This window comes from Argentina silus (genome assembly GCF_951799395.1).
Source record: "Argentina silus genome assembly, chromosome: 10".
NCBI classification, from domain to species: domain Eukaryota; kingdom Metazoa; phylum Chordata; class Actinopteri; order Argentiniformes; family Argentinidae; genus Argentina; species Argentina silus.
In genome coordinates, this window is record NC_139664.1 from 13312761 (window position 1) to 13456939 (window position 144179).

At 41.5% G+C, this 144179-nt stretch overlaps 2 protein-coding genes and 1 long non-coding RNA gene across 3 annotated transcripts in view; all 3 read right to left on the reverse strand.

Moving 5' to 3' along the window:
- Positions 1 to 2360: 2360 nt before the first annotated feature.
- Positions 2361 to 74496, reverse strand: LOC310810451. The gene is made up of 6 exons (XR_014554436.1): positions 74394 to 74496; positions 72760 to 73011; positions 30244 to 30294; positions 12906 to 12965; positions 10837 to 10904; positions 2361 to 2569 (listed from the first exon to the last, which is right to left on the reverse strand). It is a non-coding gene; the product is annotated as an uncharacterized lncRNA (long non-coding RNA).
- Positions 74497 to 77094: 2598 nt separating this feature from the next.
- sox4b (SRY-box transcription factor 4b) lies at positions 77095 to 80593 on the reverse strand. The gene has a single exon (XM_083678980.1). It carries the CDS (start codon positions 80120 to 80122, stop codon positions 78992 to 78994), a length of 1131 nt encoding a protein of 376 aa, XP_083535106.1. The 5' UTR covers positions 80123 to 80593; the 3' UTR covers positions 77095 to 78991.
- A 52828-nt stretch (positions 80594 to 133421) lies between these two features.
- The window catches only part of cdkal1 (CDK5 regulatory subunit associated protein 1-like 1), a 282148-nt gene continuing 271390 nt past the window's right edge, over positions 133422 to 144179 (reverse strand). The window contains exon 15 of the mRNA XM_083678910.1: positions 133422 to 134251. Coding sequence (XP_083535036.1) covers positions 134093 to 134251 — 159 coding nt within the window. The 3' untranslated portion in view covers positions 133422 to 134092. The remainder of the gene's footprint in view (positions 134252 to 144179) is intronic.

Consider the following 144179-nt stretch of genomic DNA (forward strand, 5'->3'; position numbering starts at 1 on the left):
CTTTCAATGCAAGCAAACTAACTAACTAGCAACAGTCCTCAAAATAATGTGAGGCAGTTGTATGTGGGGACAGAAGTTATTGGTAGTTCTGTGTAATTCAGAATGTGTACCGGTGTAGCTAATGTTGGACATATCTTGAGGTGTCTTTATTAAACCGATATTCACCAAGAGGGAAGACTTGTGTTTATTAAAGTACATGTGTCTAAGTTCACCCACAGCCTTACAATGAGAATGTTATGTTCCTGATATCTCGGTACAATTAAACAAAATCCTCCAAACATTTGCGTGAAGGTTTCCTTGGCAGCTGTGCTAGCTAACTAGTCAACACGGCCATAAAGCATTGGACGATCGGCATTGGCTTCGTTATGACTACCATTGAAAATGCCAAATCGCCTTCGCTAATTTCTCACCTGTTTGACAACCGATTTGTATGCCATTTTGTATGTCTGCTCACCTTGCCAATGTCTACACATCCCCTGAATATTGTAACAATTAGTTGAGCCGTTTTCTTAAAAAAAAATGCATACAAATTAAGAGATTTCTCTAGTCAGACCTACAGCAATCTCTACACAACCGATTAAGATGCAACTTTCGGCCCAGAGCATTGCATTGCGACCAAGTTAAATTTGTAGGTCATATAGTTTTTATTCAATTTATAAAATACGGCATTCACGTGTCCATAGACGATGTATGGTGAAGACCAAAATGCTAATTGTTTTGAAGACCAGTGGTGAGTACATTATTAGTTATTTGAAGTACAGTAGACTAACATACAACACTTATAAGCAGGCATCAAACTGTGTGCTGGAAAACCTTGTTAGTGCATAGGTGAAGTTATGGGTGGTGGTGCTCATTTTGAATTTCCTGTCTTTTGCGACTTTTGACAAGCCATAACTCCTCACTTAAAACGTACTTTCTGGCCATTAATATAAGCCTAGAGTCCCAACACTCAGTTACTTCCAACTAAACCCCTGAAGCAGACCAGAATGGCTACTCTCCCTTTTTGCCTTCATTGAGATAACATGGGAAACTGCCTAGTCACAAAAGTGTCCCTATATGGTCGGTTTTTAGAAAATGTGAGAGCACAACCTAGTTTTCAACCTATTTTATAAGTGGCAGAACTTAGAATATCTATATATGGAATATAAATCCACAAAGATCATCTGACAAATTGTTATTTTTGTCAAAAACAGCTTGATATTGGAGAAGTGCACACCACACATGCACATTTGAGTAAATCAGGTTTTACCAGGCTAGCTGAACTATACTGATGTACTTTTCGTTCTCATGGCCAAACAAAAGAAATACTGCACCTTCAAACTTGCTGGAAAAAAACTTGAAAATTATTTATGGATTTATTGTTTTGTTGAATAGTCATGACTGGTTTGAGGCTCAAAAGTTTGTCTGTCGCACTATAACCATAGTCATGTTGTAACACTGGTGGCCATTTGGGTATCTCAGTAAAAATCTAAAATCTCTCACATGCTTCATGAAAAGGGGTCATGAAAGGGGAAGAGGAACTTACTTCCGGTTTGGTGAAACCTAAAAGCCTCAAAATATACAATTTTGAATAAAAAGTTCAAAATGATATAGATTGGACAGCTGCTGCTACATTCTGTTGGCTTTACAGAGCTCATATGTTAAACAAAGTTGCTGATGGTATACCGCTACGAACAAGAGTGACATAAATGAAAGTAGTCTGTTGACCTTTTGACTTTTATTTTGACAAGAATTGCGTCTGCAAGCTACTGCTATGTTCTACTGGCTTTACAGAGCTCTGCACGCACGCTGTCAAAGGCTTTTCATGTCAAGACAGACGTGTTGGCCACCTAGCTAGTACAGCTTCCAAGGAACATTCATGCAACATTTTTTAAAGATGGTTTAATTGTAGCGAGACCGTCAAGAAGCACACAACATTGTGATTGAGGACTGCGTATAGTTTGCCTTGCATTGGAAGCCTAATGTTCCTAGCTAATTGGCTAGCTACGCTCCTAGCTGTGGGTTGATAATCAATTTGCAACAACGGTCTACAAATGGCTTATAAACCTTTATTAATGTTTACAAATGCTGAATAGTTTCAACTTTAGATGAGGTACTGCAAACAAATCTACTAATTATTAATAAATGATTAATTAAGGCATTTACAAACTATTTGTAACATATCAGAAACACTATTTGTAAATGTTTTTTAGCAAATCGTTCATTCAACAAAAAGTGTATCTAAACATCAATGAACATTTGTTAATGTTGTACAAATTATTTATAAGCAGTTACAAAATCATTATAACATTTTTAACAAATCATCTATAAATCATTTGCAAATATTTATGAATGTAGTTACTAATAGTTTACGAAGCATTTAAAAACTTGTAGAACGGTTGGAATAATTATTTATTAATAGTGAGTTCATTATTTATTAATGGTTTGTAAATGGCTTAAAAATGTTATTATAAAGTGTTACCGACAAAGAAAGGGAGAATAAAAAAATTAAAATGGTGAACTTACATCCATGATGAAGGGTAAGAAAAGGTCCAGGTTGGACATGTCTATTTGGTGCTGACACATATTGCTGGAAAACAGAAAGGACATTCATTGGTAAATCATGAATCTAAAGCTGGTACTTGCACTCTTATACAGTAACCATGTCATGCATTTGATAAAGGATGGGTAAACTATTGTACCATAATGTATTTTGCACTTTTTTTATACCAGGTCTCTTATTTGCACGGCTAGCAGGTACTGTATACAATGAAGAAAAGGAGCATCACGTATATTTTTTGTAAGGATATCTTTATTGTGTGGCTATGAGACATCTCTTTTGTAGTGTCATTAAAAAAAATACATTATTCCATTCCTTCATGCTCTCTCTCACCCTCCCCCACACGTTCTCAGTTGTAAGATTCCCCTGGTGGCTGAGGCTCAAAGTGATATGCTTCAATGGAGAGTCAGTGATAAACAAAAAGATGATCCTGGCACAGAATACATTGCTTTCCCTCTTTGCCACGTTTCCCCATTTTCTTTTTCTTATCCCATACTCCGTCTGCCTTCTTTTTAGTCTTTTAAGCTAGAGGGAGATCAAAATTCAACCCAGTGATGTGTGACTAACGTTGGGACACACAATACATTGGCACAACTCTTTGATCATAATTCCATTTAACAGAGAGAATGTACAAAGCAAAAAAGGGGGGAAGAGGGAAATGATTGTGCTTGTTACTGTTTCTTCATGCTCCATCAAGCTTGAGTCGGTTGGGTAATGGCAAGAAAACGCAAGGCACGTATTGTACACAATTAAGGTTGAGTTATTCAAAATAAGCCCAGAGCAAAGCTAAGATTTTTCCTAATTTTTCATGAGATACATGCTTGCAATATATGTTCTGATGATAGCTCTCCTTGACAGTGTACACCAATGTTAAATGTAAGTGATCACTTTCTGAATATTCTATATGCCTTCAATATGTATTGAAAGAGCAATCAGTGTTCCTGTAACTGTACAAAAAAATCAACTTGGACAAATAATATTAGTTTTTACTTTTGAATAGTTAGGGTTAGGGTTACATTGTCATTTTGACTGTCATTGTTACATTTGGTCCAAGTTACATTTAATAAAAATGTCACTGGCCTAAAAAACTACTCTTGAAAGTAGGCTATTGAGGATAAAGACATGTTGAAGCGTCAGAAGTAGCAAGATAGAAATGTCAGTAGTTAGATTTTTCATGATGCTATATATTTCTACCGTTGATGAAAGGACACTGAAGACAAAAGATTTGATGTAACTTTCATTGTCCCAGTTAAATATATCTTGAAGTTCTTATCTGTCACAAGTTGGAGAAAAGGTTACATCGGAGGAGTTCTTTGGGAGCTGTCAGAAGTTCTCTCACTAGGTGGTCCCTAACACATTTCAAAAGCAAACTGATGCTTTTGTTGCTGCTATCCAGCAAGGTGAGAAGTCCCCCCAGGAATACTTGATACTTCATGCGTTTGAGAGTTTGACAGAGATGCAGGGAGTGTAAAATAACAAATAATAGACTGACGGGACAGTTAAGTAAAGCTAATATTATAGGTATAGTCAAGATGAGGTAGGCCTATAGTTCACTAGTACAGTATAGCCTATTTTAAAATCTCAAAACGCTGCTGTTACCTATGGATCAGAAACCATGTCTGGTAACAGTATTATGTATGTTCCCTTATGTAAAGATCATGACATCTCATCACATGTGCAGTGGAAGCATGATGTGTGAAATAACAGTCCAAAAAGAAAATCAAGGGATCCCTCAAACAGCAATAGATGTTCAGCTCAAATGGCATTAGAGACTATAAGGCCTTTGACAAATGTGTAAGAGTAACTAGTAAGATATTACCATTGGAACAATATGTTGAGCCCCAGCATGCTGTTAAAGCACAAAATGTACAATAGACAAATTACAGTTAAATCTCAAAGTTTACAAACTATAGGCTCCTTTCTACTGTGTAGATAAGGGAAATGTATGGCTATTGATCTTCTGCAGTGACCTGTTACTGTGTCACACTCCTGAGTCACATGGATGGCCACACAGCTGAATAGTCTACATGTTCAGTAGTGACAAGCTAATAAGACATGGTGGATTACATTCATTGGACAGACCTTAGAATTCCCTCACCTGGTGGCTGTGGATGAAGACACTTCATCATGTCACTCTGTCATGTCCCTGTCAGTGAGAGGGCCACTATTGGATACACTTGACTAAGTATGGCAAGCGGTGAAGTAAGCTGTCTTAATACACTTCCTTTGACACATGTACTGTAGGGAGTCATGTTCATACAGTACTGTACATAGCCAAATGAACTCCACCGCAACCTCTTGCATTGAAGATCTCTCTCTCTCTCTCTCGCTCTCTCTCTCAATTTAATTCAAATCAAAGTCGCTTTATTGGCATAACATTCATGTAGTATGTGTTGCGAAAGCATACAAGACATATAAATGGAAAGAAAACTCTTTCTCTCTCTCTCTCTCACTCACTGGAAAACAGCAGAAATGTTCCTAAATATCTTACCCATCTGCGTCTGCCAATATGTTCTCATTTGTACTGCATGATCCTACACAACATGTTAATGGCATGAATATTAATTTTACAGTAGCTGGAATGGTTAAAACTACCTTTTAAGCTTTTTTAGAACTTATACTGATGATTATTACGCACATTTTCTAGCAATGAGGAAACCATGAACCTATTTTCCAACCTGAAGGTTTGTTAGGCTAAGGCCTCAGGCTTCTGTTACTTATTGGAGCACAAATTAGGGATACAAAGAGGCAAATTAAATATGAAATGTCCATGCATATTCAAATTAGGGCCACAAACACACTCAAAAGAGAATAGTTGGATAAGTACAGCTGGAGGTCATTCATTATGTATTCTTAATTTAGTATTTTTCCTACAAGGCATGAGGTAGCCTACTGTAAGCATTTACAAGAAAGAAGCACTGGAAAAAATATGCACGACCATACAGAGTATGTGATCATTTAACCATGCATATGTACTGCATATAATAAGAATACATTTGATTAAATCTTGAAAAGTATGCTTTTAAATAACTGACTGTGGTTAAAAGAGCATATAATAATTGCATGGATAAGTGCTGCATACAAATCCTCCCATTATAAATGAGTTGACTTGTAATAATCAACTAAACGTGGCATAAAGAAGTGAATAAACTCTATTTGAACTCAGGAGTGGTAAACTCACGTGCCATTCTTGAAACAACCCATTTAAGTGATCTATGCTGTTTTTAAAATGATGCCTTTTACAACAATCTGACACACAATAGAATTGTTTTCGTTCATGTGCATACAGTAGACGTACTCAACCCCGACCTCTCAATAGGAAAGGGCCGAAATGCTTGGAGAGGGTTGAGACTGTTAATGACAATACCAGTCCCCCTCTGTTGAGCTAACATTGAGTTCCTAGGGACCTCCAGGGGATGCTCCTGTTCATCAGTTTGAGAGGCAGGGCCAACAGAGAGAGTGAGGAGGAGTGCAACCACCACGCACTCTGGCCACCTGCAGCAGGCAGCACACAGGAAAACCGTTTAGCGCTCTAGCTAGTAAACAGGGCCTGTGTTCCACCCCACAGCCCACATCCCACTCACTGCTGCTGCTGTCTCCTGTGAGAACAACACTAACAACACTGCAGAGGGAAGTTCCACAAGCCAGCTGCACAACAAAAACAGTGCATTGCTGCTCAGTCAGTAGCACATCCTCTCTCGCCACAAGCTGGGTTATGACGTTGATGTCTTGAATTGCAATGTATGTCAGAAATTCAGCTTTGAATACAAAAACTAAACAAGAATGTTTGCTTGGACACCCAAAGCATTTAACACCCTTGTATGTACAGAGAGGACACTGTTTGCACTTGTTACGTCCTATAAATGAGGATGCCAATAAACTCATCTAATAATTAAACTAGAAGTTCCTCTGTAAATTACACAATAATATGACCAACATCATCTTCAAGATTCATGGCAGTTCCGTCGTAGTGGTCATAGACTGACAGAGGATTAGTTACTCTCGGTAGGAGTCATTCTGTAGGCATCTGGACTGCTGGACCATATTTGCTTTGACAGCTCTGACTGTAACCTATGGTGACAGCAGATGTTCTGTACAGGCTCAGTGGCACACATGCTCAGTCTATCCAGTAGAGGCAGTGCAAGGCAAAGAATGAGAATCCCACATGCAGCGGAGTCAAACTGTTTCATAGCACTCATTAACTATGTTAGTATCAGGTTAGATCTTAATTCCGTAGGCTGGCAGTCAACGTCAGCAATACAGCATTCTACAGGGTAAAATAGCTCATGTACAGTCATGAGGCAAAGGCAACTGTCACAGTTTCCTTCCTTCATAGCACATGAGGTATTGAATGTTGACAACAGTGCTAAATGCTGCCTTTCTTGGAATTAGAAATATACATCCCTGCAGGTTCAACTGTACTGAAGCGTGGTTGACCTGTCTGTGTTCCTTACTCCCTGCTTTACTGTGCTTTCTACTAAATTACCTCTCACTGACAGAAATCAGCTTGAAGACAATATATTTGATGGATATCCGTTTGTCAGTCAAGTAGTGTGAATCAGTGGGCATTCTACTGGTGAGTTATTGAGCACCTGGTGCTGAATAGCAAAACAGCACAGAGAATGGATGGAGCGCTTGGTTGTGAGAATGTTATGTGACTGCAATCCAAACTAGAATGTAAAGTTGGTCCATTCCATTTATGCAAAGAGAGATACATGTACTAGGATTGATACACAAGTGTCCAGGGGAAGGATATAAACTATTCATTTGAAGGAAATAAATTAAAATGTTCTAAAAGTGTATGCTGTCTTGTCATGTGGTGTCATTTGTTTTTTTATGTGTTAGCTGGCTTTGATCTTATATGTCATCTGAGCATGTGAAATGTGTGTGCTTTCAAATGTTACACTTTTTACATCTCTTACATCAGGCATCAGAATAGGATATGGTCATTGACGAATTTAACTCAGTTGCCATAGAGACAGATTTCACTCTTTATTTTCAATGAACTGCGATATTTCAAGATTCTGGTCCACCCCTTCTGCCCCCCCCATCCTTTCTCATATTCTATTCCAACTTTGCTTGAATCATCTGAGCACCTGCACAGTAATTGTCCTGCTTGTATAGAGAGCAGAAAGGCAATGGCTGTCTCCATCTGGAGAGGGCGTAAGGCTGGGCCTGCTGCTGGGTGCTGTCGAGGAGGCTCTGAAACACAAGCGGGGCAATCCCTGACTTCAAAGTGAATGTTTAATGAAAGTGACTGAGCGGTATCACATTGAGATAACGGTCTAGACGGTCACATTTGAAACTGATCATTTGAATTACAAATGTTTGTGTGGTGTCAAAGGCAGGGCGTTCCCTTTCAGTTCACACCAGGACGAGGAAGAACAGATACTGTATATCTGAAGATATAATCGGGGGGACATTTCGGAAACTGCACACTATGTCATCATCGTTGTTGAATGAATGATTTTGTTGCATGAATATCTGTGTAAAATGCAGACAGGCCTGATGCAAAATGGAAGCAGTTTGCTGTACACTGACAGAAGAGGAGAGGTAGTAGCTTCCAGGTATATTTAAAAGGGAAACTTCACCGATTTTTTTACCTTATATTCATTGTCTCCAGCACCATGCCAGTGTCTACATATGTGAAAACTGTTATTTTCTAAGTTTTATAGCCAAAAAGATAAGAGGTCTTAAGGAAATTACTGCCTATGATGTCATTGGGGGTAAAAAAAACTAAAAACAGTTCAGTGCAGCCACAGATTAATTCCCCCTGGCTAGAAACTTGTAGGTTCTGAAAATCACTGAATTGAAAAAATAATTACAATGACATCAGAGGGGGTAATTTCCATAGGACTTCTTGATCCTTTTGGCTTCAGAACGTAGAAAATCACAGTTTTCAATATGTAGACACTGGTATCGTGCTGGAGCTAATGAATATGAGGTCAAATATTGGTGAAGTGTCCCTTTAAGATTTTCCTAGACATCTCTCTCTTGTCTCAGTGACACAAAGTGAAGTAACCCAGTGTCTCTTTACAGTTTTGTATCCTGAGCTGTTGTCCTGGGATTGTCAGTGCTGTCTTATAAGAGCCTGGAATGCTGAGCTGTGGATCCTTACAGCCTAACTCCTCACAACGCCCCCTCATCCCCACACCCTCCTCCAGCCCTCCTCCAGCCTTCACTCCATCCCAGACACCATTAAGCTGGGCTGCTACACAGCCAGAGATAAAAGGCTCAAAACTGGATGGAAATCCAATGAGCTACGAATCCCTAACAAGGCGCGGACTGCAGTCTTTTGTTGGAACCTGATTAAAAGTAATCTAGAGGGGTAATAACCTGAACTTGAAAAGCCATTTTCTTAGCTCTTATTAGCATAACACATACTCACAATGGCCCTATTGTTTTTTTTGTTTTTTAAGTTTTTTTCACTTGCCTCACTTGCTCTCTACACAGTACAAGAAAGCTATGTCATGTTAGACCAAATCATGGTCTAGTGTTAAGATAATGGTTCAGATGCTGGAATATGTATTACCTCTAGATCCCAGAAGCACAATAGCTCAAATAAGTATGTTCTTTATCTAATTAGTATTGAATTTTAAGAAAATCGGAAGCGACATCTACTGTATGCATACAGCTGTTGCCAGGTCATTGCCCTTGAGGAGATAGAATCAACATAGGTCAAGGAACAAGTCAGCTCCTGTCAGGGAACAGCCTGGTGCTCCTGCTGTATGACTTATCCCTCTTACAAACAAGATGTGACTCTTTTTCTGAACATAAACCGTGGGTCGTCCTGACCCTTCATTTAATGGTTCAGATAAACAACTACTCCCTGGGACGTTTCCAAACAAAAACTATTAATAGATAAAAATAGGTCATGTTGACATCTTCTCTGACTTATGACAGTCCATGGTTGAAGTTCAGCTTCTTTCTCTTTCTCTCTCTCTCTCTCTCTCTCTCTCTCTCTCTCTCTCTCTCTGTATGAATGTTCAGTTGCAGACAGACGTGATTCATGCTCTGTGTATAGGTAGACTTCAGGAGTTGACATTAGCTGCAAGCACCTTCAAGTGCATGATCGTTTTCCCCACCTCTCACGGCATCACAGTCTTTCTTCTTAAGCCTAGGGGGGCAGTGTTACATTGCAACCATTTTTCAGTCCTTGGCAGCAGAGAGAACTTCGCATATGTCCACAAGGCCTCGCTCTCCCATGAGAGGCTTTTGTCAGAGACTTTGGCTCACAATAAAAAAGTTCTCGATGTTAGATATCTATAACTACTTCTACAAAGTTAACGTAAAACAGAAATAACAGGAACGAGTATGTTACTGAAACAGTAGATATACAAACATGAATATGGCTGACAAATGTTTTCTTTGTGTCTCTCTTGGGCTCAACGTGGAGATTTATGGTATTACTCAATAGGGGATTCTCTGGCTGAGCAGCAGAGTACAGTGACATACACAGTGAACTTTACACGGCTCCGATAAAGAATCCTTGTTTTAGAATTCATGGAGAGTGTCTTGCATAGAGGACAGATTGTTGTGGTGTGCTGTGTGCAAAACAGACCTTTGATTTACATCACTCCTTTTGATGATGACATACGGTAAGAATACTCTCACCACTCAGAACAACTTTAAATCTTTCACAATAATACAGCCAACAATGTAAATCTCTATGATGAAAATACAGTTATGTTATTTTGGCTTACATACAAACAAATGGAAGTTAGATTGTTTCAGATATCAGCATACGTTCTCTGTGATAAAGGTCTTGCATATGTTTTCCATTAATGAGGAGGAGAATAAGCAAGCCACTGAGAGAGCAGAAGGACCATACTGTATTCATGAGAGCTGTAGTGTGGAGGACTTAGGGTCAGAAAATGTCAGTGTAGTCCTTCAATACAACCACACATGCTATTTTACTGCTGAGTTGTAGCCCTCCCAGCCATGTGGTAGATGGGGAGTGGGTGTGGACCAGGACTCTGGGCCCTGGCGTGCCCCACAACCAGGGCTTTGACTCTGGCTCTGGCTCTGCATGCCAGGCTCAGGCCTGTGCTGGGACCTCTCCAGATGGCACTCTCTGATCATTTATTGATGACGAAGAACAGAGAGTTGCACCCAGCTGCTGTGTTCACACTCCCCAGGCCACCCACAACACCAGAGACTGTATTTCTCTTTCCCCTCTCTCTCTCTCTCTCTCTCTCTCTCTCTCTCTCTCAGAGAGCTAGCATGTTGTGTCACTGAGTTTGTCACACAGCAGGGGTCCAGGGAGAAACTGTACAACTTGCTCTAACAATACTTACTGTAGGTTATTAACTGTTCCTTTGGCCAGCAAATCAAGTCACTCCTTCAGCCCTCTTCCCCAGCATGTCTGAAACACAGAGGTGTAGTCTGTCATTGTGAATACAGAAACATTCAAACCTAAACTCAGAGGTACTTTAACTCACATGGCAGCCATAAGAACACAAACTGAGATAAAGGAAGGAGAAATATGTTTTATATCCAGGTTTTGTTGCAAAAGGAGATCATAAAAACATTCCCTTCCTGAAAGTATTATAAATAGTCTGTGCATATGCCTTTGAAGTCACACATGGGAAGCTGATGTGATATATGATGTACTTTCCTCTACCCCAAAGGTGCAATTAATGCCTACATGCATTGTTACACACACCAGCGGTCCACCGGTCACCTCTGCTTTCCCCATGTGAGAGAGGGTCTGAAGGACCAAAAAAATCAAATGAAAAGGACCATGTGAAAAACTAACTGTTAACTTCAGACAAGTATGTGATTCCATATGTTGCCAGATGTGGTGCTATGAAATAGTCTCCTGTGGGACTGCTGGAATGTACAGTTGCCGTGGACATACAGTGGGCTTCTGTGTCTTATTTTTTCCCCTGACTTTGTGGATGGAAATGCCTGAGCCGCCCCCTGTTCCCCCTGTGACCCTTCATGACCTCTGGGAGGATTAAACCTCAGCAGGGGCCTCCATTGCCAACCTGTCCTCCACCCCAATAACCTATCTGACAGGACTGCAGATGTTTCCAGACCCTAAAAACCCTGACGGAGGGGCTGACTTGTACATCTATATTTTCTCAGTACTTTATGGCAGAAATGCCTTCATATTAGAGTACCAAAGCAGGTCATAAATTGTGTTAACATAGGATAAGGATCAGAGAACTCTACATCTGTACAGAAACCCTGTGTGTTTGTTGATAAACAAATCCAAAATCTAGTATACATAAATGATAAGCCAATAACTGCAATTAATTAGATAAGTGTTGGATAACACAATAATAATAAAAGCTCTGTGAGTTAATCAATAATAATAATACTAGAAGAGAGTCGATACAAAAGATCTTATAGATTCCATTCAGAGATGTTCAGATGTTTATGTCTCCGTACCTCAGAGCACATAAACAGATGTGGATACCAGCATGCGTAAAAGTATGCCACCAGTTATAATGACCGAGAGGCTTTATGTGAATCAGTTAACACCTGGCAACAACCCATTAGTATGAGGAGAGTTTTATAGGAACAACTAAATAAGGCACTTCAAACAGTCTTTTTCGGTCAGTAAGCCCTGCTTCCTCCCTCAGCTCTGTAACTAATAAGGCAGCACAGCCACCCCCAGGTCCTCTCTGCTTCTCCCACATCCTCCCTCCAGACAGTTCAGGTAGAGGCCTCACTGAGTGGGAAGAGACAGCTACAGTACAACAGAACTGAACAACAGCTACAGAAGGATGGGGTGCAATGTTCAAACAGTGTTTGGTGTCTTGGTGTGTTCGTATGTAACAATATAACTACTTTTATTAAAGGTCCAGCATGGAGTTTTGTGTGTTGCTGCCCCCACTGGCCACACTGAACACGAATGTGCATATGGTATGCTTTTAATGCTATGCTTTTAATAGTGCCAGACAAGTGCATATCCTTGTAAAACCAAATAAGAGATAGGCACGTAAAGGCCAGTGTCCTACCTGACACCAGATTTTAGAAAACATTTTTTGGACTAATACAGCACTCTTAACTGAACGTTATTCATCAAATGATCTAATTCCTTGATGGCTACCGATTTATCATGGCCATTTAGCACTATTTTAAAGCTAAAATCTACATACTGGACCTTTAAGTTACTTTTTAACATTTGCAATGTAGTAATCATCCTTCCCAATTGCAACGTGCACCTCATTTTGAGGTTTGAAAAAAGGCAAAATAACACAAGGGGCCTATAAATGGTTATTCCAACAAATACATTTCTCATGTGTCATTCATCTACAGTGCACTCATGATATAAAGCAATCATGTTACAAGTACATTACAGTGTCACCAGAAACCAGCAGGTGGTGAGAATAGCATTTCATGATCAATACATTACCTTTAATAGAGTGATGAGGTGTAGATGATTGGAAGACCACTGTATTCCAAGGACAGCCATCTGGAAGAGAGAGACACATGCTTAAGTTCAAAAGCTGTGAAAAAGCTCCCGGTTAGGCCCAAGTAGGGAACAAAAACAAAGACAGACAGACAGATAGGGGGCCCGTGGTGTCTGCAGGCTTTGGAATCGGGGCAGATGGCCCTATGTGCAGACGCATGGGGAGGACCGGTGCAGGCTACCTCACACACACACACTTTGGAGTGTTTGTGCTGCAGCTCTGACACACGCAAAGGAGCTCAGCCCTTAGATCTACACAGCAGGTGTAGGGTCATGCAGACAGACAGACTAACAGACAGAGGTATCGCAGCCAGGATTAGGTCTTTTTGCCACTTTGAGACCAGCAAAAATGCATTGGCTTTGATGTAATGCTGATGCTAATCTTTTTGTTTTCCTAATCTGGCTCTATTGAGGATATTGTCAGGGAGAAACAGGGCGGTCTGTCCACTGAGCTCTTTTTCCATGCAGGTATAAAATCAAGTTCTCAGCAATTTGAGAGCCAGATATAAGATTGCTTTTTTTAAGAGTCCATATCAGACAGCTGGAACTCCTGTAATTCTCCATTTGTTTCCTTGTGACGGAAAACTTTATAGAAAACACAGTTTACAGTGTGCATAGAAAACTTCCTTTTGTTAATATGTTGAGACTTTTATGCGCAAATAATAGATATGCTCATGCAAGTATTATAAGGTTCAATGATATTCATGATGAAGTAGCAACATATTTTACAAGAGAAGTTATGGTTCAGTTTAAGCCCTAAATTCAGCTGTGAATATTTAAGTTCAATAAATCTCCCTTAATGAGACAATAAAACAGGTAAGGAAATCATAGAAACACATGGAGGTAAAAGTAAATGCTATGAAATCACCATTTCTCAGGACTTTCCTCCATGAGGATTTTTCTCAAAGCATCTCTATTTACCTTTCAATGGAGAACTAAGTTTGCAAATACATATATTATATAATGGTATTTACAGGTATTTATTTCACTTTTGTGTTAATGTGTCAAGAAGAAAGAGTGAGAATGTAAAAAAGCATGAAATAAACAATCAACAGGAGGTGCTGTTTTACATTAATTGAGCTACTAAGTAGCAAGGAAGAGGACCAGAAACCAGGGTATTAATACAGAATCTGTTTTTATTGTATCAGTATCTCCACTTAACATCACTTTACATCTGTACCGGCTTTCTATTCTCTATACACTGAGTGAATCTGTAAACTAAGAGATGGGCTGAAAGTTATTTGATGTGTTTACACACAGATTTTGGCCCAATAGCAACTAAATGCAGTCAAACAATCTGTTCGACTGATGTTCTGATTGTACTCCTGGTGTGCATTGATTTAGTGATTACCTATTCTGAAACTGTCATAGTTGTCTCCAAAAGTAAAGGTCACCTTCTACACTGAAAACTAGAACAAACAAGAACGCAACTCTCGTGTTTATGCATCGTTTTTTCATAAACACCTTTTCATCAATCTCTTTGAAGGACATTGCCTTCAAGGTACAGCTGCCTTCAAGGCACTTTTTCTCTTTAATTCTATTCCCACAATATACCTCCAAAATTCTCAACTTCACATCCCATTGTTCAAAGCCCCATGGAGCACAGGAGATAAAGTCAATGTTGGAGTTGGTAAGCTACAACTGGGAGAGTGAACACAAATCCTACAAAGAACTTAAGTCTGGCTGGGTTCCTCTGTTCAGCTGTGTTGGGAACACAATCAAAGGAAAAGTTGCCTGCGGGGCAGATCTGCCTGGAGCCTAAATTGATTTACAAAAAAAGAAAACAATTGATTTAGGGCATAAAATGGTGATGTACCCCATTAAACAGATAGCTTGTTGAAATGTGGCTATTTTTCATAATCATATTTTTTAAGGGTTTTAAGGATTTAAGGATTAAGAATTCCCCCAGACCACTCTCCATATTGAAGTAAGCATGCATTTATATTTTACATCCTAATTTGGTAACTTAATTCTTATTACTTGCCATTATTTTTATGGTGTGATTGTATGGCTGCATTTCTTGTAATTTACTCACGATTTCGAACAACTCAAATGATTCCAGGATTACACTTCAATCATAAGAGCACAAACTATTTCTTTGTGATGCATCTCCTGGCTCCTCACAAAGGTAAGAGGTCAGTCCCTCACTCAATACTTAATTCAGCTGCAGCATCTAGCCTGAGTTTGTTTGTCTGCAGCCTAATGCTCTTGAGATTCCGCTATACAAAGCTACAAAGACAAGGGCCAATAGCCAAGATGGATTCACCTGCTCTCCTTGACTTGCCTCCAAACATAATGGTGGATGAGCCCCAGCACAGGGGCAGAGGTCAATTTTGAAAACAAGGATGGGGTCAAAGTTCATCATGGCCCAACAGCCTCTGGCAACTAAAATGTTAATAGAGCTTCTAGAATTCTGCGCTGGCTAGCATCCTGGCTTGAGTTGGCCATTGTTTAGAGGGCCTCTGGGGCTGCATGGCAGGACTAGAGAGATGACCCTCTCAGAGAGTATGTTTGGTTTGCTGATGCTGGGCTTCTCTGATGGAGCTCCTAAGTGCTACCTCTGAGGACTTTGGCCACCTGCTGCGGGGTACAGCCCATGAGGCAATCTCCCCATGTCCCTTGTTAACCACAGTCAGGTGGCCCTTCCAGTTTCCCAGCACCAAGCAATGTTGTCTTTGTTCTCTGTTTTTAAATTGGGTGTTCAATAACTAAAAAATACAGTTGCACAAACTTTTTGAAATGTTTTAACATTGTCAGTCACTCACATTGTGCTTATGACAATTGATAGGTCACTGATGATACGCCTTACTTTCAGAATTCACAGTGGCACTCAGAACGCAATTTGATTTACAAAGCTCTAAAGCTTGACTAATGGCATAAAAATGTAGATTGGAGGGTTTATTCTAACACAAAAAAACACATCCCTCATTCCAATAATAGCCATACACTATACAACATGTTTTTTTTTTTTGTTACTGTTAAATCAAACTGATGTTGTGAGGGGTAATTATCATAACAAGGAGATCAAATGAGGTAGTTACAGCTTGAATCATAAATTGCAGTGAACGTGCCGCAGCAAATACACAGTAATTCACATCAGTATTCATGAGAAGAAAAAGTCAGGTATAAATTTGATCCAACTTCTCTATACTTGTTCTCTCAAGATATGTTCAGTTGTTCTATAAATGAAGGACTCATGTTTAATTTACCTTGCTTTCGAGCACTATTGAACATTTTCAATGCCACAGGAATTACATTGTGGGTACAACTATGGCTTAATTATTTGTTTTCACTGCTGCACTATGTGAGGGTTTCATAAACCCAAAGTTTACATCATCACAATTAACAAAAACATAATGTACACCAGACATGAAGGGTCCTGGCGCATGACTGTATGTTCCACCCATGATGTTCTCAGGGTCTCCATTGCCAGGACTTAATCTAAAACACTTTTTGCAGGGGAACATATGTGAACATTACAGTACGCTCTGGTAATTGGGCAAGGCGAGTGAGCAGGAATGCTTACACTGGATGTGGAGGACCCTGCAGGGGAAATGAATGGCAGGCAGTGTTGGGACCGCCCAGCACAACAGCCCTGTAATGGACAGATTGGGTGAGTCATAAGACTCATGCTTAAACCCCTGATTTTAACAGCAGGCCCTGACTGCTGGGGGAGACATGGGGGAGACTGTGGTTACACTTCAGTCGACCGTTAGTGGCTCTCTATGGGATTTGGTGGGACTTGGTCATTATGTCTCATCATCAATCAGGCATCTCTGTCTTGTCTCTAAGACCACGGAGCTCCGTGGGGAGGTGCAGTACGGGTCATCAATTGTCACTTCCTTGACAAGAGAGCCATTCTAAACATGGATACTCTGAGGAGTGTAGCCTACAGTATATACCAGGTGGGGGAAATTCCTCATGTTAACAAGCTATAAGCCATTGCATTGCACCATTGATAAGAAGTAATGGGATGGGTTTGAAAACAAAGGTGAAACACCAGGGGAACGCTGGTGTTGATAAGTACGTATAATGAGCATCTCAATGTCAAAAGGTTAATATCATATTCCACGCTGACATTTGCTTGCTAAACATAAGCTGGGTGAAGCTTAAGCTGCGAATTAGAATAAGGGTTGGTAAAAATGTTCTCCCATTGCCATTTGTGGCTAATATTGTAAAATTAAGTATAAATAAAAGATGGAACCCAAAACAGAACTTTCATCTTAATCAAAACCTCTCATTAGTCATTCCAGCCAAGCCATTCCTTGATCGCATTTTCCCCGGCAAATGTAATTAAGTGTGAGCCTTTAAGGATAAAGTAAGCTTGTTAATAAGTTCTGGGAGTAATGAAAAACACCCTTTTCTTTATTGCTTTCGAAATTATATTGAATCTAATAACCAAGAGCTGTGAGATCACATGGCATTCTATCAGTATACCGTACCTGCCAACTTGGAGATAAAATGTAGCGCATGGATTTTTTATGATCTTCTCCAGACCAATCCTGTCTTTTTGAGCCCAGTGACAAATAAAGTGGACGATTAAGGCATCGGACCATGGCAGAATTGGCTGATTGCGGACTAAGAGAAAGTGCTCAGAGAACAAGATCTAATAACTGTTACACATTGGTTCATTAACTGAAGATTGATTGGTGTGGATTAATTGATGTCTTTTAAACTGAACTGGTGTGTAAAATCTTTGGAATCAAGTGGCATTCCCTGATTAGTTTACAAAAAGCACTGGTCTCCTTCATGGAAATCAATATCATTGGCACTTACACTAAAGACAGACAAATTTGTATAATACAAGCAGCGGTCTCCAGAACCTCTCAATGGCTCAAACCATGTTCTCAATAGTGAATGTAATTTGTGGGGAACAAAAGTCCTGCTAAAAATACTTATCTTGATGTAAAGCCTTGTATTTAGCATAGAAATACTAACAATTATTCAACTTTAAGTTCATGTCTCTTTTTCCAAACGCTAACCTACTATACTTACTAAATATGACACGTCCGCTCAACCTGAAAGCTTTCATCACCATCTTCATCACCATACCTATGGCTAGAAGAATAGGCATATCTCAGCAAATAGAGACACTCCTTTGAAATGTTACCTCTGTTCAAAAGAGAACAATTGCAGCTCCAGCTGAAAGTCTTTACTCGGTGTCCCAGTGAACCTGAGAGAGCATAAAATATCCCACAGAGCTGGAGCATGGATCATGGTAATTGCCAGCAGTACCTTGGGGCTAGAGTGATGAGCTCATTATTTTTCCCCAAACCCGTAAGTCTCTGAAAACACCAGTGGAGTTCACAGTGTGAGCAGTGTCTCAGGCATCCCCCCTCCCCCTCCCCCTCCCCCTCCCACTCTCTCTTTCTCTCTCTCTCTCTCTCTCTCTCTCTCTCTCTCCAATGTTTATCACAACAGCAACACAACACCTTATTAATCATCATAGTTTTGTAGCTTTGAGAATTCACAGGGTATTTTTGTTCCTTGTGAGGAAATATGAGTGTGCCTACGAGTTTGCCTTTGCAAATGAGTCACCTCTTTTATTCATTGAGAACAGGTAAAGTGGAGGTGATGTAGAGATCAAGCTCAATTGTAGATGTGAGATTGATATATTTCAATGAGAACACATTGCTGAGTCATCATGTCAGCAAGAATAAAAATTGTACACCAGACACCTGCTGATCCAATTACTGATACAAAGGAAACTAAATAAAAGAAGGGACTTTGAATACATATGACACATTTTAGGCTGAACTAAGCCCACTGTACAATGCATTATTCATACTTTCTCAAGTCATTAGGACCAATTGACGCATGGTACCATAGGTGATACTTATCCTGTGATTCATTTGCCCACACTACAGTAGCTCGACGGAATTAATTAATATGAGCTAATATGATTGTATTCAGGTATGTTAGTCCTGTACTGTACTTGGCTGGAACAGAAGCCTGTACACACTTTGGGTCCCTAGGACCAGGATAGAAGAATACTGCACCTTTTCATGTTTTTCATTTTATGGGGACTACTTGCTTGTGAAGAAGAGAGGCAGCAGGTAGTAGAAGAACAGTACCTGATGGGAAATCTGTACTGGCTGTATCTAATAAGCACTGTAGACCAGTGCTGTCACAGGAGGCCTGTGGTGGAGTAATTATATCAGCTGACAGAACTGTGGGTACACCAGAGGACGCTTGTCCAACTCAGAGTGGGCAGCGGGCATGGAGAGGGCACAGCTGGCCCTGCTTGGTGTCCACACTCTCCCATTACCATCCCCCAGGGCTTTGGGCGCATTCAGGCTAGAGTTATGACTCGAGCTGGCATGCTGGAGAAGAACGACCCATCCAAAACACCAGAGGGCATGGAGGCTCTATCCAAATAAGATGACTATGGCTGACATACGCTCTGTATGCTGAAGCACATCTTCACTCTCCATCTCTCCCCAGATAGTGTGATACATGAGAACTGACTGCTATGAAGGTTTTATTATATCAGTCCTGGCAAGGTGATGCCTTACCTCTCTGTGAGTTTTGGGAGACGTTCCCACACCCCTGGCTAGCAGATAGTACTACTCTCTGTGTGCACTCCAGATCAAACCCCTATTCCCAGGGACCAGCTGTCCCACACGCCTACGAATGGGGCTTGGGCCATGTGCCTGGCTTTCATGTGCGAGGCAGGATGTTGACTGTGGGAAAGGGGGCTCCGCTTCTCCTGCCTCCAACCCATGACAGCCTCACTTTGATCTCCTCCTCGGCAGAGGTTGTTGTGTCATGCAGCTAAACTTTGCCATATGACGTCCTTTCGAGGCCCTTAAATATAGATTTCCTGCCTTTATTCTATTGCTATTAATTAAAAAAAAATCAGAGAGATCTTTTTCCACAAGCCGGGCTGAAAAAAAAGGTAATTACAGTGACTGTGCGGTCATTTGAGGTTCATGTTATCCTGCAGACATCTCACATTGTGGCTACATCCTGGGATTCATCCGCAGCGTTGAATCCTTTAATCTGTTAACACCTTATTTCATTTCCTTAGTCACACACACTGTTTGTTCAGATCCTCCTACACTATACTGCATTTTCTCATGAGAACAGATACTACTGTACATGTATGCAGTAGACTATATATGGACGATGATAATTGTACAAGGATTTCATTTTGGGCAGGCTTTTCTGGTAAGTATGGTGAGGACTGACATACCATTCTCTAACATATTTGTAAAATGTTTCTGGTATGTTATTCAATGAAACTCTGAAACATAGAGAACAATATTGTTATTCTATATCGTGACAACATTAATTATATTTTATCTACAACACCTGATACACTACTGACTGCTTTAAAGACCCAGTTACAGACATAGTATGTTTTGGCAACTTAGTTGTGTTTGTAAAGTGGGCCATTACCACATGTAGCAGTGTATGCTCTAGAGTTAACCTGTAAACATCAGACTGACCTCTGTAGTGATGAATGTTATCAGAGGCCTGCTGGCCACCAGCTGGAAGTGCAAGCCTCATTGGTCAGATTATATCAGTTTGGTTTGATTTAAGTTACCCTCTGAAAACACAGGAAATAAAGAGATTGGATCAGAACTGAGAACAGCTCAACACACCAATTCTCCAAACCGCCCCTATTAAGTGTTATATAAGTTTGAAAATGAGCCAAACATGTTGAGAGCTGTTGCACACTGCACAGTACCTCATAGCCTGCTCGATTCAGAACGTTGTACCCGCCACTTTGCCTGCCACATTAGAGTAGAACTATTTCATATTGTATACTCTCTCTTCTCTTGATATGAGCTTGAGCCCTAATCACACTTCATGGCTCCACTTTGATGCTCTTATTTGCATCCTTCAACCAGAGACACTTGTGACTTATAAGCCAGAGTGGTGAGACAGATAGAGTGGTACAGAGAGAGTCAGAGAGTGGGAGAAAGTAAGTGGGCTAGATGGGAGAGGGAGAGAGGCAGAGGAAGTGAGGAGGCTGCATGGAGAGCCGGTCAGACAGACAATGTGTCTCTTTGGTTATTTTTATCCCACCATTTGTCCTCCAATGCTCTCTCCTTCGTGCTGCTGAACAATATGGCGTGGAAACACAATCCATGCCTGGAGAGGAAAGAGTTTCCCAGGTCTGCAGCTGTGAGATGAGACCATGGGAAAAAGGAGGGAGGAGAGGACAAATCAAACATGCTGTGGGAAATCAGAGCGCTGCTGTCTGGGTGCCATGGAGGCTGTAAATAAAATCAAACTTCCCATGACAAGTCAGGTTGGCCATATCAGAGGAATCAGCCAGCCCAAGCCACAGATACCCAGTTTCCTGGTATGGCATAACGAGGTAATGCCAATCTGATAATCTAAGAAGCCCTTTTGAATGCTGCAGCCCGTCTCTATTGAAGGGAGGGGAGGGAAGGCTGCAGATGAAACGGTGCCAGTCTAATTCTGATGCTCAGCTGCAGCGAAGGACTACAGCGAGCTGGAATTTCCTGTGAGTTCATGTTCTACCACAAGTCATACTAATGATTGTGCTGCTGTTTATTTGTAAATGTGCAGAGTTCCTTCCTGTCTTGTTTTTCCCTGGATCCTCCTCCTGCTGGAACGAGCAGCAAAAAAGGGCTTTCAATGGAGGAAGTGAGATCGCTCGGAGTAGAGATATCCCCCCAAGCTCGCTGAGGAGGGATTTTTTGGATAACTGCATCTTCAACAGGGAGGAGACCGTTGGGGTGTGTGAGTGGAGGAGGGGGTCACATGACACGCAGGGAGCAAATCAGGAGAGCAGAATTTAGGTTCATTGGAAAGTTTACTGGGTCAGCACAGCTGTAGAAAGAGCCAGCCTATAGGCTTCTGCTACTGTGTCTGTGTCACAGACAGACTGCATGTGCCTGCCTGTCTGCGAGATAGGAGAGGGAGGGAGAGAGAGAGAGAATAGACTGAAGCATAGGGGATATAAGAGAACATCGTGGAGGTTGAATATGGAGGAAATTAAGAGAAATTGACAGTAGAGAGAGAGTTATGACTAAAATTGATGTGCTGTCGTTGATATTATAGGTGATCTCCACATAATCCTTTTTTTTTTTTTTACCACATAATACCCGAAACATATTCCTCAGTGTGCCTGTACTGTATTTACATATGATTTAGAGTGCTGGTGGTGTCATTTTCTAATAATTTGGTCCTGCTGTTTCAATTGCTGCTCTCTCTTTGTTATCATATGGCCAAACAGCATGACACTGTTTACATATTCTCTATTTTCTCTCCATCAGATACCATTCAATACAATCACATACTGTAGAATATTGGCCGTCTTCCAGCACAATGATGGTCTGATTTCCATCTTGGCAATATGGAAACTCAATTCACTTGCAAATGTGTCTGTATAAAACTGCATTATACTTTTATTGTATAGTGAAAACATCTCTAATATCCAACGAAAAATACAGCACTCACTGGCACACCCTGCAATAATGTGATTGTGCTGCGCAGCAACAGAGGACTCCCTACCATGCCTCTGCTGTGTTACAACCTCTTATTGTGAGACGCAGTGCATCAGGCCAAGTGTCACAACTGCATATGAAAAGTTACAGTCATTGTTATTTCATTTTTGTGATTATTTCCAGGCTGCTCCAGACACTGTAAATCAAGAGTGTTTTTTTTATGCAGTACTGTAGGTGTCAGGCTTCTCCAACAGATCTTTAGACACAATGCTTCACTATTCAGTCTCTCAGCTGACAGTAGAGACAAGCTGCTCCAATAATACATGACTTCTAAGCATTGTACTGTATTTCAGTAAGGTCATTTAAATAATCATGATTCCTCACCTCCTCATAATGTTTCTCTTGGGCACATAGTCTCCTTATCTGTGATCTATGTGGCTTAAATGCTTACCTTACCAAACAAAAGTCACATATACCTTAACTGCTATATATGTACCCTCACCGAACACTTTATTAGGAACACTATACTAATACTGGGTAGGGCCTCCCTTTGCTCTCAAAGCCTCAATTCTTTGTGGCATTGATTCCACAAGATGTTGGAAACATTCCTTTGAGATTCTGGTCCATGATGACATGATTGCATCACGCAACTCAGATTTTTCAGGTGCACTTTCAAGCTGTGAATCTCCCGTTTTACCACATCCCAAAGGTGTTCTTATTGGATTCAGATCCAGTGACTGGGAAGTTCAGTGTTCTTCAGTGGTCTTCCCAGTCACCGGATCACCGGACCATTGTCATGTTCATTAAACCAGTTTGAGACGACTTTTGCTTTGTGACATGGTGCATTATCATGCACCATTAGAAGAAGGGTAAATTGTGACCATGAAGGGATGCACATGGTCAGCAACAATACCTAAATAGGCTGTAGCATTCAAGCGATGATTGATTGGTATTAACAGACCCAAAGTGTGCCAAGAAAACATTCCCCACACCATTACACCACCTCCACAATGAGAAGGTGTACAGGTGTTCCTAATAAAGTGTTACGTGAGTGTAATTACCAACAAGAATAAAAAGATAACCATTGCATGAACTTGATAATAGGCTTTAACAGAACTTTTCTTCTTGAAGGATTCCAGAAAAGCTAGACATGTACAATACTTATTTAGTTAAAGATTATGGTGGTTTTATTTATTTTTTATGGTTCAAGAGAAACCTGCACTCACAATCAATGCTGACTATTGACCTTGCCATCATGCTATAGCATTTACATTGCTGCTTGAAAGTATGTGAACCCCTTGTGCAATTATAGATTTTTTTAGTTTTTACCATGAAATCTTTATTTAATCAGAACCAGTCTTTTTTTATCTGACATAACAGGTTTATATTTACCAATTCCATATGTTGGTTTAGAGGAAATCATGCGTGTAGTAGAAAAACTAATTATAAAGAAAATAGTGCAGGTGCAAAAATAAGTGAACCCCAAGTTGCATTGGTTAAATCAAGTAGGTAAGTAGAATCAGGTGGGTAAATAATTGGGTACCAAATGAACCAATCGAAGAAGAGATATTTAGGAAAGAGTGTGGGCGGGATCTCTGATAAATAGAGATAAGAAACCTGGTCAATTTTGTGTTACCCATAGGAAGAGGGTAGTGAAAGCACATCAGTCGGGGGAAGGCTATAAAATCATCTCAACAAGACTTGAGCTCCATCAGTCCACTGTGATGCAAATCATTTACAAATGGAGAGCATTTAACATGACAGCAACTCGGCCTAGAAGTGGACGCCCTTCCAAAATATCCCCAAGAGCCACAAGAAAAATAATAAATCAGGTAAAAGCCAACCCAAACATAACATCTAGAGATTTGCAGACCTCCTTTCTGCATCTCAGGTAACTGTGCATGCTTCAACAATAAGAAGAACACTGAATCGAAATGGCATTCACGGGAGGGTTGCTAGGAAGAAGCCTCTGCTGTCAAAAAATAACCTAACTGCCCGTCTTGACTTTGCTAGAGACCACCTGGACAAGCCTGAAGGTTTCTGGAAGTCCATTCTCTGGACAGATGAGTCCAGAATTGACCTTTTTGGTTACAATCAAAACCACTATGTTTGGCGAAAACCCAACACTGCCTACCACCAAAAGAACCTTATCCCAACAGTCAAGCATGGTGGTGGGAATGTCAAGATCTGGGGCTGCTTTTCCTCCTCTGGACCTGGATGACCACATCATTAAGCGAACCATGAATTCTGAGGTTAGGGAGATTACCAGGAGATTCTTGAACAGAACGTCAAGCCATTAGTCAAGGAGCTAAAGCTGGGCTGAAAATGGGTCTTCCAACAAGACAACGACCCAAAGCATTCAAGCAAATCTACCAAAGAATGGCTCAGGAGAAAGAAGATTTGTGTATTTCTAAATTAGAACAAGGACAATAAGTGAATTACATGTACAAAAAAAGTGGATGTCAAGAAAAAGGTTCAACCTCGTGGACTGTACAAACCCCAGAAAACACACAACACTTAACACAGGGACCTCTCTATGACCTCTAAAGTTGTATTGGATATCATATTGACCTGGGGTAAATTCTGTAAAGCACAGTGGATTCTTTAGAATTAGACCAAATCTGAAAAATGTGTTCTACCCTTGACTTCATTACATCAACACTTATGCAGAGGAGACCTCAAATTATCTTTTTTATATCCTGAAGAAGTTGCTATGCTGGTGTTGGTGGGATATTGAGTTTGGATCTGTAGCTAACAGCGGCATTGATCCCTCTGAGAGGGAGGGAGAGATGCTTGACTGCACTGCCTGGATGACTGCTTTATTCTGCATGGATGCTCCTGAGCTTTCCTTGAATTGCATCATCCACACAGTGGTGTCTTGTTGTTTTTACTGTTTATTTTCAATCCACCTCATATCCTACCCTGAAATCATTTAAATATGGAAGTGTTCTTCAGATCTATGTACATGTCTTATATTGATCCGTTGGGGGAGGGTTAAACTAAAGGTCACTAAGTTAAAAAATTACATAGTTTGGTTGTTCCTATTAAAGCCAAATATGTATCCATTCTGAGAAACCAAGCAGCAACATTATATGCACAGCACCTCACCTGTTGTGGATAAAGGCCAACATGATAATGACTGATAATGGTCTCTAATGCAACTTCACTGGATACATTGCGGCTAAACGTAATTATGACGGCTAATTACCTGTTAAAGGGCACCTCTCAAGAGGTAAACAAACTCATTTAGAAAGAAGCTCCGTCGTGCAAGACATAACATCCCCCATGCAATGACCTTGGACAGATTCAAACAATTAGGCAATTAGACACTAAACAAGTACAAGCAGGCAAGCCGCTCATTGTTACGGCATGACTAGCCAGCTTAGCTGGGTTTAAGCTAGCGATGCAGACAAACAGTATTCTCTCCCAGTACAGAGTGTACTCTGTTGTTTCTTGTAGGAACCTGCATACCAGTGATCTGCTGAAGCACCTCCTCGCCATGGGCCTCTTCTCCACGCTCCACCTGTTGATGGCCTATTCCCCTTAATGATGGAGGGCTTTGATGTGGTGTGGAGGATTTACTTTCCTTTGTGATTGGTCCTAATGAAAGAGGCAGGCACATCAAAAGGTAAGTGGCACCTCGTGGAGGGGAAATGAGCCCACTGCTGGGAGACAGACTATACCCCACATGTCGCAGTGTCACATTGTTAGCCTTCCCCCATGCCAGAGTCACAGCACTTTGGGAATGAAGGCTACTGTACAGTAAGTTTGCATCACAACACTGCCATGTCAAAAACGCAAGTTCCCACTCAATTGGGGTATATCAAAAGACTTGTTCTGTGCAAGGTTGGAGGTGATACCACCAACTGTAAATGTTTCATCATTCGCCTCCTGTAAATTAAATACGAGAGAGCACACATTTCTCTGAGTCCTATACTGTAGGTGTTCCCATTCTCTCCTCTCTGCTCCAGTCCTTCTGACAGGCTTTATTCTATAAAGTTAACAACCACCTTTCATCATCTTGGAGGATATAGGAGATGTGTGCAAGACCTCAATAGTGCTGACCAGAAGTCTGCTCGTAGCTATACTTAGCTCCCTTTGCCTCCACTCCAACCATTCTCACATACTCAACCAAGGGGCCCAGGAGGAAACATTGCTTCAAATATAGAGAATGTCAAGATTTGTGACTGATTATACAACTGACCACTGTAATTCAATACGAATATGACTAAGAACTGTAATAGGAGATGAAATACAATTGAAAGAAATGTGCTGAACTCAAGAGTTGCAGTTGTTATTCCACAATGTTACCATTTATCTATGTCACCATTCTCAGGTGCAGGAGGACGGTTAGCAGGCTGATTTCAGAGGCCAGGGAGGCGTGTCCGGTAGCATGGATCTGACTCTGCACACTTCCTGTGAGGTGATAACTGCTGGCTACAATGCGAGGGGCCACTGTAGTGCAACAGGAAGTGCTTTCCGTTACAGATCTTGGGCCTCACTGTGACCACTTTGGTGTTCGCTAACCAAAGCCAAGTCTGTGTGCAGAAGATATAGAGCTATCTACACAAACCTGACCCTGAAGCAGGTCGCTCCAGTCACTCCCAAATGATCACACTTCTCAAATAACAATTTAACCATGCTCGTTCTTTATGCTAAACACCATTCTTTCATAGATTTCCATACAGTACATATATAAATCAGGTCATTAAGAATTTGTCTGATTCGTTGCTGTAGTGTGAGTGCCTAAATTATCTTGCCAATGGAGTTACTGTACAAATACGCTGCAGACATACAGTAATTCTCAGAGTAGCATGATAGCACATGTCCTCCATGTTGAAGTGTATCCCAAATGACCAGCCAGCGCTGAGCATTATTCATAATCACCCTGCAGACACTTAATGTGGAATACATTAAATCAACCTCCTCCATGTATGTTTTAATGAGAAATTTAACATTGCTTTGGGACTACAAGCTCAAGTCTGTGTACTGTAAGGAAACACACGACATGCTGAATAATTAGTTTGGAGCCACATACATGTTGAATGCCATCTCAACACTATCAAAGCGCTGATGAGAAACTCACCAGTGTTACAGACATTAAAAATGTCCCTCTCAGATAATCTGATCTGATCAACTGAACCTTGATCCCCAGGGTGGCACTGGTGCTCCATGAATAATTGCCCACCTATATTTTAATCACACAGCATGTATGCTCTTTCAAATCTACAGAGTACACAAACAACGTTTGCCCGACTGGACACCACACTAGTGGTCACATGGCACTGCACACTGTATTAATATCTGATTAATGTATGTTCATTACAGCGAAGACATGTAGTTGCATGCTGTGGAGAGAGTTAGACAAGATCACTGAGCCAACTAAGATACTGTGTAGTGTGTACTGTATGACTCCCCTGACACATTGACATGTGTGTCTTGCATGTCTAAATCTGCCAACATGGTATCAATGGCTCAGAACTGATTTACAAAGCAAATGACACTGCTTAACCACACAGGAGTTAAATTTCTGTTACACAATGCCTCTTATTCAACTCATGAAAAATATGACCTGGAAATTCAAATGGGCTTTAAATATGCCATCAAGCTCACGTTACTGAATGCTGGTCGTCAATGCAGCCTGTGTTCTGCAGCTAAGCAAGATCAACAATGGTCTATCTTTCATAGCAAACATAAACACATGCTCACATTTACATCATCCTAAACAAACAACCCCCCCCCCCCCCAATGAGGAAACAATCAGCAAACACTGATCACGCTTTGTTTAGAAGGAGTGAAAGAGAGAAACAGGAACCTAAACTGTTAAAGAACTCATCCCTTCCTGACTTGGCACAGACAGGCCCTGTTGTGCGTGCAGTCTGACACTATCTCCTCATAAATCCCTGTCAACAGCGAGCATGTCTCTCCCCCCGACGCGCTGAAGAACCCAGTGACCTGACAGACAAGGCCTGCGTGCCTGCCTGCCTGCCTGCCTGCTACTCTCCCCTCCCCCTCTTCCCCTCACCTCACCCCACAGACTCAACCCTCATCCACCCCCCTCCCCGCCGCCAAGCCTCGCTCCTCTCCCTCAGGCCAGCACTGCTGGCAGACGCCGCTGACAAGCACTTCCTCTCACTGAGGTAAACACCTGGGTAATGAGCTCACTGCAAAACAAAAACACCCGGGTAACATTCATAGCCCTCCCTCCCCACGTGAAGGCTGGGCTTATCTACACTGTAGAACAAGCTTGAATAGTTTGACTCCTGTGTGAAGGTATGCTGTGGTGTGGTGGTGTTGTGTGTATGTATACATAACCCAGGAGGGAAATTGCTATACAGGAGGAGGTGGAGGATTCACAACCAAGACAGAGGGGCATGGTCACTTTCATATGTCACATAAACATTAGTGATTGACTGCTTTCTGAATCATCTCAATTGGCTTATAAATTCCTGAACAGTTTTTCAGTATTCCTGAGCTAAGACATACAATAGAACTTACAGTAAGTCAGGCACCATATCAGAGTTAATTGGGCCTGAGCACACATGGTATGTCTGTACGTGATAGGAAAGGCTGACATTGAAGAATGTGACCAATTCTAATTTTAATTGCCAATGTATAACTCAATATTTATGGGGTTTGGCTGGATGAATGAGGGAGTGGATTTAGCTATAAAAGCATATTTCTTATCACAATTGAGAAGTGCTTTAACATGACTAAAGCCCTTTGAAGTCAGATTAATAATATTGGATAGATCTGTTTTTGTTCAAATAATAGAATTGAACAGGAAAATGAAATTATTCGACAGTGCCAAAGGTAATATTTCTCTTAGTACTTCCTCTTTCTTCTGCAAAATTAGTCACATGCTGAGTTTTTAAAATGACAGATTTTCATTCTCTTCATTAAGATGACTTCCTCATTGTATGTAAAAAGCAATACTGCCCAGGAAGACCTGATTTAAAAAAAATAATCATAATTTTCTCAGTTTGTAACCTTTTTAAAATATACTACTTTATTCTCTTAATCATTTGTGACTTAAAGGAGCAGGGTGTAAGTTTGTTGGAAACCTGCCATCTCTGGCCACCATGACGAAATTCAGTTTATATTTTCAAACAACAACATCCTCCCTAATAATAATTTTATCCCCCTGAAATGGACTTGCAGTGTTAGACATTAGCTGCTGTGTTTCTGCATGGACACATGATTGGAAGAGGCAGCCACCAGAAACAGAAAGGCAAAAATTGGCGAGTCTACTCCCCTAGAACACCCCTTGCAGTAACAACATGTTTATATGCAAACCGAGTGTCATGTAGAACACATTATTTTTAGAAAGAGCTTTTTCCGGACCAAAACAGCGTAAATGAAATATTTCTTTCAAGGGATCTCATTCCCTTATCGCTACCGATTAAACAGCCATTACAACCATTAGCAAGCTTTCAGAAAGCTTGAATGTTACATACTGGACCTTTAAAGGTTCTTGAAATTAAATTGGACATCTCAAGTTTATGGTTACAGTAATTTTTCGTCTGCATATTATTGTAGAGAACCATATTCATTCTGAGTAGTGTGATTCCTCAAATGTGTTTTGATTGCTCTTGTTAATTACAGTGAAGTACCCTGGATCCACACAACTATGCTTTGGGTTTGTTAGCAGCAAAATTGCTGTCATTATAGACACTATCATTGCCCTAAAACCTTATGTAATGGATAAGCTTGGCTCTATCTGGACACACAGAGCCGAAGCTGGGGCTATGTAATTACTGTCCTCACTGGAGAAGTCAGAGAGTAGAAATAAGCAGCTGTTTTGGCATTAGGGCCTTTATTCATGTAATCAGCAGGGAAAGAACAAGGGCACTTACCCAGGCAAATCTCATCTTGAGCCTCCAACTCTGCATCACAGCCTCCGAAATCTGAAACAAAATATTGTGACAAATTTAGAAAATGTCTGGAAGCACTGTGTTTCTTTTATTCCGAATATCATCGTGACTGCTAAATTGTATTCAAGACGTGACTGTGAATGCACTGAAGACATGCACTGAATCAGGCCTAGCTCTGTCACGCCTCAGGGTCAGGAGCTGAGCTGAGCAGCCCAGGCCCCTTACAAACCACAATTGAAGCACAGAGGAATGGAATCAGCCACAAGCATTCAGTTTTATGCACCTAATCATGAGATATAACTGTTTCTATCACAGAAACTTTGGCATCCTGCAGAGGACAGAATGATCTCCAACAAACATAGTGTGTGTGTATACATTGGATGAATAATTCACCCTACGGCTATAATGTAGATGCTGCAGCTGAGGACATGGATACAGAAGGTTCCATTGTGAATATGAGAACTGGTGTCACAGTTCACACAACATGTTGTCACAATAAGAGGCTGTGTTAATGTGTTGCATAATCCAAACCCTGGTCACTGCCATCGATCATGAACACGCTTCACAGAGAACCAAAGCACTCACTGAACTTGGTTGCTGATCGCCTTGCTCACAAAGCTGCGTTTTGAGAAGATGCTGATCTTCAAATTCCCATGGGCTCTTGTGGACCACTGCCAATGGAAATTACAAACACTATACTGTGTCTTAAGAGAGCAAAACAACCTCAAAGTAGTTCACATCTGTATTTGCATCTTGTTTCATCCCAGGCTTTGCAGTGTTTCAAAGGCATTAAGAGAGAATTTATGAGGGCATTCACAGTAACAGTGATGATAAAACAAAGATTTGTTTTCTCAGAAGTTCACATAGGGCCTTATTGTGGGTTACTGTTATGTGCCTCTTTTCCCACTCTGAGTGGTTTCAGTGGCTTGATGCGACCGCGTTATTGGTTCATGGGCTTTAAATTGGAGGGTGTGTTTCTCTGCAGCAGTCAACAGCAGTTAAACCATTTCAAATTAGTGGTGTGAACCATAATGTCATAGAAAAAGCAGAACTGGAGCAGCCAGAGGGCAATTAAACAAAAGTACAGAATCCTAAATTGTTTTCAAACAATATTTCAAACCTGAAGAAGAAAAACTCCTCTGGTATGACACCCATCACACCCAGAAGAGCTCAAACAAAGTGCAAAGTATCAAATACTAGGTCAAGCTTATTTTTAGCATCTTTGTGTAATGTAGATCTTATATGATATGAGATGCCACAAAAGGAGATTAAAAGAAGATAATGTTTCCACCTTGATGGGTTGACGTAAACACACCTAACCTCATAGCCTCATCTCCTCAGAGCTGACGTCTCCCTTCATCCTAATTCAACTATAGCTAATGGTTAGGCATAGGTTGTCTCCATACTTGGAATTATAAAGACAAAATCATATTTGAATGTTTAACTTTTTCCCTTGATATTGCTCTTGTGAGGTGCCCTTGTCAAATACAGTACAGTATAAGGCATTGCCGAGAGGTCAAGAAAGCTGCTGAGACATATTTACATACTGTAACGTATGTCCTTGCATACTCTGCAATGGAGCTAGATGCTTTGGAACCTTGACATAATCATAGAGGATGACAACTGTCTGCTCTAATTTCTATGGAGTTAAACCATGTCCTCTAATTCTCACCAAATCCTTTTTAATTGTAGGCTATAATGTCCATTTGTATAAAAGAAGAGTTTCACCCCTAGTTTTTCTCTCTTTCTCTTTAGGACATGACTAAAGTGATTTTCCAGCATGCCTCTTTCTAACTGTAATGTGAGAGTTGAAGGCATGTCACCATTCTGGAATGCACCTCCATGTTAACCCTCCGCAGAGCTTGTCTAGGTCTGATTGACAGACGGTGAGCCACAGTATGGAATGTGCGTTGTGACTGTTGGCACTGAAGGAACGCAGGAAGATTATTTGTCTCATTGTCACTGATCGGTTTTGAAAGGAGGTGTTCCACTTAGTAAATTTGTTTAATGAGATAATTATAGTAATGATGACTACACACAGTATGGAATTCAATGTATTACTCCCTCTGTGGATTGACAATGAATTTATTAGAATTAGTGCGATGCGACTGTCTCCCTTCAATGAAAACATATAGAAACACAAAAAGAATGGGGTCAAATTAAATGGGAATAAAATTAAATGGATTCGTCATAAGACCTTTACAGAATATAAAATGTTGTTTATCAAAGTAGTCATATTACATCTGTTTCACCTATGCCCCTTCCAAATGTTTCTGCAAAACCCTTGCATATAGAACAGGCCCCTGATCTGCAGTTAGAATCTTATGAGGCCCTTGTTTGCATGCAGTTGAGGTCATGGAAACTGGCAGGGAGTGTAGCTCTGGATTAGCCACGACATGCCTCCAGTGCAGCAGGAATGCTAGTTCATCCCACACACGTTTAGATCTGGAAACTGGGTGACTACGTTCAATGACCTACTCAGACACTTTTGAAAGACTTAGTTGCTTCACATGAAGCAAATTGTTTAACCAGTTAACTAGCCTCTCTATTGTGATTTGAAACCTAAAAGTAAGAATAAGAACACTCCTTGATTCAATGTGCAAAAGAGTCAAGTTTCTTGCATGAACCTAAAAATACAAATTTAAATCACACTATGTGAATGCATTTTGATATATTTCCACTTCCTGGTGAAAGCCACCTTTCCCCATCTGGAAAGAATTAGAAAATATTCCTAAAGTGGCACACCCCATCCAGAAATGGAAGTGCAAACCAAATGCATCTCATGTGTTATGTTTACCTAGACCAATTTGCACAGGTGAAAGGACGGGCGTCTGGAAGAAGTATTGACGTTTCTGGGGACCGTAAGCCTGAAAGCACAGACTGTAAAACCTTGTACTAAACGACTGAGGGAGAAATCGGACTAGTCAGCATAACAGAGGGAGGAATCTGGACATGTTAAAGACTAATCCCTCAAGATAACCACAGGCTGTTGGGACCTGTGTATCTCACAGCAGCTTCAGTATATCATTGCATACATTTATGCTCACATGCACACACAAGGCTCCAGTGAAATTACAGTGCTAAGCGTTACCGTGCCTGGTTTTGGTTTAGCCCGCTTCGTTAATTAGCGCGTTTGTCTTAGCCTTGTGGTGGTGATGGCTGCAGCACACCACAGTTTCACATAGGCCTACCCACTCACTAGGGCCTCGCTAAATCCTAAATGCAGATCATTCATCCTGAGGTGTATTTTGAGAAAGCGACATTCACTCCCTTGGTGAAACACTAGCACTGTGAAGTCCACCAACCGCAATGGATCACTCATACCCCCTTTATCTTTCCCTCCCCCTACCCTCTCTCTCTCTCCCTCATCTTTTTCAGCAGGCCTAGTTGCTGTGGTCTGTTTACCAACTCTCCCTCCTCACACCACAGATGGACCTTGAGGATTCTGTTTATTTATCCCTGACATGAAAGGGACTAGCCGGCAGACAAGACGATCAGTCCAAGTCCAGTCTCCTACCCCCGCTGGCCTGCTGCTGAAAAGAGATGTATAAGCAACCCTGTGAAATGGGAGGTGCATTTTCTGAAAGGTTCGGGTCAGAAAAGCTCATACCTTTTCTCCAACTTCGCTATGGAGAAGATTTACACTTTTGTTTTTATTTATACAGCAAATTCCAGACACCATACTATTTCATTAGAAAACATGACTTCCAAAGTGCTTGAGGTAAAGATCTCTTCATGGAAGCAATAATAATAACCTCATTTTCCCTTACTTTTGATTTATGAGGGAAAGTGGCAACGTACTCCCTATTTTGATTTGCAGCCAGGTTTTAGAAGAAAAAAACTCCCACGTCTCACCTCAGGTTTCTGAATGTAAGTAGTGTAAGCATGGGGCTTATTTCATGCTATTTCCTCAAGTACACATTTGAGCCACATCTCTAGGATTTTCCCCTCTGCCAAGTAATCACAAAAGAGGAATGAATAACATTACCCAGATGAGACAGTGTTGCACGGCTGACCATGAAAAGGGTCACCCAGTGTTGTACATATGCTAATGGAGTCTGCTACAGAATACTTCATGTGAAGGATTAAGCTATTTAATTAATGCAAATTTTAATTTGGGGTTGGACACAATTGGTAAGCGTGGTTGTGAAGTGAAATTCGGTTTCAGATTTAAAAAATGAATTTCACAATGGCAATCAAAAATACACAAAATAGCATTGGGTAAATGTTGATTGTGGGTTCAATGAATAGAAGTATTTGAAAATAATTGTCATTGTTGTAGCATGTACAATCCTATATTCTGTCTAGTAGCACAGAGCAGACCTGGCCAGATGAGGTTTTGTGAAAGGAATGTGCCCTCTCACACAGTTCTGGCCAGCTGGATAATAGGAAGCCAAGCGGTCCAAAAAAGAAATCCCAATGTTTGGGACCCCTGCCGTTTTCCCTGGGACTCTCGCAGTGTGCAGCCTTCTCTTTGTGCACTCTGCTTATGCTCGTTTCTGGGGCTGGCCTGCCCCTGCTACCTGCCTCCCTGCTCTCCATCTGCACATGAATCTCCCTTCAGCTGCAGCAGAAAGGCCAGCTTCCTTTTCATAACCACCACCCCCAAGGACACACAGAGGCCACATGAGCCCTCCATTGTCCAGCAGCTGAGAGGGACTGTTCCAAACAGCATGTGACCTTGGCCTAGGGGCTTTCTGGAGCCAGAGGAGGAGGAGGAGGAGGAGGAGGAGGAGGAGGAGGAGGAGGGGGGGGGGTAGGATAGGTAGGAGATAGAAAACATGGAGTAGGAGTTGGAGCAGAATACTGAGTAGGGGCGAACAGGTGCAAGTCCTATCTGGGCCCACCGGGTCATCAGATATGTGGCTGTGCATTTACCAAAAATCTGTATGACAAATGATACGAAGAGAGAGGTAGAGAGAGAGAGAGATGGGGGAGCGAGAAAGACAATTTTCAATAGTTAGCTCCTGTTTCCAACATGAATGAATGCTATGAATTCTCATGAATATCTCATACACAAGTACACTGGACTAAAGGCACTGGCCAAATACTGTAGCCGGCCTCCACTGCCTCTAGACTGTAGGGGGGGAAGTGGATTAATCCCTAGGCCCAGTATCACCCTGTATGGGGGCTTTCCCAGTGAATAAGGACTCTTTGTCTGACCCAGAGCTGCCCAGCCGAAATCTGACACTCTGACAAACAGGAAGTGATTAGACCTGGGCAGAATCAGCATGACCCCCTCTCTCCATGCTGTTCCATTTGACATGTCAAAGTTCGGCCAGGAGAGGAGAGAGAACTGTAATATCTAGTCCAGTGTGAAAGACAAAACAAATCCCCCTTAGCCTTGCTACAACATGAAGTTTGAACAGGTTGCATGATGGAAGGATGTGTGACTGAGCCTTTTTTCAGGCTCATTCTATTGAAATACAAGCCTCAAAGATAGTGTTGCAGTGAAAAAAGAACACATATCTTTGAAATCATATGAGTAATGTTAATTACATCTCTACTACTTACAAAATGTGTATGTCTATCAAAGTTTAAAGGAGCAGGGTTTAAGTCTGTTTGGAAATCTGCCACCGTGGCAAATTTCAGTTTGAAGTTCCAAACAACAGTATCCTTCCTAATATAATATAACCCCACAGAAACGTGAAAATCAGCGATTATTTCCCCTAGAATACCTCTGGCCAATAACAACATTTGTGTACAAACCAAGTGTCGGGTAGGACACACTTTTCGGGACCAAAACAGTGTTCATAAAGCTGTTTTAGAAAGCTTGAATGTTCCATATTGCACCTTTAATTGTAGTGTTTGCAGAATCTTAGATACAGCCTTACCAAAAGCAATTACCAGAAGACCTTTGAAAGCAATGTTTACAGATTTACTGCAGTCTTTGAATAAGTGGGAAGCATAATATTACTTCCTTATTGAGATTTGAGAGCAGATTTATGCAGAGTTTTATGAGAGAATATAGCATGTTGAGTAATGGGAGGTAAACTGAAAAATACCATCATAATACCAAACAAACATTAACATTCAAAATGACAAAATGAGGCTGAAAGATATTCCGCAATAATATTTTACACCCTTACTTTACAAAAAAAAACTCACAGATACCCAGAAAGAAAAATATATAAAACAATAAAAACCTGCAATAAACGTATTTAACACTATTTCCTCTTTGTCTCGTTCCCAGAATAAAACTGAACCCTTTAAGCTCAACAACCATAAGGTGCATTACATCACCTACTAAGAGTTTAAAGAGGGAAAAAACATGGTTTCATCTAAAAAATTAGAAAACCTCCTCAAAACCCCCAAAAGCCAAAGTGTCCAGAGCAGCTCTTTAATCAGTCTGTGAGTGCAGCAAAGAGATGCAATAAGATGACATTTTCAAGCAGTAAATTGGGATGTCTTCCATGTGGGTCTAATTGCATGCCTGGTGTTGTCAAAGCGTTGGTGGGTGACAGCAGGTGAAAGCTGAGCCGTGTTTTTTGGGGGAAAGAATTTAAATTCGCCTCATCTCTGAATATGAGGCCCCATGACAATCAAGCCGCCCGATGTTTGGCTGCGCCTGCATGCGGTGCTGTATTTACCCATTCCCTCTGTCCCTGTCAATCGCCTGTCAGTGTGTCAGGTAGTTATTGTGCCGTACGGGTGCACAAGCTGCCAGCCTGATTATTTATGTGAAAACTCCTTGGATAAGTCTTCCATCACTCTCCTTCCAGGGTCATTGCGTTAAGAGGACTAAAGAACTGAACTACCTTGTGTACAGGGGAGGCTGGTGGAGGTAGGGTTTGATACCATTCCTCATTCCATTCTATGCATTACATTGAGCCTGTCCTCCGATTTATACCTCCTCCAGCCTCCACTGCTGTTTTACTACTACTGAGGCCCCTACTGTACTGTACAGTATGTGATGAGGACTTTTGGGATAAACAAGACCACGTTCATCTGTTTGACAGCTGCAGTAAATGATAAACAACAACATAAGCACTGTATGTTAGATATCTGATATACTGTACATACATATGGATAACATCATTCTGCTAGATATCTTTCTGTGAGACTTCCTGGTATGACTTCTCTTTGTGATACAAAGTATTTGAAATCCAGACTCTCTTTTCATATCCCTCTCTCTCTCTCTCTCTCTCTCTCTCTCATGACTCACCCTTTCCCCCTGTATCTTTTACTTGTCTAAGGTTTGTGTCTATAAAGTGGTAATTCCAATCCTGGAGTGAAAGAAAATACATCTCTTGACTTGATGGCTCATTCCCTGTTATTCTTTACTGTAATTGAAAGTGGAAGAGTGTAGCAGGCAGATGGAAAATTGTAACAATAATAAACATTTATATTGCTCATTTATATGGAAAAATCTAATCTAACCATGGCTCTATACAATCAGAGGGCAATGAAAATATATAACTCAGATATGTATGGCTGCACAATGCTCATTGAGAACAGAATAGTGTATTCATCACAATGCAGTTACATTTTAGAAGAACAATAGTATAGATTGTCTTGAATGTAAAACAGTTTATCTTCATTTGGAGAGATGATGTAAATACAATTTCTTCTTGGGTTTTATGTCAACAAGCAGGGGGCACTTGTCTGCAGTGTCAAGTGAACTTACATTATTCTAGGTTAACAGATACGAAAGCCATGCAATAAAATTGAAAGGACCGCTCTTTTAGATACTTTCATTTGCTGTTTGATTGCCAGATATGTCTATTATATCTCAGCTATACCCACATGGTATACCTCATTTATGTTCACTCATATACTGAACCACACTGAATACTTGTATGAAGTGCACTTCCAACGGTATGTCCGGCACATCTTAGCTGAACATTACCCTTGCCGCACAACAAGCTATTCAAGCTCACACACACAAATACATGTAGATGAATACACAGGAGCATGTATATACATGTTCTCCCCCTACAGTAAACCAAAACAATCAGCATCAAACTCTCTTCATCCGTTATATATAGATTGAAATCAATCAGGGAATTCAACTAATCAATGTCTGCCTTGTGATTTTTACAGTCTGCTTGAGAGACAGAGTGGGCCTCAAAGAAGCAAACCTGTGTTGAAAGGGAGAGAGAAAAACTCTTCTTTCATCAAAGTGGGAAAACGCATGAAGAGGAGCAAGACTACGATGACAGTGTTGTATAAGTGTGTGTGATAATGACTGACTCATTTCTGTCTGAACAGACCAACTGTCTAACTGTGACTCCACAATGAAAACGGGTAATGAAACAGGATACCCACCCTGAAGCTTAAAGGGAAACGGGTGCCCTGGTCTGAACGGACTCTATTCCCAAACACACTTCCCTCATCTGTATTCCACACAACAACGCTCCAAACAGGAGGGCATGCCTGGCACTGCCAAGTTCAAACTCTTTTTTGATGTTATTCCAACATTTTATAAATATTTCATTTTTTGTACTTGTTCATCAATTATTCACCTTTAGTGGTCCAATTTAACAAAAACATTTTTTTTCTGAAGGAGCTTGTCTGGTCTATATGGGAGTGAATGAGAAAATCCTGAGAGAGATGGATAGAATGTGCCGCACAGCTAAAACCTCATTTTTGACATGGGGAGTTTAGAAAGGAGATCGTCCTCAGGAATAAATTATCGGTGCATTAGCATAACATGGCAAAAGAGCCATTCAATCTAGGATAAATTGCCTCACGTCTTCAGCCACGGCAAATTGTCCTCGTGACAAGTGTATTTTTATCTTTGAATATGAATACATAATATTCTTTGTCTTTGATAACCCTGTTATCATTTTCATGTTTCTTGTTGAAACGTGACCACATGGCAGAATTCATCTGAACATGCCATTGAGCTAACCCCCTTTATGTGAGCCGGTACTATGCTGTATACTGTGTTTGTGTATGGAACTTGCTATGTGTCAAGGGTAATGTTCAGCTAACCCAACATGGATATATTGTGTATCTACTGTATATGATTACAATGCAATTCCTACAAGTTCTAGTGTGATGCATGAGTGAACACAGTGAAGTATATTATCAGGGTACATTGTATAGCTGAGATATAGTAAACACACCTGGAAATCCAACAGTGAGTGAAACAGGCAAGAACTCCCTGGCTACTGCATATTAATGTCAAATGGTGCAAATTCAGTGCTCTCATGCTCAAGCACCCAAAGCATTACAACTTGAGGCCCTTCGCAAGTACGTCTCCTCTGCTATACAACTACAAACCAGTAGTGCCCAACATACTGTATCACTCCACCCACCATAACACAAATACTGTATAAGTGTAATGATGTTCAGTTTCTAAAGTAGAATCAGATGTCTGGGGCATCCCTGTTTGGGCTCACTCAGATACTGTTACTTCAACAGGGAGGCCTGGTGATCATGGTCAATGATGGCAGAATTCCAGTGTGCTGCTGGAACAACCTCAAAGGCTTTCCTCCCTTAAAAATCCCTATTGGATTTTAATTTAAAGCTGTCAGGTAGATGAAACGGAAAAGTCTAATGAACCAGCAATACACCAGTGTAATTTAACTTCCCATGTGGTGATGGCCTTTGGATTATTTGCATATTTGTTCCATTTTTCTATTGATTAATTATTTACAAAGAACATTCGAGGAACAAAGTGGGACGTCAGTCACAAACAATGATCACTAGTGTATATGTACTCTGTGTATATATAATATATATATATATATATATATATATATATATATGTGTGTGTGTGTGTGTGTGTGTGTGTGTGTGTGTATATATATATATATATATATATATATATATATATATATATATATATATATATGTGTGTGTGTATATATATATATATATATATATATATATATATATATATATATATATATATATATATGTGTGTGTGTGTGTGTATATATATATATATATATATATATATTGTTTCAATCAAGTCAGTGTCCCCAGATGCAAAAGTGCTAGCTATGCAAGTGGAACCTTTCTCCACTCTTGCGGAATGTGCTTCTTTTGTTGAGTTAATGATTACCACACAAAAAGAGAGTTGAGGGGAAGCAAGATCAAACAGCAAAAAAATTGTAAACAAAAATGTGCTGGAAGGGCCACCTCGCCACCACTGCCACCCTGTCTCAATGCCTAGCCAGGAATAACAATGCATTATTCATGACCTGACGTCTAGTCCACAGACACAAGTCAACGTTGCATTTATTATTCATTGAAAACATCTCACATGATGAATTCTTAAACAAATGGGTTTCCACTATTCTTTTCTCTTGTTTTTGTTTTTACACAGATTTTTGGAAGCAGGGAGGATGGAGGGCCCTGTGTTTTACCCAAAAAGTTTGGGAAAGGTGTAAATTAATGAGAGGCAAATACATTGAAAGCAAATTAACTCTACAGGAAAATACTGTAGGGACATATCTAACTAATATGTAACTGATTTCATAATATTGATACAGTAAAAGTTTCAATGGCTGCCCAAAGGTGGGTTTTTTCGATATTATAACAGGTTTATAGTTTAGCAAAGGGATTGAGGGACATTGTTATCAGAAACATATTTCAGATTTCTTCACATCCAAACACGCAATACTTTAATTGAAGGACATGTTGTGAAGTGAAGTTCACACAGTTTCTTACAATGCAGTTTTAAGGTGCCCTCTATTACCCACTAGCTGCTCTGAGCAGCACAATATTAAGGGGCCACTAATGAATATAACCTTGTTTGGTCAAGAGCATTAACTGAAAAGTGTCTGTATCAACCAAGATAAATACAACTGATTTGACATAGAATTAGAACCACATCTTTACATGTTTTAAAGACTTAAAGGACTCTGTGCTTCTGCTAAGGTCAATCCCCTTTAGCCCATCTTCTTCTCTGTGGTTTGAATAAGTACATCATAAATACTACATCATAGGCTAGCTCAGACTAAGCACTGTTTAACTGTACATAATAAGCAGTAACTGTTGACTGGATACCTCAGACGGTTTTCAAGGAGTCAGGGAAATATTTTTGCCAAATGGTTTTTAATCACATTTCGACAAGAACATGGAAGAAAAACTTGTATCTATTCTTAATTGTATCTAATTTAGGCATTCTTATCTAGCCATCCACAAGAGGATCTGCATATATTGGTGACCTACTTACTGAAAGCTGTATGAGGGTGGGGCAAGCTAGTTGGAAGAATTTGTGCCCCCCCATGTCTTCCCATGAACGCCATGAAAGGCCGAAAACATCAAGGAATCTTCACTGCCAATGCATTGAACACAGTGATTTACGTCTGTTCTTCAACTATTAGATTGCATTGCGTCAGACCATTGCATCCATGTTAAAGAGGGTATGTGTCTGTTAGTGTCTCTATCTGTCTGCCTGCCTGCATGCCTGCCTGTCTGCCTGTGAGAGAGAAAGAAAGAGAGAGAAAGAGATAAAGAGAGAGGGAGTGGGAAGTACCAAAGTCATAAAACTGTACCGATGGCTTAAACATAAGATTGTGTCCAAATCTTTCATATCACTAAACCTAATCTGGAACTGTGAATATCAGTACACAGATCCAACATGCTAAAGCCATGAAGTAAAGGTATGCCCCCGGTGAGCATCAGCCATATATGTTTTCAGGCTGTTTGAGCCACAGAGTTGATTTACAGTAGATAACTGACTTCTAAAAAATGAATAGGGATCACCAGAAGGTTTCACACAACTGTATTATAAATTCAGTTGCTGCAATAGTGAGTGGAGTTATGATCAAACATTAATAGGGAAAGTCTAGAGCCTATTTGACTTCATATGATAAGGTGATTGAGCCACAGTTGAGTTGCACTGTGGGCATTAAACACAAAACACAAAAAAGAGTTCTGTGGTCCACAGATGTATGGTAGTGTAGGCTTTAGACACATTTCTACTGTTGAACTAGTAAGACTGGCCTACACTATTCAACTCCCATTTCATGCAAAAAGTCTCCAATGCATCTTCAACGATCCCTGTGAGGAGCACTTCTTATTGCACTCGTGGTGAAATGTATCGTCATGGAGCCCTTGGGAGCATTTTTCAACCACTGAAGAAGCCGACGAGTCTCAAAGGTAGAGAGAAGAGAGAAAGAAAGGACTGCTGAGTAAAAAAGCCACATTAGATGACAGAATACAATAAATGCCACAGACCCATGATGGGGTGTGGTGTCTGGCATTACTTCTTAGACCTACAAGACAATAAAGTGTAAAAAGAAATTTCCACATCTGCAAATGCACAGTATCTCTACCCCACATTTATATTCCATGTGTGGTTTCTGTAATTTGTGGTTGCATGAGTGCTCCCGGCAGCTTATTGCTGAAGCGTGTCAAGAGGTTGTCTTTATTTCATTTGGCTCTTTATTGCTAATCCATCTCAGTGGTATGTATTCATATGCACTGGGCGCTGAGGACACGCCTCATACTCCATATCCCTGAGAGACTGAGTCACGAGACAGGAGACAATCCAAAACATCATACATGAACCACCACCGTTTCTAAAAGACCCATTTCTGATTCTCAAAGCCTGCCACCCTCTCTGTGGACCACATCAACACATAGCAAGTTTCCAGATGAAATCATTGAGTCTTTGAGACGTAAGCAAGGTGCTCTCATAGAAGTTCCTACATGCAGTAGGAAGTTGTGTCACTGCTGACTGAAGGCTGGGACTTCCTGTCCACATCAGCAGGCACTGATGACTCAAGATCTCAAGGGTCAAATAATCCAAGCTCTCTCTTGATTCAATTAAAGCACAGTCAAGTCTGGAGACATATAGCCAATGGAAGGGCAAAGCAGGAAATGTGTAAACACCCTCTGTTGTGTCCTTTCCTGCTTTGTGGAGTAATGGATTAGGGCCCTCTGACCCCGGTGGGATGGGGACCCTACTCCCAGTAGAGTGAGGTCAGAGGCCCTAGCCGAGCTGGAGGACTCCTTACTCTCAGTGCTATTATGCTAAATATTGACTTGTGCTGATCGTTTAACTCTTTATGCATGCCACCCTGGGTGAAAATCCCCCAGATGATTCCACATTAATGATGGCGCAGGCAATATTTTGAAAATAAGTATGCAAAAGTCACCTTTTTGGGTAAATGTGTCTCAGTGGGTTAGTTTTCACCTTGCCTGTATACATTTGTGCACTACAGAGGTGAAAAAAGGTGACCTTAGGGAGATTGCATGCTAAGCAAATACATATTGTAATCTGTAATATATGCTCCCTAACACATTTATTGATAATGCCATGTGCTACCAATCTGCATGCCTTTACCAAAGTAATGCAAAGGTCCTCTGGTCTCTCCCGTGAAGATGATTTAGCGAGTATGGGGACAACATGCCTCATTAACTGAGCTAAAAAGCCCTTGGAGGTGAAAACAAATAACTCATTGTCCGAATGGGTTTCTGTTATATATCTATATCCATACAGTCCCCAAAACAAGTCCTGCATTCAAGTTACTGTGAATACAATGATACTGCATTAAGATGTATATAAAGTATCTGACACGGAGGAGAAGGAGAGAGACACCAATTATCAGTTTTATCTTTGTAGAGAGATACCGAATTCACTGTTTTATTACTATCCACTCCACTTGGCATTACAGTTGTAAGTGATAAGTTGCACTACTCTGTGGTACTGTCACTTTTGCATTTCACTGTACACTTGTATGCACGTGACAAATAAAGAATCTTGAATCTTGAATCTCTTGACACTATTCAGTTGTATGCATGTTCTCTGCTGAAACATGTGTATGTATTGTATCTGTTGTAGTTAAGTTAATACAGGTCTCTCTTGCAAAAAGGAAAAACTGAAAATAATCTCATGGTTCATGGCTCAAACAGCATCTTGAACTGCACTCAGTTCTCTGTGTGTTTTATAAACAATATGGCCATATGGCAGACATGACCTGTCTGAGCTGCTTCCTGTTCAGTAGATTTGTCTCACATCACACCCGAGGTCTGCTGCCCTGTTGAAATGCTCTCTCCTCCCCATTAGAAAATGTTGGGGTCAAAGGTCACTCTCCTAAGGTCAAGGGTTGGGTGACGTGTGAGGTGACATTGAACACCCCACAGCTGTAAGCTTTACACACACCTTTAAATACTTCATGTAGTATATGAAGAAAACAACACAACAGTTTCATTGTCATGATAGCCTAAGTAATTATCTGAATTGAGAGTTTGGTCTCCACTACTTTAATATGGCATGTATGCACATCTCCAAATCAAAATACACATCACTTATCACTTACACCTGTAATGCTAAGTGGAGTGGATAGTAATAAAACAGTGAATTCGGTTTCTCTCTACAAAGATACAACTGATAATTGGTGTCTCTCTCCTTCATATAGTGATTTAATCGTATAGTACATCTGCTCTGTCGGAATCTATAATCACACCAAGGGCAAACACATGCACGCACGCACGCACACATGCACACAGGCCCACACACACACACACACACACACACACACACTACATGCAGGCTATGCAATACCCCTCTTTTCCTGAGAGAGCAGTATGGCTTTATTTCTCCTCACTTCCTTAAGTCCTCTTCCCAGGGCTGCCGTGTGCAAACCTGCCCTCCCCTTCCCCCCTCCCTTCCAAATGTGCTGTGCCTGTGTGTACCGTCGCACCCTTCCCCACGTCTGTCTGCCCACCCCACCAGAGGCCGGGCTACACCCAGCAATCTCCTGCCCCAAAAGGGACCTTTAAAACGCCACCCAGCCCAGCTGTTAAAAATACAAGCCTGTTCCTCAAGGCAGCAGAGCCCAAACATAAACCTGAAACAGAGGGACAAACCCTTGCCTGGCGGTGGAGTTACACATGCTCCTGAGGTCCCAGGAAAGCTGCTAGACAAAGAGACGAGGCTCAAATGCAGACGAGAGTTATTACCAAAGAATGACACTCTCTCACTGTGAGGGGAGGGTATGGGGGTTTTAATGATGGCTAATATGAATGTCTGAGCTGATGTTATCACAAAGAAGAGGTAATGGGGCAGTGGGGAAACCCCCTTCATAGTTTTGTCTTTGTCTTTTGTTAAACATGCTCTCACCAGTGTGTCTGTGACGGAACTCCTCTTTGAACCCCTCATAAACCCAACTGCCAGAACAATGCAAGGAAGGCCATTAGCTATCCACAAGGCTGTGTGTCACAGTCTGTCGAGTGAGAGACCTTCCTGTGCAAACAGAGAGAGAGAGAGAGAGAGAGAACTAAGCTAATGTCAAGAGGACTCAGACCCCAGACGTACATTTCTCAGCTCACAGAAACAGCAACCAGGCCAGGATATATAAAGGCTAAGGGACAAGGTCAAAGTTGGAGCTGCTAAATAATTACCAGAGCCCACCAATCCTGGTCCTGAGCTGTTATTTTAAGCTGTCTGGACAATGTTCCCTCTCAGCCCCCACACTTGCAGGAGAGCAGACCTCCAGAGCAGCTATCACTCACTGACAGGATACAGAGAGTAGGTTGAGTGCTGCTAGATTTGGGTTGTCAGTCAAAAAGGTCAAGTCCAGAGCCCACAGCCAAAGAATGTCAAAGGTGGAGGGCAAGCAGCTGGTCTAGGTTTACGTCTATCCATAAACAGAACACAGTGGGGATATGGGCATTTTACTGACTGTTTAAAAGTATTTAATATTGAGCTCTACTCTTACCTCTGTGTCAGTTAAAACATATAGAACAGTTTTAAGTAGGACAGGTAACATGTAGCCTTACCAGCTAAGACTGTTAATCCTTTTAACTCCAACCAAGATGATTAAGGCGGTAATGAGAGGACACACACAAGACACAGACCTGTCCACAGCCCCTCCCCTGTACTATGCCAGCAGCCCAAATGGCCTATCCTAAGGGCTTGTTGGAGACAAATTAGCCTTTTATTGTGTCTGTCGACAGAGGAATGTGCCATGACAGGGTAGAGAGGCGGACGGGAGAAGATGTCCACAGATAGAGCAGGCAAAGCCCTGCAGCTGTATTACGCACCCCGGCCCAGGTCTAGGGGATGGGTGAGGCACGTAAACATAAACATAGGACACACGCAGACAGTTACATTGGAGTGAGAACAGGGAAAAACAATGACAAGGAGACAAGGTGAACAGTGTAATGATGATTTATTGTACCAAGACTAAGGAGAGAAGGGGGGGGGGGGGGGGGGGGATTGTGCCCAAAGAAAGAAACTAAAATAAGGTAGTCCCTAAACTAAGACTAACCTATATCTAAGAATGACACAGTCCAGCGCCAACACTCTTAAGCTAACCGAAAACACAACAAATGGCACCTGCCCCCAACTAACTAGTGTATATAGACAAGAGTAATCTATGTGCATAAATGTATACCCATGGGCTGCTCTCACCTATACCACTTCTCTCCTGTAACCGGAATGAAAATACAATGGATGAATTATGAAGGAATAAGGGTCTGAACAGAGAATTGTCACAATGAATTTACACACACACGCTCTGAACAGACAGACAGAAACAAAAGGATCTTGTGAGGGGAGGAAGTGCAGGGTTTAAATACATCAGGGCCGTCCTCGGTTTGGCTATGGAGGTGATGAGGAATGAGGTGCATCTGAACCAAATTGATTGCCAGAATGTGAGAAGTGAGTGAGAAACCACACTAACCAGATCTTGATCTTGATCTTGATCTTGATCATCATCTTCTTCTTCTTCTTCTTCTTCTTCTTCTTCTTCTTCTTCTTCTTCTTCTTCTTCTTCTTCCTCTTCCTCTTCCTCCTCCTCCTCCTCCTCCTCCTAACCCTCGTCTGCATGTGTCATCCTCTCCAATCAGGACGAGTTATTTTTAACCCTATTCTGCAAATGAAACTCAGGTCTGGAAAAAACACGAAAACACTTTCCATGCTGAAAATAAATTAAAATTATTTCAATAGCTTTACTCTGTTAATTCAACATTATTTCAAGGTTAATAGCTATGACATCCAGAAGTGCTTAATAAGCCAATAAAACAGCAGTTCCTTAGTCCTCTTCCATCTTAGTTCGACAGTTCCTAATGCTATTGAACAGAGGACAGGGACCATAGCACTCGATTTGGTACTTAGGTCTTAATAATCTTTGAGACTCTAATTCACAGCAAGAGGTAGCTGATAATTCACAAACCCATATGGTAGCATTGTCGATAGACTAAGAGAGCTTTGCACAATTTAATCAACGTCAGCCCTCACTGGGGCAACGCTTTACATTAATATTCAATGACAGATGAATAACAGATGAAAAATATGAGGGGGGAAAAATCACACCAAGGATCCACAGACAGTTTGGAATACATAGACAACATTTAAAAAAAAATCTCAGGTTTCTATTTTTAGTTCCTAAAACTATACTGAGGCACAGGCAGAGCAAATATTATCACATCTTGCAGTTAAGTTTTTTTTTTATCTCATTGTTGTTACACTATAGCCGTCATCCTCTAATATGAACAGATCATGCAAATTCCCAAGACCGAATATGGCAACTGGGTAACTGTGTCAGTAGAGGCTATCATGTAGAGCATACAGTACGTCACAGACTCTCTCTGGTTTTGAGGCTCTGGGTAGGCAGGCAGGTCTGATAATACTGTAGGATGCAGCAGTGAGGCTTTGGCTAAGCAGTCCCAGTCACTGGGTGGTAAGTAGGCCCTGATTAATGTGAGATGTCGGGTGCTGGGTTCTACTGTAAAGCACTTTAACTATGGAACAACACAGGCCCACAATCATGGCTGGAAATTCCCTAATGATTCTTTTCCCAACAGAGTTACAATTGCTGTTATAAGAGTGCCAAGGCTATAATTTTGCTTGGCTTGATATCAAGGTGAAATTAGGCTTAGACTTCATGGGTGTCAAAAAAAATATGGAATCTAGAAGTCTGGGGTAGCATGTACTGTCCTTGTCATCATAATGAGCAGCAGTCTATATTCCCATGCAGAGCAGAAACCCCCCCTCTAGTCCTATTACCTTTTCACTGTGTCACAAGAGCTCCCTTTTTCTCTTTCTCATTGCATCTCATGTTGTATTGGGATTGTGTTTATTGACCTATAGGAGCAGGGCTTTGTAAAGATAGAGGACACAGGATAAGGAAAGGGAGGTCAGCGGTAACTGGCGGGAAGGGAACCAAAGCCACATGGTCTGCACAGCAGGATACTCACCAGCAATTTCATCCATGGACAGCCTCACGGATGAGACAGTCCGGGGCTTTGCCCCTGGGTGGTGTATTGAGCCACTCACTGAGCAGCATGCTCCCTCTGCCATACTAAACAGCAGAGCTACTGATGTGTTCAGGCCCTGGGATACAGTAGATGCAATACACATAACTCACAGTGTGTGTGCATGTAAAAAAAAATCATAATAGAACATTATGTGGTGTGACAATTTAATCTGATCTTAAAATGCTGGCTCTTTCCTCTCTGAGAATTGTGATTGCGTGAAAATTGTGCACTTACTGAATTGGGAGGAGAGGAAATTGCATATTGAAAAATCTACATCCCATACGACTGAGTTCTGTATGATACTGTCTCGTTCCAGAATTTGATTTGGCCAATATATTGTTTACACAGGTCAAACATGTCAGCAAAGCATGTGCTCGCAAAATAAGTTGCCATAAAAGAAACACTCAGCACCACTTTAACAACTGCCGACTATGATTCTCATAAAGTGTGCCAGCAGGGATTATTACTGTTATATGAGATCCATCTTTCATAAAAAAATTTTTAAAAAGATGTGTATGAATATGGACTCAGTTACGGGTTTTTGCAACCTGAAATATAATATTTTGTTGAAGTTGCTTTAATAGCAAATATGGTTTCCAAGAGATCTTTTGAGACACATGCTCAGCAACACTTAGAATATCAGCAAATCTCAGTGGCCTAGTCTGGAGCCAAGAAGTTCTCATTTCCCTGGGCACAGCATGCTGTTTGACCTCAGCTGAACTGCTACTTGGGAGTGCTGCCTCTGGTATAAGAGCAGTTCACTAGACCTGGAAACCAATCTAACAACTCAGATTATTCTGTTATTCATTACAGAAGTAGTCAACCACTCCAGTTCAACACAAACCTTGGTCTGTGACTACAAGGGAAAAACAATTAGATGTGACCCAGATGCACTGCACAAAATACTGAAATTAAGTCGCCTGAAAGTGTAAAGGACTATTTAGAAAGTTGTTTCCCATGACATTAGACAGAGTGCAAGAAAAACATCAAGATTTGAAAAAAAATAATAGCACAGTATCAGCAAATAATCTGGGCTATGAATGTATGATGACTGTGATCTAGGGACTAGCAGGGCTGTGATCTAGGGACTAGCAGGGCTGTGATTTAGGGAATAGCAGGGCTGTGATCTAGGGAATAGCAGGGCTGTGATCTAGGGACTAGCAGTTTTAAAAATCGGTTTCAGTTTGATATGGACAGTATTCTCTTGCCAGTTATGACAAATATAGGAGGAGCACCGCATTTGCGTGAGAGATAATGACACAGAAAGAGAGAGTGAAGAAGAGGGACAAAGAGAGGGCGTGATGGAGAAAAAAGCTAATCATCTCATGGCATGCAGCATGAAGCAGAAGTGCAGGCCTTGCTCTTAATTCCAGTCCCAGAGAGACTGCTTCCAGGAGGTTCTTTAATGCTGCTTATGAGAGGAGCCCCCCAGGGAACTGCTCCAGTCAAGTCACGCCATCGAGCCGCACCGAACCGCACCAAGCCGTACCAAGCCAATTGTATCTCGCACCACCCAGAGGCAGAGTAGGATAATTAGTCAGGTCAGTGGATGGGTGAGTAGGGGTGGGGGGGTAGGATAATGACAGTGGTAGGTGGGACTAGGGGCTAAGGCTTTGGATCGCTGATGGGCTATAGTCTGGTGATGAGGGGGATATCTTCATCATTCCTCTCATAAATGATCCCTTAGAGTTATATGAGGAAGCAGTGAGATATAGATACATATTTACATTTATGTAACTTGCTGCTTTCTTTTTTCAACTGGTTATGTCAATTCCTAGAGGTGGCTCCCAGAGTTGAGAGTTTAGACTGAAAATTAGGCACAAACTTCTCAGAAGCATTCATAACACAGACCGTCTGCTGTCCAAATGTAGCTTGCCACACAGGAACAGCAATTAGAGCACTTGTTTCCTCCCAAGTAGAAAAAAATAATAATCAGGCGGGCCTACATGAACCTCAGCAGCACAGGAAATGGGGGCGGCGCCCAGCTCCTCTAGAGTTCTACCTCCAGGGCTGATGACCCTTGCCTTTTAATTGGCTGACTTTGATTGCTTTCATTACCTCCAGTTTCCTCCAGCAACTTATGTCTCTCATTCACATCCTCTCAGAAGGGGTCAGAGCTCTTTACTCCAACACATTGTTCCATTGTGTAACTGATACACTGAACACAGGGGTGTGTGCCGGGCCCCTTCAAAGCAACAAAAACATGTTCAAAGTCAAAATCTGCCCACAGACATTGCATGCATCCCGTGTGTGCCTCGCCATGTTGCTCCAATGTCAAAAGAGTGATTCAGAGCGCTCCTTCAGTGGGAGGCAAAGGGGGAGAGAGAGTGAATGAGTGGCTTGCCCAAGGCCCCCGGGGCTGGGCATCTGCTGAACATTCCGGAAACTCAATCACTTAATGACTGCATCTCACAGAAGGCAGGAGCGGTGAAAAGGCCCTACCTCGCCATATCATTTCCATTTGCGACAGTGAGGCCAGCTCCAGAAGAGAGGGCTGAGTGTCTGCCATGGAACAAGGAGCCCATTTGCCCACATTGTGGTGGCCCGCCCGGGGCTGCTTTACATCGGCAGATTAAATTGGACACCCATCTCTGCGGCTCCCATGAACATCTGTCAACCAAAAGGATCCAAATCAGCAGTACTCCAGTTACTGCGGTTACTAAGATATGGTACTGTTCATGCAGGTTGCGTATCTCTTATCAGACCTTGTGTATCTCAACTTTCAACTTTGACTTCCCTTGAGCTTTGTGAGCCAAGCCCAGGTCATCTTCATTCTCTACTCTGCAATGAAAAAACCCTCATTAACATCCTTTGTCAAACTGTCGGAGGGCCCATTGAATTAAATGGCACACCTTTTCATGTGACTCATTTGGATGTGACTCATAGTGGAGCTGTATGTATCAAATATGGTTACATGTCAACCTGCACTGAATTTAGATTTGCTTTATAAAGCCACACTACATTTGTCTCTTCCCATCAGCTACACCCACATCCTCAGATGCCAGAGTGACCGACCTCCCGTCCCCAGCTGTCCATTCCCATGTCCGCTCCCCCTATGTTCCTACTGTACTGGCAGGAGCCAGGGCATGCTGCATTCACTCAGACAAGTTTTAATTAAGCTCTGTGAAGGAATTAAGGTCATCTCCCAAGACCTGGAGGTGACTGGATTTCACTGCACTTATTGAAAAAGTGACTTAATGATCTGCCAAATGAGTCATACAGGCATTTGAGGGCTTAATTAGCCTTAATCTTGCTTATTTGTAGACACAGAGGAGACACAGAGGAGCTCCTGTGATATGATGTGTCTTCATGATCACAACACACAGGGAGCATTGTCGTTCCAGGAGAAGGAGGAAATGACCATGTGTACTCAGGAAATATATGCTCAGGAAATATAGCAAGCCCCTTGACTCCTTTACACAGACACTAGTTCCAGTGGCAGAGAGAGGCAATGAAATATACCAACGAATGATAGGCAACATCGGTTCTTTCAGTTGACTCAGTTCAACCCCTCACTATGGGACACGCACTGTGTACTCACTGAAGACCCTTATACAATCATGCGTGGTACAGGCTGGTGACGCTTGCAAGCAGTAAGCCCCGCCTACCGCCCATCCTATATGTATGACCTAGCAAGCACACCCATTTGAAGACACTGACAGCGAGGTTAGCGAGCTATCTGGCTACGCAAGCGTCACCGGCACGTGCCAGGCATGATTGTATCGGGGTTTTCAGAGAATTTGTACACAGAGTGCATGTCCCATAGTAAGGGGTCTCCCTCATCTCCTTCAGAGAAACTGGGTTACATTTGTAACCTCTAGTTTATTTACTCCAAATTAGCTTTTTCATCGTTAATCTGTGTTATTACTGTGGTTCACTGGTGCATTTATTTATGGTGCATACTTCATTTGACTCCTGTTTCAAGGTCCATTTGTGACCTGGACTCCACATCTGATTGATTATGTATCTTGAAATTGCATTAAATCATGCCTCATCCATTCCCTTACCAACTACCAAAGGAAATGAGTTATGCAGCCCATATTATGCCATGCAAATGTTGTTTCATAAGTCTTAATACACACTTCATTGTGTTCAAATATACAAAAGGAATGAAAAAACTTGAGCTAAACATGCTTCCTCAGCTCCCAACATTACAATCATAATAACCCAGCCTAACTCCACGTTCCCAACACATGTTTTGACATCATGAGGTAAATACAGAGCTTAGTCCATGATTCAGATGGCAAATCATCTCCCCAAAAGGGATGAGTCAGATAGAGACTAGCTGTAAATAAAGCCAGAGGACATCCACAGGCCTGTTTGAGGTTGCTTACTCATCCCCCTCATCCACCAATGGTGCCAGAGACAGTAGGGAACTGTTCAGATTGCTCACACACATGGATTGACACAGATACACTATTCCCATTATATTATTCCTCCAAGTGGGGAGCTAACTTTTAAGAAGGCCCACAAATCTTCCACTGATACACAGGCAACGCCTGATACAAAAAAAGACTGACACAGAGAACTGAGAAAGGGAGAGCACACACAAAGTATCTTGATATATGTCTTCACTGGCAGGCACTTTGTGGTTTTCTGATTAAAATGACTTGATATCAATAAAAGTGACAGAGATAAATAGTCCCTGAGGGCAGAATATATATCCGCGCCGCCTTAAATTTACAGAATGTAGATTGCTGAGCCTAGATTGCATCAGGGTGACATCACAGGGTTGACGAACCCCTGTGAAAACCCTCGCTCCCTGGAAGGGGGGAAATGCAGCACCGCATGTCCAAATCAAACAAGAGTAATGGCCCTAGCGCCCTTCCCTCCCACCCACCTCCCTTGTTGAGAGCTTGACTTACAGCCTGCTGAACTGACTTTGCGTTAGTTTACAGTTACTGTCATACTCCATTTACAGATCTCTCTCTAGAAAACTGCTCACCAAACACTTGTGATCGGAGGATTGTGCCTTGACCATCTTTTTCCAGCATTGTGTCAGTTTATACAAGAGTTCAAGCCACTGGGAATTATGTCATGTGCCGGTGGACTATCCTCATGAAGCTGAGGTGATATCACATGGTTTTGTTTGAGTTACAAAATGTTGGGCGTAGCGGCCATGAACTTCTAACACAAGCTCTCTACCACATCCCAGTGAAAAATATTTTTTTCCTTAAACAGCGGCTGCAGAGTTCATTTTGATACTCCTGGCTTATTAAAACATCCCAGCCCATATTTTGGCAGGCAGCGTCCATCCCTCTGCACCACTGGGCCTCATCCAGGATGATCTCAGCTGATATGACCCTCAAAGGAAGTGCATGTTGTTTATGGAGGAAATTACAGCATTTGAGAAGACAGTACGATGACCTCATTCTGAAATGGTAATACCCAATCTGACTGAGCCAAACAGTAGAAATGTAGCGTATGCAGTAACTGCCAAAACAACGAGAGGATATGCAAACCATTTGTACATCCTGGTAACACTACATTAAGCTGCCCTTAAATGTATGTAACTACATAGTAATAACTGTGGTATCAACATTGTACTTACATAGTAACTACTATGTAATTACAACCTAGCAGTATCAGTTATTACACAAGTGGTTACAATTGGCCAGAGTCTACTCAATTAATGTCAAAACTCTGTCCCAGGCAACTTAATGTAAAGTGTTCACTAAATCCTCACTGTAACTAGCACCATGGAGTGACAGGCAAAGTAAATAACTGACTACAATCATGTAGAATGTAGTAGGTAGGTTTTGTATGATTAAAACATAAAAACATCAACTCCTCAAAAGATAACCTCTAGCGAGATCAGTATTTGAAATGTGCATGTGTTGTAAAGGCATATACAGCAGAACAAACACAAATTCCATCATGCTGCATGAATCGTGGCCTTGCTTGGCCTACATTTGGGAGAGCGGACATGATTGAAAATCCAGCATTTGGGATCACTGGGGTCTGGTGGAGATGGACCTCCCAGGAGCAAGCTGGAGTCTGGCCCAAAACTGAGCTAACTGCTGGAATAGCTCTGTCAGGACAAACAGGGTTGTGTATCTTAGGAACTGGACTATTTCTGAGGACATCACTGAAAAGGAATAATTATTTTGGCTCAAAATGCAGCTCTAAAAGACACTATGAAAAATATAGGGATTTTAAACAGCTTCTTCTATGATACCAAATGTTTATACAAGAATATGATGAAACGTGTAATAAAACAAAACTGAAAATCATTACCAATTGACATACTTTAAACAAAAGATGTGTCCGAATTGACTGCTGGTAGCTAGTGAGAGGCCACTCTAGCAAACAAAAGGAGGGTACATTGCCAGAACCATAATTTATAGCCAGAGGCTACTCTTACTCACAAAGTCCCCGGCAGGAATTGAATAGCTACCTGTGGCTCAAATTCCAGTATCCACAGGGTGCCGTGATAGAGTGGGTACCCAGCAAACACAGTATGTAACTTCAACCTTGAAGTTAGGCTGTGGTGAGGTTGTCGTGAAGTTGGTGCCAACGTAATGACTACCTTCTGTTAATGTTGCGTTGTGGTGGCATAAAGGTTGGTGCCATCCTGGTGCCAACACAACAGCATGACAACTTGTAATGCCAAATCACACACCTGAATCAAGCTGATCCTAATTGGGCTCACAGTGCATTCACTGATGCGGTGCAAGTGTCAGATCTCGCATAGAAGAGGGTGTGGCAAAACGCAAGCTAACAGAACAGCAACACCGCATCCTAATTACCCGCGGCATTCGCGAGTGTCAAAGTGAAAAACAGATCTCTCCCACGATAATCAGTTTGTGTGTCCTAATCAGCCGCGTCCGTCAAAAGGCTCTACGTGCGTCTAGGCTGTCAAGCGCGTGAACGGACGCTCTGTCTCCATTTCAGAGGCGCGCCATGTAGTTCCATTCACTGTGGTTGGTTTTGTCTTGTTAGTCGTCTCCAGGTGCGCTAAAGGCTGGCTGCACGTTGTCATGACCCTTAATTATTTACTTGGTATGTAATGGCTACATTCTGACAAATTTGCTGTGACCAAAAGGAGTAGTTTGACACTACCTTGCAACAACGTGGTTGTCTTAGCTGGATATAACCTCACCTACTTACTGGTGCCAAAGCCAGGAACAATTCTGGGCCTCGCCTCCCAAACACTACGTTTATTGTAAGATTACGTTAGTGCATCGTTATTTGTGTTGCTGTTTCCCAAAAGCTTTACTAATGTTGCTCTTGAAAACGCTCGTAAATTAACAAGCGCCTCAGACTACTAACAGGCCGACATCGGCAATGTCGATCGTAAACTCACATTTCACGCACAACATGCCCGTGAAACATAAAATTCATGTTTATGCACCTCCGACGCTCCGGCACCTTTGAAGTTTGCAGAAGTCTTTACACCAAATCTGTTATTATACTGTAGTAGGCTAAACATTTAGGTTACACCAGTTTCACAAGAATTGAGAAAGCCAACGTTTGCCACTGCCATGTTGAGACGGCTGCCATCGGTGGAAATGAATAATATCTCCAAGAGCTGCCCTAGTGTCGGTATTGCGTATAACTCCTTGTGTGAAAATAAGAATTCTAACAGCGAAAGCTGATCTGATCTTGATAATCCAGAGAGATGGCGTGCCTCGTTTGTCAGGATCACCATTAGTTACAGATCAGCTTGATTGGCAGGGGAGCCATCGCATGCAAATTTTGCAATTTATGTCAGGGTGAGGCAAAAGGTAATTGATGGAGCAACACCTAATGTCAAAATGATGGAAATAAATCAGGAGATGCACAGGCCCTCCCACTGCTAGACCTGTCCAGGCACACAGTCTCTGAGCACTGTCGTCATCACTGTGTGTGTGTGTGTGTGTGTGTGTGTGTGTGTGTGTGTGTGTGTGTGTGTGTGTGTGTGCGTGTGTGCGCGCGCGCGCGCGCGCCCTACTGGGTTGTCCAGAGGAATCTGGCCAAAGGGCCAAGGAAATTCTGTTTACAAGGAGAAGGTGGTGGATTTTTCTTAGCATTTATGGTACATATCATTTTCTAATAATGTAATGATCAAGGAACCAGTAAAGGCACTTACAGGTGAATCAGCAGCATAAGTGAGTTGGTTCTTAAAATGTCTTATATATGCACAAATGGTATTCCAGATGGGCTGATGATTATGTAACAGGATAAATACTAACTTTAATGGCGTGATCATCTCAGACACCAGTTTTCATTGAATCGTTAATGAAAAATTTACATATCTGCATAACATTGTCTCCACTGCCTAAATTAGTAAATTGCCCTAAAGCAACCACTGAACATATGATGTTGCTGGCCTATAGCTATAAATCAAACATCATTATTCTTAAAAACCATATGTATGATATGCATTCACATATGTACAAATTGAATGTACATGACGTACGTGACATCTGTGACATTGATTGACACATAACAATCATGTTTAAAAATCAGGAAAGAATTGGATAATGATTAACATGTGGCAGATATTGTCGCATTCTATTTACAATCAGCTGAATGAAAAGAGATGAGAAAGTGGGAAGTGAAATGTCTTGCAGGACTCGTACATAGGTCTCAATTCACAGTTGATCTAATTCCAACAGGACATAAATTGGGTTTGTGCCATTTTATTGGGTAAGACTGGCACGTTGCAGTCTCAGAACCACTGGAAACACTGACTGTGACTGAATCTGTGAATAATCAGTGGTAACATCACGCCATGCACTGAGGACAAACATAAAACGGAAATGCAAATGCATGCACCACCCCTTTAATGTGTTAATAAATCAAGAGATATTATCAAAGCCTCTGTAATGCCGCAGTATGGTTTATGTACAGTGATACGAAGTCAATTATTTTCATCAGAAGTGCTTTGCTCTTTAAATTCACGGATTTGGAACATAAAGTACATTTTCAGGGGGGTCCTTGCAGTGGGCACCTATCCTCTGTTGTTTCAGGAAATGGAGAGAGAGAAAAACCCAGGAAGAGCCATAAAAAAAATCACTTAAAGAGTTGTTCCTCCATAATGTGAAAACCAATCAATAGCAATACAGGCAAACTAGGTGACTGACCACCTTGAAAAAGGTTAGATCTATTAAAACATGAATCACCTTATTAGCACACATCACTCTCTAAAATATAGAATCCATAATGTTTGCTGCCACAGGGAGGCCAAATGAATTCCTATTGTGCAAATCCATTTAGAGGCCGGTGAAATAGCACTGCAGCAAATACATTGACTAGGAGCAGGGAAACTGTAGGTGGAGGGAGGATATCCTTCCTGTCTGTGGTAATATGTTTTGAGGTGCCTCAGACCAGATTAAAATGAAGAAGGAGCTGACCTGGGTTCAAGAGAAAGCCTGATTCACGCTTGGAGGGCCAGGGGTGGGAAACAAGCTCTTTGATCAGGTGGATGTAGTCAGTCATAGAGAAACACACATCTGATGGGCAGGGCCAGCTCGCCATTGGGCTGGTGATGACTCTGATATCATAAGCTGTCGGCACACAGCTCTTTCCTCCCTTCAGTGGAGACACATGGTTCACACACACCACACCTGCTGACACAGTTTCTCAAAGAGGCCCTTTCATAAGACCTTTTAAACCCGATTTCCCACTGCTTTCTATTTTCCTGTCAAAAGACGTTAATTTACTTTTTAGACATGCAGGCCTACCAGTCGGTGCTGTGGTCCTCCTTTTAACAGTCCTTGGGTGTACCTGTGGCACTGCAATATAACCTCTGTGTCATGGTGGCATTACAGGGTACTTTGTGAGTACAAGAACGAAATAGGGTTATAGATAAAACATTAATATTGATACAGGTCTTTGAAGGTAAACGCAAATGCAAAACTGTTTCCAAAAAAACAGAGCATTTACGCTCCCCTCTTTCAGTGAGTGTTTGAGCCCACCCACATAACATATAGAACTTGCTACATTTCATACCTAAAGGGTTGTGTCAGCAAGTTTTTCCCTCTCTTCCTCTGGTTAGCCTGACCCTCAGAGCTGTAAGGTCTGGGCACAGTGGGTTCTTGCCCACATTCCCACAGTGGGTGAGGGCTCTTTAGATCTACCCACTCGTCCCTCTCTAACCCCCAGTCTCCAGAGAGGCAGGGTATAAATGCTGCTTTTATTCAAAATGACCAGAGCTGACAGCAAAAAAGGCCAAAAGTCCCAGAAGCTTTTACAGAGTTGTGCTTAAACAAACATCAAACACATGTCTGTGCCAACAGAATAGCATGTGCCCACATTTGATTTGTGGCAGTCTGAGAGAAAAACAGCTGAGCATTTTGATTAAAAGTCCCCATTAAATCAACTCTAAACATTTCTTAATACTTAAGAGCACCTACAGACCGGTGAACTGCTTGACGAAACCTTTTATTGGTGGCAAAGCTGTGTGCGTTTGAAGTTTGTTCCCAAGAAAAACAGTTGTGCACTATTACTCTTCATGCTCCTTGCTGACTGACTGGCCACCCAGGAAGAGAGCGCTGGAAACTTGAACTGTGTTTATAACCTAGCAGTGGATTACAGGCCACAGTGGAGAGGGCGAGAGAGAAGAAGGGCTGCTCAGCTGTAACTAATTAAAATACAGCCTAGCCCTCACTCTCCTAATGAAAACACAGTGTCTCACAATAACCCTGTTTAACTACAGCTCCTGGTTATTAGTCGTCGATTTTACAGAGGAAGGCGAGAGTTTTCTAGGCAGAGCCCAACAGGCCCGTCTTGTGAAAAGCAGCTACTGTTGAACCTGCCAAAAGAGACATTCCACTGTACCTGGTGTAGCTTAAAACCACATGAGGGGCGCAGGAATCAAAATAATTCAGATTCAGTACCTTCTGAGGCTTCCAATAGAACACCACTTCCGTCTAGAATTTACACTGTGGTCCTTTCAACGATTTTGCAGTCAGCTGTTCAAACTCAATAATAAGCATTCTTGACATACCGTAAGTTTGACATTTGTGGCAATATTGATTTGTTTTAGTCTGATGTCATGTCCTTAAAGTGCATGAATAAGCATGCATACAAGCATATTTGTAGGGTATGAACAGATATGCTAGAATTCAGAATCTGTTCATTTGCTCAGTACTGTATTTGCCTAATCTTATTGGCAAAAGCAACACACATTTGATCTGATGATTTATTTGATGGTTCAATGCTGTGCATATCCTAAGTGCTGCAGACCAGTACTGTAGCAGAATACATTTATCAATATTTCTTTATGATAAGAACATTTTTACAGTGATAATCAAGCATGTCAAGTTATGTTACAGCAGATAAGAGCTGACAGGATAATGGCCTGAAGAACTATATATGGGGTTTGCATATGTCTACTTGGCAACAGTAGTAATTATACCATTAGAAAATACATGTTTCTCTCAGCTTACTGAGCCACCATGGTGGCAACCTCAATCTCAATCACCAAAGACTCATTTGAGAGCAAGGTACTGTGCTTCAGAGAAACCTATGACCCAGGAACACTGTTCCAATACACCTCATTAGTGACCACTTGTTCCAAATCCAATAGCCTGGATAGCCTGGAAAAAGCAACAACTGCCCATTAGATTCAATTTTTCAAGCAAGCTCTTCACATTCAGTGTTTCATGGGGTGTGAGTGAGGTTCACAGGAACAACCGACGAACCCACTCTGCCTGGACACAACCAGCTCCTGCTGCTTAGGCCTGAGACTCTGCCAACAACAATGGTGCTTAGGAGCCAAGCCATCCACCAGGGGTTGGTTCTGGGTCTGGCCGCTCATTTCACATGCAAGGTGAACAGTACACAACCTGTGATCTCAGCAGGGGAAAGGTCGCAACCTTCTGCTGACCTGGGTATGTCTCCACAGTAGAGAGCTCAGATTACATGGTTTAATGTTATTCTCCTCCAACCTCCCTTGTGTATCGGTCTGCATTGTGGCATGCTTACATGTGGTTGTTTGCCCGAGGAGAGGGGGGGTGGGTGGGGGGGGAGTCATGCCAAGGCCTCATCTTGAGAGCTTGGCAGTGGGCAGTGCATTCTGGCCATGTCAAAGTAATGACCTTCCAGAGACCTCTTTAGCTTGCCAGGGCCAGAGTTACAGTATGCAGAGAAAAATGTGTCTGTTTCCTGGTTTGAAAGCCTCAATCAACTTATACACATGCTCCACATCTCCTTGACACTGCTAGCAAAGCATAATAATGATATCCAAGTAAAAGGTGTTTGCACACAATTCAATCACCATCACCATTCGTAGGCCAACAAAGCGTCATCCATATCTGTCCTATGACTATTCTTATCACACAAAGGGACTACACATTAATGCGACAACACTTGATCTTTTACTACAGTCCATTTGTGGTGAGAGACGAAATACATTAAAAGCCATAAATGAAAGCTTATGTTACTCAAATCTGTCAACTTTACAGGTTCAACAGCAGGTCAGCCAGTGTTTCAGCTTGTATGTCTCAAATTACATGGTGGAGGAGACAAATAGTCAATGGCTGGTTGGTTGAGGGACATCAAGGCGTAGGGCCCCAGTTTTGCTCCACACTTTTCAAAAGCAAGCTGCACAGTCAGTTCAATCATCGCCTCAAAATGACCAGGGGCAGTGAGGGAAAAAAACCTCACTCATCCAATGAGAGCGAGAGCTAGAGAGTTGACAGCATCATAGGCATCAAAGCTACTCCATAACCATTCTTTTTGCTGTTTTTTTCCCCTCTTTCTTTCTAGTTTTGATTCAATGTGACAGTATATGGCTAAAACAATAACCTGGCCAGGTGGTGCAATGAATTCATTTCTTTTTCTAAAGGTACAGTTCTTATTGTAAGAGCTCTGGATGCTGTGTGTTTGTGCCTATTTCAAAACCATGGCACTGATTTCCAGCCCTATATACAGTAACAAATGATCAATATAGCATAAAAGCTGCCACATACTGACAGTCATACTGTTTAACCACGTGATGACATCAAATGATACGTATGGACATATTGTGGAAGTGCTGTGCTCTTTATATTGTATTAATATATGTGTCAGTGGGCCTCATGAATCTGATTATGAACCTTCATTCAATATTCATCTGTTTGCAGGGCACAGGTTGACGTGCAATGTCAATAACAGAGAAGGGGATGGGGAGAGTGGATATGGAAATAGAACTGAGACAATCAGAGCTGAGCATGCTCAGGAACAAACAGGGTGGCAATGTTCCCTCTCTCCCCTTAATCACACAGAGAGCAGGCAGCCACGTGTGCCTGTATGGGGGGCTTTATCAGTATTCTGACACGCTTGCGCTGGCGTGTGGTACAGTGGCAGACATCATAGAGAAAGGGATTGCTCGGGAGGTCAAGTGTGGTGCCGTCTGTGCTAGTGTGGGCTGCTGCCACTGTGACCTGCCTCTGAACCACTGGATCGACCCTGAGATGAACATCCTGGGCTAATTCCTGTCGGCTGAACTCTTTGCCCGAACTTCGCCTGCCTCCCGTCAGCCACCCAACAGCGCTCTAATCACTAGGCCTGTGTGAAGGAATGGGGAGGTGTGAGAGTCTGTACCAATTCTGCAATGCACGACATAGTCTGCTGGCCAAGGGGGTCCAACAACTCTGATTTAAAGAGCTGTCAATGTTAGAAAACAAAAACAAACACTCCTTGCGATAAAATACCCACTGCTCGCTCACAACAGGGGCATTAGGAGTCAAGGAACAGAGACCATTTGTGTGATTAATAGTGAACCAGTAACAGTATGCTTTGTTGTTGTTGAGGCCCAGAGGAGAAGGAAACAAGAGTAGCAGCAGAGAGCCGTCCTTTGCTGTTGGAGGCTGTGAAGGTTAATTTAACCCTACAAAGCTCTCCAGCCCTCAGATAAGATCTGACAGTTAGCACTAACACAAGTGTTCATTACAGCCCCCCACACAGGCTCAGGCACGTATCTCCACATTCAGGGCTTTGTTGATAAAAACAAAAAAGAACAAAAACATAATCTATCACAAATGACCACCTCCCTCTCAAGTCAGAAATATGAGTGCTCTTTTGAGATTTGTAGCATTTCTCAAACAGGTTCGCCAATATATGTGCTCTGGTAAATGTATAGTCAGACAAGAACTGCTTTGTATAAACAAAATTTCATGTACAATAATCTGTGGCTTTATAGTTAGCAAGAAACACCCACACAGAGAAAGGCATTGAAATAGGGTCAAACTGCCTAAATAAAAGACCCTACCAGGTGAAAACTGTTATATATACAGTATTCAGAGACAAGAATATTCATAGTCAAATGGTGCAGTGACTTAAAACCGACACAGTTGACATTTTGGCACTGGTACAGACTTTCAGTTTAATTCAATTCACCTTTAATTGGTTGAATGCATCATCTGTTTCATTGACAGTTGGATATGCTAACCTGTGAACGGATGATCCCCAGGCTAAAGGAAGGGGGAGTGGGAGAGGAGGGAGCGACGAGCCCCCCGGTGAGGTGTCAAGCAGCAGGCACCTACACCCACTATTTCCACCTGACTGATTTATTCACTTCTGTGAAATAAGTGAACAGGTTTTACCGCGTCTAGTTAACAGGAACATCATCACTTCCAGGTCTGCATTGCTACGTATTTGATCTACAACATATTAGCATAAACTGTAAACACATACTGTATGATAACTCATGGCCCAAGTATTTACATGCCGATTTTACGTCAGTCTTTTATTGAAAAAAATGGGGGGGGGGAGTTAATCGATAGATAATTAACAACACAATAGTGGAAATTACAGAAAGGGCAGTCTACAGCCATGAGTCATTTAGGGCCAATTAAATCACAACTGTATCTCTGCTAGACATTGAAATACACGTAACTGCAAACTGCCAACATATGACATTGAAGTCTTCAAATTAATGCTCATAGTTGAAAACATAATTATCGAGCTAAGAGGGAGACTTTTCAAATCATGCTGATATGAGCACTGCGACCATGCCAAATCATTTCCAAACAGACATGTAGAGAAGTGGTTGTCAACCTTTGATTAAGATGAAGAAAACAGGATGGAAGTAACACAATTAAATGTCATTTGACTTACATTTGAACTAATTGGATCTTAACATATTGACACTTTTAACACACTGGGGTACTGTAGATAACACACGGTGCAGTGCTATGCTTATTTAAAGGAAAACAAACATACTCAGCACTGTATTAGACACTATTGATAAACCAATACCAGAAATGTACTGTACATAATGTATTTAAGGCAAGTGGTGAAGGCAATTATTATTTCCAGAGTGTATTATCATTGAGATGATAGCACTAAGGCAACCCAATGTTGTGTTATTCTCATGCTCACATACAAAATGAGCATACTGTGCATGTATGGACAATGATTCATGATGTCTGGGATATTCAGCCTTTGAGAAAGGAGAGTTGTTTTCAACAGTCGTACTATTTCCTTTGAATTCTCATTGATATGAATGAAGTAACTGAGTGAAGAACAACAGAAACATTAGTCATGAAGTATGAGTCATCCCTAATGCTGCCCTGACCTCAAATTCTACCTGATCAGCAAGTTTTTCAACTACCTGTCACTTCAGATTGAAAACTGATGAACGGTAAAATTATTGTTGTCATTTAACCTCTTAATTGTCGAGATTCTATTGAACACGATTGGCATACTATATGGGCATTGGATCAACATTTTATTTACAGTCCAATACACTACTGTGCTTACTGAGATTAAACATACTTTGAATACATGTGCATGTTGCTTTGTATCAAACATATATTGGACACACAGCCTGAGAGTACTTGTTGCTAATGTTCCTGTTTATTTGAGAAAGGTGAAAATAGGATTAATGATAATGGCCATGAAGGTTTTCCTGTGATTATGTATGATTACTCTCCAGAGGAACATTACCGTACTGATACAGACATATGGAAATGTTTACACATTACTGATGGACTATGAGAAGATGCTCTAAAACTGTCAAACTAACACAGCTGCTGGTTTATGGCCATCCTTATCATCATCCTCACAAGTTTAGGATCATCTCTTTAGCTGTTCATCTTATTCTACGCATAACCTTTTTGTCTTTCACATTAACACATGAAAATACATAGAACTTTAACCGAATCCATGCAAACTTAACCAAAGCAAAACAGCATACAAAAAAATACATTGCCAATATTTTACCGAGAAACAATATATTTTTCCACATTTATGCACTTCAAGGCTGGCAAGATGGCATTCCTTGTTGCAATTCTGTCACATTACAGGTGTACTTTTGAATGCTAAACCCATTATCTAACCATCATTCAACGTCAAGCCAGAAAAAAGAAAAATAATATGCATGGGAAATCGCATTATGAAGCCAGCAATCATATGAATAAAACCAATATCATATCTGAACTCAGGGTAGGCAGGTGCCTAACCTATGACACAAAAAGGTTATCTTGTTTGCCATCTGATGAATCCTAAAATGAACCGATCAATATAAACCTTTACATGGTCAAGTACTTTGGATACATTTCACACCAATACAAATATGAAGTCGACAAAGGAGAAAGAATATGAAATGATGTGATTTTATGAATAAAAAACAGCTGTGGTGTATGACCTGTCTTGTTAGGTTTGCAACAAAATGTTTTAATCATTCTAAGGATTTCTCTGCGGGTGAATACACAGACCAGATCTATAGGCATGTCTATGTAAAGACATCCACAAGCTTCCATGTTGTGTAAGCAAAGTCCTGTGATAAAAAGAGCAGGCACTGCAAGGAATGCCAGGGTGTGCTGACCTTTTCCAGAGAGCATTATTAATACATGCAGGGTATTAGAAAAGGTTAACGAGCCTGAATAAGACCATTCTCAGAGAGTGCAAACAAGGACTAGAGAGTCAGTGCACTCTGGCAATAACACATACAGTAACAGGTGAACAGTCTTGGTCAAAGGGCTGAGATAGAGCAGCTGAAGCAAAATACAAGCATGACCCAACCAATGTCACAACATTTGGTGAGCCAGAGATATATATATTTATATGACATGAAATATATTGTATTGGTTACACCCTTTTGAGCCCAAACTGAGACCTTTGCAGAGATACGGTTTATAGATCCCCAAAACTGAGGGTGAAAACAGGAGAAATTGTGAAGTCACACATGATCTGAAACAGGGTTCTGCTACTTCTGAATCATTTAGGGATTAGTGCCTTGAATTGGGTCAACATGAGCAGGGGGCTCAAGCCTGTACTCTGCAGAAACATCTGCATTTCATTTCCACTGGACTGTGAAGAATGCTCCTCTTCTGTGTCAGTGAAACCTTCCCAAACCCTGTGCTAAAAAAGCAGTGAGGCAGGCAGGCATTCCTCCTGGACTGCACAGTTCCCAACAGTGCTCAACATTCCTGTTTTTTTCCTCCCAAAGTTACGTGGTTTGACCTTAGTGGGACAAGTTCAACAAGTTTGAAATTGGATGTGCATTATCCTCTAGACTACATGCAGCATGGCCCTTGATTCTAAGCTCATTGAGACGATAAACTTGAAAGACCCCTGTTTTTACTTTCAACTCTTCCCTCTCTCAGCTGTGAAGTCCTTTGTTGATAAGCCACCTTGAGTCGAAGAGTTTGCAGGAGATTTCACTCTCTGGTGCCATTTCCACTCCGGAGATTGAGCATTGTGATGCTTTTTTTTTGTCTAAAGTAGTCTATTTACCGTTATCCCAGACAGATTAGTTGAATGTCATATTATCTGATCTCAATGTAAATGCTCTTCTTTTCAAATGACTGCACCGTTCTAGTCAGTCAGACCACTAACTGTGCAAATGCACAATTCTACAGCCAAAAAAACATGCTTTGGCAAAGACCCTCAGAGGGACTCGCTTTGCACTTCACACACATATACTCTCTCTCTCACACATGAGCACCCCCCCTCACACAGCAGACGTCCTGTCATCAGGCACCCAAAGTCTGGGAGAAACATCTGATGAGAGCGCAGCGCCTGTGGAGCTGGAGTTGGCATCACACTCTGGGACGGCACTGAGTTTCGTCTCTGGCAGCCCCGGCACTTCCACACCGGGCGGGGTGAGAACAAGATCAGCATTCCTCATCCTCATCCTTGCACCACACAGCCTGCTGGCACAGAGGAAGCAGGAGAGACACCTGGGGAGGGTGCCTTCACCAGGGGTGTTAATACTGTTAACCATTCACATCCTACCAGCTGATACGTGAAAACAGACTTGGATGATTGAACACATATCTGACTGAATGAGAAATTTCATGATTTGAACTATACCTGAGGAGATGACTATTGAGATGGTTTGTAAGAAGAGTAGGTGTGAGTATATGATTACACATTCTTACAAAGAGCTATAGAATTTCATCCAAGCCACATATTGGATAGTCAGTGCTTTTGTCCTGCTCACATCCCTTCTTGTCTTTATTCATAAATGATATAAAAAAAAAATGTCATGATGTGTTGTAGCAATTATAAAATGGCTGACCTCTAAAGCACAGTTTGTGCATGGATGACACACACAGAAACAGAAGAAACTCTGGTAATGGCATCATAAATTAGCATTAACTTCAGGATCCTTCACAGCACTGCCATGCTGCATGAAATATTTCTTGACAATGGAATGTGTTTGGGGTTTTAATATTCTGGGTCCATCTGTATTTTCAGACAACAAATCATTAAGTATTCATTATATTTGCTATGATAGGAAGACAGAGCACTTAGGAGAACATCAGCTACATGGAGTTTGAATTATTCTCTATATGGCTTGCATGTAAAGGATGGAGATAGAGGGACCATCGTAAAGTGTTTCTAAATCCTTTTAAACATACTTTGAATATTAATGAATTTATGTTAAAGGGAAACAGTATGGCTCTCAATATAATGAGAGTAACAGTAATTGACCAAGTTTTACTGCCAAAATAAAATAAGATTAGATACTATATAGATTAGATAGATAGATTCTTTAATATTGAAAGTGGGAAAACTGTCAAAACAGTTGTTGAGATGCATCTCGAAGCATAAGGTATTCAAAAGCAAAAGAGGCATGAGAAGGTGTGACAGTACACTGACATGCAGGATTACCTTTCTCCACTGGGGGCAGAATACTCATATTTACAACAACCTTGCTGAGAAATTAGGGGGGGAATTTTCTGCATCTGGCTAGCTTTACCTCATCTGTTCTTCTTATTTGACACATCATACATAGCCATTTCTGTTCAGTGAATAAGAAAAGTGTAAAAAAAAAAAAAAGTCCCCTGAATCTTGTGCTTATCATAGTCCTAGCTCACATAGGCCTTGTGTCCATCTTACTGTTTCATTAAACTACTATCTAATCTCTGTGAGGCCAATGGGTAGAATTCTATAACAATAACAATAACGTACAGATCCAAGGCACACATGATTGAGATGCCCCCAGCCAAAGATAGCCCAGAACTGAGAGTCAGAGACAAGCACTGTGCTTGCTCTCTCAATGAACACAAAGGTATTCATTACATCTGTCAGTCAGTGCCACACCTCCATGATGTATAATTTATCACTTTTAATTATTCCACTGGCGGTGACAGCTATCTTCTTGCTGTGCATGGCAGCAGTGCCTCCAGTGCTTCAGGAACAGCTCATTGGCTTTGTTGTCTGATGCATCATTGCCTGTTTTTACAGAGTGGTAGACAAGGCGCGGATTAGCCCGCGAGGCATGGTGCAAATACATTAGCTCCCCGTCTGCTTCCTGCAATCTGGGGGTGGTATAGGGGAGGATACAACAGGCTACTATTGTATTACAGACATAGTATAGGTAGAGGGAGTGTGGCCACACTAAAAACAATGGGAGAAATAAAACATCACCAGTATTAAAGCTCTGCTGTCATCCACTGGGCTTTAGGACAGAGCTAGATATATCTAGTGACCCTGTTCATCGTCTCTCTGGAACAGATTCATATCCACTGCGCAAAAACAAGGGACGAGGATACACACCCAGAGATATCACAATATAGGCCAAACCTAATGCTAGCTGCCTTTAGCACAAACACAGTGTCTAGGAGGTGGGTCAACAACAGAAGGACTAAATAACAAGTGTGCGTGCACTTATATAGAGGGAATAACATCTTTAACATTATTTGAAAAACATTAAATCTCTCACTTTTAATGTGTTCCAACATGAAATGCATACAGTAACCATCATATGGTTTTAAACAGAATCACATATGGGATTAATCTATGTCGTGAGTGGCCAGAGTAACCCAGTAACCTCTATCAGAGCAGTGACTGAGCGCAAGACCCTGGGCTATGACAGCAGGCCTTCAGAGTTTACCCACAGTCTGGGTTAATAGTGCATGTGATGAGAACATTTGGACTTCAAAAGCCCCCTCCATGGGAAATTGAGTTTTATTGCTCGCACAGCCCTGTTTGCCACAATATCCCAACAACTCTCCCTGTTGGGTGGACCTCAAGGCTCTCATTGTATCATCCTCCATATCCACCATTTTACAGAGGGGAGTACTGAGGCAGAACCTCTGTGTAGTTTATGAGAGATACATACAAACCATATGTGTGATACATCCCCCTTCATTTAATAATAACTAGAATCAACTATGCATCAAATGTAACATGAGGCATCAGAGATTTTAGTGTCACTAAAAGGCTCAGTGAAATGTGACCTCTTGAATAGATTTGATGATATGTTTACACCATCAGTTTTTAGAGACACAAAATTATTCATTTTCATTCATGCTTGATGCTTCAGATATTAAATATGCGTCTGTAGTGGGAGATAGGGCAAAGGGCTGAATCTGTGTTCAGAAATTCAATCACTGTGTCATGGACATTACAATTCAAATGCTTTCATTAAACATAATGCTTGCCAAAATATAAATTCTGTTCATTGCTTGCATGCTCTCTCCAGACTATGCCAATTGAGTACAAACATTGGGCATTCCATTCCAGTGGCCTATAACAGACATAAACGTAGCCTACTGTACCATACAAGGTCTTACTAACCAGAAGAAAACTTCAACATCCCAGTACAGTATACCTGACAGTCTTTCAATGTCTTCCAAACGCACATCTCATGTCCCATTACGATTCAAACTATTATCTGGCTCTTGGCAGTCCGTGAAAGAAACAAAAGCTTCCATTTGAAAGCCTTCTAAGAAGTTTCTTTCCAGCCATGTTTGTGATATTCTTAAATTAAATAATATGCCATTTCTGTTAGCAACACGACCCTTAGAGTTCATGATTATATGTTGTTTAAGAAAACAACCTTCCACTGAAACTATCAGACAAGGCACGCTAACATTTAAAGCAAATGTAGATCGAATGAACAATGCCTGGGCAGATAAAGCACTCAAGTACTCTGCAAAACTAGTTTAACAGTGTGAGTCAGACCCTTGTGAAAATGAACTTGAAATCTGCTGAAAGGAACTCCTGCATTCCTAGGGATTGTGTCCAAGGGAATATTTTGCATTACAAGGGAAACTCTTCCTCACGCTCAGTTTCACTTAGTCTCTGAAACAGTGAGCCAGCCAGCCAGTGAGCCAGTGATGACTGAACTGCTAGTGAACTGCCTGTGCGGAGGCTGGCTGTTTCTCCCTAGTGCAGCATGGCAGTATCCGTATGTGCCAGACAGGCTTCCAGCACTCCGTATCTGTGTGTACATTCCTCTGTGACAGAATCACTTTCTGCATGCACTGTCTGAGGCCTGTGTGAGGACAAGATGAACTGCTGTGAATGTGGGTAGTGTCTGACAGAGCTCACGCATTATTGAGAGCATGACTCCAGCTCATTCAGAGTGAGTGGACAAACAGAGACTTCACAATCACCAGCTTGTCGGATTTATAGGTTAATACAGCTCGGTCATGTGATGGAAGAAAAGGACAGTGAGTGTACATTATAACAGAGATGCTGTACCATGCAGCGTAAACTGATAGAAGTATGTTCTATTCATATCAATACATTTTCAATTAATTTTCAGCAAATATTTAGATACCAATATGACATTGAATTTGAATTCTGAGGTAAGATAGGCCTGCTGATGCAGTTTCTTTCTAAGAATCCAATGTGGCAGTTAATATGCATCAATACTATATTTACATCGACTGACATCATTTCAGCTGAATCATCAGATCATAGGGAAAAAAAGGGATTCATTTTGGACCTTCATCTTGTTCCATGTTCTGTATTTGCACCGTAGGCAGGATTGACACAATATTATATTTCACAATCTAAAAAAAAGCACAGTGACGAACCATATTTTGTCAGGAACTTTGAACCATATGACATCCATCTAAACTAAATACATCTTTAACTGCATTTTAAATCTCACGATAAACTCTGCTGTACATCTCCATCACAATAGATTAAACTTCTGCATTGTCAATCTCATTTCCCTGCATATGCCTTTCAGAGGGGATTGTGTGGCTCTAATCACACCTGGGTTAGCCCTGCCAGATGACAGTAAAGCCATATAAACTCCCCTGTCAGCCAGGGCATAAGCTCTAAACAGCCAGACAATAACAGATTTTACTTGATAAACCTTGGTCTTTGCACGGATTACCAGTGTTACAGAGATAGAGCAACGTTTATTTATGGTCTTAATAAATTGCCTAACAAACATGCATCTAAACCTATGGGACGAGTACACCCTATTCTCTGAATGTGTATGTGCAAAGTATCATCTATTGAGGTCTACAAAGAGAAAGTGTGATAGAAAACAAACTGTTCATCAAATTAACATATCTGCCAGGCACCAGTTGGATGAAAATAAAAAGGACTTCTGCATGAGGTAGTTAGAAAAATTACAAATCTGAAAAAAGCCAAATATAAGAGCTTTCTAAATGCTCTCCTGGTGTGAAGCCATAAAGACATAATTTATTCCTGTCCCCGTATGCAGATAAGTATTAGCACACAGGCTGAACATTTTCACTTATCTCAGTGCTACAGGCACATAGAAGTAAAACTAAGCCTGATATTCTTTTTCCAGGACTGACCATAGGCATTTTCAGTCTGAAAGGTAGGCTGTCATAACAATTGGTAATGCTGGTCTAATGTGTAAGGTATCGGCCCTTCTCATGGATATGCAGTGTTATAAAGGAGAACAATGAAGGGAATCTCAATGAAGGAAGGAAATGCTGAGGCAGAATCTTAGGTTAAGAGATAGTACACACTGCATCAGCTAAAATGACATCATGGTGTTGCAGTTAGCCACTGTGAGCTTGGACCCAGTTCAAGGGTGTCCACACAACTGAGGCTCATTCCCTCTTAGCACGCGCTGTCTACTTACACTGCTCCCAGGCTGTACACTCTGTCACTGGTTGACTCAAAATGGCACAATTAGTCAAAATGGCACATTCCCTACCCTATATTTGTCCACCAGTTTTTTTTTTCAGTTGTCCTACACCCGCATCAATATAAAGCCTAACCATTAATGTGTGTTATGCATACAATTTTCTAATTGAAGATCAGGAAAATACTTGGAAGCAATGCGGAGTAAGGTGGTACAGCACATATATTTGTTTTCTAAATATTTTCGACTGGACATTTATTTCACCAGAGAAATTGCATCCAGGATGTCGAAATAACCGATCATAGTGCTATAAAAAAAACCTCCAACCCACTGCCGCGTGCCAAAAATGTGATGCTTCATACGATCGTGTTTGCATGTGCGCGGTAGGGGGCGGGGGTGGTGCCTGGATGCTGAGACGCTGCACCCCACGCGTTTTCATTGGCTTTCAATGACATCATTGAGGATGAGGGCTATGATATGAGGTAACCTGCCACTCTTGAGCCGAAACATCGTTCTAAACTTTAGCAGATGAAAAAAAAAAAAAAAACTTCAACCATAGAAGGTTTTTCTTTTCAATGTTAATTGAATAGTTGTGTGAATGAGTCGCTATATTGTGTAATACCCACAATACGCTAAATAATTCAATCTGCATCCCCCCTCTCCACAGTAAATTTCAGGGACGCTGTCCAGCTCCAACCGTGCTGAAAAACACAGGCCGGCAAATGATTCAACCCAACTTCGACATAGAGTGAAACACTCACCAGGTTTCACACCTGTTATAAGCTATACAGCAATTACACAACATTTTTCAAAAGGAAGGAAACTACATAACTTAATTTATAATTAAATGAAAACGTCAGCAGTGCGCATATCATAAACAATAGGAATAAGACTTGAATCTACTATAATTATCAATTATCAACTCATCTTAAAACATCAGTCAACCTATTTATACCAATGCATACTGTCTCTGAAATGTAAGTGCACTGCAACTCGCATCAAAGTGTTAGAATACGTCTGTGCGTGGTGCCACAAAGTTTGAAAACAAATGTCATTCGATAAGTCCTCTCATCTGAAGCCAAAGTGAAAGCAACATGACCTACCTATGTTTTGTTTTAAGAAGATCGAAAGAGCCATCCAGAGGACTTTCGAGACTTGCCGAGTGGACGCGTATAATCCAAAGTGTTTTCATGAGTTTCGGAATTCCAAAAGTGTTCCAAATGTGGTCCATAAATCCTTGTTCTTCAAAGGAACTGCAACTTCTTTAATCCCCATCCTTAAATCCTGTTGTGAAGGTGCTTCTTCCAATTTACCCGCAAACAAGCTTTGCAAGGTACTGTGGTTTCAAAACCCACCTGAGGATAGCAAGGACAAATCAAAGTTACTGAGGGCCTCATTACGCACCCGATGCATTACGCACAAGTTGCATAATGTGTTTATATGGATTGTTGACGAAGATAGAGGCGAAGATTGGGATAATAGTGTAAATAGTTTGATAGTATCGATGTTCATTCACTTATATGAAAAGGGGGTCGATAACATTCCTAAACAAACGACCAAAACATTTTGGCGCGTGAAAACAGTTCAATAACAACGTATTATATAGTTCAATATCAACTAGCCTTAAGGCTACACTTTTGTTGTTTAAAGTTTATATAGCCTACCAACACACGATACATCGGAGTATTAGCCCATTATGTTGCCTATTATTCAGACATAATTGTTTTTACATCAAGGCCCTTAAAATCAGAATTTTTGCTGCGCCACATTAGGTAGACTATACTTAATCAAAAGTATTCATAGTTTAGCCTACATTAAAACCACGTTTCAACTCATGTCAAAGTGCAATATTTGCAGGATGCTCAAACAGGGTTACTTCAAAATAAGTAGAATAATAACTAATGATAAGAAATGTAAGGAGTGCTATCATTTATGTTTATGGTTTATTACTTTTCAAAATTTAAATATAAGTGATTGATCCTTAATTCTGTCTTTTTTCATTCTTTTTATTTATTCCGCTCTTTTTCTGTGTGTGGTGCAGAACAAAGAAAGTCGATGCTGCCTTTTCAAGTACTGTAACAAAGACGGTGCACCGACTGTGCATTATACCTGTTGCTCACTTTCCGAACTATGATGAGTTTGTCGTCTTTTAATTTTAGCCTGTTGAGGAATCAAATCAATACGTTGTCGTTCAAAACAGTCACCTGGCAATCACTTTTATTCTAGTCAATCGATTATTTCAATTAAACGTGCACCTGATTGCATTGTTTCTTCGCTCCCTAAAGAGTGCGCACATCAGCTTTCCAACATAGATATCTTTATTAATTCCCAATGTATTTTGATAAGTAGCTTTTCTCCAAGCTTTTATCAATAACAAGTTAATCGTCATGCGTAATTTCTCTGCCAACTTCTCGCACCATTCAACTTTTGACAGCTTTGTCCATCTTCAGAACATCCCAAGACATAAACACCATAGGCCAAGTATAAACTTCGATTCATTCTTCTGATATATGGTCAGTATGACATATTAGTTGCTTAGGTTGAACATGAAAACATGTAAGCATCCTTGTTCTGTCCTCAAAGCTCTCCACATCAGACAAAGGAACGCTCCTCTCCGCTTTGTGCTCAACTTTGCGAGCTGACGCACCAACTATGAGCAACTTTTTATTGGAATTAAATCCACAAAATCGGATCAAAGACCACACATTGACATAACATTAATCTTAAATTGACTTACCTTTGCATTTTGACTGTTCATGTAAGTCGACGCTTTACTTGAAAAAGTTTAAAAGTGAATATTTTGGTTGTGTTGTTAGGTCTCTTTGTCTGCACGTGTGAAGGGTTCCTTGGCCGCGCCTTGTTCATTTCAGTTTCAGTCCCGCCCTCAAAATAAAACTAAACAACAACAAAGGGAGTAATTTGCGGCTGTCTGTAGGTATATTCATAATACATAAACTACAGCCGTGTTTTCTGTTAGTTTGTTTATCTGTTTCCATATGTTTTCCCCTCGACGACATCTTTTCATAGTTAGTCCGTTACTTTGACAACTCTTTGTCCAGCTGCACAAGAGACCTTACCATCCATCCCTCTGCTCCATCAATGAGGGGAACTTTGCTGGTGGATGTTATATGTCAATCCCTGGTAGCTTTTGGTCGTTTTATCTTTACACCATGCATATTAAGGAAGTTAACTTTTTGACATGACAGTCAAGTTTTCAGAGATTGTCAAAGTTTGATATCGAGCATTTACCGATACATGTTTTTGTAGGATGTATTTGTGTTTTCTTAAACGCTAACTAAGAAAGAGGCAGACTGAGCTGGATAACAAGTATACATTTATACATGAATTAACGTTGAAACAAACAAAGAAATACAAAATAAAATTATATGTGGATGATGCTATTCAAATTGTCTCAACTCTGTGCAGAGTTTTCAATATGCAGCGCAATGCTTTTTAAGCTTAATTGTTACTTACAACAGCATACTCAGCATAGTCAAATTCAAACATTGCACTCTCTGATGATCAACACTATACACTCAATTGATACTTTGTGTTTAAAGAATAAGAAAGGGTTAACCATTTGGGTTCATTTGCCCATTATAAAAGGTGTTGTAAATGATGTATAGACAGTAAGATGATGATAATAGATGTATAGTTAGATAAATTATTAAGTCATAAACTCATTGAATGACAGTGTGAGATTGTGTTTTCTTTTACATGATTTGTCTGGAACCTTGCTGGATGGAAATAAAATAAAAAATAAAACATTACATATTATGACTGGAACCCTGTTAACTTAACTTGAACATTGATAAATAAAAGTACAGAAGGATACCTGAAGGATTCCAGTGAAAACTATGATATTGTAGTCCTCTGCTTTGGACTACATGATCCAGAAGCCAGTGGGCCTAAATTCAACAAATTCCTGTATGTGTGCTGCTTACGGATATGACACTCATAATAGTATTGTTGCTTACCATAATCTCATCTGGTCACAGACCTGCAAGCCATAAGGATGACTTCAGTTGCTGAACATATGCACTGTTCTGAGATCAGTGGTTTAAAAATGACAAACAGTGCCCCTGTTGGTGATTCAATCTTACATCTGTGATCCAGTATCCTGTTTCAGAGTGCCACTGATGTTCAAAGCATGGTTACAGTAGGTTTCTGCATGTGGACTGGAGAGAGATTGGGAGGAGAGGGATATTCCAGATTGTTTTTATTCTTTGTTTGCAATTGTAAATTATGCTGTGGGTAATTTCTACCCTTAATTAAGTATTTTGGGAGATCACTACACCACACATACTGAAACGTAAGGTGAGGTGGGTAGTTTGACAAATCATCATAACATCTTCATTGGTCATCACTTAGTACTTGAAATGCACTTACTGTTCTGAAAAGAAAGCACGCTTTCATCCTTTTTCATCTGACAATGGGGTGGGGATGCAAAAGGGCTTTGGACCTGATACTTATGGGCTGGTTTCTCTGACTGAGATTAAGCCTACTGAAACCATGTTTTTAATGGAGAATCTCCAATGAAAGTATTTTGAGGCAAAGAGTATTTAATTTGGGTCTGAGAAACCAGCGTAAGAAGGACCAGATGCAGATCATGTTTATTACATAGTCCTGATCAGATAACAAACACACAGAAATATAATTACAGTAAAATGAATGCAATATTATTTTCCATAATCGCCCTTCTCCTCCTATCCAGTGAAACAGGCATTCAAGCCTACCCAGACTCCCAGTCTGACACCCTTCCCCCAAGGAAAGGAGCAGGCTCAAGCCTCCTGCTGGGTTTTTACTGGGCCATTGCATTTGCCTCAGTAAAATCAGTTGAGTAGGGATGAGGCTGCAGCAGGAATAGATAGATGGTTCAAACTTTCAAATCAGGTTAATGAAGTGCCTAATTTTATGGTGCTTATATACTAGAGTGCTTTTCTAGTTTTTAGTCTATAAATGGCTCTGGTTTATGAAATAACAGGGTAGAAGGTGCAATGCAGTCGTCACAGACATGCATGTCTGTCTGCTGTGCTGGATAGCCTAAGCAGCCCATCCCCCCTACATTAACATGTCTGTCTGGAGAAGGGGGAGGGGAGACGCTGTCTACCAGACATGTAGTAACTGAATACATGCAGCTGAATATGACACTTCCCAAGCATTAAAAGTAGACATTTCTGTTTGATGCTAAAGATATGCATTTACACAAGCTGGTGATGGTATCTGGGAGAATGCATGAAGTACCTTTGGTCATCCATGTGATCACTCAGTGTGGTAATTATAGACATACTATAAATATGTCATAAACAAACATAATAATAATGCTTTGTAGACCTATACTGTACACACATTGAGAGTATATGCTGTTTCTGTGTTGAAAATAACACTTCTTTAAACCAGTATGTGTGGATCAGAAGGAATGAGGCAACAGTGGGGTGTAGGGTTCAGTTCCAGCTGATTTTATTTCCTTCTTGAAAAAGTTATGTACAGAAGTATATCAACAATCTGACAGGCAGTGACTTGACACAATTAGCTGGCATGAGTTTTCCCCTCAAAATGTTATTATGGCATGATTAGACGAAACAATATTCTACACAGCATATTGCACAGAATGAATGAAAATAAAGTTAATATATTTAAATTGTATATATAAAATCCTGAACAACCACCTTAAACGTAAGTAAGGATGTATAAAGATAGCAGTTCTAGTGCCTGTCATGTTATAGCTCAACAACATACATAAACACACAATCTTTTGCTTATGATACAGTCAAATGTACAAAGATGTTTTCACGTTTTCCTCATTTTTATCTTTTAAAACACAACAGCTATAACCTGAATCTGAAATACAAATGCTATTCACCATGCCATAAGATACTAAAACAATTAGCTAGAGTTAGCCAACAAGTAGAAAAGATTAACTATTCAAATACAATGAGAAACGCAGTACATAATTGTTGCGAACTCAAATCGGCAATTTGAATATGCTTTATGATTTATATTCCATCCAGTGGTTTAAACCGAATTTCAATATAAAAACGCCAAGAAATGGTTAATTTAAAGCTACAATCTCTCTTTATTAGGCAAGATTCTAAAACGAAATGCAGAAGTGGCTGCTCAAAATACTTGTGTTGAAGCACATGTTCACAGGGGTATTGAAAATGTGATACTGTGTCTTTAAGAAGCCTGCAGATTGATACTGTAAACATGGATAGGAGGCCGATTCTGAGATAACCAGCCACCTGGTTCTTAAAATTAGGAAATCCAAACAGCGATATACACCGATTGACACCCCCTTTGATATATATTTGTACAAAAATACACTGAGAAAATAATCAAACGTTTCCTCTCTTTAAGTGTCAAAAGTCTACATTTAAATATAAAAAATCAAAAGTTAAAACTCTAGCCCTTCTTCGGAGAAGGAAACAGACGGTGCGATAAAACATGACAAGACCAGTACAAGAACAAAAATATGAAGTCAAAAATGTTTGGCCAGTATATAAATACATCCATATAAAAATGGCATCTGAATAAATGTACAAAAGAAACTCGAGGATGAAAAATCGGTGAGGATTTCTCTATACATAACATCTGAAAAACATAAAAGCATTTTGGTCCTGAATTGTAGTGTATAAAGTTCAGCACAGATTTGAGTTGTGTTTGAATCCTGAAGTTAAGAATTAAAACAGCTGGTGATTTTTTTTCCTTTTAGGTAGGAATCAAACATAGCGCCATCTATCCATTTAAATAACCCTAACACTAGTTTAACTGTTCGACAGTCTCACAGAAATCTCAGTAAAAGAGAGGACAGGTAACATGCGTTTCTTTTCTTTTTTTTTTCTTTTTTTTTCTTTTTTTTTTTAAATGTTTGACTCAGGTTAACCCACCTGGTTAATAAATCCATCTTGATGCAAAAAACTGTCCAACAGCCTATTTCTGTACCACTTTAAGTAATGAAGTTCACTTGGCGATTCTAAAAGTTCTCAAATGTCCCTTTTAAGTAACATTGATTAAAGTATAGCCGACATAAGCCCGCCCTCATACGTGCAAATCAATCACAGTTTTCCAGTTCAGACAGAGTGTTTCTTTCAATAGGATCTCAGTCACTCCTAATCAGGGCGCACTAATGTCTTCCTCTCCCCTCTTGCTTTACATCGAGGCAATATCTTCAGTTTACTCATAGCCGTTTCTCACAGCCTTGAATAAAAAGCAAGTTTTCGCTTAGTTCATCAGCGCTTGCTGTCTCTTTCTCCGCGGGACCCTTATGGTATGATACAAACTCACTTTACCGGAATCCCTTTTTTGCTTAGACAACATTTCCTGTTGTTTTCTCGTTCAATACGTGAATACCAAGTTAGAAATGGTCGACTCAAGCCAGTCTCCTGAAATCATTTCGCTCACCTCTGGGGTGCAGTAGTCAGGGAACTCAAAATGAGAACCGGACCCCGACTCAAAATTAAAATCCAAGTCTCTGTCCAAAACGGAGGAGCCAAAGCTTCCCAGTGACATGCTGTCAAAACCAGGGCTAGGATTAATGTCTAGTAAATCATCTTCGAACTCCTCATCCGATGACGAGGACTGAGAGGAGGACGAGGAGTGTGAAGCGGAGGGGGTAGGTGAAGATGCCCGAATGCTGCTGTACTTGTGGTGGTCCGAGGACGCGCTGGGAGACTCACCGCCCTCCTTGCTGCTCGCGGTGGCGTCCTCGTACAGGCTGAGGGGGTCGCTGGATTCAGTAGAACTGCTGAGTGTAGGGCTGGCAGGGACTGCCGCTGCGGACGGACTGACACTGTGGCTGCCGCCCCCGAAAACATAAACTCGCTTAGTTTTCTTGTCAGGTATTTGTTTGGCAGCCGAGACAGACTTGGATTTGTAAAGCAAATGATGATCTGCGGTTACAGCATGGGGTACTTGCTCTGGGAATGATGCTTTGGTGCTCCCAAAAAGTAATTTATGAGGTTTACTGGATGATTTTGATCCACTTTTTTTCGAAGATGGTTTAATGCTGGTGTTGCAGTTGCTCCCGCTAATCTTTTCCCCCTTCTCCCCAGGCTTAGAGCTGCTTGACTTCACCTTCTTCCTCGGCCGGTACTTGTAATCTGGGTAGTCTGCCATGTGCTTCAACCTCAGCCGCTCCGCCTCTCGAATGAAGGGGATCTTGTCGCAGTCTTTTAGCAGCTTCCAGCGCTTGCCCAATCGCTTGGATATCTCCGCATTATGCATGTCCGGTGACTGCTCCATAATTTTACGCCTTTCAATCTGTGACCACACCATAAAAGCATTCATCGGTCTCTTGATGTGACCGGTGGGGGTTTTGCACCAGGCAGGGTCCATCTTATCCCCGGCGGATGCCGTGGAGCCAGGACTCGGGGAGGAAGCCATGTCCAGATCCATGGCTCCGGAATCAGAGGACTCCCCGGCAAAGACAGCCTCGGAGCTCTCCGTGCTACTCGTCTTCTGTACCATAGTAATGTCAGAGAGAGAGAGCGAGCTTGCTCTCTAAGTCCAGACGTTAGGCTTACAATAAAGTAAACTCAGTTTTATTTTACAGTTCTGACTGAGTGAGAAGAAGTCGGTCCTGAGATGTGCCGAACCTGCGATGGCTCAGCTCGGAGTCCGTAGATGGTCGCAAAAAGGCTGGATGTGTAAAAAGTTCGTTTTCAGGTCTCTGAATTATGATACAGTACTGACAGTGAAACTGTCCCAGCCTCCACTGTCTCTTTCCTCCGATAATGTTTTATATCAACTATTCAATCCTATCTGTCGTTTAGGACTGAACTTTTGCGGTTAAAGCTGCTGAACACAAACTGAGTGTCACCTGAAAAGCCTTCACGTTTCTAAAGTAAGGTAACTCTTTTTCTGCATAGCCAGCCCTCCAAACACCATGCGGGAAGACCAAGTTGTTAAACTAGAACTAGGGTCCGCCTTCCATCTGCAGTCTGTAAGTTTCAGCAGCCTCCAATAGCTCCCCGTGCAGCTTTATCCTTTTCCAAAGATATAACGGCGATACAATATAGCCAATCGGCGACTGTTTCTACCCTGCCTTGTGCCAAAGTCACGCCCCTCCTGCGCCCATTGGTTGAAAAAGGAATCTAATAATAATCAGCGCGTGCAATGAGGAGCTTTATGTCTGACCTCATTCCAGTATACACGACAAACTTAGTTTTAAAGAGACATGCTTATGTTATGTACTTTTTTTTCTTACCAGACATACGTATACCATTATCAACAAGTTATTCCTAAAGTAACCAGTCTAATACGACTTCATTACATTCGAATCATAACATTCAACAGTATACTGTTGCTTGGAAAGGAAAAACCAATAACAACTTTAAACCCTATTTTGACTATCATTAGATTTAAGATCGACATGACTTTACTGTGTATGTTTTTGTCAGTTATTATCAATACGCAATTTGTATACTTAAGTACAAATTACTTAAATTAAAATCTATAGCTTCTGCCAATACTTAGCCTGCTCCAATACAGAGAAGCCAATTTATGCGTATAAGATAATAATAGCTCTAAGTTTAGTTTTGATAAGGGGTTCACACCAAAAACAAACATGGCATGAAACACACTAACAAACAACTGAATGTCATTCTTTTCAGTGCGATTGCAGGCTCGTTCGCAAACACGGAAATATCTCAGACATGCATGCGAACACCTCAGTTGTTGAACTGGTGAGAAAAGATTCTCACACAGGCTACACTTTCGCCAGACTGCCTCAGAGGGCGGAGCCGGTGACAAGGCAGGCGGTCCTTTGTCACATTACGCACGCCCAGCACTACTGGGCTGTACAGCAGAGAGGGAAAGAAGGAGATGAGACTGAAAACTGAGACTACACTCGTCTTTCTCAGTACAAAATGACAAAAGCTGCTCCGGGGAGCGATAAGGTGGGGCTCTAGACCAATTCTAGAGTTTTTACACACACATTTTACGCAAACGCATGATTAGTGGAATCATCCAACTATACTCAACTTTTGGGGCACAATATGCTGTGTACTCACACTATACTGGAAAAAGACAGATGTCCGAATTGACACCACCATCAGTAGCCTATATGGTCTAGTTCAAGCTTGCTCAATAAAGTGGGCTTTTCACTTTCACGCACATGTCTTGGGACAACCAAGAGGAGATTTAAGGTGATGAGATTTAAGTGTGACACTAGATGGCAGAGTGGAGCCAAAGGACAGAGCAGGCTCTATTGAAGGATTCAGATGGGTCCAGACCATGCGTACATGGGTGAATTACGTAATGTTACTCAGACATTCAGTCGAACATTGTTTTGCCACTGAAACTACTGTGAGTGTTTGTAATTCTGAACACTATCTCGACTCCCAATTGTCCCAGATGAAGAACATCAACGGTACATTAATTCAGGTGTTCCTGCTGGGAACCTCAGCCTCTTTGCTGTATATGCAAGAGCTTTGAGTCTACCGTTACTGGAATAAGCCCTTCAAGTGAATGAAGCGTTAAAAATGGAAAATCACGAGATTTTGATAGTTAAACTCAAAAGCCACACATTTTAGATGCATTGCAGTGAGCACAATTACATATAATATTCCCTGATATTTGACTGCATCCAAGTAGAGCACCGGTAATTGCGCTCCAATTTGTGTGTTCATGGAGCATGACTAGAATAGAAATTGAGTGCAAACTCGTAAACCAATGAATCCCAACGTCGGCTTCAAACACATTCACTACTCTTCGTAATATATTATAGAAATAGTCATGGTACATGGATATGACCTCTGAGAACAAGGACCGACTAGTCCAACACAGTGTTGATGTGAGGTTATAGCCTATCCACACCTTGAACAGGTTGCTCCATTTTCCTTGGGAGGGAAAGATGGGCTATGACAATACGTTTTCAAATCCCCGAAAATCAAAGGCCTTTTTCGACTCTTTGCTAATATCAATAGACAGAATATGATAGCCAATCTGTGTTGCTCATTTTCAAGGTGCATCGTGCGCATGAGGAGTGCGCATATTTGAGTGTACTCATAATGCTGCTCGATGAGGGGGAAAGTGTGTGTGTGTGTGTGTGTGTGTGTGTGTGTGTGTGTGTGTGTGTGTGTGTGTGTTTAATACTTTTGAACTTTGTCTTTTATGACCTGTGTTAACATATGCGCAGCTGCCGAGTGCTAGCGGGCGTTTGGTGCGTGCAGGTGTTGGGTGCGTCCGCTCCCTTGACTTCTCAAAGAAAATTGTCAGTCCACATCTTAGGGTCTACTTCATTTGGACTGCGATACGAGACATTCGCCACTTATCTTTATCAATCAACAAGTTCATATTGGTGCCACACGCAAAGTTTAGCATTACGTATTTTTCAGAACATTCGATTCTGAATTGATGTGTTCGCTTGTGTGGAATCATATTCAAAATGTGGTGAAAACCATTTTTGGAGGTGGGCTGGTGTCTTCTTTGAGAAACGACAAGCTCTTCATAAGCAGCAGCGACTTGCTGTATTGAATATGATGTAGAGCCTAATCTGTGTGATCAACCTGGTATTATTTGAGAGATATACACTGTAAAGATCCACATTTCTGGTAGGCAGAGGATACTGTCATACTGTATAGGAATGCTCCTGTTAATGGAAGGTACAATCCACTCACATATTTCTGTCATGAACAAATGGGTAAGGTTGAATCCTAGCCATGCATTGATGTCTGTGGGAGTCTTGCGCAAAAATTCAAGTTAAGCGCGCATGTCAGGATTCGTCTCAGTGTGTTCAACAACTATGCACCTTGTCGTACTATTTATACTGTCCTTGAAATCATTGTTCATAAAAAAAATCTGAATTCTGTATAACCCGCCAGGGACAGGTGGTACATTTGTTACAGTATATTATATGAATTGTATTGATTCAGATACTGTTTATTTCAACGCATGTTTAAACAGGTGTTCTAGACATTGCTTATCTTATCCAAAGAGCAGCTGCCAAGTAAGTCTCTGTTAATTATTTGCAATGTTAGCACTTACATTGCCCCCTGACAAGACCTCGTTGTTAGTGTCAAACTTTGATTTTGGAAGTTCAATAGGGTTTAAGCATATGCACGTTGGTTGCACAAGGTTGGTCTGGAGTGTACCTATTGGCCCACACCGGTACAGATGCATAAAGAGATGTTGTCAAACGCAAACTCAGATAAGACAACACAGAAAGACAATGCCTTATAAAAAAAGAGTGTGATACATATAGACATTAACTCTAAACCTAAAGGTCTTTTTAAGGTCTACTTTCATCATCCTCACTCTGAATCCTCTGTTTCAGCTTAAGACTTGTCTGAGTGATGTTTAGTCCCTTCCTGTGACATGTTGATATGCAGCACCACACACTTCATGTGGTGCATACATATTTAACGTGGGACAAAATTCTGCTTTCGTATGGTGGACCCAGCCTGGTGCAAACACATCTTGTGTATGGCTTGTGGCCTGGTAAATCAGAGGCGCATACATTAGCACTGAGAGGTGACACCAGGTCTGACAGCAGGGTGGTATCAGAGGGACCCCTGTCGCCCCGAATTTCGCACCTGAGGTTCACCGCCTTCTGGCTCAGGGCATAGATCAGGCACATACAAAGAAGATCGTGACATAGATGCCAAGATGCGAACTCTCAGAGACTTGATGGCCGTAGTCAATATCAATGGTCAGGGCCAAATATGGGGGAGGTTGTGAACATACAGTCTAAATAGAGTGTGGTTTGATTGTATGCATTAAATCAGCATCGACCAGAGAGAGCTAAATGTGTTATTTTGCCTTTTAGACATTGAAAGTAACACGTTGTCATTTCTTGGTTGCTCTTAAAGCCGGAATATCTAGTCACTTTTTGTAATGCTACCAAATACAGGTCAATGTATCTTTTCGTTCTGAATCGGCTCCTCAGGTGAATAGTTCAAAATCATTATTTTCAGAGATTGATGTTAGATGACCATTAGTCTACCAAGGCAAATCAGTGTGCATCAAGAATTGGAATGACACTCGAGAGAATTCCTTGCTTGTGAAAGACATAACTATATATTGGATGCAATTTATCCAGTGAACTGACAAACTGATACCACACCAATTACAAACTAACGGCTGGCTCTTCACACCTGACAATCAGAAGGTACAATAGTGTTGAGAGAGGGTCTGCTGAAGTGAACAAGTGTTTGTGATTCTATTGGGGGTGTAACTTGATTTTAACACTTGATCATACAACGAAAGCATCTTTTGTACATAATTACTGATAGTACAGTTAAATGCACAACAATTATGTTTAAACAAATTACAATATCATAATCTTTTGGAGTTTTTTTTTTTAAAGTTTAGTAAGTCAACCTGCTCTCTCTCCCTCTCATAATACAACTGGTGACTATTTATTACTCTGACACCTGTCGCATCCCGCACCTTATAGGACAAGTATAATCATCAATTACTGTAAACGTAATGACAGAATATGCAATAAAACAGGACAATTCTGAAAGTCGTCATTTGAAGCCCTAACCCAAACCCAGAGGACTAGCTGACATGGAGTCCATTCTGGCACTGGTCATTTGAATCTACACAATGTGGTGAAATGGTGGTACAGTAAATAAATGCTTCTCTCACTAAAGTTACCATGTTGAAGAGACCACAAAGTTAAACTTCACATTTTAACATTTGTGCTTGATTTCACAGAATTAATGTGAACTGCACACTGCCACATTGTAAACCTTGCTGCATGTGCAAAGATATTTCTTGAATATGCTTTGCTTGACAGTCATTCCAAAGAAGAAGAAGAAGAAGAAGAAGAAGAAGAAGAAGAAGAAGAAGAAGGAGAGAGAGACAGACACACACACACACACACACACACACACACACAGAAATGACAGCACTCCACTCACTGCACTTCAGGAGGGATCACCATATCAAGAGGCAGGTGGTGTTGGCAAGGTGAGACAAGGCCTCCCGATCAGTTACACAGACATATGGCATATTAACACCCTCACCTAACTAGAATGCAGGGGAGCTTCTCAGAGCTGAACTCAGAGGGCAAAGCAATTACCTATCACTCCACTTCAGACCTTCACTCCTTTTCCTCAATTGACTTAAATTAGCTGTCCTACTTCCCCCCACTTGTTTCCAAGAGCCAGTTGTTTGTCGGAAATTAATTAATTCTATTTACGTAAACAGAAACGTAAAGTTAGGAAGGATCACAAAAGCTTTGTTGATGTAATAGCTTTGCTCCAAGGTGCCGCTGGTTTTTATAGTATAAGGAGATTCTTTGTGTGACACTGGAAAGTGGAAACTGCCAGAGAGGTTAATAGAAGATCTTGAAACATGCATTTTCATCCTCTATTTAATATAAGTTACACACTAAGCACGCATAGGATTAAATTCTTCCATTGAAGGGGCAATCGGGGATTCAAACAACAACAAAGCGGTCACTTGCGGCCACTTTTTTGGGTAAACAGCTGAGGGATCTGGCTGGAGAAATGTGAAAGAAAAAACACTCTCAAATTCATAGACGGAGCTGAAGGACTGACCATCCATGAGATCAAAATGATAGTTTTTACCATTTTTAAGATACAGTTACATTGTTTACAAACAATCAGTAAAGCAAGCTTGTATTTTGGGTTCTGATGGAGCAAGACAGTTGGAACTATGCTTATAAGGCATTTAAGTTATATTCTTCTAGAATCTATGGCTTTATATGTCAAATATAAAATAAAATATATATAAAAAATATAAAAATGGATGTAACAATCCCAAATTTCCTCTTTAATATTGAACATTCTGTTGAGATATGATTTTTTGTAAGACTTACCACCTTTTTATGATGCATTATGAATGTATCTAGTGCTTTCTTTTCACCCTATAACACATATGAGAAAGTTATAACAGCTTTTGGCTCCTTTGAACAACATTTATAAATGTTTTATAAGGAATAATGTATTCATAATGTAGTACAAGCTGATAGCATGGAGCATTATACACAGGCGGTTTGTAAAGAAGTGTTACCGACATGGTTTTTGTGCCAACTTTCACTCAAAGTAATTTGCTCTTGCAATATGTTTGATCACATCAAAAAGCACACCACTGTCCAAACGTCACAAGTGAACTAGGAAGATGTCTGAGTCTGTTTTTAAGAGATGTACACTTGTAGATGGTTGAACAGACTAGGTGCTTCACTGCATCAGTTCAAGAGCAGAAGAAACTTGTGTCAGTGATGAGAACAAAATTTAGGGGGAGAGATGGAGAGAGAGAGAGAGAGAGAGACAGAGAGAGAGAAAGTAGACAGAGAGAGGGGAGGGGAGGGTGGTAGGGGCCAAGCCAGACAGAGTGCAGCCCACAGCTCTCTTCCTCCTTCCCTCTCGATCCTTTCACTGAATCGATACTGGAGCTCTGTGGTCAGCGATATGGCCAGGCAAGGTGGGTGTGTCGTCTGGTCTGGTCTGGGAGGTGAACACTGCATCTCTTAGCCCTTCTGGGTGTCTGGCCCCCCAGCCTGCTGAGGACAGTGAGTGATAGCACCGCGTGTCAGCTGATTGCTGTGTCACGAAGCTGCTGCCTTCCACAGTTTGCAACTGGCAGAGCTCTCTGGCTGCTACAGTTTCCCAGTCGCAGTGCGGCACAGCAGACGCTGGGAGGAAGAGACACAGCAGCGCTCAGATTTTTTGGGGGAGAAAGCGCGTTCCTCTTTGCTGTACACTCTCGTAAATCCAAATGTTATTTTCTCCCGTTTCCCTGTGTTCCTCGGAGGACGAACGCCATGGCAAGGAAGGAATATATACGAGCCAGCCAGCCAGAGGAAGAAAAAAAAAAACTTGGATCTATGTTCTGAATTGGAAGAGAAAAGAGGAAGAAATGTGGCATTTGCCCAGAGTTTTCATCAGAGAGGGATGCCAAATCCATGCTGCCTTAAAGTGGGCGCGCTTTGTCCTTGTGGCGGTCGACCCCTCAGGCTGGGTGACAGTCTCTACCTGTCTGCTTGCAAACAAAAGAACTCTCCTGTCTCCAGGTGCCCAGGCGATCCAGGCCCATACCAGCATCCTCACCCGCGTCGCCACTGATGCCGCCAACCAGCCAGCATGTCCTGGGGACCATCACCACCTCTTCCAGACAAGCGAATGAATGGTGAGAGTGAGTGCAAAGCCCCAGATTTACTGACCTAAATCAATCCCAGTCATGTCTGGATGCAGGCAGAGCAGAGCAGAGCAGAGCAGAGCAGAGCAGAGCAGCCGACTGGCAGGCAGGCAGGCAGACAGACAGGCAGCGCCTCCACTTCCACACCAGCAGCCATCGTGTGGAGGGTCCTGGGGATTGCACCGAGACTTCCTCCCTCCGTCAGTCTGCAGCCAGAGACTACAGACAGCATCTTTTTGGTACCCAATTGCTTCTTTTTACCCTTTCTCTCTTTGCCTCTTCCCCATCCCACCCCCTTCTCCTCTCCTCCTCCCCCTCCTCCTCCTCCAGCAGTTATCAATCACTCTGGCTATAACTGCATTTTTATGGTGGATTAGCTCGTCTGCAGCGCCGGTCTTATCTGCCGTCACTGGGGAAGTGCACCACGCTATCTCTATCAGCCCGGCTGAGCGTCTGCCGTCTGCGTGATGCTATGCGGCTAAGGGGAGGAAGCAGCAGACAACAAAGGGAACGGTACAAAGCACGCAGCCTCATCCCCTGGATTATGGCAAGAGCATCGTTTCTCTCCTCCTCTCCTCCCTCTGTTTCTGGGGTGGTAGCGACGGAGACGCAAGCAGACTCAGGCTCTCTCTCATGTGTCTTGTTATTTTCCCCCCTTCTCTCTGTCTTCTCTGTCAGTGGGGGAAAGGCTGGCCTGTGAAGCCGGTGAGACGCAGAGGCAGAGCGTTCCAGTTGCTGCCAATTTCAAACATTTTGGGCTGGTAGAGCAGGAACCCTGAGGGATAGGCACTGGGACTTGAAAGAAGATTGCAATTGAAGGAATAAAAATGACATGCGTAATGGAGGGAGGCACGGAGGCAACTGTCAAGAAAAATCAGGGAGACATTGAATAATTCATGCATTGAAATTACACTGCTTTCACCTTTCAGATGAATGGGATGATCAGAATTCTGCTTTTTGTCCCCCACTAAGAATAGTCAACAAAAAATATATATATATTTTAACTGGAGAGCTCTGTAAACAGTGATGTTTATAGAAATGTTGTAAAATTGGCACCATTAGCTTCTTCTTTTATTTAGGTATATTCTCACCATAGCACTCCAGGCAAATTACCAATAATGTATTTACAGTGGGTGCACAGAGAGACTGACCTGAGATCAACCTTCATTAACCACATTGGTAAACTAACAGTACACAGTCCTGTTTTAGACAAATCCGGTTCAGAAACGAGTCGCTTGATTACTCATTATTTACTGTACATCCCTATGTTGCTTGTTTTGGTTATTCCATGCATACTTATTTCTATTTTTTACGCTTGGTTTGTTTGTAGCAAAGGTGTGTATTTGTATGTTACAGCCAACATATAATTGGGTGTTTCACCTGTGGGACATTAAGCACAGTTAAATTATTAGTAAGTTATTTGTTTTCATTATAATAGAATGTATTTAGTAATATCAACATATGCCATTTTAGTTATCATAACAACAAAGTTGTGGCTTGAGTTATTACACAGATATGGCACATAATAGAGCTTAAACAAGTTACAGTATTCTAACATTGTTTCATATATTTCTAATAGTATATATAAGTACAGGTAATAACTGGAATAATGTAAGGCAAATGCTTCTTTGTTAACTCAGAGACAAAATAAAATCATGTTGGTTAAGCACATCCACATGTGCTTGTTAACCATGTGTAATAACCATTATTTACCCACCTACACACAATACAATGCATGTGTCTTTTTAAATCAACAAGCATGAAATATACATTGTATGCCCTGTGGTTAAATATTCGGTACACATCCTTGCATCTATCTCACACTGTAAAGGCCTTGCCCTTTCTCTTCTCATGCATTGTACGTTCTTCAGCTGCTCCTCACATTAACTTCCATTTATTTTCTAAATGACATCAGTGAATGGCAGCAGGCTCTCTGGTCTCAACAATTAACTTTCCCCATCGCAATATGAGTTTTGTTATGTTCCAATCACATCTCATTGGTCAAATAATTGTAGGACTTCCTCTCTGTAATACAACCTCTTAGTTTCCAGCAGGTTTTACTTTCATTGCACTGATTCTTCTGAATGTATGGTCATCAAGGCCACCACAATGTCTCTCTCTCTTTGATGAGGATAAAACTAATGGAACATTTTGTCGTCAGGTCGCATCATAGAAGCACCTTACAGATGAGAATCTTATTTATTTGTTCATTCAGGTCCCCATTAGCTGTTACATCAGAAGTATGAAAGAATAGGATGGTGTCATTATTTAATAATAACATATTTTACTTGTTTACAAAATGTATGCTGTAGACAGTGTGTGCATTACAAACTGTACGACTTGTATTTTTACATCAATTTTAATCTGTGTTTTGATTAATGAAAATCATATCTTATTTGAAAAACAGAAGTATGATTCACTAGGTGCTATTTTGTAACTTCAAAGTAAGTACTTATAATACTTTTCTACTTGTTACAAATTTTCTAGGAATTGTCATGAATCTGGGTTATGATAAGTTAATAAACTCATTAAATCATCATATCCTTTCTGTTTTTCTTGAGTGTCTGTGCTGGAAAGGAAAATCTGCTGGTGTTTCAGCTTTTCTGTTGTTATGCAAGACAACTGGGCCACTCTCATTATAAAACAACAGGAAAAACCAGATCAGAACTGATTTCACACAGACCATTGTTTTTAGTGTACACACACACACACATACACCAGAGGGACACAACACAGCTTGTTTGTGATACAGTTCTGTTTAACGGATTCTCACAATTGTCACAGATGTGTTGCTGTTGTCCCTAAAAAATTTAGTGGTACTGTGTAGTGATGTTAAGACTATGGAAGTGTTTTCACTTAAGTCCTTGAGTTACACAATACAGTTGAGCAATCTCCTTCTCTGTGTATAGTGGTTATGAATCATGCTTTCCTGTTCCCTAGTTGGTAAATGGCATCTGCCGTTTGCTACACTTGCCAGGTGTCTATCTTGTCATGTGACAGTACCTTATTAGCTTAGAGATTACAACAACAGGTTGACACAAATGTCCTGGGGCTGCAAACAATGTGAATATCAACACACACAGACACACACAGACACACACACACACACAGACACACACACACACACACACACACACACACACACACACACACACACACACACACACACACACACACACACACACACACAGTAGGCTTTCCTTATTGAGCCTGTTGTCTTTCTCTAGTTTCACCTTACCATTCTCACGCACACACCAGGTTTTTATAGCAGGCAGCCCATCGTCATGTCCCAGATGGTCTCATTATGTAAGAGTCTACCACCACCTGTGCCCTCCATACCCAGTGGGCCGACTTTGACACTGACAAGCACTTTCATACTGGACAGACAATGCACAGGGAATACAGCAGTGAGGGACAGCACTCAGAGAAATGACTCATACACAAAGGTGACAGTGGAATGTGTCACTGTACACAACCATAAAGATAGATGAGATTAAAAATAAAGGACAAGGAATTTTGTGGTTGAGCCTAAGACTAGTAATTAGAGTAATAACTGATTCTGTAGAATAGGTATGTCAATAGAAAGGTGGTATTCAGGTTAAGTTAAAAATAATACATACATAACATATGACATTAAAACTATTGTTTGTGTGTTGACTCGGTGGAGAAAGTTAAGCAGTGAAATTCTGAATATTGTCTTTGGTAGCAATATATAACCTTTTACCACCAAATATGAATAGTACAAATATTCCCAACTTGAGGGCCATGGAATAAAGAATTGTTTTGGTTCGCATGTTATCATATTGATTATTCCTCTTTCTGGTGGACCTGTCCAAACCTACAGGGTTGTTTTTAGATGGGCTCAGCAGTCCTTTGGTTGGGACACAGTAGTGGGGGAGGAGAGGGTTAGGAGGACATTCATTTGTGCTGGGAGATGAGATGATGGACTGGTTTGATATGTCAAAATGATGAGCCATCCCTTTGGAATGGAGAGAGAGAGAGAGAGAGAGAGAGAGAAAGAGAGAGAGATAGAGAGCTCACTTCATCGGAGGGGCTTGTCTTAATTGGAGGGGAAGGAACTGGTTGGCGGGTGGTAAAGGATCTCCCAGGGTTCCATGGGAACAGAGTCTAAGCCTAGCTATCCAGCATCTTGTGGATACCTCCCATGTGGCCTCTTGATGTACCTGAGCTGGAAGTGGTGGAAGCTGTGTGAGGGGTTTACCAGACATCTTAAATTAGCAGGGGGAGCAATAGACGTGGACAGGCCCACCTTACAAACAGATGGTGTATTTATTTGAGGTTGATCATGATGCATACGCATTAATTGAGCACAAAAGAAATTCCAGTCGTCTCATTGAGACCAAAGGCCTTCATGTGCTTTCCCTCCTATAATCCTTTCTTCCTGCTTTCTGTCTCACCTTGTAAATCACAGACAACAAGTGGACAATGATATACTGTAGTAAAGGCCTGTGACATGTGGTGTTGAAAAAGAAGATCTCTTAATGGCTTAACAAGGCCATGTGATTGTTGCTATAGTACCTAAAGCTCTGTACTTCTGGAAGCATCACATTCATTTACCACAAGAGGCTAACACTCACATGTGTACCCTATGTGTCCTGAGGGGTATACCCTTCAGCCCATTCATGACAGAGTTTGTATTAACTCAACCTTCACTATTTCTATGGATTTCCCTGGGTACTTCATCAGGCTGCAGGTGAAGCAAGTCCTCCAAACTGGCCTGTTATAATGAACTTTACCTGACCTCCCCCGCTAATGTCTATGCACTTGGAGGAACAGAGGAGAAATAGGAGTGGTTTAATGGAGTTTGGGAGTTTAGGCCAAGCCACATTGAGTGGTGGGGGAATAGGCCTGTTGGAAATTGGATTGCGGCTGGCTCGCCCCTAGAGTCTTTCACTTTTAATTGGACGTCTGTCTTTTGTTCCCACATTAGCATCTGTAATGCTCCGTACTCTGAGCTCCAACATCTTACCCTTCTTCTCAAGGTGACGGAGGCCTAGGCCACTTTTATCATGCGAGAGAGAGAGAGAGAGAGAGAGAAAGAGAGAGAGAAAGAGAGAGAGAGAGAGAGAGAGAGAGAAAGAGATTGACTCCTCTGTTGCGGTGTGAGGCTCAAAGTTTCCCCTTTTTTCTTTGGCAGAGGAGAATCCATTGAAAAGGCAAGTAAGGCCTCAGGAATTGAAAAGAAGAGCACTGTGATCCCCTCAGACACCTTCAGCGGGCTTCTCACTGCTTGAGTCTCATTAAACCCCTACTGAGAGGGAATGAAAGGAGCAGGCACTAGTTAAAAATAATGGATTCTGCACTCACCAGCCTGAAAATGATTAATATTTAGTTTTAAATGGACATTTAAGATGAAACTAAATTGGAAAAAGCATTTTATTTTGGGCTTTGTTTCTACCTTTGGAGAGTTTTGGTTAGGATAATATAACAATACAATATCTGACTCCGAGACAAAGTACATGCAGTTGTTATGTAAAACGACAATAGGAAGGTTTTCTGCTTTTCATTCAATTGAGCTGAAACTGATTCATACACAATTGACTTTCAATATAGAAAACAATTGGATCTACTTATCTCCTAGAAATTGGGAGAAAACACAGCTACTTAAATTAATCAGTGCTATCCTCCAGCATTTCCCTCTTCAATGCAGTTGTAGCTGCCACCAAGTTACTTACAACTGCTTTTACAACTGCCACTTCTTTAAAATGGCCCAACTTGGAGTGTGTGCTTGACTGGCTCGATGTCCCGATTGTCTACCTCTCACTCCATTCCTAGTCTTCATGACCTCATTATTCACTCAAATGAACCACTTCAACACCTCTCCCATCTCTCCCACTCAGAGGGCCTTCAGACAAGCATCTGGACTGCCGCCCAGGGGTGCAAAGAGGCCTTCTCCACTCCATCCTCTACCCTTGAAATGGATGACGACCTGCTCAAGTCTAGGTCAGTCTGACTGGCTGCCAACTGTTGATACTGTATGAGCCTATGTTGTGGGAGTTGGCTGGGCGACAGCAGAACCACCTCAACAGATAGTAAGTAAGATTACTTACTTCTGTGTCTGTTCTAGACGATGCGTATAAAGGAGATGGTTCGACATGAGGACATTTGTTATAACATGCATCATATTTCAAAAGGATCAGCCTTCTACTTGTTCCCCCTACTTGTGTTTGAAATGTACAGCTTATACAGTTGCAGTTGTTTTCTGATCAATTATACAGTATGTTCTGCTGCTGCTGCTGCTAGTGCTGCTGCTGCATATACTAACTTTGTTCATGATACTTGTACTGTACAGGTTCCTTTATTTATTTATGGTACCCTTGATTGTAGATTAATGTAGTTTCTAAAATAATAGTGACGTAAAGAGACTGTTCCTTGAAAAATATTTCTACTTTATTCATTGGACAAACTGTAAGAGAACATAAATGCTAACATTTTATGCTAACATTTCATCCAAGGAGTGTTGTTGAGATTCCTGACCTGGGGTTTTATTCATGCTGTGGTCGTCATCATTAGTATTCAGAGGAGAGAGATGGAGGAAAACAAACCTAGCCATATGGTATGTGTGGTTCACTGAATGGGGAGGGAGTTATGATGAAGGCACCTCAATATGAGAGGCAGGGAAGGACTCCGGGAAGTCCAGGGCAGTGACTCTGACCTGGGCAGGAGTTTATATTTCGGGAGTCTGAAAGTCAGTCAGGGTGATGGTTAACACTAAGGGTTCATAACATATCTAACCAGGAGGAGGGAGGAGGAGGAGGACAGGGGTAGGGGGAGGTCTCTACACCTACATTTACTGTACCACTTCAGTTACTGTGTTTTTATTGTACATAAATGTATACCGCTACTGGAATTCATGTGGCTTTTACTTGAATTGCTGTTGTGGCTGTTGTCATCGTTTTCTCAAATAGATCCAGTCCATGGGGAGCTGTGTGTGTTTTGCTGCCTCATGGATTTTATGATTTCAGATAAATATTATGTAAATAAACAAGCAACGATTTTATGCTAAACCTGCCCCTCCCTTATCTGAGAGCCAACGATTACATGTCTACTAGTTTTGCCCTGTCACTGATCTTGCATAATCCTTCCTAGTGTGGTTCCCTCGATCGCCACATAGATAAAGATAATGTTTAGGAATATGGAACTTTTGGGCTGATAATCACTGTCGGAAATGCATTAAATGCCATCTGTAGTTTTATGACTCTCATTTCCCTGTTCTACATGGGAGCATTTAGGCCATAGAATCATAGTGTGGGGGAGAGATATGACAGAAACCTCTGCAATGCAGCAGTACATTAACACCCCCCACCCCCCAATACACACACACACACACACACACACACACACACACACACACACGCACACACACGCACACACGCACACACGCACACACGCACACACGCACACACACACACATACACCTCTCTCTCTCTGAATGTACCATTCAATTTCAGACGTCAAGAGAGACTTCCTGCTAGGCAGCATTATTAAGCCTGCAAATTATTTATGCAGAGGAGATTGCCATTGCCTGATTTCACTCATAAAATGTTAATATATTCATAAGGAAATTGTACTCTCTTAATCTCTGAATAAACACTTATCTGCAAGAAGCACTTCATTCTGTTCAGTGCTTGTAGTAGTTGCTGAGAAAAATAAAGCTGGCATTTCAAATGCTAATTTCTATTATGTTGCTGGTTGCATTTGACCAGTTGTCTCAGATAACTGTATACAAAATATGTCTGTCGCATTTTCATGATTTTGGATATAAATGCCAGCTAGTATTGTAGTCATTGTTTGCTGAATTACTTTCACAAAGCTAAATGTAACAGTAAAGATGACCATCTGTGAAATTTCATTCTTTAAAAATACACAACCATTTAGCATGACTTACACATATTTCAAAGGTAATGTTCAACTATTTTTTATCTTTTATCCTTGAAAGACATTAGTGCTCACACAATGTAATGTATTCACAGCTGATCATGTATTCGCTTTCAAATGTTTCCTTCAGCATGCTCCACTGCTGTGAGAGACAGAGTTATCACAACTGATTGAGTTGTAGAAACCCGGGGGGGTGGTGGTGGTGGTCAGGCTCAACATGCTCAGATTAGTATGGAGGAGCAGACCATGTCTGCACAGCAAGACCCAGCAAGGAAAGTACTGTGCGACGTGGCTCTAATTTTAATATCTCTTTTATACTATGGATATTATGAATAGGATCATATCATGTGTGTCGTATATGAGAACAGGAGAAACTTTGCTTTGGTATTACATAATTGCAAGCCAAATCCACTTAACCCTGACAAAATATTTACTTGCCTTTAATTCTTGCCTTAAAAAAAAAAGTTCCCCCAACCAGTGGCAAGGAAGCAAAAATATCTACAGTACACTCCTCCAGACACATTAAAAAACATTTTCACTATCCTAATATACAGCCATGCTAGCTGAAAATTACCTTCCAGCAGTTGCTATGCAACTGCACCATCCGTGTAAACCTCTGTCATTTACACAGCCAAACCAATATCCCAAAATAAGCCCTCACATCTGACTATGCTATTGCAGAAGCTCTGTGATTACATCTTCTCCCTGGGCAGAGGAGATACTGAAATATCTTGCCAACCAATACCGAGCAGAGCATTAATGTAACAGTCGATGGGTCTAAAGCCGTCACTAAGGCTTTTAGACTTTCACTTCTCCTGTTAAGGTAGGCCCTATATGCAACTGTGAGAACCTCTATCACAGTCATAAAGGCCTACAGTAAAGCAGCAGACTGCAAAGCTAAGTGAGCAGAATACTGTAGCTGTGGTTTAGAATAGAAACAGTTAAGATAAGAGAACACAGGTGTGATTCCCCCTGATCGTATCATGACTATGACTGTAATGCAGTAAAAGAGGCCATATAGGGATAGGTTCACCCAGATCACAAAACCACAGACAGTCAAAAACAGTGAATAGAGGTGATAAATACTACATTATCTACAAAAGTCTTGTCAATGTAGATCCCTACCAATAGTCCAATGCATTGTTATAAAAAATAAAATAAAACCTTATGGCTTACATGGCCAAAAATATTGTACTCCACTTGAAATCATATAGAACACACCTATACAGTATGTAGGATCTCATGGAGTCAGTTGGTTTGTAGTAGCCACAAAGCCTCTGTGCTTTGTAGTGCTTTGTGTTATACATCTACATTTGAACTCACTCTAAAGTAGATTCTGGCATGGGAAACTCTAGTTGAGCTATCGCAACTCTTCCCACTTCTCAACAAAGAAACTGGCACCAACAGGTCCCTAACACACTGTACCTAACACACTGTACCTAACACACTATGTACCTTCATATATCAAAAGAATATTTGAACACATTCTATTTGCAAATTGCAATGTACAATAGGCCAATATACAGTGTGACCCAGATGGTATTGGTTCCAGTCCAAGAATATTAAAGTCAGGTGATTCTGCTAGGAGCTGATAGACTGAGTGCAACTAATAAAGCAGTCCTTTGAGCACTGTGCAATGTTGTTGGCTGCAGTGATAAAGCATTTAAGCCATCAACATGCATAATAAGCAAGAGAGCTGTGGGACATCCTTAGAATTTCAAGCCAGCCTCGCTTGATAAGATTGTGCACCCACCACCTCTATCAGACATCAAACGTTACATATTGCCCCGGAAATTGTGCAAGCATGAGGGATAAATTCATTCTGATCATACACCTTGCACAATTTATCGGAGTGCCAGCAGTCAGAGAGAGATTGCTGGAATGAAATGAGAGATAGAGAGACATGGGGAGAGTGGCTTTCCAATGAAAGCTTGCCTCGGCTCAGCAGCCTGCTTCCATCATGCTCAGATACCCTCATGCCCACAGCCACTGAAGGATGGAAAAACATTCTATGATGGATTAAAAAAAAAAGAAGAAGAAAAAGAAGAAGAATCAACTAAAAGGAGATTCAGTTATTTTCCTATTTCTAAAACTCTCTGAAGTATTATATGGACCCCACATAAAATGTCCTCTTCAAACATTGATTGACCAAATGGGATTGAAGTGATTTCTGGATTCATAGCTTTTAGGGATTAAACAAATGGTGTTATGGCATAGGTACCTCAGCCTTCAGACGACCATGTCCTCTTGTTTATCACACATAAGTGAAGAAATGTGTATAAGAAGACATAAGACTACAACAACATACAGTATGCTGTATTCACACAACACTTGTGTTACTGAACATGTGCAACGCCACCCGTAGTAATTTAGTCTCACTCTATTTCTACCTGCTATGCTAAAGAGGAAGGAGCTCTTCAGCAATGTAAATACCTTACAGAGTGAGGGAGGAAGTGATTTTATGAGAAAAATATGTCATTTTTGTCAGGCAGCTGTGTTCCACTGGGTGTAGGTGTGCAGAAGCCTACGCTCGTCAAACTGCGGTTTGTACAGCATTCTTCACGGCCCCTGCTAGCTTCCTGCCTGCTTATATTTTTAGCCACTTACATTCTCTCCTCTCAGCAGGCACAGGAAGTGAAACGATAATGACATTTGGAGCATTGTTCAATCACCTACTCTTGACTGAGTGCTAATCATGCCCAAGTGAGAAACTTGAGTTTGTGATGACATCTATAATGCCCAATTATGCCCTGTGTTTGCATCACACGTGATGGTAAAAGTCTATCTACATCAGTTACCCTTTCAGGAGTTAATTAGGAATGTTAAAATACAAAAAAAGTTGTCAGAAAAAAAATACAAAAAAAGTCACCAGACACTGTTTCTATGACAGGGCTTTCATATCAGAACATTATGTATACCAAGGCTGCATACAAAAATACATCACATTACACATCACAATACACACAGTTACTCAGGTGTGATGAAATCTCAACTCTGTGTACTACAAATGTAATACAGACTGACAGACGAGCCGTGCAAACACAGTGCAAACACTGACACACACACACACACACACACACACACACACACACACACACACACACACACACACACACACACACACACACACACACACACACACACACACACACACACACACACACACACACACACACACACACACACTTCAGCTGAGGGGCTGAGGACATCAGTTTGACTCCCTCCCTGGTATTGAAATATCCCTGTTTGTGTATTTCTCCACAGGTGGATTGATGAATCATGGTCACAAAGCGGGGCAGGCACCGCTGTTGAAGCAATGGTGGTTAATCAGTCATTGTCAGGGGGTTGAGACGTGGGTAAAGATTCACTCAAATATCATTCTGTAACATCACTCTCACATCACCCTGAAATTGATTTTCTTCTTCCCTTTGATGGACTGAAATTGGCTTGCATAAATTGTCACAAACCCACATTTCCTATACTATTCACTTAATGGTAATGAAACGGAGCCAGAGCCTTGTGCCTCCCTTAAAGATTAGATAGGGAGATCATGGATCTTGTGGATACTCCTGCAGTGCTAATCGCATTGATGTAAAATAGATTATCTACAGTGCATCCTCTCTATTCAGCAGATAGATACCACACAATAGTGTTTAATTAGTAATATAAGTGAAGCCTGTGCTAAAAAACATGGTGAATTCATGTAGCCCTTAATGGGTAGAGAACAAATTGAAAAGATACATAGCTATTTTGTAGTGAATTTTAGATGTGGCCCTGACCTCAACATTCACCTCCAACACACCAAGTCCTTTTCTGTTAATACTGTAAATAAAGTATTCATGAACATAATTTGCCTCTGTTTAAGTCCTAATACTAATGATTTCATAAAATACATTCACTGCTGGCAGATTTCCATTCACAGTTATGTGATGGCATTGCATCTTTCCCCTTTGAATTTGTAAAATATTTTTAAACTGACATATTTGAAGGCTTTGAATACAGTTGAAGAAAAGTTCAAATATCATTACAAACGTTATTAGCAAAAGCCTGGGTTATTAATTGAGATCATCTCAATATTCAAATGTAAGTGGTCTTTTGTGAAAGTACATGAAACGATCTCAATAATTAAAGAGGAAATGCCTTTTGTAACTGAAAGTATACTTGAATAATTTAATGAACATTGTACTAAAGAAGTATTTAGTTCTCATGCCAGGGATCTGCTTTCACAGATTTGGTTATTAACAGTAAATTACAGATACAGTATTTCAGTAACTCTGCACACATCACAGAGGTGAAAGAAGTGTTGCCGCAGTTAACTGCATTGACTCCTCTCCCTCATGAAATGAAATACACAATAATTTGTTAAACCTTATTTTTAAATTAATTCAAGATCTATTTTTAACCAGATAAGTTGACAGAGAACATATTCTGTTTTGTAGCAAGGGAAAGGGAGGAGAGGAGAGGAGAGGAGAGGAGAGGAGAGGAGAGTCTTAATAAAACAGCATATGGGTATAGACATTTAAAGGACCAAGTCATTAGACTCAATGCTGACTTGAATGGAGGGGACAGGTCATTGTTAATTAGCCCCTTTCTTGTATCACAATGTAAAGCAGCCCTAAATGTACTGGCCTTTCTCCCTGCATGGGAAGGCCCTAACGGTGATGTAACAAAGCCATGATGTAACATCAGAGTCAGGTTAGGATACTATATCTGTAAAATAAAAGCTGCTGTGTCCAAATATGCCTCTTGCCAAGGGAGAGATGCCACATAGAGGCAATATGGTGGTGGTGCCATTTTTATCTCTTTCAAAACCAAACTCTTCGCCTTTGGAGACGTTTGAGTCGTGATAATCCAAATGTCCTTTTAATCACATCTTCTTGGGTCCACACTTTTTAATTAAAGCACATGTTTCAGTTCATTTCACTCTGCATATTTATCAGGCCAGTGGGAGGCCAACACAGTCAGATATTCTGAGCAGCGACTTTCTTTGCAGGATTCTCAGACACTGACGCTGCTCTAGACTGTCAAACACACTTCTCAAGGCGAGTGTCATCACTGATCACACAATACCATTAGCTTCCTGGCGAGTCGCTCCAGCCTCTTGAAATTGGCCTTGTTTGTCATTCTAAGCTCTGCATTCAATAATGTTTGCCAACGTCTTTAAAGCACATTTTTCATTTAATTGGATTGTGCTTCTCTGAATATTTAATGCAGAGTGGCATAATCAAAAATGTTCAAATGCTAATATGACAATTAATTGACAACTCTGGCTATATGGACAGGCTGATGTGGAAGGGTTAGCCACACCACGTTTGTTAGAGTATATCTGAATTTGAATTGAATATCTAGGAATATCTAGAATATCCAAGCAAAACTCAAATGTATGCTCGTCTCATCTTTTGTGTTGTGGACTGATTTCAGTTTAACTGAAAAAAGGCCAAATGGCCAGATCGGTAGTTGGTGAAAATGAGGGGTTTGGATTCATTTCACCCGACAGTAGTTCCAAGATCAGAAGGATGAGATGAGAGGATGGAGATGAGCTTGTACGTTTAGATATCCCCTGCAGCTCTGTAGCAGAGATGAAAGCACCTTTTAATGGTGATTAGCCTCTTACACGGTAATGAGACCACCTGGCCAGAGCAGGGGGAGAGCCGATGTCCACCAACACAGCCAGTCTCTATTAAACTCTACTAACACACACGCACACGTACATGCGCACGCACACAAATAGGATCCTCAGATAGTCATCATTTGTATTCAGAGGCTGCTACCACAGAATGAGTAAAACCCCAGGTCAGGAATTTCAACAATGCTCCTTAGATTAAATGTTAGCATAAAGGCTTTTAATGATTTTAATGATAAGATCTACAGAATTCAGGAAATAACTGGATGATAAAGGTAGATCAGGAATCTGCCTCCCACATTCTGTCTGTCATATTTCTCTTACTAGCCCTGATGTTTCAGCCATAGCAGGTCACTGTGCTGTGAAACAGGGGCACATTTCCACATGCACACTTAACTGTTCATCCCTCACCTGCAGGCTTCTCTCTCCCCCTGTCACATTTGCACACATTTTCTATTACAATCATCCTGTCCTCACTCTCAGGTCTCATGCCGATGTGTGGAGGACGGGCGCTGGCTGTGAAGACAATCTCTCTGATAGCTTGGCCATTGTGCCATGTCCTGAGTTAAGAGCTCGAAAGATGTGTTATAAGCATGGCAATGCATGTGAAGAGAGAGTTGTTCTCCTTTATGCATCTCAGTTCATCCATCTGACAGATCTTTTACACTGCCAGGACCTCCCCATGAAAGCAGGTGAGTCATATTGATCTGTGAAAGCTTCTATGATGTTAACAGATTCTGATTCCGTTCTGTTTGGAATAGATATGGGTAAAATATTCTTTTTGAGAGATGTACAGTGCATTTCGGAAAGTATTCAGACCCCTTCACTTTTTCCACATTTTGTTATGTTACAGCCTTATTCAAAAATGGATTCAATTAATTATTTTCAATTCATCAATTATTTTCCTCATTAATCTACACGCAAGAATAAATGTTGGCTAATTTATTAAAAATAAAAAACTGAAATATCACATTTACATAAGTATTCAGCCCCTTTGCTATGACACTCGAAATTGAGCTCAGGTGCATATTGTTTCCATTAATCATCCTTGAGATATTTCTATGACTTGATTGGAGTCCACCTGTGATAAATTCAATTGATTGGACATGATTTGAAACGGCACACACCTGTCTATATGAGGTCCCACAGTTGACAGTGCATGTCAGAGCAAAAATCAGGCCATGAGGTTGAAGGAATTGTCTGTTGACCTCCGAGACAGGATTGTGTCGAGGCACAGATCTGGGGAAGGGTAGAATAAAATGTTTGCAATATTGAAGGTCCCTAAGAACACAGTAACTTTGAATCAGTTTGCATCAGCATGATCAGAGTGAAATGATTCATATATCAAATGCACATTACATGAGTCATTACAACACAAGGTACATGTGTTTCCTCACTCTCAAACTTGGAGGCAAACACAAATCCGCAAGTACAAATTGTAGCCCTGCCCAACATACTGAAGGTAACCTCACATATCTTAAATGAGGAGCTTAAAGGTCCAACATGTAGTTGTGCATGTTTCTGCCCCCACTGGCCACACTTACATTTTGAAAATGTGCATTTGCTACACTTTCTAGGAGGGTCAAACTTGTGCATATCCTTGTTAACAAAACAAATGTGAAATAGGCACGTAAAGGCCAGGGTCCTACCAGACTTTAGAAAATGTTTTGTTTGGACTAATATAGCACTCTTCACTGAACGTTCTTCATCATGTACTCTCATTCTTTGATGGCTACCGATTTATCATGGCCATTTACCACTATTTTAAAGCTAAAATATACATACTGGACCTTTAACACAAATAACTTATTTATCATTTATGTCACAGCAGTCTGGTCTCTTTCCACATCCAAACTGTCTGCATCCTTGGGGTATTGGTGTCATAAAATGACATTCTGTAATCATATCAAGCATCCAAGATCATCTCTAAAATCTGAAGAGACTGGAATATCTGATGGGGCGATACTTCCTCTCCTATTACCATCAGGGCTACGGCCTTGGATGCAGCTTTAACTTGGGGTGTGAACCGAGGACAGGCTCTGTCTTTGGGTCCATGTCCTGTGCTCTAACTGATAGTGACTTATTACAGGAGCAGGGTGCAAAGCAGCCTGACTCCTCGGCGTGCCAGAACGCAGAACACTTGTCAAGGGCAGTGGACTCAATCTTGTGACAGAGAAAAGGGCGATTAAATTCTAGGAGATGACATAAAGATCAGTGTGATGGCCCAGCCGGCCGCTCTGTGCTCAGTGTCGACTCTGATATTTCATTACGCCCAGCTGAAGGGACATGGAGAAGCACGTGGCAAGCACAGGGCACATAATGAGAGGAATTAAACACATCCGCAGCCCCTCCTCAGAAAATGCCAACACAGACCAATGTGTCACTTACATGTGCAAATGCCAATCACAATAAAGAAAGGCAATTATTAAAGCTCCACAGTGAGGCAGCTGACTTCTGTTCAAAACATTTGACTGAAATACATGAATAGACCATTCAGTCATATACTGTATGCTATATAAAAACAATTCCACTGCATCGCATCACAACAGTGAATGAGAAAACAAACAAAACAACAACAAGACATCATATATAGAATTCTGTAAATCCTAAGCTCTATGGAATTCTGATTACATTGAAAGGTATTCACCCTAGGAGTTTAAGACAGGATTGATCCATTAGACTTTAATGTTGTGGGCTTATGAAAGACAACCCTCTGGAGATGTACTGTATGTTGGAGTGGGATTGAGGTCACCAGTGTAATGAGCTTTGTTGTCCCCACATGGTCACTGAGTGGCACATCAGAGAAACAGCAGACGGGTCTTCCATCCCCTGGCGAATCCATACATAGAGACGCATGTTGGCATTGATGCGAGGGGACAGCCTTGTCTTACCTCCTGGCATTATGCCACCCAGTATCCCAGCCTGCCCTGCCTCATCTTCAACAGGAATTAAGTCCACCGTTTGTGAATGACACAAACAAATAAATCATAGGGAAACAAGAGAAGAAGAACAGAGGACCTGAGCACTTATTGCAAATTTCTCACTTCATCAATTGCACTGACATATGAACAACATTGACCATGGATAATGTATTTATTCTAGAAAAAATCTGACAACTAAATCTTAAAGAGATTGCATATCTCTTCAATGATATGTCGAAATAACGCTTCATTTCAAATAGCCCGCATGTGACCACGTATCACAACCTGTATCACATGACCTCTAAACAAAGACTAGGTAAAAAGGGTGTTCAATCAATCTTATTCCAAACATCACACAGTTCAGCCATCTCTCCCTAAAATGGGCATTTGAATGATGAGCCAGATCTCCCACACATTGAGAGTCATTTTGTCACACCCCGAGCCAGTAGGACCCCACACCTCCTATAGGTGTAAATCAGATGGCAGGCCAACCTCCGGATGTGTAAAAGACATACCGCGCTGTTCATTATGCTTATTATGCTAATGACTCCTCGCCACCAAGGCTGGTGGGGCGTGGAAAGGATTTGCATAATGTTGATTCTCAGCACATACACATTTATGACTGAAGCATTTAAAGTGATTACCCATAAATAAGGAGAGACCAGGGGTACATTAAGCAGGATTTGGAGGTATAAGGTTAAAGACCTTGGGTAGAATCATGGCTATATGGAGCTGATCCTAAAAGAGACCAAAGGTTCTTGTTATGTTTCACTGTCCAGTAGTTGAGGTAAAAGCTACCATCCAACTGTGTCTGTTTTTGTATGCCGGTTAATAGGACGAATAGGACAGTAGCAATGTTGCAAGTTGTCATTATGTAAAATTACTGTAAGCCAGGGGCCATTTTCCAAGATGTTTCACTGCACAATATCCTCACTATTCTAAGCGTTCACTTTAACACATTCCAGTGAGTTCTATGTTTGTACATGGTCCCTTCCTCGATGGTGATCATCGAGGAAAATATCTATAATTTATCCCACTTCACAGAAAGTACAGTTTTTGGAGTTTTAGAGCCAATATCATTCCTAAAAAAATTGTGTTCCTAGCAACACTCGTATAATTTACAAGCATATGGCACATTCCACTGCAGGTCAACATATGGCATTTAACATTTTTGATTTAGTATGAATTTAGACAAAAACATAACCCCCCCCCTCCCTTCCCCCCACATCCATCTGTTGCTACTCCACAATGCTGTGAATGCTGAAGCTGTTGAAAATGAGTGAAACATCTGATAAAACCCACGATAGTGGGCATACAACGTGGCACTGTGGGTAGAGGTCTTGGGAATAAACAGAAGCTCATTAGAAAGAGCAGCCAGGCAGAAGGAGTGGTGTGTGTGAATGTTGCCTAGCACTTCTCCCAAGCATCCAGCCACTGTAGGGCCAGAGCAAGGCTAGCACATGTGCAGGCTCTGATTGCCTCTGGGTTCCCTTGCTGAGGGAACCTGTTCCACACTGAGGCCATTAGAGTCCATTCAGGATATATACACATTGACTGGGAAATGATGAATGGTCACTGATAAAGTATGGTTTCGCCCTTTTGATATACTGTACATTGAAGTTATGTTTAGAAACTGCTTCTAAACATGATTATGTTGTTTGATAAAAACAAATTACATATACACATGCATAAGGCCTTTTGTTAATCATTTTTATCTGATTAGTTAATGCTTTATCATAAATATGCTTTGGCCATTCATGATGAGAATGCAACAAATATACATACATATTATATTGGCTTATGGCAACCCCTTCTGATGACCTAAACTGGCCCTTGTAGTGACCTAGGGAGTTAGTATGGCAAAGCATAAGGTTATCCCTGGAAGACCTGGCATATTGAGGGCAACTGGCAGCTTAGAGCATCTGCTCCTGCAAATTCAAACAGTGTTTTGGGTTAGTCAGTGTAATGCACAATAAACACTCTGTAATTATCTGCAGTCAATGAATATACAGTTAGGTCCGGAAATATTTGGACAGGGACACAATTTTCATAATTTTGGCTCTGTACGCCACCACAATGGATTTGAAATGAAATAATTCAGATGCAATTGAAGTGTAGACTTTCAGCTTTAATTCAAAGGGTTGAACAAAAATATTGTATGAAATGTTTAGGAATTGCAACCATTTTTATACACAGTCCCCTATTTTCAGGGGCTCAAATGTAAATGGACAAATTAACAATCATAAATAAAATGTTCATTTTTAATACTTTGTCGAGAATCCTTTGCAGGCAATGAAGTCTGGAACCCATGGACATCACCAAATGCTGGGTTTCCTCCTTTGTGATGCTTTGCCAGGCCTTTACTGCAGCTGTCTTCAGTTGTTGTTTGTTTGTGGGTCTTTCTGCCTTTAGTTTTATCTTCAACAAGTGAAATGCATGCTCGATCAGGTTGAGATCAAGTGATTGACTCAGCCATTGCAGAATATTCCACTTCTTTGCCTTAAAAAACTCCTGGGTTGCTTTTGCAGTATGTTTTGGGTCATTGTCCATCTGTACTGTGAAGCGCCGTCCAATCAACTTTGCTGAATTTGGCTGAATCTGAGCAGACAGTATATCCCTAAACACTTCCGTTTTTCATCCGGCTGCTTCTGTCTTCTGTCACATCATCAATAAACACTAGTGACCCAGTGCCATTGGAAGCCATGCATGCCCATGCCATCAAACTGCCTCCACCATGTTTTATAGATGATGTGGTATGCTTCGTACCATGAGCAGTTCCAAGCCTTCTCCATACTTTTTTCTTCCCGTCATGTTGGTACAGGTTGATCTTAGTTTCATCTGTCCAAAGAATGCTGTTCCAGAACTGGACTGTCTTTTTAAGATGTTTTTTGGCAAAGTCTAATCTGGTCTTTCTATTCTTGAGGCTTATGAATGGTTTGCACCTTGTGGTGAACCCTCTGTATTTGCTCTTGTGAAGTCTACTCTTTATGGTAGACTTTGATAATGATATGCCTACCTCCTGGAGAGTGTTCTTCACTTGGCTAGATGATGTGAAGGGGTTTTTCTTTACCATGTGAAGGATCCTGCGATCATCCACCACTGTTGTCTTCCGTGGACATTCAGGCCTTTTTGTGTTGCCGAGCTCACCAGTGCGTTCTTTTTCTCTCAGAATGTATCAAATTGTTGATTTGGCCACTCCTAATGTTGCCGCTTATCTCTCTGATGGATTTTTTTTGTTTTTGCAGCCTAAGGATGGCCTGTTTCACTTGCATTGAGAGGTCCTTTGACCGCATGTTGTGCGTTCACAGCAACAGCTTCCAAATGCAAATGCCATACTTGGAATCAACTCAGACCTTTTACCTGCTTAATTGATTGATTGAAGAAATAACAAAGGAATAGCCCACACCTGTCCATGAAACTGCTTTTGCGTCAATTGTCCAATTACTTTTGGTCCCTTGAAAAAGAGGGGGCTACATATTAAAGAGCTGTAATTCCTAAACCCTTCCTCCAATTTGGATGTGAATACCCTCAAATTAAAGCTGGGAGTATGCACTTTAAGCCATATTCATTATATAACTGTAACTTGAATATGTTTTGGTAAACAGCTAAAATAACAAAAATTGTGTCAGAGTCCAAATATATATGGACCTAACTGTAAATAAATCAGTCAATCAAGTTTTTTGTACAATAAATTGCTGGATTCTGAATACATGAGCAGGATAATCACGTATATCACGAACTGCATGATATCATTATTAGTATTGCACAGTATTGCATTGAGGCAATTAGATTCTGCATCAGGATTCCGTTTTTTTATATTTGCAGTAGGGAGCCGAGTGAGCCTTTCCAGAGACACGTACTACAGACACTCTTTGTATACATTTCATAATTGTACTATCTTCCATATGTCTTAATGACAATATTTGCATTTGTCTCAGTGGGAATCCATAGCAACTATTCATAAGCATTATGAAACAAAATATTGGACCAGTATAAATGATTTAAAAACTGTAAGTATATGTGTAAAAAAAAAAAGAAAAAAAAGAAAAGAAAAATCTTTCAAAAAACTGTATATGAAAGTGTTCTCAGTTCTGGAAATGCATATGAAAAAACTCTTTGAAAATCTAGAGCTCATAACCAGCACTTCCATCACATTAACAGTAGATGGGAAACCCCAAAGGCCTGTGCTTGATCTTGGGGGAGGCATCCTGAGTGCCTGAGTTTTGATCCTGGCAGTGGAGGCAGTGGGAAATATTCACACACAAATATTCACGCGTGCGCGTGAAGTATTCACACAGACATGCAGACACTCCTCACACAAACTGACTTACATTACACACACACGCGCGCGAATGCACGCACACGCAATCACACGCTTACACAAACTCTTCACAGACACGCATGGCGGGAAGGAGGATATGGGAGATCTGGGCTGATGGGAGATGATGGGATCCTTCATGTGTCCCTGGGACAGGCAAGAGGAAGGACCTCCCCCGCCCTGGCTGCCACGGGTGCCAGCACATCTGAAAGGTCTCGTACATAAATGGGATTAATGCAGTACCCCATCGGCAATCATTAGGCATTCTGTTTAAACAACACCAAACTAAAAATAAGCATTTCGGCTCCCCGTTTGTAAATTATTCAAAGCAGAAATTTAAAGAAAATCTCTGAGGGGGAGGATTGGGAAGGGGTGGAAGTAGATAAATAAAAATACAAGAAAAAGGACATAAAAGGATTGTCTTGAAGCTGAGGAACATTAATGTAACTGGCTTAGTCGCCGAGGAATGATGGTTTGTCTCTTCTTTTCCATCCACACAGTATGAAATCCTTGCTTGTCAAGTTGTAATAACTGTTTACCACATGCTGGATGCAATTAGACTAAGGGCCCTGTCCTGCTTTTATGTCCATGCCTTGAACTCCAGAAATGATACACAGATTTTGTGTACATATTTGGAGCTCAGTACATGGTTGTTTTCCATTTCATTGCAATGTTTGGTTATGGGAGAGTATCACTGTTGATATACGGTAATACATTAACCAAAATAAACTAGAACTATATAACATATTTCAATGTAACATTTTCCACAATATATTTCTGTATTGTCTATTGAATGTGTGGCATTTTGATCTATGAGAAATATTGGAAGGAAATGGGATATTTATTGGACTTTTTCAAAACAGCTTTATAATGCTGACCTGACAATTGCTAAAGACTTTCTGCATATCATTTCTAGTTATGCTTCCTAAATCAAAGCAAAAGCGATAAATACTTCCAGACAGAATTAACATCTTTTCAGTGTTGAGCGAGATCTGTTGTACACACTGAATATGGATGAAGTCACTAATAAATTAGCTTCTAACTCTTTTCACAAATTATGTACATATCAATACAAATACCCCAGCAGAGTTGTAATGCATTGAATAGCTCTCCTTAGATAAACAAATCCATAAGGGTTATTATAAAGACACATTTGATATACTTTAGAAACACTCATAGATAAACAAATATACTTTCTTTAACACTGAGGGCTGTGGAAACATTTTACCAGCTTCTCATGTTATACTGTTTTTGTGAAAGCGTTTTATATTGTCTTATCCATTTGTTTTTCTGTTACCTTGATATACTGTATGTTCATAATATGTGAGTGTTTCTTTCACTTTGAATATACTGTATTTTCATCAACCCACACTGCAGAGGTTCAAGGTTAGCTGCTACAATACCCTCATAAAGATGCAAACTCCATATTGATGCCCCAGAGGTCCAGTATATGGGACAAGGCATATGCAAAAGCCTAGCATAGGTTTTCTGTAAAGAAGAAACCTCCAGTACTGCATCTTGTCCAAGAGAATTAAAAAGTAGACATTATGATTGACTAATGTAATAACCACACAAAAATCATTCTCTTTCCATTCTTTTCCAATTAGCTTACTGGTTAATTACATTTTCTAGACATAGATAGAACACGACTTAAATGCAGGCAGCGATTCATACTGTACTTCTCTCTCAAATAAGAGTGTGATTTATGTAGTATAGATGAGAAATGTTGCAGTTTGCACAGCTAAGGGGCGCTTGTCTTTCATTTCCCTCCTCAGAAACAAACAGATATTGAAACAGGCTCAAAATTAATTTTCCACAGAGCAAGTATTACAGAGACATCCAATGAGCAACAAAGACTGGGCCAATCTATGACAACCAATCTCTCTAGCGATGAGCTTTGATGAAATATAGTTCAAGGGAAAGGCTGTATTCTATCCATACCTCTCTTTTTCATTCATAAGTAATGGTACACAGGGAGATTCATAAATAATATAACAGTCCACAGTGAAAAAGCATTATACTCAAATGTTATTACCCAGATGACTAACTCAATAGGGAGCCTATGTTAAAACATACTTAATGTATTGCTTGTTGTAAAGTGTTGGTATTGTTTCATTACATATTATCTGTATTAATGTCGGTAAACTCAAATGGAGATAGCTATTTGCTTCCAAAATGGTCTCACTTAGCAAACATCAGAGAATTCTAGTGGTATCAAAGAGAATACTGTGAAAACATGAATGGATGAAGGTTATGTTGTTCGTGAATGTGCCTTAGTCTGTAGAGTGATCAGGTGATCAATAGGCCTCTCCACAGCCTGTGGATGTATATAACTGACTGAGAACCGACTAACTATCAGGAAAATAAACAGCAACCTCAAGCTGAATGCTCTCTCGGTGCATCCTTCTTAGCCATTCCTTTGAAGTAGGCTTGAGATTACGTTTGAAAATGTAAAAAAAAATGTGGATCAATGTGAATATAGCTTTAATTTAATTCAAAATGTGTTCCTACAGTATAGGTCAGTATGCTTCTCTAGCCTATGGCATACAAAACATCACAGCTTCACACCTGACAAGCTCAACACTTGATGTTCAGATCCTGCTAGAGCACACTATTAAGGAGCCCCACACTACGGCCAATTTAATAAACCCCCTATTTCCATATGGTTATGCTAATTGTCCTAAAATAATCAAGCTAATTTAAAACATGCAAATGTGTTTTATGTGTGGTAGGATTCATTAGTGCAGTGTGTGTAAGCCAGTGTGGTAATGTGCATGAAGGGAATAGCTGCAAGGGGAGAAAAAGTGCATCTGACAGGTACAGCACTTTTATTTATTCAGCATGCCCCTCCGACATTCATCTTTACGCTAATTCACTCGACTTCCTCTTGTCACCATGGGCACGATGGATTCTAGTCCAACATTGCTTTAACACAATTACAAAGCTAAGATGAGTGAGGTCCTCAATCTCCGCTAATTAAACGCAATGATATCACTTTGCCTCGACCGGGCCCAGGCCACTGTCTTGTTAGAGACGGTTTTGCAATTATGCTGATTGCTGGGTGCTCCCTCATGGCCCAGCTCCTGCACCACTGAAGGTTATGGCAATTAAAACCTCCGCAGCTGCCATAAACATGATGAATGTCAGCAGAGCAATGCACCCTTGGAACTTATAGTATATATTGAGTTTTTTGGGGTTGTTGTTGTTGTGGCGTTTAGACAAATTGAAGGGACTGAAAAGCTGAAGCCTTTATTGATCATCTCATGTTATCTCATGACTCATCCCTAATCCACTGATAACACTGGCATCTGAGTGAGTGTTCGAGGATGTTTGCTCACAGCGATCTGCTCTCAACTCAAAATCCCAATAGTTAACCAATATTAAGAGGTAGGCTATGTCTATGGAACCAATGGAGAAATAAGCCTTTCAATATTTGTTCGTCCACTTGTTTATTTGACAAGATATGTGGTTGTAAAGCACACTAGACCTTGGCTCACAGACCTTTTCATTTCCCTTCTGTCTCTCCTTCATGGCTGAGAGGCCTTCAGTAGGAGCACTGGCTGAGAGGGTAAGCTGACCCCATCAACCGCCTGACTAATAAACAAACCTCCCATACCTGAGTCAAGACAGCACACAGGAAGGCAGGCCAGAGATCCAATTGAGAGCTTGATGATGCCTGGCTGGAACAAAACAAATCCTCTTTGGGCTGTACTGCAGGAAGCAATGAAGAGTATTGTTGTTTAAAAGCAATGTCTGGGCTTGAAAACAGACATTTTCCATCCATGAGATCATGCCTGGGAAGAGGTCTCAGTTACCTGGGATCTTCAAGGCCTGAGCTGTATTTTCAAAAGAGTCAATCTGTGCTGAAAGCCTTCAAAGTTTTTCAAAATGTCTTAGTGAGAAAACACTAAAGGTTAAGACATTGAATAATAGATTAATATACTGTATTAGATCTTCCATATCGTCATTTGGTATTTATGATGCACAAATTACATAGAGAGCAGCAATCTTTACACACAAATTACCATGCAGGCAGCTCCATTTTTATTTTGATTGGCTTTTGACCATTTGTCTATGTTAGGTGGATTTTTATGAAAAACAGTTCTGCACGTTTGATACAAGACAGCGAGAGACCTAAGGGTACAGCAGAGCAATTAGATGTAAAGTCCAAGGGAAAGAGCGTACATTACCAGGCAGATAGTGGTAAACACTCACAGAGGAATCCTCTGAACCTTGCCTGAACACACACTGATGAAAGTGCCGTAACCGCACTAATTACTATACGTGAGATCCCACATGCATATGAGACTGTTACCCATCCAATTTAAAATGTTGCATCAGTTGCTTTTTATCTGCTCTTGCATACAATTATTTGTCCATCATGTCATTTAAGGGGTAAGCTTGATAACAAGACCATTTCATCCTCATCAACACACAGAAGAGCTGGGACAGGTTCAAGCTTCACGAGTAGTGACCATCATGACATAACATAGACAAAGGTCAAAGGTCAGCTGAGTTAGTCCAGTGAGGGAGAGGAGGTAATCCTAAATTGGGTGAAAAAAGGTTACTTTAAGTGTCAAACATCAGCATCATTGAAAATGCCACAGATATGCGAAGGACAGTTTCTTTTCAGTGACAGAGAGTAAATGTGGCAGGCTTGGGTGGCCTTAAAGTCAGATTTAATTGGAGTATTCCCCAAGTAAATAAGAAAGGTGACATTTTCCCTTCTTCCCAGGTCCAGAATGCTAAACTGGTGGCTGGGCTAAAATGTCAAGGTGGAATAATTTGAACAGATATTCCCAGTTTATAGTTTCCCCTTGCCCCGGGAAATTCGGAAAGGTCATCAACGCGTTTGACTTATTTTATGTCAACATTTCACCGGGAATCAATGGCAACTTTCGTGATCAAAGATAAGTAGCTAGTCTGTCAGGCACCATATTTGGATTCACACATTACATGTCCATTTTCAGCCCTTCGCTTGCATCATTCTGTGCTGCACGCTGCCAGCAGATAAGGCCTCTGGCACAGCAAACAACTTAAAGCACCTCATAAACAACAAGGATAACATCATGATGTCTTTGACACAGAAACATGACAATTACTCTATTGAGCTCCGAAAAAAAAAATCCAAGCTGAATGTTATGAGCAGCTTTATTGAAGGGCATCGTTGAGCAAATCCATGTATTCATTAAGCTCTTTTCAATGGAAAGCTTTGGACTACAGCTGTATGATTACTTGCCTAATATAAAGAAATGCTCATGTAACGATTCAAAACGGTACAAGCTATTGTCAATGTTTCTTAAAGAGCCCTATTTTGGGCCATGGAGACAGAAGATAATGAACTCTACGACAATTGATCATGTGCTAATCAAAGCGTACTTGTCTAATATGATCCCTTCTCTGACAAATTGTGCTCCATTTTGACGGTGCTAAAATGCATGGACTATTGTTACAGCAGCTGTTTCAAAACCTCTCTGTTTGGTAAGCCAGTGATAATCTATAATCTATTTATGCAGGTGTAAGGTAAATAGTGTGTACATGAAATCCACAAAATCAGACTGTAACAATGACACACATTTTAGATTTCCCATCTGTGTGTATCCAGCAACTACATCAAGTGAAACACTCATCGTTGGCTAAACTTAATGAGTGTAAAAGTGTAATTCATCTTACCTTTGGTACATAGTTGTGTGAGTGCGAATAGTCAGACATTTCTGTGATGTGCAGCCAAGCTCTGATCAGATTGTAAAACGGGTCCTCAATTCTGGAGATAGACAAATAAAAGCATATTTCAGCAGATTGAACAACATAACCGGCAATTGAGTAACTCCATTGGTGCTTGAAGGCAATACAAACAATCCAATTAAGATGCCTGCTACAGATTGAAAGTAATAAACAATCAGACACCCCCTAAATTAGACACACTGGAGGTCTATTATCTCATTCCAATTAACAAACATGTGCTTGATGAACAAACATGCACTTAATGTCTTTGATTGTTTAACGATTGGTTGCATTAGGGATAATTAAGTATCAGATGGCTTTCTCCAAACACAGGTCTGAATGCCATCAAAGTTTCATTTAGCAGCTCAATGTCCTTGTCAACAGGTGTATTGGTGTCAAAGGAAGGTTGACGTGTAAAAGGGTCATGGCCTTATGGTAAAGTGGTTCAGTGAGATAATGACTGTACTTATGTTGAAAAGGAATTAATTGGAGTTCATACAGTATGCTCTAGATATGATCACATGAAGAGAGAGACTGAGTATCACAAAGCGTGCTCTCAACAGTACTTAAAGGATCAATCTGTAATTGGTACATACATACATTTATGATTTTTTATTTTAAATTAATTATACATATAGCAGCCACTGAATCTTGAAGAATATAACTTATAAATGCCTCATGAGCTTAATTCAAGTGTCTTCAGAACCCGAAATAGAAGCTTGGTTTACTCCATTGTTTGTAAAATGTAATCGTAAACACTGTACAGTTTCAAAACTATCATTTTGATCACATGGATGGTCAGTCCCTGCATCCATAGCTCTGTCTATAAAATTGAGAGTGGTTACAATTCTCTAGCCCAGTCCCTCAGCTGTTTATCAAAAGAGTGGCGGGGAGCCCGCTTTGTTGTTGTTTGAATTACAGATTGCACCTTTAAGTCTAAAACAAAGGCTTCGAATGAAAGGATCTGTACAGAAGCACAACCTGGCCCTTGTATTGATGGTCTGACTCTAAAGCTCTTTTTGTTCTCATATTTACAGCAAAGATGTCCTCAGTGATGACCAAGGAGACCATAAGGATGAAAGGAAAATGCTGCCTTGCCTTTAGGCACATATACTCCACAAAGACTTTGATGGTGTAGCCTCTACTTGTCTCTGAACAGTGGATGCCATTTTTGTCTGACAAGATCACTAAGACTCTTGATGGTGTCAGTGAGTACAAACAAGACAAGCAGGGCAAGCAAGTATAAGGCAGCTTTGCTACCGCATAATTGAATTGTGTTGGAGAAAGTGATTAGATGGGTATATTTGATTTGATCTAACTTTAATATGTTCTGCACTTGTGTATCCTGTCCATGCACATTAGCAAGCAGTCCCTGCCTCCCTGAGTTGACTCATCATCATAGTTTCCCCACATGCAAACAGAGTCCCTGAAAAATACCAAAACAAATCACAGTTAGAAACTATCCAGGCATGACGGCTTCATTTAACCTTTACAGTCAGGCACAATGACATAGCAGGGACCCGCATACTTTCCTGTTTGGCTCATAATAGGCTGACACAGATATTGTTTTATGTATTACAGTTGTATTGTTGCAAATCATTTGACTTGCGGTAGGAAGGCTCACCACATTGTATGTCCAATTTTGGCCGGCTGTGCAGAATGAACCCAAAACACAATTTTTTCAAAGCAGCAATATTGTAATGGTTGCATGGTTTTTGGGCAATTGGTTATGCAATATTGATGTAAATAAATGAAACAGAGAAATGCAATGTGAGTAGCATAGGACAAAATCTCTCTCTTCTGGACTTAAGTTATAAAGGAAAGTAGTAGTACCCCTACTACAGTAAGTACACCTGCTTAAAGAGGGCAGTATGAGGAGATTTTGGCATGTAATTTAAACAGTGCTAACTTATGTGCCATTGGAATCCTGTCAAATGGGAGGGGACTGCCTTTGCCTTAGCCTTTGCTGCAGTAGCGAAGTGGAGAACGGAGAACCGGAAAAGCTTTCACTATTGTCCTATGAGGACAACTCAGGGTAAGATGATATAACATAAAAATAGGCTGAAACATTCCTTTAAATTCTATGCTTTCCCAAGTCAATGTTAAATGTTGAAACATAACACCTGCTGAAAATACAGCATTTCATTGTTCTCAATTATATTTCTTTATAACAGGCTGGTTACTGGACTTACATTATCCTAATGTACTTAGAAAGCCTTGGGTCTCTGCATTGTTACAAAGTGCCATTCGACTGCCTGAATGTTTTACATACAGTACATCTGTGACTTGGATGCTTTAAGCTGGTCTCTACGCCCTATTCTTTGTCTCTATTCAGGCCCCCCTGTACAGTTGCTTTACAAATTTCCCCATTTGTTAAGTTGAGGAGGCTGTTGTAACTCATTAACAATGTCTCCATTGTGCTTTGTCCCTGTGGCAGGTGGTGACACTGGGCACTCCAGATGATGGCCTGTGGGACCAACCCTGTCCCTGAGCACACAGTACAGCGACAGAGGTTATCACAGCCAACCATGATTGGTCCAGTAGGCTTTAGTTCTGCTACCCTGGATATGGCATGCGCAGAGGTTATCTTGGCTACTTGAGACATATGGTATCATATTTTCAATTTAAACCTTCATTATACATTCCACTACATTCCCATATTCAAGAGGGGGGGGGGGGGGGGGTCAGTCATCAAATTTTTTGCTTAGTTAAGCAATTACCAGAGACAATAGGCATACCTGATAAATGTGCTTCTTTGTTAGCACGTTAGCAACACAGATGCATTTTCAAGGGGCTGTGACTGAGAGACTGCCTGTGTCTACAGATAACACTGGATAGCCATGGAACATTCCTTTATCTCCTCAAATAAGGAACTATGTGCATCTAAAACCATTAAAAACTAAATAAATGTCATGAGGGATGTTTTAGGTGTCTAGAAATCAATATCAGCTAGATTGATCTGCGTTACCCTTTCCATTTGCCAGGTGCGATGAAGATACAGGCAATTTCCCTACTTGATAGTATTTGTTCACCATGGCAACATGGCTGTTGTGAAGGAAAGGAGACTTGGGCTGTTAGTGGGTTGGTATGAATGGGGTTGGCAGGTGACAGGTGGTAGGCAGGCTGGCTTGACCTGATGATTCACACTCTAATAAGGCAGTGTTCCAGGTCTGATCCAGTGTCAACATAGCTGTATCTCACCATGTTGAACCAGTTCTATTTGGAATCCCATATGTACAATGATTACCTGTACAATGAATACTTAGCGTAATCGCCCACACCACACAACATTTAGCCTTACAGGGAGCTAATTATAATCCCTTAAGGTAAATGTATGTAAGAGAAAATCAAAAAAGGGTATTGTATTATTAAAAAAAAAAATCCAATTAGGATTTTAATTAGTTATCAAAGGTATCTTGCTGTGAGAAGGGTGATGCTGTTTGCTCCCTAATAAAACAGCAAACAGATTCAGCTCAATTGGATTTTCACCACTCGCTTTCTAAGACAATGAAACAGCATGCTCTAATCAACAAGGCAAGGGCTGGTTTCCAAGACTCCTCAACCCAACGTGCCAACATCCATGTAACACACGCCTTCAGCTAAACATGATATTACAACACACATGGCAATAACCGTATTTGCACAGATGGAACTAAAAGACAGGAAAATCAATATATCAAAAATCTAAAAGGATCTGCCAATCATATCGGTTGCAAAGGTCAGGGTTCATTCTGACAGGGCTCTCTATCGATATCAAATATCAGATTCCTGATGGGGTTCTCACAGACATCTCCAGAGCACCGCAGATGGAAACAGTGGGGAACACATGCATGCCATTGATCTCAGTCAGATCAGAGTGCATCAGAAGGATCCATACGTGAAGAAGCAGGGCCTGGAGGAGAAAGTGCGTGTGTGTATGCGTGTGTATGTGTGTGTGTGTGTGTGTGTGTCGGAGTATGTATGTTGGGGGATGGGGGGATGTGTCCTGACAGTGAGGATATATGTTTTCATACACTGACTTTAGACACTCATACACCAGGAACACCACTTTGTTCTAGTGGGCACCAGTGGAAATTCCAGATTCTGATTCCAGGCGTTTGTAGTGATCACCACTTCCTGTGGTGCGTCCAAGTCTGAGGTCTGTCATGAGCTTGTTGCCTCAGGGGAATCAGACAGGGAATCAAAGACATATTGAGATATCAGTGTCTGAGGACAGACCAGATATAGGGGGGCAGTTGTATGACCAGTATGATGACTGATTGTTCACTGCTGTTTGAGGATAGAGGTTGCAGCGCTGTCCTCACTGATAGTGTTTAAATGTACTACTGGATGTAATCAGCATATTCATTCATTTCTTTGGTCAATAACCTGCAAATGATCTTATCTTATCAATCCGTTCTAGAATTGGAATAATTTCTAAATAGGTAGGTTCTGTTAAATTAGGAGCTGTAGAATAAACATGTATTCTTACCATCTTTTTTTCGTTCATATTGTTGAGAGCATGAGAAAATCATCAAATCAATAATTACAATGGTTGTGACTTGGCTGTTGGAAAACATTAAGGATGTTGTAATGTACTGGCAACTCCAGTAGTCACTGGGCAATTGGAGCAGTTTGGGCATGAGGCCCAGACACCCAGAGAGATTAGTCCCTGCATCAGGCAGCATGTTGTTGAGGAAAAAGCTGTAAGCACCAAACACCCACATCAATTACCATCTATTACATCAACCTGCATTCCCTCCCTACAGTTTGTAAAATAATAAAAACCCATCACCGCTTTCAGAATGTCACATAACCCAAAAATGTTATCATTATGTTCTAACAGGAAAAAAATAATCTTGTTTGATGTGGAAAAAAGGGACTATTCAGAACACCTATTCAGCACAAGTTCTTTTGACAATATTTCTATGAAGTAGTCCCATTATAGCACTCTCCTACTCTTTTGTGAAGAAGGTCCATATTTGTAGTGGCAGTGACATTTCTCTTTGCCCTTTGAGCGAAGGAAAAAGTGAGAGAAATTAACCACTTTCTTCTCTGCCTTTCAGAATGCTGGCGGCCATTAATTGGGATTATTTACAGGAGCTAGTGATTCAGAAAAATACAGAAATACAAAGGAAACGACTGAATATGCTGATAACTGTGACAGAGAATGAAGAGGAGATGAATGTGGGGGGTGGGGGGACAGTTAACATGGTAATGCAGCCGTGGTGCCGAGCAGGAACAAGTCTTTATAATGTCAAAGGGAAAAAGCATTTACATCCCCTATGACAGCGTGCAAAACCCATTAGTCTGTCTGAAACTGACATCTCCCAATCTTGTTATTGTGAACTGACGCAATAAGAATGCAATGCCTGCCTCTCTCCCTCTCTCCCTCTCTCTCTCTCTCTCTCTCTCTCTCTCTGTGAGTGTGGTGGCAGTGGGAGGCAGACGCCTGCTCTGTGGCTAATCAGTGACGGGAGGCCGCGGGGGGGGGGCCGTGCTGGGGCCGACGGGGCCCCTTCTGATTCATGACTTTCCATGGGGCCCTTTTTTAATTAAAGAGCAGACGCACATCCCTGTCCTGTCTGCGGCCCCGTGCCGCCCCTCTCCCGTCCCGACCCTGGTCCTCCTGCAAGGTGGTAATTTGAGGCCATATTGTACTGAGGGTGATTACATCCATCAATTTGGAAGATAAATTAAGGCAAGGTGGGGGGCGGAGGGAGGGCGAGCAACAAAACACCATATAAAATCAATCTATGGCACAGCAGAGAGCATTCACTTCCACTCCCCTCTAGAGGAGGCATTGTGAGCCCCACTGAGAGACATGTTGGAGCCCGGCTTGCTCCCACATACAAATCTGTCTGCTGTTGTTGGGGAGGCACGTGCTGAGATCCGCTCCGCCCTGGTAGCTCAGTTGAGAGAAGTGCACATTGACTGCAGCGTGAGAAGCTAAAGAGGAGAACAGAACAGCAGGCCCTCTCTGTCTTCATGCCCCCCATTCCTCCCAACATGTTGATGGGGGAAGTGTGAGACTGGCAGGTGGAGAGTCACGAGGATGTGGCTTCTCACTCTGGAGTCACAGTCGGATGAGATGAGGACAGCACTGGAGCCGAGACAGCTCCTTCTGACACGGAACTGCTGCTAAAAAAGATAGAAAGTTGTCCTCCATGGGACCAACTCCAGGCGCTCAGCTGACCAGCCATCCATGGAGACCAAAGTGTAGCATCCTCTCCCCCGGATAGACCATCCATCCTGGTACAAATCACTGAGGATTGAGGAGGGAGGCTCTGGGTAATAGCAGGATGAGACAGGATGTGCCGTGGCTGACCATGGTCATGGGTAGGACTGGGTCAAAAGAAGGCCCCTGCACCTGACTCAGCCTCATGATGGATGACCTCCTCCAGCACATTCCCCAAGCTTTCATTACCAACAGCCTCCGGAGCCAAGACAGTGGTTCAGGAAACAGGCCATAAAACACGCTCTTACCAGAGGGCCAACAGGGTGACTTCACTGGGCTAAAGAGCCCTGCTGTTACCCCTGCAGAAACTCACTGTCAGCATCTTAACCACAAAAGCATGCAGAGAGAGAGGCTAGTGGACCACATGTAAAAGGCCTGATTGAGACCAGCTGCATGATGCATTTCTTATTTCATTGGATAACTGGTGTAAGATGCCTTTGTCTAATTTGAGAGATTGTGGTCAATATTGGAGAGATGGTCCTGCCATTACTGTGCTTGTGAGCAGGGAATGTTACATCTCTCTCTCTCTTACAAAAGCAAATACTGTAGAAACCCAGCAACAGTGCACAATAGTGTCAATGTGCAGTTTGGTACAGTGGGAGTCTGGGTCGCTAAATACTGTATGTTTAAGCTAAAACTGTCTAGATAAAAAAATGCAGCTAGATAATACCATGTCAGCAAAATCAGTGTTTCAGTTCAGTTTAGCTGTAATGAGGCATTGTTCTAAAAGCACTTAACTCATTTTTTCTCTTACTCTCAAATAATCAAATCAAATTAAATTATATTTATATACTGTAGAACATTTGAGTCACATCAGTAACACCACTATAAAACACCCTAAATAAAAGCAGGGTTAAAAAGTCTTAAGATCTCTCTTTAAAATGTACACAGTTTCAGCCCCCCTCAGGTTCTCTGGCAGGCAGTTCCAGAAGCTGGGGGCATACAAACGGAAAGCTGCCTCCCCATGCCTCTTGGTCCTGGGCTTTGGAACAGTTAAGAGGCCAGTGCCAGAGGACCTGAGGGATCTACTGGGTACCTACCTTAAAAGCATGTCTGACATGTAGTGAGGTGCATGACCATAGAGGGATTTATAAACTAGGTAACCAGTGCAGAGACTTTAAAACTGGTGTGATGTATGCTCTCCATCTGGTCTTAGTCAGGACTCAATAGCTTTCTTTGGTAGACCAGACAGGAGAGCATTAAAGTAATCAAGCCTGCTAGTAATAAAAGCATGCATTAGTCTTTCAGTGTTAGCCTGGGAGAGAAAAGGATGCACCTTAGCAATGTTCCTTAAGTGATAAAAAATATGTTTAAGTCACATTCTTGATATGGGTTTCAAAATTAAGATCTAAGTAAATGATGACACCTAGGATTTTCCCTGGTGCTTGGTGTTAAGTGCTAGGGTCTTGAAGTATGCAGACAGTTTCTCTCTTTCAGCTTTTGCTCCAATGACTAGTACCTCTGTCTTATCTTGGTTGAGCTGGAGGAAGTGACATCCATACATTTATGTCCCAAATGCATTTCACCAAGGAATCAATCAAACTATAAGTGTTGGGTGATGAAATGTACAGCTGGGTGTCATCTGCGTAAGGTAGTAGGGGCCCTAAAATGGAACCTTGAGGGACCCCAAAGGTGAACTAGACCAGAGAGGTCAACCCACTTCTCAAGTCTATCAATAAGGATATCATAGTCCACAATAGTCAGTGCTATGATAGGCACGGAAGCCAGAAAATTGCTAAGGACTGTGGAATCTTAGTTACTTTTCATCAGGAGGGGTTTCACCATGGCGGCTTAAAGTGCAGATGGGAAATGACTTGTAAGCAGGGAATCATTTACAATAGCTAGAATGTCCTCAGACACACACGTCTTGTAAAACACAGTGGCAACAGGATCGACATGTAGAAGACTTGAAGTTGTGACATCGCTTTGCTGAGCATTTCTGTATCGACCACTGCAAAAGACTTCATAGTGCTTCCATGTGGTGGAAGAGGGTGCTGTAACATGTCATTAAACAGATCATCAGGTCTTGCCTGAGTGATACTCAAGGCTATCTCTGAAGTATGTTGGAAATTCCTCACATTTGTAAGGTGGAGAGCAGATCATCGGGTGTCTTAGGGGAGGGAAATAGACAGACAGTAGTATGTAATGGATGCAATGGATAAGTATATGCAGTCCTGTTTTCTTAGCCCAAACTTTGCCTCAACCAGTTGAAGCATACTAGAGAGAGGGATTAGGAGCAGGGTTGAGATAAGCTCTAGGTCTGTGGGGTACTCTGGAGAATGTCCTGGCACTGTATCAAACAGAGAGCCAGGAGCCGCATCCCCCATGACTAACCTGATTAAAAATGTCAGGGGCAGGAGACGGCCCAAGCGCAGAGCCAGAGAGCAGAAAAAGGCCTGAGTGAGATTATCCCCTACGTCAGGACTGGAGGACCTAGAGGAGGAGAGGTGTGAATGAACAGTCCGTCTTTTGTCTGGGTCCTGATGCCACCTGGCAGAATGGGTGGAAAAGGAGGTGTGTGTGTGTGTGTGTGTGTGTGTGTGTGTGTGTGTGTGTGTGTGTGTGTGTGTGTGTGTGTATACTTATCAGTGCAGACATGACAGCATCATCTTACATTACACATGCAGAGGATACCACCTAACTCTAACGTACCCGAGAGCAATTTAGGAGCAATTTAAAAACGCTTTCACACTTTAATGCCTTTAATGGTATGCCACACACATTAATATTGCAAACCCACACGAGAATGCTGACAGAGAATACACACAGGTCAGCAAGTTCTGCTGTTTGAGATCTTAGCATTAGTGTGAAATTAATATTTTATTATATGATTTAACTGAAGAGTAGCAGCAGTTATATAAAAGTAGTATCGTCACAGTGAATATGAACAGTAAATCAAATACAATATTTGTGCCACACATGCTGAGCAAAGTATGTTCTTCATGATTCAGTTTCCAACAGACTGTAACTATACTCAGGGGGTTTTAAATATTTTCTGACTCAAGGGCCTAATTTACACCGTGCATTAAAATGTGACATATCTCACAAGAACAAAACAATAGAAAAGTTGGATTTTGGAATAGTCTCAACTCCTGTGGCAATGTTTACATTAACACCCTGCAGGTAAGAATATCCGCAATTATCTTGCCAGTGACATTGTGTCAACAAGTTAACGATAGCAAAGGGGTATCTGGCAACAAAGTCAACTGCAAAAACAGTTTTTTATAGAACGTCACTACAAGTAACAGTGACATGGTGATTGAAATGATAAGCAAGCCTACTTGCTAAGAATACTATCCCATTGTTGGCATCAATAATAAAATATAAACACAGTCCAAAATGTAGGCAGACTGACATCCAGCTGGATTGTTATCGAACAATTCATTTATCAAAGATTTAGATTTACCTGGCCAAGAGGGAAACAACAGGAATCCTGTGTGGGATAAGTGAGATAAGTCAAGATACAGTATCTGACAGATGAGAAGGTGAGATATCCTCATTAGCTTCTACTTCAAGAAGGCTATGAATATGATGATACATTGCTCTATTAAGAAACACTGCTCATATATTAACAGAGAAGACCTGGGCACACAGGACAGCTTGGGCTCACTCTACTGTAGTCTGACAAGGACTTTGTAATTGTATTGATTCTCAGTCCGTCCTGAGCACATAAAAGAACAGTGGACCCAGAAATAACAGAAACTCTCATTTGATCAAAAACTCTTCAGAACAGAAACATCTTTTGAAGCATGGCCCATACTGTGTTCAGCTCAGGGCTACAGAACCAAAACACCCCACTTCTGATTGGGGCCCCGGCTTGAATAACAGTAGAGCTGCTGCATTGCAAATATTTAACACATACCTGTCAGTTTAATGCACAATTTAGAAGAGACCCTGGCATTATGCCAAGAAACAGGCTTTCCAGTTGGCAGCCGCCTCCCCTGCTGTTCCTGGCTTTTCATGAAATTTGCACTCCAAGGCGTCGAGATTTATTTTTCTTACCTCACACAAAACAAACCGACTGCCTATAATAGGCTTGCATCGCACAAAGAGGGGCCACTTCATTCTGTCTCTTTCCTGACCCTTTCAAAAAGCTTGGTTTCAAATTTGGATACATTTTGAAATGCTGAAATGTTGTTGAAACAATACATCTCTCTCTCTGAATTACAGTGGCGACTCACCCATTCTACCTGGTGCCATTTTCCAGCTTGCTGTGACAGCTTGCTATTGTGGTGCGAGGTTCAGAAGAGGAGAAATAGTATGAAAAGATTTGCGGATGGATCACATACTAAGCCCCAAACAGAGAACATTCCCTCAAAGAATCTAGAAGACATATGCCAACTTATTCTGTAAGACAGTCATACCTGACTGATACTATTAAGAGAGTAATACTCAAAAGCACATGTGCGCATGCCAAAAGGTAGTGGGAGAGGATTTAGAACCATAAATATACCTCTGTTTCAATACATCAACCTACATTAAAAAACCTCTATATTTTACTGTATCCTCAAAGCACATGCAGTCATACGACAACATAAAGCTTCCTTATGCTACTCCCACATGAACTACTCACACTGTGACCTAAAAATTCATGATATGACCTGAGAAAAAAGGTTTGATGAGGAGTATTGGTATTAAAGGATGAGGATTATTGGTATTTCTCTTTTGCAGCATCATCACATCAAATAAACAATTCATCCACCCTCTACGCAATTAATATTCAGAAGAATTAGTTTAAAAAAAGAACAGGAGATTTATATTTTTTTGTAAGAATCTGTTTTCGGTCTTAGCACAGCAGGGGATAAACAGCTTGAAATCACTTTGACAGGCTGTGTTACTCTATCACATACCACAGGGGATTTTAATTTCAACCTGTGAAATTGTAATTGCTTCTCTAGGAAGAAGCAAAGAACTGTGGGTAGATGTTACAGTGAAACTCAGTGACAGTGCTGCCATATCACATACCTTTTTTCTCCTCTCTCAGCACTTCCTCTGTTCCAGGATCAGTTTGTCTCAGTGTGAGATGCAGTCTGGGAGTTGACACTAAATTAACTTGAGCTGTCAAGAGACTGTTAGAGAGAGCAGGGGCGAACCAAATGACAAAATAAGATGAAAATCTCTTCAGGGCATTTTTGAAGTTGTTATTATTTTTCTCTTTTCCATTTGTTGTTTTTTTCCCCCTTCTTCTCGCTGTGAGGCTGCTCCATAAATTACTTTAATTGTGTTTAGTGTTTAAGCCTCCTGCTTGGCAAACTGTCACAAAGCACCAGAACATTCAACCCAAATCATTTCCAAGGCGAAAGTCGAACAGTCACTAATTAGCTGTGATGATGTGGAACCATAACTCATTCCTAGCCTGTCACCGCATTTTCCCACCGAGGCCTTGCTGGAGATGACAACAATGTTTACATCCATGAGTCTCACACACAGAGTCAGAGGCGCTGCTTCATAGCACAGCGGAGCCTGGGCCTTCGTTTGATAACAACCCCTCCCTGCCGTGGGTCTCCATGCAGTCTGATGAGGTGCCACGGGCTAAGCTCCTCGGGTTCAGAGGGGAGACACCCCGGAAAGCACCAGGACCAGCTGCCTCAATTACCTCTGGGCTGTGTGTGGAGGGGAGGTAGGTAACCCCTCCACGGGCCAGGAGCAGGTAGGGCCCCCATGGAGCCTGGTAATTGGCAGGGACAGATGACTGACAAAACCTGTTTGGGGAGAAAGAGAGTTCCAGAAAATAGATGCTGCATCAGACTGGACTGAGAGATGGCATTTGAGGACGCTTTTTAATAAGCTGGTGCCATGGACATGCTGTGTCCTGGGTAAAGAGAGGAGAGCTGTCAGCTCCAACATATCGCCTGCTGACCCATTTTGATGATGTCACTGCCGTGGGACAGCTGGAGTTCAGTTCAATTGCCAAGTAAGGTCAAGGGTGCATGGGTAGAGGGGAATGCTATGTCTACTGGCTCACTGGGGGCAGCAAAACAGACAATGAACTATGAATACACTGCTAATAAAATGCACTTTCAGTGTACAAATGTCCTCTGCTAAGCTTCACCCTGACAAATAGACAGGGTTATGGACATTTATTAGCTTTTGGTTTGAATATATCTAATTTGGCTTTCCATGCTGGGAAACCGAAAAGAAGGATAGAGGCGGCCCAGTCCAAATGGCCATGGGTTACACTTCGCTCCTATTCAATTTGATTGCCCATTATGTCATTGTAATATTGTTAAAGCGTTCCAAATAGTGTAACATATCCTCAATTAGTCCGAGTTGTCAGTCATTAGGCTTGGAGTTGGCCTATGAGTTGACAGCCATGGTCCTCTCTGCTGTAATTAGAGGCCCTTGGTTTAGTTCTCCCCTCAGTCACGCGCTCTGTTGATTAAGTATCACTGCACTGTCCTATAGACACCCCCCCCCCTCCCCCAATTGCCTAGCTGTGGTAGGACTGGGAGTTCACTGGGAGCACTGGACCAGACTGGAATGCATAGTGTGCCCATGGATGGTTCATGCTCTGGAGTCAGAGCAGGAGTTAGTGTAAGGGGATATGTGTGCGTGTGTGTGTGTGTGTGTGTGTGTATACAGTATATCTACAGTTGTTCAATGTGTGTCTAGCTGTGTGATGGCTTAGTTTCACTTTTCCTGCACCTCCAGGGTGTGTGGCTCAGGCCCACACTGTCTTCACCCTTCCTGTGAAAAGCCACAGCCGCATGCTGCTTCTGTAGGGGGTTAGAAAATACACTAGTATAAGGTAACCTGCTCAGAGCAGTCCTGGAATGGTTTACTTTCCATTCTACTGTGGTCCATACTATACTGTATGTTTTTCATTCTACATTGTGAAGTACCATACTGATAATAAAATCAAGCTCTACAAATTCAGAAGAGATGCTTTCATTACATCCCATTCGAATGCTCCTCATAAGTGCTGAAGTTGAAGTGATGGGAACAATCTCCCTCCTTCTCCATCCTGTCACCTGGCATGAATGAGGGAGGCTCCTCTGTAATGAATCGAAAGACAGCTCACAGGAAGCGGCGTTTGATTAAATGAGACGAGCATCCCTTCGCTTCACAGGTCAGCACGCACAAAATGAGGAGAAGCCAAACAAATTAGCTGGGTTAGAGTGGAATTTCAATAGCTGGGAAGACGACAGTGTGTGTGAATGCATTTACTTTCATTGACAGCCTCCCACTGAAAGCCAAATGTGACTCCATTGATTCCTCCCTCCAACATAAAGATTTTATTACAAACCCATATCAAAATATCAGCGAGGGCGTAATTGACAATCAAGTTTCAAGTCTGTGGCCGTCACCGACGATCATTTAGGGCGAGATGTGAAAGTATTTCTGTCATCTTTATGGACATGGCCTGTATGTCAATCAGAGGTGAGAAGCTCTTTCCTTTAGATTAGGCAGGTTATATGAATAAACAGACAGACAATAACTATGCAAGAATCTTGAATGACTTAAAGGCCCACATTAGTAATTTCTATGTTTTTTAGCTGGGCATCTGCACAATGCATCTGCACAATGTTATTCCACAATGATTCTTGTCTGAAAATTGCCATTTCGGTCAAAGTATGTCTATTAAAGGCGATACATACATTTGTATGTGGTAGAAATTTTTTTTTTTTCAATTATGTATTCAACTGATATACTACATAAGACATACAGGGTCCATTCTTATTTATAAACAAGATTATATAAGCTTGAGCAATGCTTGGAGTTTATCCAGGCCCACATGGCTTTCTGTGTAGATCTGACCTACAAGAAGCACAAGACAGGGACAGATACAAATACACATGTCACATAACCCACAAAAACAGCATCCGCATCGACACACACCTACATACTGTACACACAAACACACATCCAGCTGTCATGGTGCCCTCATTCTACTTTCTTAGCTCCTGTATGACATTTCAAGTGTGGCGTGGATGGCCTGTTTGTAAAGTTAGCGCCCAGAGTCAAATATAACCCTCCAGCTATAACAAATAACCGCCTTATTTGTGACTGAGTCAAATAATCTTTTGACACATTTGATTGAGAATTGTTCCTAGATATATCTGGCATTACTTTCCCAATAGCTCCATGAATGACTAACATCACAACTATTTGTTCTTTAAGAAAAGCGAGGACGCAAAATTGGCTGGTGTAGGCCTTTAAAGAGGTGGATCTTGTTAATGTTTCAAATCAATGTGCATGAACAATCTTGTGTTCTCATTATGCTCATTGATGCAATTATAATGTTCATCAATGAAGTAATACACATTCACCGCAATATGGGCTCGCAGACAATAGTCATACCAAGAGAGACATCTTCTTCCACTACCATTGAAGTGCGCCATCTCTATGAGCACATTAGTGGGCTTTTAAGAATAATGTTGTTGACTGGCAAAATATTTACTTTGGTCCCCCCCCCCACCCATGAGTCCAAATACCCTGAGTTGCTCAAAGTCAAACATGTTACTAAGCCCAACACAAGCATGGCTGGCAAGTGACCAACGCACTCAATAGAAGCAATCTTTCACATGGGTTGTGAAATCCCAGGGTGCAATGCAACAACAGTGTGTGTGTGGATTAGATAAAGCTGCGAAAGCGACGAATCCAGACACAAGGGCCACCCAACCGAGGGAGGCAAAGCTTGCATGAAAAAGCCATGCATACATTGCATATGTTTACGGTTATGATTGCCAAGTCATTTCCCCTGGTTCAACCACTACAGTGAACAGTAGTCAACAGAGTCACATCAATGGCCATTCTGGAGAGGAGGAAGAGAAAGAAGGAGGGAGACAGAGACAGAGGGAGAATATATCAACACAGATTTGTGTGTTGAATCCATAAAGAATGTATTGGTGTACATGTGATTTTCCATGAGATCTTTGGAACTTCCACAGAGAGAGAGTCTCATTAAGCTTCCATTTCTAGTAGATATTTATGGTTTAAGTGCATTGGACTCAAGGAGAGCCTTTCATTACGGAAATTAAATGACGTTTCTGCTTCATGAAACTTCATTTGGTTCATTTGAGGTTATTGATGTTCACAGTGAGGGCATTGTGCCTCCAACAGAGACACAATTCACAGAGAAGGCTATGATGAGGATTTTGTCCAAATTTACATTGGAAGCCAGCATGTCTCTCCCCATGTGATTCTCACTTCTCCATTACCATCAATTATTCCATAATGCATTTTCATCAGATTACGCTGACTGGACTTTGAAGTGATATCCTCAAAATATCTCTTTCTTTTATAGACATGAACAGTATGTTCAGATTATTATCATGTTACTGACCTAAATGATTTTCTTTCTGAGAAACAAACTGAACTACATACACTGGATAGTACTGTACATTAGTATTGTAAGGTTTTACATTACATCAGTTGACGTTCAAAGTGTTATATGATTGTGTCTATTGTAGTTTCTTTCGTTCTCTTTATGCATGCAAAGGAAATATATTCAACCTGTAAAGGTACAGTACAAAAGAAAAGAAGAAAACAAACATGCTCTGATTGTGCACTTCTATCTTGGTCAAATAAGAGGCACCTAGAATCAAAGGCCACCATCACTGTCAGACTTATTGGTTGATTGTCAATCATACAAAGGGTGCATGCAACAGCATACGGTAACAATGCAATCATATAGCATTGTGCTGAAATATAGACATCTCTGCTTTATGAGGTATACATCCCTCAGGCATAACTGACAGGAAGCTAGTGAAAGGAACTCTCCACACAACGCCATTTGTGGGAATACGATTTCAACACCTCCAATAATCTGAAGAGTTGGCAGCATTTGCACAAGTGAGCCTGGGTCATTGCGGGAGTGTTACTCTTTTCAAAGGTGCCCTACTGTACCTCACTTCTCCCTGCAGCATGCATATGTATGTGTGCACAACTTCACAGGAGCAATAAAGGGAGAAACAAGTAATTTCTGTCATGTTGCTGTTTAACAATTCCCCTTTGGCTGTGTTTACACAGAACAAATAGAGGTTTGATATTCATTCACATCCTGACGTTAACCTGCCAATCAGAGCTCCCCGGCCCTCCCTGTCTCTCAAGACGTGACACCATCTCAGAGCCTGCCAATTAGACAGGCTTTTTCTGAAAACACAAAGTGGACCCCTGGAAGGATTGGGAGTTGTCATATTGACGGAAGGAGAAATTGTTTATTTAAAAATTAATTGACACTGTGCTTGCAGGTCTCAGATGCAAGGTGCTGTCATTCATTGCTACAGCAGCAGCATCTGCCCTGCAGCTATCCTACTGTATGACTTCCTCTGGATGCACCAAAACACTGCAGCAGAGGGATTGTCAAGAGGGATGATCTGCTACTTTGTCACTGATTAAACAATCTCTGTTTTAGAGTTGAAGATAATGCTCTTCAAATATCACAATAACGGAGTAACAGTTAAGGTGACCTATTGGATCCTGTTGCAGAATACAAACCCATAGATTAGATAGTTAGATTTAAGATTCATTGTGGATTACCTTGAGAGACAAAAAATTAAATGATGATTCTTTTTTTTTTTTTTTTTATCTGTAAGTCAATAATGTACTCAAGACACGCAATATGATTTTTTTCATTTGCCATTTGCAATGCACACAGAAGGGATGTTTGCCAACAACAACTTTTCTTTGATGTCGTTCAAATGTTTGAATACCCTGTAATACAGTGAATTTGTTGTTTTCATTTGTCAATAGTTGGCACGTTCACATTTTCAAATAATCTCTGAGTCAAGATATCTTACTTTGAATGCCATTATCAGTCCTGATATTCCAAATTGCCAAATTGAGTCAATTCCTACAACTCCCAAGATTCCCCTCTCACTCCTACGCAAGGCTCTTCTATTGAACAGTGAAAGAGCTAGCGTGTGCTGCTCTCTGGGAATCACTGGCATAGTAGAGCAGAGTCAGAGTACAAAAACTCTTGTTTTAACGCAGTATGAGTATGAGTTTTTGAGATGAGAGACCTCACGTTTCGATAGCTATAATGCAGCTGCACACAAAATGATGATAGGTCGAGATTGCATCGTGGATTGACCAGAAATCCACATGAAAATAGATTTCGGGTAAACATTCCCTTTAAGTTGAGTCTTTTTATTCACTGAGACTCTTCAGTCATCAGCTTCTCTGATGAACAACATATCCAGATAACACTACAAAGTGGCAACCTGTCTCTCATTGGCTGTATCCATGGGGAAAAGCCAGTTCCATACATTTCTTCTCACACATATCTTACTGTTCCATAGTGGTGTGTCACTGAGTAGATGATGGACTTGTGTTGATGTTTAAAGCCCAGTACCACAGGGGTAATCCTCTCAAACAGTCAGCCCACAGGGACACACCTCATAGAGCCCTCAGAGCAGAAGATGGCAGCAGCAACTTCAAAGGAAGAGAGAGCCCTGAGTCCTATGGTCTGTACACAACCTCCACACAACCAAATGCAGCGGACTATGGACTATGGTAGAGCTGAGCATCGTAGAACGCAATAAGGTAAAAATGTAATAACGCTACATGAAAGATCGAGAGGATAGGATGCTTTTCATTCATTGCATGAGGATCTCCAAACCAAATTGAAACATAATATTGAGGATAAATGGTTTTAGAGATCATTTGGCAATGTCAATTACAAAAGAGCTGTCATTAAAATCATAAAGTTAATGATAAACCTTTCCTGGCAGAAAACTTAACTTTCTTCAGTATGGCTATACTATGGGGAATATGGTGTTGGAAGCACACTTCAAAAGGACCACAAAAGTGGTTTGAACAGCGCATGGAAAGAGGCCAGGCTCTTTTGATGAGGTTATCTCAGCTGAAAGAGACATCTTCTGTCTCCTTTCCCGGGATTTTTCACACTGTTGGGGTTACAGAAGTCTCCTCTGATTCTGGCCGTTTGCTTTCTTTAAAGAGGCAAGGGTCCCTTGAGGGAGTGTTCGTCCTGCACTGCCTTCCCTTCCACAGCACGACGAACAGGAGTGTTGACTATATCCATGGGGACTGGCGTCAGCTCCAGTAAAACTCCACTAAAGACAGCCAGAGCACCCAGGGAACCCCTGCTTGGTTAAGGTCTTGCATGTCCCATTTGCCTTGCTCGCGTTCAGACAACCCTGACTGTTAGATTATGACAAATCTTTCAAGTGGCTCTCTGTTTCTGGGAGTAAGAGGATGCTGGATATGATGTGTGAGAGCACCAAGCGGGACTCTTCAAATGGAACCCCAACAGGGTCTCAAACAGCTCTGTAGCATCTGTTCTGGTCTGAAAGGGCTTGTGGGGATTGGGCTTCTCCTGATGATATCACCATAGGCATAGAGAATGACACATTAGAAGCCCCTTAGAGATACTAAGGGACTAGGTCCACTACAGAACACTATTCAACAGTAAAAAAAGAAGCTAAAGGAAAATAAAGTGGGCTCGGTGAATGCTAGGTAAACTAGTGACCTTCATTTGTGACTCACTTAAAAATACATGCATATACTGTACTTACTTACAAGCATAACATTTACAAAGTGAAATATTCAAATTTCGTATCTGAAAAATGCTGTATTCCTGCTTCACATGATGATTGATGAAACATGTTTAAAAAGCATCAAGAGTGAATGTAGAATGATATACTACTACTATGACTACACTATTCCCTGTACAAAACAAGCCCAAAGTCACACATCCTTCTCTCACAATAAAAAGGTGGGGGTGGGGGTCTTCACCATAACGGCAGACAGAAGTATAAAACATGGAGAAGCTTCAATAACAAGGGGATGAGGGTTGTCATTCCATTGGGTTTCCTGAGTGACAAAATACTGCCTAAAAACATCACACATTCCATCAACAAAGGCACTGTATTTCTGCTAAATTAAGCATGTTGGAACATACACTCAGACATACAGTACACATATACAGGCTGATAGAGACACATGTGCCTGTGCAACACAACACATTCGTTGGCCCATGTATTATTAACTGGCTGGATGAGCTCCCATTGCACACAAATACTGAACTCCAAACGGACAGACAAATACAGGCCCTGCCTGCTCCGTCAGCCACTGCCTGGTGAGAGGAACATTCCGCAAATATTACCCAGGAGACAGTGAGATTGCATGGAGTTTTCATTTATTAAGGTTGCTTTATGCTGCGAACAAAGATGAGGAAAAGTCTGTCAGTCAGCACCTAGGCCAAACAATAAGACACCTGGGCAGGAAAATGAAACACTGCTGAGATAAAAATGAATAGAATCCAATGCCAGTGTCATGCTGTCCATGTACAAAGAGGTCGGACATTAAAAACAGAAATACAAATGAGAGAACATTTGGGGCAAAAATCCTTTAAAACACACAGATATTCCACTCCTTCCGCAGACACAGAGAGACAAATTCATTACCAAAATATCCTGTCTCCATGTGTCTGCATCATTGTGGTTGAAAAAAATAAATACTTTTAATCTGCCACTTTTAATCAAGAGTATCATACATGTCTTTGAACTACACCGTCTCCACTCCTCTCAACTCCCATGCAGTCTGCAGAATGAATCAGTCTTTGTCAAAGACAGAAATGTCCTATAGGCTGAACTACTGTATGTGTAAAGTGTAGGACACATCCACAGCCCTCTACGCAGGCCCATCTGCTAGTCTCCCAGTCTCAGTGAAGTTTCTCCAGAGTGAAGGCCACTATGAGAGCCACTATAGCCAAGCCCACAGACAGCAGCTTGAGGCCTTCTCCGTCCAGACACCATGAACGACTCAGCAGGCCTGATGAGACAGGTCCATGGATGCCATTCTGCAAGGGGGTCATCAGTTCCTGTACAGAGACACAAAATATGGGGGAAAAGGGTTAAATTACAGAGTACAAGTGAGTGATTATCTGCGGCGAGTTCCGCTTTGCGTACCTCAAACAGTGGCGGTGGAGAATTTTCTACCCTCCCTCCTTCATCTGGGTCTTTAAGTATCTGATTATCAGCTGATAACTTTGAAAGGCCTGTATAGTAGGGTTGAGTCAGTAGTAGATCTGTAGCAGGGGAGGCTGGTCCATCCTCGATTTTTATTTTTATTTATTTTTTTAAATACGTTTTTAGAGCATTTCTGTTTTATTGGGATAGAGACAGTAGAGACTGACAGGAAGGATGGGAGAGAGAGGAGGGATGACATCGAACCAGGAACCTCCATCCTCGATTTCTACTTCCACCAGCCTCGCCTGAGTAGATGTGACAAAGGCACGAGGAAAGACAGAGCTTCCCAGGAACTACTCCCTCCACACTACACTCTCCATTCCAAAAAGCTTGGGAGAGGATCACCAGCACTGTTGGTGATGTTAACCAAGGCCTCACATAAAGTGCTCAAGTCAGTCTACACAGACAGTCCACTCTGAACCTTGTGTCCCTGTTTAGTTGATATGTGAGATCACATACACCTTGCTCAGTGGACCTGCAGAGAGAATTCAGCTTGGTATCGACTTAGGGGGATTTACAAAGATAAGAGGACACAAAATCCAAAGACGTACTAATGCCATTCTGTTGCCAAGCCAGTGAGCAGGGGGGCAATCGGACAGGCAAGGCATCATCCATCACCATCATCACCATCCCCCTGACATAGAAATGATACATTGTCTGTACGCTGGGAGATGGCCTGAGATTAAAGACTAGGTTATACGACCCAGACTCTGAGGATCAAATGGCCATAATTGTGGGTCCAGTCTGTCCTAATGTGTAGGGACATTAAAGCGTCATCTATAATGGAAGGCAGTAACAGAGAGATGTCTCCCACCAGGATAGAGAAGACAGCCAACCCAATCATATGATCATTTACGGGAGAAGGGGAGATATGCATAGCCATTAAAAATAGAGGATCAATTTGAATGACCGTTTGATGAGTTTGATATTTCAACTCCCCAATGATGGTAATTGGCATTTCTATTGGCTGGTAATGTAGATGTGCATCACAATATTGAGTTTTGTTGATAGGAACGGATTACCTATATTTCCATTACCTGCATGAGACTACTCTTCATAAAGTTCAGTGCTGACAACTATGCAATATTTAATTTTCTTTTCATTTTTTTTTCCCAGGTTGAAAAACCCACTCTGTCCTGCAAGCATCACCTTAGAGACCCTCTATTTCATTAAAGACCATGACTGGGAGATACCGCAAATCCATTGAACTGGCTTTTGAACACCGAGATTAACCTTTTTGATAGCCATAAGTAACATTCTATCTCAGACCCCGGTGTGTGCTTGGCGAGAAATGCTGTCTTCCATAATCCAACATCAGCTCTGAAGGACTTTCAAGATTTGGTGAGTTTCTGAGTCTCCCTCATCTAATCTAATCTCTTTCTCTGTCTGTCTGTCTGTCTGTCTGTCTGTCTCTTGACTTCTCTCTTCTCTCTGGTGTCTGCTCTTTCATGCCTAATGCCTTTTATCCCTGGCGCTCTCCCTTGGCCCTGGCCGCCCCCTCCCGGTTGTCTGCCATCTGCAGCTGCTGTAATTGATAGAGCTCAGAGGGTCCTCCTCGCTCTGGGTGTGCCCCCCTACCCCACTGCACCCCTCACTGCCTCCCCTCCATGCCTCGCTCGCTGGAGGAACCTGTCGAGATGGGAACACTTGTCTTGATCACTCATATCAAAGGGAGATCCGTAAGACCTGTCTTGCTGTGCCTGGAATAAAAGAGGGGGGAACAGGGAGAGAAATTGGGGTTTCACACCATCACTCTTCTAAAATAGAATGACCTGGGATAGTAGTTGGGGATGAAATTAGTGTCCCTTTAGGTGGGTGTATCACTTGTATAATGACTGATGTCTGATGGAGCGTTAAATAGAAGTGACAGCATTGAAAAGGCTGAGGCTGGGTGGCATAACTGTACCCGACTGTAATAACTGTAAATCACATATTGTAGTCACTTTGTTATACATTCGCCCACCTGTCCTCGAATCCAATCAAGCCACCCTCATGAAATTGTATTTCTGCTGTGTTTATAACTACACAATATCCGGCATACATTAAGCAAAGAAAGTGTGATAGATCTTAAGTGTTCATGACTTCATCCACACTACTTAGAGAACGAGTGGGAGGCGTGTGTGCGTGGGTATTTCAAAAGAGAGGGCTATGGTTACAGAGTCACCTCCCACAGACGCCTACTGACGCTCTAAGGCTATAGGCTCATTTACCCTGCTTCCCCCTGGGAACATACTCCACCAGTGTCATTCTGCTGTGAACAACAGTATATCCTCTCTTTACCCCCCCCCCACACACACACAGTTATGACACACTCTTTTCTTGTCCAGGGTGTTTGTGAATGGACATCTGTTAGCCGGAACAATGTGAGATATGTAATACCGCTTTCGTGACACACTCATGGCCACTAACGGGAAGCACAGAAAAAAAAGTTTTACTGAAAGGCTAAAGAGCGACCACGTTAGACTCTGCCTTAAGACTAAAATGTGCTTCTGTGTTTCTTCGGCATCCCAAGATATACAGCAGGCAGTAGGGTGATGACTACAAAGACATATCTTAACTATACTAGACACACAGGCCACAGTAAAGAGTGGGTTCTTATGCTTTTCACCCCTTTAAAAAAGAGAACTGAGGCACATAACAAGGTTAGAACATATTTTTTACATTAGGGTATCTTATTTCACAATCATAAAAGGAGAGTGTATTTGAGTCTGCATTCCAAGTGCAATGATAGCATAATAGAACAACGGGGGGCTAGTTTGATGAATAATGTAATCCTAGGGGCTGCTCTGCTCTGCTCATAACAATGTATGAAGCCAACACAAGGTTGGACATAACTAATGTAAAACACTTCAGAGGGTCTGCCTGCGCTGTAGGAGAGCAGAGGAGAACACTGGGAAGCTCGCTGGAGCAGATTAAAACTTCTGGAGTTTTTTCTGGAGATTCTGGAGAATGTCTTAACGCTGCTGCTGCGGCTGCTGCTCTACTTAGGGCGAATTGCAATTCAACACAATCGTTTGCCACCTGCCAGGTTCTAGGCAGGGCCCGTGAAGCAGGCTCTGAATACAGGTGGTATAATGTCTCCCTGCAGTTTGCAACTAAGCCCCCGAAAATCGCCCGTGTGCCGCTTTCCCCGAGAAATCCTCAACCCCTCTTCTCTTTTCATTAAATAATCTGCAGAGAGCGAAAAGAAACTAATTGGGAGATAATATTTAAGAATTCCATCCGTTCAGCAGCCTCTCTGTGGAGCAGGGGCTTCTGGGAGAGGGGCCCTCCTGGCAGCTTTGTGCGTGTTCTGGGGGGGGGGGGGGGTGACAAGGGGGCCCAATGTTCCCCTCGGAGGATCAGCCAAACACTCAGAGGGCATAACCTAGTTCCTCTGCCACCAGCCGCGGAGGCAGGAAGCAGGAGCAGGGCAGGGTGCAACAGAGAGCTCCCAAAAAGCCAGAGACTAAGGTGATCAACTGATATGGTTGTGGAATCCTGAATGTGAGTTCCCCTTCTCAAACCCTCTCTATAAACCATATGTCTGTGTCTCTCTCTCTCTTTCTTTACTCCTCTCTTATCTTTCTACCAATATACCCTCTGTGTTCTGGCCTTGTGAGGAATGTGAGGCAAGCTTGTGTCTCAGACCAAGACGCCTCATTGATCCCTGTCTGGTCAACACTCACACAGAGGCTAAACCCAAAGTCAGGCATGCGTGCACATACACAGACACGCAGAAGCACACACACACACACACACACACACACACACACACAAACACAAACACAGACATGCACGTGCGCACACACGTGCACGACACACACACACAGGGGGGTCTGTTGATACCCAGCCATGTCAAGCTCCAGACTAGTCACAGAAGCAGCCGGAGCAGAGGTTAAGTGCTCAAGGACACGAGATTCTCCCTGCTGCTGATGCAATACCATTGGACACTGTCTAGCTGTGGGTGTTAATCCACAAACATGTCTTGCTATGCAAAGTCCTGCAATGGCTTGTCTGAAATCTCACCATGGGTGCAACAGCAGGCCAAACACATTTAGATAAACAGATTTATTTCAGTGAGAGAAGGAACCATCAAACTGACCCCTAACTCAGCAGTTTGTGATGCAAACATGGCAAGAGGTACAGTACATTTACTTCATTTGAAAAATATTGTTGCATTGGAAAGATACTGTGTATCTACTTCCATCCAATTCAAGGTTTATGGGGAACCATCTCCAATTTGGGTTCCAAATCTGTAAATATATAAAAATAAATAGTACACCCTGTTTCTAAAACGATTATGGAGTGAGTCCCATACCAGTGTTTATCACATGAACTGAAATGTGACGCCCTCTGTGCCATGAGATCTGAGCAGACATAGCATTGCTGCTTCACAAATCCTCCTGTAAAAATTCCTCTCTGGCTACAAAGCCGGGCATCAGGGCACATTGCAATATCTCCCAGCGTGCATATTAAAACCCTGCCCTTCACAGGACAGGGATACCCATTGTGCACAGTAAAGCTGCTCCGAGAAACCACACATTGACCCCCTGACCCTTGCACTTTCCCTTCCTGTCACCTGTGGTCATAAATCACAAGGCTCCATTCACAGCACAGTCACAGTCACCCTGAACGAACAGTGCAACAATACACACACAATGCTACATTTTATGTATTATATGATACATATACAGCACACATTTCTCACATGATACAAGCCTGTTGTCACTTGCAGCATCATGACAGGAAACTGAATTGTTACTGTGGTAACAGTGGTGGACAAAGCCACATAATAACTTCTGGGAGTCGGGCAAAGACTTTCTATGGGGTTTAATCGGTCAATGATCAAGAGCAAAAGCAAAAGCACTGTAACATGACAGCGCCCGCTCTAGCTGTATCTCTCCCTCTGTCTCTCTCTCTTCCCTCCAGTGAAATACCTTCACACTAACACTACGGTCATAATCAAGTTACAGTTGCACAACACAGCGTTCTGCCTGCTAGCTAAGCTTTGATTCCCTACAGCATTGATGTTTTTCATGCTATCCTCTTTCACCTGCAATCTCTTAACGGAGGAGAGGGGATGTCACTTGTCACCTGAGCTGTGGAGCTGGCTTTCAGCACGTGTCTTGTCCATGGGCCGCAGGATGAGGCAGGGTGGCTCTGACTAACCCTTTCCGCACATGGCAGCACCGCCTAGGTCCGTGTGCCTCCATGTGACCTCTCTGAGGTGCCTCAGTCTAGGAGAATGGTGGATTGAGTCACTGCAGTGTTCTCTTTAGCCTGGTCTGTTGTTACAGTAACTCAAGCCAACCTCCAGTGCAGTGGTCTGTGGATATGCGTGATCAATATCACAGAGGAGAGCAGAGAGCCCGGAGGCTATAGGGTGGGGCGATAGAAAGTGATATCCAGCTTAGCCATGAACAGATCACAGCAAGAACACCTTGTAGGTGAAATGAAGAAAAACTCCATCAAAGGAAACATTGCAAAAAAGCTGATGCTTTCCATAAAGAAAGCCAGCCAATAACTGTACAATTAAAAAATAAATTATTTCAGTAGGACTAGATGCACATTCAATTACTTTGGCAATGAGCTTAACATTCCATTGTACAGATTGTTTTTGTTTGACTTAAGTGGTTGTATATTGCGAATCAAGTATAAACATCCCAAAATAATACTGTTGAGAGGGTAGTAAAATGTGGGGGAAAATAAGGGAAACTTTGGATGACTCACATCATGTACAAATCTCAGACTGATAAATTATGAGTTTGGGAAACTCTATTAATAAAATAGTAATAAAGGACCAATGAAAATGTTTTATAACTTGGCATCAGTGTTTAGAGACATAAAACGTTCAGCCAATATTTGTGTTTAGCTAGTCTTAAAATAATAAAGACGGCAAAATAGATGCACAAAAAACTCTAAACCGACGTCCTGTGTTACTTACTGTTACTGTTCCTTATTTATGGTTTGAATAATGTAATTCATGTTGCAAAAACAAAATCAAAGCCAATCTTCAGTTTTAATGAGCGTTTTTACAACAAATATATGCATAACGCAATGTTAAAGTAATAAACGTTAAGAGTTGCATCTCAAAACGTCAGTTGTAAACCTACATTGTTTTATGGCCATAAAAAAGTGGATAACATCAGATTAAAAAATAAACCAGATGAGAGTACAGCAGCCTCCCATAGCGCCTGGGGCTGGTGGAGAGGGAGGCGGGGGAGGTCTGTCAGGCAGACTGGGGGGATGTGGGCCTGTGTGTGTGTGTGTGTGTGAGGGTGTCTCTGGGCGTCCAGTGCCCACCCGCCTGCCTGTCTGCCTGTCTCCCAGGAGCCCTGGGTCCGTATGAGGCATGATGCAAAGGGCCGGCAATCCCACCCTAGTGGAGTGGGTAAACACGCGCTTTGCAATTAACTGCCTCAGCGTTTTAATCCCCAATTCCAGGTGTTTGGGGATGCTGCCGGTGAATTATTAAAGCATCATCACCGCTATGAATAAATTCAGAGCCGCGGCGGCGGGAGGCGCACTGCAAGACACTTTTTAATGGCAATTCGATTTTTCATCGCGGCGTGTTGTTGACATACATAATGCAGGCGTATTATTGTGTTTCGGCAACCTCCGAGGTCGCGCCTGTATCGATGGGTGGCATCTCACAGCACCAGATCACCCCGGAAAAAAAACCTTGAAAGGCATCAACAGACAGAGCCCGATCATTTATAGGCAGGAGGAGCAATGCAGGAGGGGAGACTGGGTGAGGTTTGCCAATTTGATGCAGGCAGAATTCAGTAGTTCTTTCATTTGCCATCACTGGTTGGAGAGGCTTCTTGTATTTTTTCTCTCTCTCTCTCTTCCTCTGAAAATCCTGCTTCAAATCCTTATTTTTGAATAGAGCTGATTATTTGGAGGTGCACTTGCTGTGGCACCTCACAGTGCAGGCGCTCACATTTGTACTGTAAGTGTGCTCACAACAGCCTTTCTTCCCTTTCAGTGGGGTAATGCCTCAGTGCAGACAGCGTAATGAGTCCTTTGGTTGGGCACAATGGGAAAAGCACTTTCTATCAAGGTGAATGTGGAGGCCAGGAGCAGGAGCAGAGAGGAGGAGAGTAGAGGAGGAGAGAGATGTTGTGTGCCTCAAAAGGACACACAACGCTCAGGCTTCCTCAGAACCCTCTGTTCTTTTCACCAAATGAAGAACTAAAACATCACACCATCTTAATCAAATGTTTCACAATAACGGCAAAAAGAAAGAAAGCATACGGTCATAAACAAACCCTCAATAGAAGAAAAAAATATATCACCTCATTTATGACAGAAAGAGCATTCTATCCATGGCAACATAGGGTGCTTTTTCAGTACACAAAGTGTGTACAGTATTAGTGTAATAAACAAATAGTGTGTATTAGAACCTCTTCCATAGGACTATTCTAGCCCTTAGCCCTGGTGTACAGTATTCTGCAAAAGACCTTGAATCCTACAGTCTACAAAGGCGAGGGTAGCAGCTGTGTGCTTCCATACAGTATGCATGTAAGGGACTGGCTGTATTCTGTGTGACAAGAGAGTTAGCAGCTTCCCATATTGGTTAGCCACTAAACAAACCCATCACAGTCCCTACTGGGTCACGGAGGTCAATCACTCTGCAGTTTCATTGGTTTGCTGCTCCTCAGCCTCCTCCAGGTGCTGACCACATCAAACGTATACCCAGGGCCAATGGTGGAACAGTAAATTATTGACATGCCTTGATTTATTTTTGCACAACCAGCCAATGCTGTCTTGAATTGTGCTATTGAAAGCACAAGTTTGCTGCTCTTAACAACAGAGTAGATGGCATCCTAAAGAGACTGACAAAATCAACATATTTGTTCCCTCATTCAGAGGGGAAAGCACTTGGAAACTGTACAATTCTTGTATGATAAATAAGAGATATTCAGTAATGAGTTGCAATTAATACCACTGACCCCTCAATTATAATCTGATCTCGCATGGTGGTTAGTAAACAATATAATAAGCCTTTGTGAGAAAGCACACACCCGAGACAACCCCGCTTAAACACACACACACATACACATACACATACACACACACACACACACACACACACACACACACACACACACACACACACACACACACACACACACACACACACAGGGAGCCTTAAATGATCCATTCTAGGACGACACCCTCAGGCCTTGTGCAATTCATTCCCCTTCAGCCTCCCAGTCCCCCACACGCACATGGTCCAGGGAGAGTGTGTTTAGATCTTATGCAAACAGTCTGTGGCTGTTTGTGTGTTTACATGGTACACTAAAATTAGGCTCCTGCTTCATTTCACACTCGCTGCAGTTTGACAGCAGTTACTAATTGACCAAGACTGTGAAAGCCAAGGTCGTTGCTGGGTTGAGAACAGGACACAGTGATGTCATACTGGTCAACTGCCGGAGGGGTTAATGGTCTCAAACAAACCAATGGTCTCAAACCAACCAGAACCAGGGAAATTCTACAAAGACAAGATCAGGTACAGATACAATAGTCTTGTGAGAATGACAAGAAGTGAAAATACAGTGCCTTGCATAAGTATAAGCTCTATACTTTGAGGGTATTTTTGTACATATTGGTTTCACCATTTAGAAATGACAACACTTTTTATACATTTATAAACACTAAAAATGGCCGTTTTCACGAACATAAGACATGGACCTCAACCACATGTCCTCTGGGAGTAACCTTTAGAGACTGTAGAGTGTGCATATCAATCTGTCTACTGGTCCTCTCTCTTCTCTGGGCGTAAAAGCAATATCACAAAGCCACTCATCCAGAAACATGAAGGACCATCCCACTAAACTACGTTTCCAATGGTTTGGAAATAAGAAGAAAGTGAATACCATTAGCTTGTCCAGATCCCCAAAATCCTGTTGCATTTCAAATCGGTATGTATGGTATGGTATCTGCAATCATGGCCCACTATAGGCTGAAATTATAGACCTCCTCACACACTAAAGTACATGTCTACCTAGGTGGTAGTCATGCTTTCCATGTCTCAGAGACCTGAGTGGGGTCCAATTGAAGCCTCGTCCTCACTCATCAAGGGGCTGATGACAGCTTCCTGTGTTCTTCCCACATGAGGGAAGGCCTGAGAAACAGCCAGAGAAATACACTGCACCCAATTGGCTGCTTATTTTCGGGGCCAATCATTTCAGTCACTTAGGGCCAATGAGGTGTTTATGAACTTTATCTCTCGACAACATGAAAATCAAGGTCAGGCCTTCTGACAGGCTAATTTCCATAGACAGTTTGAAGAAAGAGAAATAGAAATGAAATAAAAGATGGATATAGGGCATACATGAGTGTAAGAGATAAGTGCATGCAGGTCCATTTAGGTGCAGTGTTATGACTTCCTCTTGTACATTGTTTGTGTGAGTGTAGAGGCTGAATGTGTATAATGGATTTCTATGATGAAAGTGGTTGACGCTCCCACAGAAGTGGGTGCTAATGGCATTTTGTAGGACATATAATTGCAGTGAAAACCAAGTGCATTGTGTCATCCTGATAAACAGCTGCAGTTTTGCATAGATGTGGAACCCTACTCTGGAGCTAAAGAGCTTCGCCTAAGAGGCATCAACAGCTTGTTTTACGGGGATAGTATTTGTGGAATGCATTACAATAGGTGGATGCTGGCGGTACGTCAACCGAGCAAGTGGAAATGTCGTTCTAATGAATGCCAAGACATGCCAGGAGGACTCCTCACACTGTCCACACACTGTTCTCTCTGAGGTGAAATTGAGTACGCTAGTGTGTAAA

Bases quoted from the DNA above. Each gene is read 5' to 3' on its own strand.
- sox4b (XM_083678980.1), bottom strand. From the start codon at position 80,122: ATGGTACAGAAGACGAGTAGCACGGAGAGCTCCGAGGCTGTCTTTGCC.